The 144,179-nt window shown below is 38.6% G+C and overlaps 3 protein-coding genes across 7 annotated transcripts in view; 2 read left to right on the top strand and 1 right to left on the bottom strand.

The window, feature by feature from the left end:
* Nucleotides 1-46,241: 46,241 nt before the first annotated feature.
* LOC113056286 (elongin-B) lies at nt 46,242-52,296 on the bottom strand. Its single transcript, XM_026222928.1, has 4 exons — nt 52,218-52,296; nt 50,096-50,230; nt 48,874-48,982; nt 46,242-47,137 (listed from the first exon to the last, which is right to left on the bottom strand). Exons 1-4 carry the CDS (start codon nt 52,218-52,220, stop codon nt 47,025-47,027), a joined length of 360 nt encoding a protein of 119 aa, XP_026078713.1. The 5' UTR covers nt 52,221-52,296; the 3' UTR covers nt 46,242-47,024.
* pkmyt1 (protein kinase, membrane associated tyrosine/threonine 1) lies at nt 50,247-111,737 on the top strand. 4 transcript variants are annotated; one of them, XM_026222926.1, is made up of 8 exons: nt 50,247-51,551; nt 53,242-53,728; nt 55,849-56,086; nt 56,172-56,469; nt 56,886-56,992; nt 65,196-65,368; nt 102,628-102,836; nt 111,142-111,737. In XM_026222926.1, exons 2-8 carry the CDS (start codon nt 53,360-53,362, stop codon nt 111,410-111,412), a joined length of 1,665 nt encoding a protein of 554 aa, XP_026078711.1. In that variant the 5' UTR covers nt 50,247-51,551; nt 53,242-53,359; the 3' UTR covers nt 111,413-111,737. The 4 variants fall into 4 exon arrangements, with proteins under 4 accessions (XP_026078711.1, XP_026078709.1, XP_026078712.1 ...); XM_026222924.1 differs by lacking the exon at nt 50,247-51,551 and adding an exon at nt 52,307-52,439; XM_026222925.1 differs by lacking the exon at nt 50,247-51,551 and adding an exon at nt 52,324-52,439 and having other exon boundaries at nt 53,247-53,728.
* Nucleotides 111,738-124,784: 13,047 nt separating this feature from the next.
* The window catches only part of sult1st6 (sulfotransferase family 1, cytosolic sulfotransferase 6), a 23,721-nt gene continuing 4,326 nt past the window's right edge, over nt 124,785-144,179 (top strand). The window contains exons 1-4 of one of the 2 annotated variants that reach the window (XM_026222923.1): nt 124,983-125,115; nt 130,106-130,242; nt 139,488-139,616; nt 139,735-139,832. In XM_026222923.1, coding sequence (XP_026078708.1) covers nt 130,137-130,242; nt 139,488-139,616; nt 139,735-139,832 — 333 coding nt within the window. In that variant the 5' untranslated portion in view covers nt 124,983-125,115; nt 130,106-130,136. Of the gene's footprint in view, nt 125,116-130,105; nt 130,243-139,487; nt 139,617-139,734; nt 139,833-144,179 lie in introns of both variants that reach the window. The other variant, XM_026222922.1, reaches the window with a different exon arrangement.

The raw sequence follows: 144,179 nt of genomic DNA, 5'->3' as shown, positions 1-144,179 counted from the left end.
TGCCTCTTAGGTTTCAAGACTGATGATGTTCAAAAGGGCAGAATAATCCCTTTCAGGACTGAGGGCAGTCTACCCCTGTGATGTCCTGCACCGTTCTAAGACTGTTGCTAAGACGTAATGAAAAAAAAAAAAAAAAAAAAAAAAAAAAAAAGTTATTTGATAACAAAGAGAAAAAAAAAAAAAAAAAAAAAAAAAAAAAAAAAAAAAAAAAAAAAAAAGTTATTTGATAACAAAGTTGTTGCATTTATTTTGTTATATTATATAAGAAAATTTAAGATTTAATTAATATTGCAAAATGCAGATGTTTGGGATCTTGTTATTGCTAACTTCTAAAAGGGGAAGATGTTGAGAGATTGTCTTTTGTCCATGCTAAGTTACCGTAGTTTGGGTATGCTAACCACTAGAGGGCACTGCATGATTATTATTGATGGAGTCCAACGGATGGCTTAGGCTGCTCTGTGTGGTAGTAAAATAAAGAACGCTCTTGAATAAATAGAACGAGCCGTGTCTTACCTAATAACATGACAAATAGAAAACAAAATATCTCCACATGATGTTTCTCTCTCTGTGCCATTTAGTACTTTCAGACAATGATGTGTGTCGTTAATAATTTATTTTGCATGGCTGCATAATGTAATGCCGAAATACACAATAATATGTTTTCAATTTCAAAAAGTAAATTAAAATAAATCATGATCGTTTTCTAAAGTATGTTTTCATGGGTGTTAATCGCTTCATTTTTGTTGGAAGAAAAAACAACTGTCACACGATAAAGGCTGAAGGTGAACGCAGCGAAGACGTATTGGTATTGGATGCGAGAACACACACACGCACACACACACACACACACACACACGCACGCACACACGCACACGCACACACGCACACACACACACACACACACACACACACACACACACCTTGTACTCTCTGATGTTCGCTCTGCTCGGCGCCCCTGTGGATTGAAAAACGCGCTGAATCCATGCAGACTCAGATCAGGGGAGGAGCCGGAACTTGATGCAGCTTGCCACCGTTTCAAATGTTTTTAAAAAAGTTAAAGGGGACTGAAGCGATCACTAATTAATTAATCAAATAATTTTTTAGGGGGGCTGGGCATAAGTTTAGGGGGGCTGAAGCCCCCCTAAAAAGGGCCTAGCGACGCCCCTGGCTATTACACTAGTGGCGAGATGGATCACAAAACTTATCACGGATCCGTGGTTTGATTAAAGTCAATTTTATTTTAAAATGCACTACTTTGGCTGGCTCTGATATATGTGCCGCGCAACCTCTCTGTATTCACCACTCTGCAGACTTGCTCAATGTCCCGCCCCCCGGCGCTATCTGATTGGTTATACCTCGCGAGTAATAGCCTATCAACACTTGCGAGATGGTTGAAGCCGGTCCGCTGGGCAATGGAGTTGCTAACTTGGCAACTTTTTTTTCCAAAAAAGCAACTAGCGACAAATCTAGCGACTTTTTGGGCAATCATTATTTAGTCTCCGAGACTCTCTTGGGTTGCCGCACGAGCGCGAGGTCTCTCTTTCCCAGCGCGAGCCTCTTTCTCTGCATCTGCTGTGTTCAGCGTAGAGAGGAGCAGCACTTTCAGTAAAGAATATATATATATATATATATATATATATATATATATATATATATATATATATATATATATATATATATATATATATATATATATATATATATATTAGAGGTGGGCATAGATTAATTTTTTAAATCTAGATTAATCTCACTGTGATCTTGAAATTAATCTAGATTAATCTAGATTAAAATGGGTAATTCAAATTTTGCCGAAGGCATTCAGAATATGTGTTACCCAAATAAAATTGTCAAACAGTAAGTCTTTGGGAAGGGGTTTATCAAGCTAGGTGGTGCAGTAGAAAAGGGGCTCATCTCCTGTTTCCAAAATACATCACAAAGTGCTTGAAAAAGCTGTAAACTAATTCCATATTGCACAAGGTGCAAACAACATTAAGCCTGTTTCACACCAATGTTTAAGTTTTTTTCAAGTTTGTAGGTGTCAAGGTACAGAAACCAAATATTAAATGTAAAATAGCACTGGATAGTCTTCAATGTAAAAATGAAATATACAATCAAACCTACATTTATTCAGACACCTTCAACATTTCTCATATCATTACAGTTTTTCTATATATATCAAAAATTATATCTGGTGTCTGAATAATTTTTGGGTTGACTGTTAAAACTACAACTACAACTACAAAAACAATTTTCTTTCATTTTCTTGGATTAATATTACAGCAGCCAGTGGCTAAATTAGGCGTGGTCCCTTTAAAAGACGATGAACGCATCCAATATAATACACATCCCATTTTCTTCCTCAACTGTTTACTTTCACTTTAGAAATAACTGACAGATAAGAGTATGTAACTCGCCCGATAAGAGTCTCGCTGCGTTAACGCCGATAACGACCCACCACTAATAAATATATATATATATATATATATATATATATATATATATATATATATATATATATATATATATATATATATATATATATATTCTGTTGCTTCTAACTCTATTTTACAAGCAAGTATAGCCGACATCAGTCACAGCACAACCACTGAATTCATTGTATGTGTATTTGATTTCATTAGTGCAGATTAATGAAAGCTGGTTGAGTAGTCTTAATGGACCGCGTTTCAGTCATTATAATATTAATTCCGTTGTCTGACAACAAAAACATTAAAATATAGTAATAAAAACTGTTTTTTTTTTTTTGGTTGTTGTTTTTTCACAAAACACACCCTTGGTTATAATAATTGTAAACAATTGTAAACATTTTAGACTATACAAATTTTTTACATTTTCAATGTTTATGGGCACAATAAAAACTCTTTATATGCATGTACATTTAAGAAACTTAGTCTGATATTACTTGACCTAAAAAGAAAATACAGAGATGCTCATTTAATGAGAGCAAGTGACTTAAATGAAGGCAAGGTTGTGAAATCTGCAACTTTTTGATCTCATTAGTTGTGGAATTACTCTCATTGAGTATTCAAAATAATCCTGATTTCAACATTTTTAACAGAGATTTGAATTTTACAACTTGACAGAACCCTGTTTTTAGAAAAAACAAATAATTGCAAATGCTCTTGAAATTAATACTTTTTTAGACGCTTCTGGTCTAAAACTAAATAAATATAGCTAAATGTGAAATTACCTGTTTATTTGATAACTTTGACACCTCAGTGTATAATATACCCATTAAGGTTCATGTGAATCTACCTGTTTATTTGATAACTTTGACACCTCTGTGAATAATATACCCATTAAGGTTCATGTGAATTATGGCATCCGTATTTCTAAGAAAATATCTTTTAGGCAATAATTTTCTTCCTAGAATTAAAAATCAAAATTAATGTTTTACAATGGCCTTCAAAGAGATTTATCTTTTCTTGGTAGAGACCTTTTAATAAAAGCTGAAGGTCCGTCTCATATACCCATCCTTTTCATTATGTGTCCATGATCATACTTAAAAGCATAATAATAGTTTGTTTAACCTTTTTTGGAAAAACAAACATTAGTATTTGAAGAAACAGGTTCTATGTAGAAAGAAAGCTGATGGAGGTTTCGACATGCTTGATTTTGACACTAATAATACTTTCAAAGTGAACTGAGTAAAGAATTGTGTCTCAAACAATATCTATAAAACAAGGAGGGCTTAAAATCTTATTAACTTTTAACTTATCCCCTTCTAAACTAAATTTAAAACTTTCTAAATTCCATGGAACCTTTGTTTCATCCACAATTTCTCCTCACATAAAGTGAAGCTATGGAACAATGAGAGCATTTTGGTAATAAACAAGTAAATATTTATTAACAACTGCCATGAAAAGTGTATTGGTTATCTTTGTGATATGCTAGATTCACAAGGGAATGTTCATTCTTATTATGGTTTCATGTCTAAATAAAATTTCCGTTGTACAAAAATAATTTCTTCAAATGAACTTTTTCATTTAATGAGGTGTCATTTATCTTTTGAAAAGATTGTGAAAATTGAAATTCCTGATTGAAGAGTACTTGTGACCCAAAATGTAGTAATTATAAGAAATTATAGAAAATGAATAACCCCGAGGGAATTTTTATTTTTTTGTAATTATTTAATAAAAACGATTAATTGGGGAAAAAAAGCTCCTGCCATATTAATTTTGTAGCCAATAAAGTTTAAGAACTAACACCTAAAAATCTTGCGTCATATATACCCCACTAATGAGATTACATCTGAATTTGGTAATGTTAATTTCTTTTTAGTACTGAATAAATTAATAATCTTTTCTTTAAATGCCTCCTTGTCAAAAAATTTTGTTCTGACTTGTCAAAATTCTTTGTTTCACTTAGACACTGATTTAACCATTTGTGATATAATTTGTTATTTTTCTCATTGTAATCATAACAGAACATCTAGGAAATTTACTTATTTTATTAGTTAAATATTATATTCATATATGCAAATTTTCCTCAAAATAACCCAATTTAAATAATTTTCTGTGTGACTTTAACAACTTAAACGATTAGTTCACCCAATAATCAAAATTATGTAATTAATAACTCACCCTAATGTCGTTCCAAATCAGTGAGACTTCCGTTTATCTTCGGAACACAGTTAAAAGGTCCCCTTCTTCGTGATCCCATGTTTTAAACTTTAGTTAGTGTGTAATGTTGTTGTTAGAGTATAAATAATATCTGTAAAATTCTAAAGCTCAAAGTTCAATGCCAAGGGAGATATTTTATTTAACAGAATTCGCCTACAAAAAAAACGACCCTTGTTTGGACTACATTCCTCTAGTTCCTACAGTAATGACGTCACAAAAACAGTTTTTTGACTAACCTCCGCCCACATGAATTCACAAAAAGGGGGGCGTGGTATTGTTGCGCTCCAACGTAGAGGAGGAAGAGCTGCATTTTGTGTTTGTCGCCATGTCGTTGAAAGGCTGCTATTTTCATCTCGGAGTCCAATCATCTTTAGCCCTATTCGGACGGGACTAGTTTTACAGGGGGTCGTTAGAGAAATCTGCGTTTCACAGACGTACTTGGTGATTTTAATCCCGTCCGAATCTGCCACGTCTGTGTTTTTCTCACACAACCTCTGTGATAATTCCAGTGCAAATTACCTACCGTTTTTCAGCAAACTCAGTGATCCTCTGAGAAAACTAATCCTGTCCGAATGCGAATGTCTGTGATTGCCGGTGATATTTTATTTCACAACACGTTTCCTTGTGTGTTTTGGCCAACGTGAATTACCATAGATGCTCTTACCGTGTGGATGTTTGATATATATGCTTAGCGGCAAATAAATAATAATAATAAAATAATACAAATAATAAAATCAGTTACATTATGTTTTAATTACATTTAATAAAAAAAAAAAAAGGAAAACAAGTTAAACTAAAGGAACCACACATTAACATGGTTTTGCTATACTAGCCATTTAGTATTTATTGTGTAATAATACTAAGGCTATCATTCTGAATGAATGCAATGCACGCATACAGAGCGTGTGATCTCTGTGACGCCCAGATGCACAAATCAGACCCTCCCACCTCTGTAATAAACACGGAGATACTAGTCCCGTCCGAATTGGTACATGAAAATCACAGACGTCAGGTGGTAAGAATCGAAACTCAAACGTAGTTTAGAAAACTAGTCCCGTCCGAATAGTGCTTTTGTTTGGCCTTCCCAGGGACGCTGTACTTGGATATTAATGGTTACAATTTATGTAATTAACTCGGTTCCCAAAAATTATAATCCACATGTAAAACTATGTGCAGCACATTTTGCTGAGGACAGTTTGCTGAGGACAACTTCCTCAATCTCAATCAGTTTAATGCCGGATTCGCACAAAGATTATTCTTGAAAACTGGAGCAGTTCCCTCTTTGTCTGGAGAAGGCATTGTTTATGGACCACAACCGGTAAGTGTATTTTATTATTTAAGTTGGTGCGTTTAACAGTTTCTGTATCTTATTACACAAAGGCCAATGCTGTTTAGCTTTGTTAACTAGATGTTAGGGCTGTGCAAAAAAACAAATGCGATTTTTATGCGCATCTCGTCAGTAAAAACGCTCCTGTGATTATAAGTACATCTCCAGCCCATGCTTCTGCCCACTTGCTTCTCAAAACTAGTCCAATCGCGTTTCCAGGAGGGCAGCCTCCTCTAATCTGGTGTTGATTCACAACACAAGAACTGCTGGCCCAATCAGAACTCGTTACATATTTCTGAAGGAGGGACTTTATAGAACAAGGAAGTCATCAGCCCGTTTTTGTGACAGTGAAAACAGCGGTATACAGATACGTGTATTGTGTGAAAAATAGTGTGTTTATTTATACGCGAAACATGAACACATGTTATATTGCACACTGTAAACACAATGAAAGCTTAAAAAAAAACACGAAAAACAGGACCTTTAAGATATTTTAGAATTAATCCAAGAGCTCTCAGTCCCTTCATTGAAACTGTGTGTACGGTCGACTGTCCATGTCTAGAAAGGTAAGAAAAACATCAAAGTAGTCCACGTGACATCAATTTTTTGACGCATCGAAAATACATTTTGGTCCCAAAATAGCAAAAACTACGACTTTATTCAGCATTGTCTTCTCTTCCGTGTCTGTTGTGAGAGAGTTCAAAATAAAGCAGTTTGTGATATCCGGTTCGCGAACGAATCATTCGATGTAACCGGATGTTTTTGAACCAGTTCACCAAATCCAATACACATTAATCCACAAATGTCTTAAGCTGTTAACTTTTTTAATGTGGCTGACACTCCCTCTGAGTTCAAACAAACCAATATCCCGGAGTAATTCATTTACTAAAACAGTACACTGACTGAACTGCTGTGAAGAGAGAAATGAAGATGAACACCGAGCCGAGCCAGATAATGAACGAAACATTGACTCGTTCACGTCTACAGACGAAGATAAAAATGACATAAAATTACCATTATAACCAGTAGATGGCAGCAGAGGATCACTCATCAGTTAATTTACTATTTCAAATCCTTAGTGTTTTTTTTTTTCCTTTTTTTTTCCTTTCACGTCTTGATTTTAGATTTATTAAAATGTCTATTATAAAAAAAAAAAAAAAAAAAAAAAACTTTTACTGTACTTAAGTATTGTCAGGATTATGGACCTGTCTGTGTGTGTGTGTTTTGCTCCCAGTGACCCAGTTTTCTCTCTTATGTTAATTGTGTTAATTTGATTCCATGTGTCTCATTCCTCCCTTATTTTTCTCTGTTTAAAAGCCCCAGTCCAGTAAGTTAGTGTTTGTTGATCTTTGAATGTCATACTTGTCGGATTGTGAATATTCCCCTGTGATTCCTTGGATTAAAGACTGTTTACTGTGAAATCTCCTGCATCTCCTCGTTCTGCGCTCCTCGCCATCACAAATCGTGACAGTATATCAAAGTAAAAATTATACAGTAAAGCGAGTGCAGGAAGTCACAAAGCCTTATGTTATTTAAAAAAATAAAACTTTAAGCTCTGACACCAACAGCCAAGAATTATTTAAATACTTAACTAGTTAACTACAAATTAAATAAGTTAATTATTAATGGTATAACAATTAAATGATATTGCATTAATTGTTTTGAAATATTTTAAGATTTGTTTTATTATAAACTGTAGAAGCTGCTAAATATATTCAAACAACAGACTTGTTGCTGCTATAGTTTTATTCCTCAGAATTTAATCTGAATCACTTAATGCAAAGGTCTATTTTTGCCAAAGGTTTGTCAGATATGGATGTTCGGTCCATTGCTACAGTTGTCATAGCAATGACTCATGTCGTGATATAGCGGATTCTTTAACATAATTTTACACTCACATTTGTAATTCTTAAAACTGAATACATGGACGTTTAGTCCTTATACAAACAAAACCTTTCTTCAAATTGTGAATGAAGTAGAGAAACCGAGCAAAGGGTGCTCGCCTTATAGCAGAGTTGATTTTGAAAGTTGTCCGGAAATTACTGAGCTGGTTTATCAAATACCAGGCAGTAACTGTGCATGTATTCAATTAGGAGACAATAAGCTTTGTGTGCTTATTAAAATGACTATTAATGATATTAATATTGGTTCTGTAGACACATAGTTTATTAGTTGACCTGAGTGAAATTTATTCTACAACCGAATTAACTCATGAAAAATTCAACCGTAACAATCGTATTTACAGACATTCTATGCAGTGTAAATAACCAAACTAAACAACTAGTTATTAACATTTAATTCATATCAGAGTTGATCCTCTCTTCTGTATCCCTTATGAAAAAAAAATATATTGCAGTATATTGGAAAATATCATGTAATATATTAGGCATATATTCTTATATATATCTATTTTTTTCCAATATATTGCAATATATTGAAAGCGGCAATCATTTGTATATTTTGCAATATATTTTATAATATATGTATCATCAATATATTATTAAATGTATTCAAATATATAAATATTAGAAAATAAAAAGGGAAAATAATATATTACAATATATCACAATATATTTTAAGAAATATATTGGTAAATATATTTTCCTTTCGTAAGGGATGTGCAGTGCAAGCAATCACAGTGAATGAGATAATTTTGACTTGGTTTTGCCAGATCTTGATATTGATATTATATAAACATTATTAGGTAGACCTTTTCATTTGCTTGGTAACACAAATTGCTAATCAACCAATCACATGGCACCAACTCAATGCATTTATGCATCTAGATGTGGTGAAGACGACTTGCTGAAGTTCATACGGAGCATCAGAATGGGGAAGAAAGGGGATTTAAGTGACTTTAAATGTGTAATGTTTGTTAGTGCCAGATGGGCTGGTCTGAAAATATCCAGTGAACAGCAGTTGTGTGGAAAAAAAAAATGCCTTCTTGATATCAAAGGTCAGAGGAGAATGTGCAGACTGGTTAGAGACAGAGCTGGGTAGTAACGGATTACATGTACCGTATTTTCCGGACTATAAGTCACTTTTATTCATAGTTTGGCTGGTCCTGTGACTTATAGTCAGGTGCAACTTATTTATCAAAATTAATTTGACATGAACCAGGAGAAATGAACCAAGAGAAAACATTATCGTCTACAGCCGCGAGAGGGCGCTCTATGCTGCCAGAGATGCTGCTCAGTGCTTCTGTAGCCTACACTGAGCAGCATAGAGCGCCCTCTCGCGGCTGTAGGCGGTAATGTTTTCTCTTAGTTCTTGGTTCAAAATAAATGCGACTTATAGTCCGGTGCGACTTATATACGTTTTTTTCCTCGTCGTGTTGTATTTTTGGACTGATGCGACTTATACTCAGGTGCGATTTATAGTCCGAAAAATACGGTAATCTGGATTACATAATCAGATTCCAAAAGACTACTTAAACTACTTTTTAAAACACTAGTAATCAGACTATAGTTATTTTTTTTTTATGGATTACACATTATTAGCACAATGGTAATAAGTCGTTCACAATACACTGATTCTCCTAAGTTTCTTTTTTTTCCTAATAAACCTGCCACTTATACGTTCGTAATTCTTATACGTTCGTGAGTTTTTCCAGCAGAGAGAGAGGGAGGGGTGTCAGAATTGGGCTCAGAAGAAATCAGTAACAAGATAATGGAAAATGGAGGGGAAACTGTTTTTATACATACAGTAGGCATGTAGTCATTGTTGGGGGCATGGTCTGGCATGGTGAGGGTGGAGTCGGCATGGGGGAAATACAGCGAACAATGTGTGTATTTGAATGACAAAAATGCACATATTGAGCGCTCATTCCCAGAGACGCGCAGAAAAATTATAGTCTCCTTTGACTTTAATATTCATATACACTAGTCCATATCAATATTTGATTAGTTGTACAACTTATTGCTTGTAGCCATTTTGTCCTCCTTTCTGTTTCTGTATGTTTATTAGGAAGGATGTAGAACTTCAATTCATAATTTGTTAGTTTATTGGTGTCACAGTCTTCTGTCTTTCTATCTTTGTCTTTCTGTGAGAACATGGCTTGTGTTGTGTTTATTTGGTGCCATGTGTTCTCTCCTTTCCTTTTCTGACCCCGCCCACCTTGTCACCTCATTACGGTTTAGTTGCTCCACCTGTGTTTCTCCCTTGCTCCCTGACTCATTACCTTATTCACTCTGTACACCTGTTGCATCCACTCACTCTGTGCACCTGTGCACATAATCACGCACACAGCTGTTCCCTATTTGTTCACGAGTATATAGTTTCGTCTCACCCACCACTCTGCCTGGCTATATTGTAATGTCTATGTACCTGTGTTTCTCGTGTTCATTTTCCTGCTTGTCCCTGTGATTCGTTTTGTTTTTGTCGTGTTGGCCTTTTAGTTCTCGTTTGTTCTTGTTAAAATAAAATCTCTCTTCCCTGCACTTGGACCCACATCTTGTTCTTTCCACGGCGCCGTCTCTACCGCGCCGTGACAATTGGAGGTACAGAAAACGACACAACTGTTCGGCATTTCAATTGGAGCTAAGGCAATGTTTTCCCCCACGTGCTAAATTCACATAACGTGACGGGGCGTTCCCAGGCCTACTATCTGTATGTATACAGTCTATGAGGGGAATGCAGCCTTTAATCACTGGATGTTCAGATATCATTTAATTTTTTTTTAAAAGACACAGAGAAAATGTCACTATTCAGTTTAAACTCTGACTACCAATTTGCTGTCCATGGAAATATTTGACCTAGCAAAGTTAATGCTGGGAATTTCATTTTCTTTAATATATTTTTGTAATGTAGATTTTTCTTCATTGTTACTACCTTATGTACTTCAAGTGTTTTGAGATGAAATATTTGACTTGGAAATATGAATTACTGTATACTTCCCCAAACGGACATGTAACCTGATAAAAAAAATTCATAAACCATAACTAGGGCAGCACAATTTGGTGAGAATGATTCAGATTTTATTACTTTCAGTGTAAACTTTGAATAATAATGGATAATGCATTGACAATATCAAGGTCGAGTCAATTGAGGCTCGTGCAGTCTGTCTGACTCGTGGAGAGATCAACACTATAAGTGCAACAGGATGAACCAACATACGGTGGAAAAAAATAATAATATAAATATTCTGTGTAATGTGTGCAACATCACATGACCAGGAGTGATGTTTTCTTGACTCATTTTTACTTCATTTCAAACTAAAATAATTATAAGCAAAGCCACATGCAGAACAGTGCCGCATCCCTCAAGCAACACACAAGTCTTTAATTACTAAACTATTCATTTTTTAAATGAGTCAATGATTCAGTGAGCCATTTATAAAAACTGTTACTTGCTTCATTTGTTGAATGAGCTGTTTGAATGAATCGGTTGAATCAATGATTCACTCATTAAGACAGTGACTTCCCACCACCTACTGGTGGTTTAATATCATATTTAAAAGTATTATTGCATTTTTCCAACATTTCATATTTTTTGTGTCAAAAAAGTAAAATATTAATCTAATAACATTATTAATGCATTGGACAGATGGAATTTGTTGATACTGTTTTCATTTTAATAATAACAACCATAATGTCTTATTATTCTAATTTAATGTAGCCTATTGATCACATAAAGGTAGACATCTACATTTAATCAGTTTAGGAAAATCTTTTCCTTTATAAAGTTAAAAAGTGTAATAGCAATCAATTTAAGGCAAATATAAGAAACATGTTGATTAAAATAATACCTGATAAAGCACTGATGAGACTGTTTCAGAATATATTACATTTGTGCCAAAAAAAAAAAAAAAAAAAACGTTTTTTTTCTTCTCCGGACAAGTAACTTTTTTACTCCGACAAGTTAATTATTTATTTAATTTTAACATGACAAACTCATGTAAAAGCTTAATGCCGAGCCCTGTATAACTGTAGCAATGTTATTGTTGTGAATTTCATCCTCTTTATTAATTTTTGTAATGTTGTTACTGTTTGTCTTTTTTTTCACATTGTTATTATGCAAGGTTTGAAATGGATAGACATGTCATCACTGTGTGAGTTTAGTCTTTTTCAAAATTCATGTTTGCATTGTAGCTATTGTTTAATGCTTTTCATTGATACAGTCATAATGTGTAAAGACACAAGAAGCTATATATACACACATATATATACACATATATATATATATATATATATATATATATACACACACACACACACACACACACACACACACACACACACACATACATGTATATATATACACATTTATATACACATATATACACACATACATACATACATACATATATATATACACATTTATATACACGTATATATGTATATATATATATATATATATATATATACACAAATATATATACATATATACACATATACACATATACATATATATATATATATATATATATACATATATACACATATATACACATATATACATACACATATATATATATATATATATTTTTTTTAAAGGTACAAGATTAAGCTAACTGAATATGTGATATCAATTAAGGGTTAGCACAAATGTAATCTAAATGTAATCCAAAAGTAATCATATTATGTTACCAACAATGTGTAATCACTCGTTACAACCAAGGTATGCAAAATACCATCTCTGAATGCACAACACATAAGCAGATGGGCTACAGCAGCAGAATATCACACCAGGTGCTGCTCCTGTTAGCTAAGAACAGGAAACAATTTGGACAGTCTCACCAAAATTGGACAATAGAAGATTGGAGAAATGTTGCCTGGTCTGATGAATCTCAATTTCTGCTGCAACATTCAGATGGTAGGGTCAGAAATTGGCGTAAAGAACATGAAAGCATGGATTTATTACACAGTGATGTGGTCATAACAGGCATGGGTCAACAATTGCAAACAGGTATATAGAGGGCAAGACACAAGATTAATCCAGAAACAGGCAGATGTAAATCAACAGGGAACGTTATCCAACAGGGCAAGGCAAAGAGAGATAATCCAGGTACACAGGCAGGAATCAGGAAACAGGTAACAATGAGACAAAACTAGACTAAGACAACACGGTATGGTTCTGTATCACAGCTAACACTGGGAGAGTGAGAAACGCAGAGCAATACTTGAGACCAGACAGAAAACAAACATGGAAAGGCTTGGTAAGTAGCTAACTCTAGGAGAGTGTTAAACACTAAACAATACATGGCAGTGTGTGAGAGGAAGTCCAGTGCTTATTAAAGCATGTCTGATGATTGTACTGTGTGTGTAATATAATTGGTAGCTGTGTGTGATAGTTAACAGGTGAATGTGATTGGTGCAATGGAGCATGGGAAATGTAGTCCAGGGTGTACTGCAGTTATCTTCTGTGTCACAGGCAGGGATCTTTTCATGCCAGGTTACTAGCTATCAGAAACATAATTGTGTGTGGTATGTTTGAAGGTTTAAAGGTAAACTATTTAATATTTGCAGTAGGTTTATCACAGTGTAACTGATCTCTTCTTTTTCTTATGCATGACAACAGGAAGCTCCCCCTTTGACCGCAGAGAACTTTATGTTTTCTGTTGACCAAGTTAACGACCACATCACCATCTTCTGCGACGCTCTGAAGCTGATGTTTCCTTCATACTACTGTTTGAACATTTCACTCCCAGGAAACCAAGGAGAAATGCAAGAGATTGTGCAAAAGGTAAAAACACACACTCATACTCTCACTCGTATCACACTCACACACGTGTTCTCACACACAGTCACTCACACTTTTTCAACACACACTGACTTACACATCCTCAAACTCACACACTCTCACATACACACACTCACAAATGCATCCTCACACTCGCACACTCACATCCACATGTTCACACATGCATCCTCACACACACACTCTCTCTCTCAAACGCATCCTCACACTTACATATTCTCAGATACACACTCTCTCACAGACTTTACCTCACTCATACACACTCTCAAATCAATACTCGCGCACACACACACACACACAGTCACACACGCATTCTCACACTCTTAGAGACACTCTCACACGCATCTTCACACACACAGTTAGACACTTTCACATACTCTTACAAATGCATCCTTACACTCACACATTCTCACATACACATTCTCACACACTAATCCTCACATAGACACACATTCTAATACAAACATCCACACAATCTAACATAGACAGTTACACATGCATCCTCTCTCACACACACACACACACACACACACACTACTAACACCCTCTCACACGCGTGTCTCGTCAGTAAAGCCGGTCCTGTGATTAGTAGTAAATATCCATCACCTGTTTTAAAATCGAGCAACATTTAATACACAGAGCTGTAGTTCACTGAAAAGCTACGCAATATCCTGTTCATAATCGAATGCGATTCATCTGCAAACACACCTGACAACCGCATGTGATTAATCGTGCAGCCCTACATGCATCCTCACACTCTCATCCTCACACAACACACTCTCTTACATTGTCACAACCTTCTCAGTCTGTCTCACACACAACTACCTCTCACATACGTCTTTATAGCAAACATCCACCACATGCATGCCCTTTATAAGTTCTTATTGTTCTGCTTTGAAATATATTCACAGCATATGTTACAGTCCATGTTTTATTACTAAAGTTTTTTTTTTTTATTATTCAACAGATGCCTTTTTAAGATGAACCCCGAGAAGGGATCGAAAGTGGAGAAGACCACATTGAGAAAGAAATCAGCAGTCAGTCCAAAGGTTCTTTGACTGATTAACAAGACTGCGGACTATGAAAGGATGGAGTAAAACTTTGAGTGTCAGATATTCCTACATTGCATATAGCAGAAATTCTTGCCAGCATCACAGACTTAAAATACTTACTGATTATTTCCTTTAATGGTATTTTTTTTTTTTTTTCATGCATCATCTGTTGTCGAGATGAATTAATCTGTTCACAAGTGGTTCAGTTTTAAGGACAATTTAATTGAATTTGTTTACCAAACTGCAATATTGTTGCAGTTTTGAACAATTCTTTTGGGTGTTGTTGCAGTTATATTTTTTTATATATATTTTTTTTATACTGTTGCAGTTATGAACAAACTGAATTGGTATGTTGTTGCAGTTGTGATCTAATTTAAACTTTTGGGCCAATTTTTTAAATTGGAATATTGTTGCAGTTATGATTGTTTGTAATATTTTCTGTACTGTTGCAGTTATGGGCAAATTGTTGTTGGAATATTGTTGCAGTGCTATAATCTTTATACAGGTATATTGTTGCAGTTTGTACAAAGAATAAATGTAAATTGCAGTCCTGAACAAACTATTGGTATATTCTTGCAGATATGTCAATAAATTATTAACACATTTTCTCACTTATGGCTGATTATTTGAATTAAAGCAGTGTTCAAACTTTATGATAATTTAATGTATTTTCTTTTTCATTTTTTACTTTCCATAATATTTATGTAAAACAGCTTATTAAACATTAAAAGCTGAAGAAAATAACAGAAAATCTCATGTAAAATTACAGCAAAAAACTATTTTTGAATTACGGAAAATTACCGTTACTTAATGTGCCCGTTAATTAACGGTATTTTGCCGGCACCCCAGCTGCCGGAATTTTACGGGATTTTTTTTTTACAGCAGCTGTAGTCATCGTATTAATATTTTATTTCCAGAATTGTTTATTCCGAGTTGTATTGTGGTAAATACTGCAAAAGGTAGAGGCAGTAGCTCACCAAGTGCAACTATTACATGTCATCAGAATAATGGTGCCCCCCATAGTCCATCGAAAATACATTTTAGTCGAAAAATAACAAAAATTATGACGTTATTCAGCATTGCTGACATGATTTCTGGCGTGCCCAATAACAAAGATAACACATCAGCATTGTCGTATGTCAACAGTCACAGCAGTCGCGCTCACAACAGACCCGGAAGAGAAGACAATGCTGAATACATTCATAATTTTTGGACCAAAATGTATTTTCGATGCTTCAACAAATTCTAACTGACCCTCTGATGTCACATGGACTACTCTGATGATGTTTTTATTACCTTTCCTGACATGGACAGTATACCGTACTTATCTTTTCAATAGAGGGACAGAAAGCTCTCGCGCTAAATCTAAAATATCTTAAACTGTGTTCCGTAACTATCACTATAGCCCCACTAAAAATGGCCTAGCGTCACCCATGCTTCTTAGAACCTTTTCAAAGAACCAGGACAAATGTTTAAATTGAAAGCTCAGGCATTCATGTGGTACCAACACAAGGGACTGAAATCTGCGTTCTGATTCGTTTCTAGTACATACCAGTTACATAGGTACCAGTGCCTGAGAAAAACTGACTTATTAATAAACTGAACGCAGGTGAACAGACTAAGACAATCAAGACTGAACACAGGAAACTAGGTCAAATGAACTAACTGAGCCCGTCCACATGAACGCAGGCATTTTCAGAATGGCAGCTTTTTCTGTATGGTTTGGCCATTCATCCACATACAAATGCAGCACCAGGTCACTGAAACCAATTATTTTTTTAAACCTCCTGCCACCGTGAAGATTTTCAAAATCACTGGTTGCAGTGTTATCGTGTAGACAGTGAAACTGGAGATTTCGGTTATCTCCGCTTACTGGAAAGTTTGACAGGCTTCTGATTGGCCAACATGGCTTTAGCTGAGATTATATCACCATCTGTTGGTTTCGCATGCTCTTGACAGTGCTTCATAGTATGCGTTTGTGTTTTCATGTGGACAGAGATTTTTAAAAAACAGAAGATGGTAAAAAAAATAAAATAAAAAAATAACTGTGCATGGCCTAAGGGCGGGAGAACAGAAATAGGAAACATAAAAAAAAAAGTAAAAAAGACCATGACAATAAACTAGTAATTTGGTAAAAAAAGTTGGTAAAATGGCAAAATGGTGTCAGTCACTGAATTTCAAATGTACACACACACAAAACTATAATTTAAGGGATTCACTACCATATTTAAATGCATTTGTCATACCTGAAATTTTACAGCAGTGGTCTCCAACTCTGCTCCTGTTGAGCTACCGTCCTACAGATTTCAGCTCCAACCCCAATCAAACACACCTGAAGGGTTGGAACTGAAGTCTGCAGGACCATATCTCTACAGGAGCAGGGTTGGAGAGCACTGCTTTACAGTGTGTTGTTGGCCATTGGGCCTCATTCATTGAACTTAAAATATTTGTGTAAATAATACAAGTAATTTCCCCATAAAGTGGACCTTCCCAAGAACTCTCCTCCAGATTAAACATCATAAACCTCAGATTTCATAGTTAAACTTGTGTATGTTAATGAATTCCAGTCATTTGTAAATAGACCATACATGCATGCATTCACAATTAGCATAATTCCTGCCCATGAATTACAACTGTGTGAATTACTTTGTGAAGGAGTGAAAGCATTTAATCTTTCAATCAACTGCCAGAAAACACACAGGCAGTGCTCAACTTACTCCAGCATCAGTTGTTTCAACATCCCTTCATGTCCTCAACTCCACCAACTTATTTACGCTTCTTGCTATTAATACTTTCTTCCACATACTTGTAGACCTTGAGGGTTTTTAAGAGTTCAAGATAAAGCCACATCCTCAAGCTCCTCCACTGTGGACAGCAAGTGCTCAGTGCTGTGTTCGACACCATAGATCATGACATACTCATAGATCGATTACAAAACTATACAGGTATTCAAGGGCAGGCTCTAAGATGGTTTAGATCCTACCTGTCCGATCGCTACCATTTTGTTTATTTAAATGGGGAGTCATCTCATTTATCACCAGTAAAATATGGAGTGCCACAAGGATCCTTCCTAGGTCTCCTTGGTAATATTATAAGAAAATATGGAATTAGATTCCACTGTTATGCTGATGATACTCAGCTATATATCTCAACGAGACCAGATTCAACTTCTAAATTATCTAAGTTAAGAAAGTGTGTTAAAAATGTAAAAGATTGTATTACCAATAATTTTGTCCAATTAAATTCGGATAAGACAGAGATATTAATTATTGGACCAAAAAACACTACACAGAATCTTGTAGATTACAATTTGCAACTAGACGGATGTACTGTTACTTCCTTTACAGTCCTACAAAGTCCACTAAAGGAGGTAGAGCCTTTTCATATTTTGCTCCCAAACTCTGGAATAGCCTTCCTGATAATGTTCGGGGTTCAGACACACTCTGTTTAAATCTAGATTAAAAACGCTTCTCTTTCGCCAAGCATTCGAATAATGTATCTCTTAAATTGTGAGTGTAGTTGCATCTGATCAAATGCGCATTCTCATTCTTTAGCTTGGGTTAAACTAATTAATTTTACTTTGTTAGATCAGCAGCTATGCTAATGATGTTCTATTTGTTTCTATGTTTTGGTAACTAGGATTTACACAAGCTCCAGTCTGGATCCAGATCACCTTAGAAGAGATGATGCTGACCCCTCAGAGGACCCCAGATGATGCTAACCCAGAATCAACAAACATAACTAACAAATATTGCTACAAGTTTGACTGCATCATATAATAATTATTAATTATTAATAATATTAATAATATTCATCGTCTGGCTGACTACGTCTTGTATTAATTTTCTTAAAATCCTGTCATATGTGCACAAACTGAAAGTCACAACTCATAAGCTTTTTACATATAAAATATTATTAAATTAAATGTATGCATTTAGCAGATGCTTTTATCCAAAGCAATTTACAGTGCATTCAGACTATCAATTTTTACATATCATGTGTTCCCGGGGGATCGAACCCCCAACCTTGCTCTTAATAAAACGGCGCTCTACCAATTGAGCTACAGGAACACTATATAGTAATATCAAAATGCAGTGTCAACAGTTTGCCTATAAGAAAACAAAACATTTTGATTTTTTAACACACCATTTACCTTTTTTGTTGTACTGACTGACATTTTGAAGACTTATGAATCCGAAAATTTATGTCAGAACAGATTTATGAATGATTTAAACACACACACATCTTTCTGCTTTTGTTTCATGAATGAGTGAATACAGTATCATATCCTCATGTGATGAAGCAGGTTGTTCCCTTTCAGTCAGTAATGTTCGAAGTTAAGTCAGTGACTGACAAAATTTGGATCACGCTAGAAAGACAAATCACCTTTGAGTATTAACAAAACAAACCAATTAATTTTGGCATGCGAGATTTGCATTGCACGCCGCGCCCTGCAGCACGGTTATATAAGGAGAGTGCATGCAGTCGCACATTCAGCTTTTCGCTTTGGAGCTGAGCCTTTCAGCTTCCTGAGCAGAGTGTCGTGAAGACAGCCTTTTGACGGTTGAGTGTTGTTGTCACGTCACGTCACGTCATCGGGGGTTGCCAGTGCTGCTGCTTTTCCCGGAGTGCTTCAGTTTCCACTCTGCATTCCTGGGCGCTTCAACACTTTGGTGTTCTAAAAGAGCAACTAAGAGATAATTTCAAAAAGGGCTCCACAAGTGATGGGGTGTATTTTAAAAGAGGTCTTTCCATCCGTGCGTTTCTGGATGTGGTGGCTTCTTGGCTCCATTTGACTGTCACAATCACTGCATCGTGTGCCTGGGCCTTGAGCATGCAGAGGCAGCATTCATGAATAAATCATGTTCTCATATGACCATTGCGACCATTCTAATTCCTCTGCGCAGAGGAGGACTACTTCGGCACATGGCCAGGGTGATCTCAGGGTCACAGAGAGGGCTTCCCAGCTGAGCAAGTCTCCACAGGCCCCTCACTCCTCTGCCGTATCGTACCCTCTGGTGTACCATGATGCAGATGCTGAACTCTTGGAAAGGGCGGGGCCCAGCACTTCATCCGGCCCACCAGAAGATGACCTTATGTCCTGATCGTCTCCTGCAAGTCTACCAGGCCAAGGCGTTAAAGCAGTTGCACGAGGGTAGTTCTGACCCAGGTGTAATGCAGGAGATGCGTACGGCGAGGCCCATGGATAAGATAATGCCTGCTTTGGTGGTCTAGGAATGCCACCTTTGGCTTACCCTGGCTGATATGAGGGAGTTCAACAAGCACTGCTTCTTGGCCTTTACTAAGAGAAGCACTGCTTCTTGGCCTTTATTAAGAGAACCACTGACGTCGTGGCCTAGAGGTTAGAGAGTTTGACTCCTTACCCTAAGATTGTGGGTTTAGGTCTCAAGACAAAAGTGCCCTTGAGCAAGGCACCGAACCCCCAACTGCTCCCTGGGCGCCACAGCATAAATGGCTGCCCACTGCTCCAGGTGTGTTCATGGTCTGTGTGTGTGTTCACTTCTGTGTGTGTGCACTTTGGATGGGTTAAATGCAGAGCACAAATTCTGAGTATGGGTCACCATGCTGTATGTTATGTCACGTCACTCACTCACTTAGTTCTGCTTGTTCGATTTCTGGGTGCCTGGCTAGCATTCCCCAGACTGTCTCGCTGGCTCGGGAACACCATCAGAATCAGCTATATGATTCAGTTCTCCCAAGTTCAGGGGCATCCGGATCACCTCTGTGCTGGACAAAGATGCTCCCATTTTGCGAGCAGAAATTGCTGTTTTGCTGGTGAAGGACGCAATATAGCCGGTCCCTCCAGCCGAGATGAAGTTGGGGTTTTACAGCCCATACTTCATTGTACCCAAGAAAGGCAGTGTGTTACGACCAATCCTGGACCTGCGCGTTCTGAACCGGGCCCTTTAAAAGATCCCGTTCAGGTTCTTAATGCAGAAACTCTGAGGGGCAAGTGTATCAGTACAAGGTCCTCCCCTTCGGACTAGCCCTGTCGCCTCATGTCTTCACCAAGGTCATGGAGACAGCCCTCGTTCCACTGAAGAAAGGAGGCATACACATTCTCAGCTTCCTCGACGACATGTTCATTTCGGCCAAGTCCTGAGCTCAGTTATGCGAACACTGGGATGTAATACTCAGCTACCTCAGCTGGTTGGTGCATTGTGTCAGCTGCGAAAAGAGAAAATTCTCCCCTGTGCAGAGGATTTCTTTTCTCGGTATGGCTTTGGATTCAGTCAACCTGAAGCACGTCTCTTGATAGAGTGTGCTCAGCTGAACTGCATGGAGTCGTTCTGGGGCGGGAGGGCGGTTCCACTGAAACTTCAGCACTGGCTTCACGATCGAATCCCGAGATGGGCATGGCAATGCGGCACGCACCTTGTCTGTGTGCCTGTTCTGCTGACAAACATTGAGCCCGTGTTTGGGCCTTGCTCTTCTGTGGGCAGGGGTCCCCCTAGTGCAAGTGTCCAGGCTTGTTGTTGTCTCAACAGATGCCTCTGTCATCGGCTCGGGTGTCATGTGCAATGGGCATGCAGCATCAGGCACCTGGACAGGGCCTCACCTGCAGTGGCATATCAATTGCATATCCAAAATATCAACAACCAGGGTGGTCTACGCTCCCGTCGCATGTCGCAATTCCCCCACCATCTCCCCCTTTGGAGTCAGAAGCATCTGAAATCGTTTTGTGCTGTTCACATCCCAGGTGAGCTCAATCATGCAGGGGACCCTCGGCACAGATTTGCTGGCACACAGCTGGCCTTGGGGCCTACGCAACTATGTTCAAGAGAAGCAGGAGCAGGTCCTCTAAGTAGCACAAAACTGTCCCAATCGGACTTGGTTCTCAAAACTGATGCTCCTTGTGACAGCCCCTCCTTGGCATATTCCTCTGAGGAAGGATCTCCTTTCTCAGAGAGGGGGCACCCTCTGGCACCTGCGCCCAGATCTGTGGAATCTCCAGCAGTGGTAAACACCATCACTTCAGCTAGTGCACCCTCTACGAGGCACGCCTACGTGCTTACAGGAGCCCTTCGAGCCTCTGCAGTCAGTAGAGCTTAAGTTTCTGTCCATTATGCTTGCTGTGCCATTCCCCTCTGCGGACCGGATATGTGCGTCTAAGTGCTTCTTAGTTCAGTTTACCTTTTAGCAAAACCTGTTGAAGCCAGGCGTAGCGGATCAAGCATGTTTTCATTGGCTTGTTTTGTTAATACTCGAAGGCGATTAGTCTCTATAGCGAGATCCCAATTTTTCAGTCACTGACATATTCCCTCCTTCAGGGAACGAGTGTTACCATATGTGACCGAGACGTTAAAAAGAGGAGGATATAAAATGACAGTAAAGACATCTTGTTTTTCTTTCTTTTGTGTATATACCTCATGTGAAAATCAATGTGTTATTCAGTGCATTGTGTTATCGAGGTTTAAAATACCTGTAAAGTTTGTCTTGGTTAGAGTTCTGAGAGCCGTTCGATTTCATTGCAGCAGAAACTGTCTATGAAACAAATCAATAGAAATTGTATGATCCTGTAAAATGAATATATTTTGCTTAGAAACATCATATCAGATTGTGTGTTTGTTTTGTGTTCATCTCATGGCATACTTGTTGGGGGGTGTATGCTGGAGGAAGTGGCCGGTTCTGGGCAGGATCCTGAGCACTGGATGGGGGATCAGAATTCACTGGAGGGTCAGAGGTGAGCAGAACAGGATAGCAACCCAGAGGAAAGGCTGAATTTTCCAGATCAGCAAGAAGGGCATCTACAAAGAGTTATAGAGAAACATCATGGAAAAGTGTAAGTCAAGTCTCAGAGGGGCTTTTTTTCTTTCATTTGAATTATTGGTTTATTTGTTTTGCTTTGTTTTTGTTTGTTTGTTTGTTTTTTTAAAGAGAGAGTTTACTGTATATCACATGGTAGTAGAAAACTGACAGATGGGGGAATAGAACTGGGGACATGCCACAGTTGAGAAAAATATGATTCTGTAAGTCATAATAACAAGAAACTTTCTCATAATTATAACTTAGTACATCATTATACTGAGAAACTTTCTCGTAATATTGACTTAGTATCTCCTTATACTGAGAAACTTTCTTGTAATAATGAGAAAATTTCTCTGAATATTGACTTAGTTTCTCGTAATAATGAGAAACTTTCTCATAATAATTACTAATAACTTTGTCATAATGACTTAACATCTCATAATAATGAGAAACTTTATCGTAAAAATAATGACTTAATCCAGCAAAAAATTGAACTCCCTTTTGTACAGTTTACCAATCCGTCCACATCAATGTAAATTGACATTCTGTACCCACAATTTAAAATCCGTCCTCACGGATTGTAAAACCGTGCACAGTTTATTTATTTTTCTCATCCCGGAACCTAGGGGGGCTCTGTAGAAAAAGTCACTTGTTTTGGGCTTGTTTTCACAGGCCTGGTTGCTTATTTGTCTCGCAACATCTGGCAACACTTTTCCCAGTTCGTTTTTTATTCAGCGGAGGTCATTTAGGAGAACAGCATCTCCTAGTCTCTAGCAACATTAATACACTGTAGTGTCCAATAGATGAGCTGCCACAGATATAGCCACACCAGTACGATTGCTCACAGAAAACTTCAAAGATTCAGTGAAAGCATTCTATATCTAGAAAGAAATCTCAACTAAAGCCTGTTTCACACGTACTCTGTCTGCAGTGCGTGTGCATTGAGTGTAAAGTCTAATGTGTTTCACAGGCTTTTTGGCTAGGTTTAAAACAAAGTGCACTTTTAGATAAAAGTCAACATATGCACTTGTGTCTTTTGGAGGTAGAAAAACAAAGTTCTTTACGACCCACGGGATTGTTTTTAATAAAGATTTTTATGTAAAAAGCATGAGATGAGTTTTAATTTTAAATATTTGTGATAACCTAACACAAGAAAGCTATATGCTGTGTTCAAATGTTTTTCCACTTGCTTGAGCAAATTAATATATTACAAATCTAGAAGCCAGATGCATTTAATAAACTGTTTATATTTGAGTTTAAACGTGAGGATCACAATGCTGAAAAAGCACTTTTTGTATTTAAAAATAAAAATAATGGATAAATGTTGTGTTTGTGGTAAACAGCCGCGGATCAGTAGCGGACTGCAAACACGTCTTGTGTGAAAGCACAATGAGTCCGCAATGCTTCTGCACCACATACATAACGCACACGGACTGCATACACACTGCAAACGAACTGTAGATGGAGTATGTGTGAAACAGGTGTAAGCTTGGTGCCGACTACCTGGAGTTATGCAAAAAGCGACACAGAGAAACATCATATGCAAGTTTTTCAAAGCCATGAAAAGAATGAAAAGAAAGAGTAAAGATACAAGGTAGCAAGTACCAAATACATATATGTTTCAAATACATATTACACCATATTGCTGCTGCTGCTGTTGTTCTTACAATAAGCAAATTTAAAAGATATACCATAAATGACATGCCAAACCTTTTTATCAAATCATGACTCCACATAAAATATAAAAAGGTGTAATAATTTATCCAGTTTGATAAAATAAATGAACACGAATAAGATAAAGAGCCATGTGCAATGCCATGGCACATCTACAATAGCCGAGAGAGAACAAACGATCTGCAAATGAAAAAAACACCTGCAAATTAAGGAAACATCTTCATCAATTTGACAGAATAAGCACTGCAGATTCTCACAATACAGTACTGTAGAATGTAGAATCTTGCTTGTTGTGGTCTGTATATTTGTGTGTTTCTGTACTTGCAGCACGTTTCAATATTTGGTTGTGTTGTGAGAATTTACCATGCGTTTCTGTATTTGGTTATGCTGTGAGTGTTTGCAGTGTATTTCTGCATTAGGTTGTGTTGTGAGTATGTTATGTGTTATGTGTTGTCAAATTGATATTTTTTTTTTCAACTGAATCAGCTAATCAGGGTCTTCAGGATCACTTGAAAAGTCAGAGGCCAGGTGTGCTGAAGCAGGTTTATACTCACCTCCTGCAGAGTTCAGCTCCAACCCTAATTAATACTCACCTGCCTGTGGCTTTCTAATAACCCTTCAGACCTTGATTAGCTTTGTTCAGGTGTGTTTGATTAATGTTGAAGCAAAACTCTTCACGGCTGTGGCTTTCCACAACCGATGTCCGCCACCCCTGCTCTCAGGGGCCCAACTGCACATTTGCAGAGGGGTACACAAAACCCCCCTGTATTCTACAGTCATGGCCAAACATTTTGGCAGTGACACATTTTGGGTTTTGCAAAGTTTACGGCTTCAGTATTTGTAGATTATTTTCCACGTTTCTATGGTATACTGAAAAACAACGATAAGCACGTAAGTTTTAAAGGCTTTTGTTGGCAAAATGACAAAAATATGAGTCAGTATTCGCAGTGTTGACCCTTGTTCTTCATATACTCTGCAATTTGCTCTGACATGATGTATATTAGCTTCTGGGCCAAATCCTGACTGATGGCAATCCATTCTTGCCTTATTAGTAAGAGTTTATCACAATTTGTGGGCTTCTGCTTATCCACTCGCCTTTTGAGGATTGACCACAGGTTCTCTATGGAATTGATATCTGGGGAGTTGCCTGGCCATGGATCCAAAATGTCAATGTAATGATGTTCAAGCCACTTCTTCCTGACTCTTGCTTTGTGACATGGTGCTCCATCTTGCTGGAAAATGCATGGATCTTCACCAAATTGCTCATGGAATGTTTGAAGAAGTCGCTCGTACAGGATGTGTTTTTTTTTTATACTATTCTTTATTCGTGGCAGAGATTTTGGGCAGAATTATGAGATAACCCACTCCCTTGGTTGAAAAGCTACCCCAAACATTGATGTCTAAGGATGCTTCACTGTTGGCACAACACAGGACTCATGGTAGCGTTCACTTTTCCTTCTCGGAACAATCGATTTTCCTAATGTCCCAAACAGTCGTAAGGGAGTTTCATCAGATAATAACTTTGCACCAGTTTTTAGCAGTCCAATCCTTGTACTTTCTGCAGAATGTGGAGGTGGAGATGGTCCTGTTGCTTGCTGGACATGGGATGTCCTGAAGTCTTCTTCACTGCAGTCGAACCTCACTCTTTGGACGTAACCATTGCTAACAAGAACACAATGACTCGAAGGACTTCTTACCTCCTTTTATAGCAATCAGTCTGCTCTTACAATCTAATTAGTATGATAGTGATTTCACCTAAATAGTACTCATTCATACTTTTACATGTGCTGCTGATATGAATGGTCATTTTGTGTCAGGATCAAAAAACAGTGAATTAATTTTTTTATTATTAATTGTTTTTCTTTTGTGTGCAAAGTTCATTTTTGGCCAATTAAGCTTTTACCAATTATTTAAAATGCATCTGATCACTCTACACACCAATCTAGAAACCATGTGAATGGACAACAACAGCTTAAGCAGCAAACTTTGCAAAACACAAAATTTATGTCAATGCCAAAACTTTTGGTCATGACTGTAGTAGCCCCTCACACTAACTTATGCAGAAAACTTTCTGCAAGTCAAGTTACTACACTACAAAAACAGTTGTGTCAAAAAACAATACACATGGTTGTGTTGACAGCTGTCTGACACATGGTGTGTGAGATTTTAACACACATTAACCGTGTTTCCACTATCGAGCTAAGACCGGGCGTGCTAGTGCGTGCCAGGGCCAGTCGCGTTTCCACTGTCACTTCCGGGGCTTGATCGTGCCTCGCCGGGGCTTCCTCGGGGCCAACGGCCAGGGTTTTTTGGCCCGACGAAAACCTTGGGCCAAAGCGGGCCAGCTGGGGCTAGAGGAGGGGTTATGAACAAAGGCAGAGTTTCTCCGTGTCTGGAGAGCGTCAGCGCGGATCATTTCAGAAAGATAACAGCTTTAACAGCAGCATTAAAGACGTTTTAAAATAAGTCGAGCTCAAAACTCACTCTTAGTTAGCAGCAAGTGTTTGAAATAACTTGATCCGATGTGGATTATAATCACTAAACAAGGAAGAAATATTTATAAGCGATGTAAAAGACTATGCAGCTAAACATTAACGTTACCATAGTAAACATGGTAAATATGACCGCTTGGAGAAATCAGACGTCAGCTTCTTATTCTCTATCACAATTGTGTATTTATTAAGTAACATTTTATCTGTCTTCTCGTTTCGTGAGTTTAGCTCCACGTTGCATGTCATCAAAATATAATAATAATTTTTGTTTGGGAGCTTTTATAAAAATAGCGAGTCTGCACTGCGAATCATTTCAGAAAGATAACAGCTTTAACACCAGAATTAAACACTTTTTTTTTTAATAAGTCGAGCTCAAAACTCTCTTTCAGTCAGCAGCAAGTGTTTGAAATAACTTGATCCAATGTGGATTATAATCGCCATACAAGGCAGAAATATTTATAAGCGATGAAAAAGATATGCACGCTAAACATGTTACCATAGTAAACATGGTAAAATATGACCGCTTGAAGAAATCAGACGTCAGCTTCTTATTCTCTATCACAATCGTGTATTTATTAAGTAACTTATATTATCTGTCACAAGCCTCGTCTCGAGAGTTTATCTCACGTTTCCTATCATAAAAGAATATAGCCTAATAATGTTTTTTGTTAGGGAGCTTTTATAAAAATAGAGATATTATCATTCATTCTAAATATGACGGCTACTGTGGCTAATAAACAGAAACAGACTCGACTGAATAAGCAGGCTATTTTCATGAGCGTTAAAAATAAATAAATAAAATAGAAATAAGTGTATTTATGTGTGATTAATTTTGAGTCCTGATAAATTAAATCAATTCTATAGTTAAAACATCGATGCTTTTGAATTTGAATATAGCTTTAACAAAGCATGCAAACAAACGGCCGCTTTTATCATGTTTGTTTTGTGATCGCGCATGTTCCAGTGACTTATTTCTTAGTTTTCTGATAACTTCTCTTTATTTGTGAAATGATGGGGTTGCATGACGTTGTTCTGAGAGGCGTGTAAAGGGCGTGTTTTAGTGACATGCAGCGGAGCTTCAGGCTCTGACTGTGGAAACCCTGCGCTATTCTGGCCTCGGTGCTAATGGCCCCGCCTCTTTTCACTCTGGCTGGCCTGGTTTGAGGGGAATCACAATGCTGTTGTACTCAGATCTATCCATAAGTTACAGCAGTTATTCTTTAAAATGTGTAGTGCTGCAAAAATGAATCATGGAATTAGTTAGCTACCAAATACATTTAAGTTAATTATATTTAATTAATTACATTTACAGTTAATTATTTGGAAAGTCTGTGGCAAAATGCACTGAGCAGCATGCCGTAAGTGAAAAGTGTTATCAAGGCAGAGCGCGTAACTCAAAAAAAAAACATGAACAAACAAGATGTCTAGCACACCAGATCATTTTATAAACACCTAAAAAAGGATTATAAGTAAACAATTTAACGTGGAGCATTTGCTTCGCTGCATCAGGTGAGTTCACATTGCTTGTACATACAGGTGACATGCCGTGAATGTTTTTTCTGATCTTCACATTACTGTATGATTAACACTGAGCCTTATTTTCAAGAATTTGCTGATGTTGACAGAAATTAAGAAGTTTGACCGATTTTAAGTGTTCACGTCAAGCACTGGAGCCCTATACCAAATGAATGCTAGAGACCCCATCCAGCTATTTTTTTTTTCCTATCCCTTGGCTTTATGTGATTATTATATGCATAATAGCATTTAATATGTAAAATTCAGCAAATAGCATGTTCCAGTGTCAAATGAACAGGGAGGCTTGCACTCTCTACTTCAAATTAAAAGCAGGAGTTATTCGAGAAACACAGGAAAACAAGATCAGTTAAAGGAATTTTCCAACTCCCCTAGAGTTAAACAATTGTGTTTTACTGTATTTGAATCAATTCAGCCGATCTCCTGGTCTGGTGGTAGCACTTTTAGCTTGGCTTAGCATAGATCATTGAATTTGATTAGAATGTTAGCATCTCGTTCAAAAATTACCAAAAGAGTTTCAATATCAATCAATTTCAAATTCAATGTCTGCGAATCCAGACTGCGCATGCATCAAAAGAAACATATATTAGCTGAACCCTGTTTGTTTTACGTGTTATTTATAGCAAATCATATTACAGATGCTTTGTCAAATTTAAGTTAAAACGCCGTCCCAGCGCGTATTGAACTGTGTGTGGTGAACCGAACAGTTCTGTTTTTTCAGCGAACCCCACATGCTTCAAAGCTACCACCATCATTCCAGTCCTGAAGAAGCCATCACCATCTTGCTTCAATGACTACCATCCAGTTGCACTTACCCCTATTCTAATGAAGTGCTTTGAACGGCTAGTCATGCACCACATCAAGTCTGCCATGTGCCTTGTGCTGCTTTACTTGTCTTTCTTTTTTACATGACCTATCTGTATAGTTGTACTTTATATTTTAGTATCTGTATTATCTGTATTTATTATCTCTATTTGTTCTACTGTTAGTGTTATCTGTATGCATCAAGGGTCTGAGAGTAATGACTAATGAATAATAACACAAACAACGAACACGAAGACAGGTGGTACTGGGAATCTTGACAGAAAGGGCAATGTCCAGGAAGAGGCAGAGCTCACGGGTGATCCAAGGTGCGATGGTGCATTGGCAGCAGGAGAGTGTGACACAGGAACTGCGGGGGAAGAGCCGTGAAGGTGGGTGGTGAGATCCGGGGATGAGGAGGAGTAGACAGAGTTCCGGAGACTGGACAATCCAACGACGAAAAGCACATAAAGAAGAACAGTGGAACATAAGAAACACTGAGATCAACAAACAATGCTCTGACAAACACAAGACGCCAGACAGGGCAATATATAGGGAAGAGTAATGAGTAGCAGCTGGTGATCATGAAAAATTAGCGGAGACGCCCACACGAAACAATCAGTGCTGACACAAAACACACACAACTCCACCCACATAGTGCAAAACCCGAGACCATGGTTTACCAACTGTGACAGTACCCCCCCCCCCCCCCTCTAGGAACGCCTCGTGGCGTTCCCAGATGACCCTTGCTGTCGATAGTAATCATCAATCAGGGAGTAATGCAGTATGTCCCTAGCAGGTACCCAACTCCTCTCCTCCGGACCGTAACCCTCCCAGTCCACCAAGTACTGGAATCCTCATCCCCTCCATCTCGAGTCCAGAATACGATTGACTGAATAGGTGGGCTCCCCATCTACGAGTTGCGGTGGTGAGAGAACCGGGGTAGGCGGGTTAATGTGTGAATAAAACATGGGTTTGATTTTGGATAGGTGGAACGAGGGATGAATCCTCCTGTGCACTGGAGGGCCAATAAATTTGGGAGCTAACTTATTAGAAACAGAATGGATCGGAATGTTGTTAGTAGAAAGCCACACTTTTGACCCATGATGTAAACGGGAGACTTTGACCGGTGGCAATCAGCCTTGGTCTTAGTGCACGCCCTCAACTTGAGCAGAGTCTCGCGGGTGTGGTGGCACCGCTGGACAAACGCGTGAGCGGAGGGGACCGCGACTTCAGATTCCAGACTAGGAAAAACAGATGGCTGTAACCCGAGAGAGGCCCGTGGCTGACACTGGTAATGAGTTATGAGCGTACTCAACCATAGAGAGTTGTTGGCTCCAGGAAGAAGGATTCCTGGAGACTAAACATTGCAACGTTCTCTCTAAATCTTTGTTGGCTCGCTCAGACTGACCGTTGCTCTGAGGGTGATAGCCTGAAGACAGACTAACCATTGCTCCTAACAACTTACAAAACTCTTTCCAAAATTTGGATAAAAAATTGGGATCCCCTGTCAGAAACCACGTCTACCGGGAGGCCATGTAACTGGAAGACGTGATTGATAACAGTGACCACTGTCTCCTTGGCTGAAGGTAATTTGGGCAAGGGAATGAAATGTGCCGCCTTCGAGAATCAGTCTACTATGGTCAAAACGACCATCATGCCTTTAGAGGGCGGGAGGGCAGTAACAAAATCTAGTGCGATGTGGGACCAGGGTCTCGAAAGGACAGACACCGGTTGAAGAAGCCCATCCGGAGGTCGGTTAGACGACTTACCATTGGCGCAAACTGAGCAAGACAAAACAAAATCGTGAACGTCGCGAGCCATCAGTGGCCACCAGAATCGGTGAAGGATTAAAAAGACATGTCAAAGAATCGGGTTTGACGTTTTTGGAACCCGGGTGGTACAGTAGGGAAAAAACACTGAGCCTGCCTGGAATTGAGTCTTTTGGCAGTTCTAATGTATTCTAGGTTCTTATGATCAGTCCAAACATTGAAAGATACCCCCGACCCCTTCAACCAGTGACGCCACTCCTCTAAGGCTAATTTGACGGCCAACAATTATCTGTAACCAATGTCATAATTACCTTCTGCAGCAGATAACCGATGAGAAAAAACCTGCATGGATGCATCTTGTCATCTGAGGCAGCACGTTGGGAAAGAACTGCACCTACTCCCACCTCTGATGCGTCGACCTCCACCACGAACTGACGTGTGGGATCAGGGGCTATTAAAATGGGAGCCGAAAGGAAGCGGCTCTTGAGGTTGGAAAATACAGTTTTTGGCTGTATTAGACCACTTGAACGCAGTACTGGGGGAGGTCAGAGTGGTCAGAGGTGAGACTAGTTGGCTGAAATTACGAATAAAACGTTAAAAAAATAAAAATTGGTTGACCCCAGAAACCGCTGTAGGGCCTTAGGGAAATCTGGACTTGGGCAATCTATCACAGCCTTAACCTTGTCAGGATACATACATATTCCCTCAGACGAGACGATGTACCCTAGGAAGGTAACAGACTTTGCATGAAATACGCATTTCTCCGCCTTGACAAAAAAAACATTCTCAAGTAATCTCTGGAGCACTCGTCTGACGTGTTGCACATGTTCCTGGAGAGATTAAGAAAAAAATTAGTATGATCTACCATGTCACTCAACACGTCATTCACGAGTGCTTGGAAAACCCCTGGTCACAGGGAACCAACCTTCTTACCCACAAAAAAAATCGGATCATCCTCGATGCCAAAGAATCAGAAATATATTTATCCATGGCCTCCCTCTACACAATACAAAGAGAGTAAAGTTTGTCCTTAGGCGGAGACTTACCTGGAACTAAATCTATGGCACAATCATAGGGACGATGAGGAGGGAGAGAAGCAGCACGGGACTTACTGAACACTTCTTTCAGGTCCAGGTACTCCATGGGCACGTTTGACCATGGTCTCCTCCTGTAAGACAGAAACAGACACAGCAGGACAAGCAGAAACCAGACAAGACTCATGACAACTTTCACTTCACAAGGTGACAGTGTTGGAACCCCAATCCACTCGTGTATTGTGCTTGACCAGCCAGGGAGGACCTAAAACAATGGGTGCCACAGGGGAGTCTATAAGGAGCAGGGATAGGGTTTCGTTGTGGTTGCCAGATGTGAGAAGAGTTATGGGTTCAGTGGTGTGGGTGACGTGCGGCCATAAAGTGCGCTGACGTGGATCTGACGGGACAGGGGAAGGACAGGAAGGTTCAGGTGATGTGTAAGGACAGTGTCAATGAAATTACCTTCAGCTCCAGAATCCAGAAGGGCGTGACAGGTGTGAGTGTTGTTGCCCCACCGCAGTTTCACCGGAAGGAGAGTTGACGATGTAATTGAAGACTTCCTGACGGAGCTCCCACCCGATAGTAGCCTCAAACTTACTACCGGGCTGGCTCTTTTACCGGACACGTGCGTAGGAAATGTCCCGAGTGTCACCGCAGTAAAGACATAGTCCTCGGGAACTCCGCCTCTCTCTCTCCTCCCGGGACAGTTGAGCTCTACCTACCTGAATGGGTTTGTGATCGATGATGGAGCCGACCATGTTCTCTCGACTCGAGTTACCACTCTCCGGAATGTTGAGAAGGCGTGTGTGACTGGTCTGCGCCCCCAGGCGGTTAATTCGAGTGTCCACGCGGAGTGCTAAGTCGATGAGCCCGTTGAGACTGGTTGGTAACTCGAGGAAGTAGATCTCCTTATGAACACGGACGGCCAACCCATCCACTTGGATGCAGCTGCCAAGGTGCGAAACTTGATGGAATAGTCCACCACGGATAGAACTTTCTGCCTGAGATCGGCGAGCTGACAGGCGGCTTCCTTGCCGGCCGCAGCCGAACACTCTCTTCATCTCCTCAGAGAGGAAGTGAAAAAAGGCGCAGCATGGATGGTGGTTCTTCCACACTGCCATTACCCACAAAGCGGCCCTACCGGAAGATGATGTTCGGGTTGGAAGTGGGCTTCGGGGAGGTCCTGGGGAACGAGTCTGCTGGGTAAGCTCAGACACCTGTGTCACCAGCGCTGTTGACTATACTCTCCTGCTGCTGATCCATGCGGGTGACACTTTGATGGATGTCGGTGAGAGAAGTGGTGCTCGCTGCTCCCATGTCTGGTCAGACCATTCTGTAATGATCGTTCAAGAAGGTGAGGAAGCAAGTGCGAGTTTAAAACATTTAATGAATAATAACACAAAAAACGAACACAAAGACAGGTGGTACTGGGAATCTTGATGGTAAGAGCGATGTCAAGGAAGAAACAGAGCTCGAGTGAACAATGAGCTCAGGACGACAATGACAATGACAGAAGCAATTAACTGCACTCTCGCTTGCTCTCCCTGTTTACCATTGAAGTTAAAGTTAAAACATTACCGTCTACAGCCACGAGAGGGCGCTCTATGCTGCTCAGTGCTCCTGTAGTCTACACTGAAGACATAGAGCACCCTCTCGCGGCTGTAGACGGTAATGTTTTCTCTTGGTTCTTGGTTCTAAATAAATGCGACTTACAGTCCAGTGTGACTTAAAAATGTTTGTTTCCTTGTCAGGACATATTTTTGGACTGATGCCACTTCAACTTAGGTGCGACTTATAGTCCGAAAAATAGTTGGACAAGTTAATTACATTTGATTTGAGAAATCACCTAAATTATGTCTGGGGGGCGGGGGGGGCGTTTGAGGTATAGTGCCTAGGGGCACCACACTGTCTTAATACGCCCTGTATGTATGTACTGTAAATGTGGAAGAATTGACAATAAATTAGACTTGATATGAAAAAAAAAACACAAACACACAATACATATATTTTTTCATTGAAGCGGCAGTAGGTAACTTTTGTAAAAATATATTTTTTACATATTTGTTAAACCTGTCATTATGTCCTGACAGTAGAATATGAGACAGATAATCTGTGAAAAAATCAAGCTCCTCTGGCTCCTTCCAGTGGTCCTATTGCCATTTGCAGAAATACATCGCTCCCGTTAAGAAACAACCAGAGCTGCGGTCCGTAACTTTGTTTGTGTTCAAAATGTAGAAAGTTGTATATAATAAGCGAGTACACCATGAATCCATTTTCCAAACCGTGTTTTTAGCTTGTCCTGAATCACTAGGGTGCACCTATAATAAGTGTTTATATTCTGACTATTTTAGATTGCTTTGGGGGTACCGCGACGGAGTAACCCATTACCTTTGTGATTCTTCATAGACATAGACAGAGAGAAGTAGTTCCGGCTACGATGTTCTTCCGCAAGACGCAAGCAGTTCTGTTTATTAACCGCTACAACGTCAAAAGTTACCGACTGCAGCTTTAACTGTCATTGACCAATTAAAAATATTTGTTGTCTGATTTGGAATGTTTATATTGTATCTGTCATGTTATGATATAAGTTGATCATTTGTTATGAGAAATGTTTTCTGCTAGTCTTGACTGTGTTGTTATTTTCAATCATCCAAGGTGTAGTTGATGTTGGTAACACTTTTTAATGTATACTGTACTGTAGCTAATAGTTGTAGTGCATTGCAAGGCATTTGTTCTATTCATCTAAAATAAATGTATGAAATTGAGATTTAGAACATTTTGTTGTGACCTTGTGCATGCATTGTTCTCTACCCTACAAATAAACTTCTAAAATGTTTCAATCTGTCTGTTTTATAAAAATTTTGTAGAATTACAAATTGATGGTAATGCTTATTATTTTTGTCATGGATTTATATTAAGAAGACATTATAAAATCACTATTATAACATTTAAAAATATATATTTTTAAATGTTTAAAATCTCTTTTCATTTTATGTTGAATCTACTTGAATTACACAGATGGCCTATTTTGAATTGACAATTTTCAGTAAAAAGTGTCTAGTTTGTATCCTTGTTTACAATCTTAGTTTCCCTCACTTGTAAATAATATGCCCATTCACAAACATGAATGGGCATTCCCACCCCAATATCACTGATTATCTGATATTAATCACTTTGCCCTTTTAGGCAGTGGTAGAACCAGGATGTTTACATAGGGGTGGCCAAGAAGGGGGCAGCAACCAGTCTTGGGTGGCACAGAAATCTTCATTATTTCAATATAGAAATGGATTTGACTATAAAGTACTGGACTGTTTTAGTGCCTAAAACACAACTGATTTTATTTCCTAGGCTCCAGTTATTTTAATAAAAGGTTTCACTATAGCTTTATTGCTCAGTAACTTGGTTCTGGGTCTTAACACTTCCAAAATCTTGTTCTCCATCATTGCATAGGCCCACTCATGGATGAGACATGCAGATAACTATAGTGAACCTTCATTGAATTTTATATAATCAATGAACTTAAAAAGCTATTAGCCAATGTATAATATTCTATTAGTTGTCAAAATGAATTCATTGCAGGACATTTTTCATACCTTAATCGTGCAAAGTACAAAGAAAAATATTGTAAGAATGTAAAATAAGTTCCCTTTTAGTCTGTCACTCTCGTCATCACGTCAGATGACCGAAGAATTGGGGTCTCACTTAGAGAGACCAATCCACTTTGAGTGTAAACATAATGAGCCAATGTTGGCTCTCATTGGCATGACATTGTTGCATCCAGCTGCTGCTGATCACACCGTGAGTATAAGTAGGCAGCAGGTGCAGAGCATATTTAGCTTTTCACTTCAGTGCTGAGCTATCACATTGTTTTGCTCCTGACTACACTACTGAGAGAGGAAGACTGAACAAGTTCAGAGCGTTCTTTGAGAGGTCTTTGTGTTGGTGTTACAGCTCTTCAGCAGTGGTGATTTCCCATGTTGAGGGGGATGCACACATCAGGCTGCACTACCCCGTTTGTGTTGCAGGCGCCATCTCCCCTGTGCATTCAGCACTCTATAAGAGAACAATCACGGCAGCGTTTTTTTTTTTTAAACAATGTTGCATCTGGCAGACTCAACATTACGTCTTTGTAAAGATGATGTGGGTCTTGCTATAGACATCGTATCACCCAGCGTTTCTGGATGCAGTCGTTACCTGCCACTGGGTGATGGTCAAGATCGCTGCCTCACCTGCCTGGACATTTAGCACGCTTAGGTGGCATTTGTGGATGAGTCATGTTCTCATTGCAGGAAGATGATCATCTTGGAATTGCAGGCCAAGCTCCGTTACCTCAGAGGGGTTGAGCTCCGTTGCCTCTGCCTCAATCTAGTTCTCGTCATGGCGGCAGTCAGATGGTGACCACTTCAGGCAGTAGCACGGGCAGGCTGAGGGTAAGTGTGATGGCAAACCCTCCAGGGAACCAACCCTCAGGGGACCATAGCTCCTCTTGCACTCCGCAACCAGTTGAGCTGCCAATGGAACATCCTCGGCCCTCTACAAGGAATGTACCAGAAGTCTAATTTGGCACTCCTCCCAATGACCAAATGTCGATCACTGAATCGAAGGGTGAGCTGGAGCTTTCTGGAGACAAAGATTCAGCTACGCTGCTGCCTCCGGGACTGCAGCAATGCCCGAATCGGATCCAGAAATAACAGCAACCTGGAAGAGCAAGAGGCCTCGTGACGGGTGACGCAGAGAGAGAGGGAACTTCTCTTTGGGGGATGGTGAATGCACCTCTCCTTCCTTCGCAAGAGGGCCGGGTGGAGAATCTGGTTTCCAAAAATCTCGACAGAAAAGCGGTTTTCTCTGTCTCTGGGTCCCAAGAGGGCAAGGAGAGTTGCGGACAGACCAACACCAGACCAAACTCATCCTCCTCTCTCGCCAGCAGACAGCAACGGTTCGAGAGCGTCATCAAAGGCCCTACTCATGCACTCTCTACCAAAAAGTGGAACCAGGTAAGTGTTGCACTGCACACTCAGACCCCTCTTCAGGTCCCTGTGTTCAACCTCGCTGCCCCACTGTGGGTACATTGATGGTCCCGCTGGTCCAGCTTGTTTGGTGTCTAGGTGCCTGGCTAACCAAACCATCATGCTGGCTCCTCTGGACCATCAGACTTGCAATTCAGTTCGCCTGGCATCCCACCAAGATCAGCAGCATCTGCTTCACATCAGTGAAGGCGGCTGATGCTCCTGTCTTGGGTTCGGAGATCCCAGTCCTACTGGTGAAGGATGCAATTAAGCCTGTCCCTCCAGCCGATATGGAGATGGGTTTTACAGCCCCACTTCGTTGTACCCAAGAAAGAAGGTGGATTATGACAGATCGTGGAATCCGTATCTTGAACCAGTCCCTTCATGGGTTACCGTTCAAGATGTTGATGCAGGAACGCATATTCTTGTATATCTGCCCCCGAGATTGGTTTGCAGCGATTGACCTAAAGGACATGTATTTTCATGTGTTGATTTTTCCGCACCACAGAATATTGCTGCGGTTCGTGTTTGAAGGACGAACATATCAGTGCGAGTTCCTGTCCACCGGGATGTCCCTGTTGCCCCGTGTCTTCAGGTTGCGGAAGCAGCCCTTGTTCCCTTGAGAATCCCATTGAGTCCCTCAATGACTGGCTCATACTAGCTCAGTCTCAGAATCAGTTGGGTGCACACTAGGGGTGTGGACGGATAGTCGAACATTCGAATATTCGTTCTGCTCCAATTATTCGATAAATAAAAATGATATTCGAATTTCGCAAAAAAAAAAAAAAAAAGTTCACAATAAAACCTAATTTGGTCACTTTCTGTGATTCTCCACGGCATATTTGAAGATGTAAGCAAGCAAAAAATAATTAATGAATGAATAAGGGGCCGTTCACATATCGCGCCGAAAAACGCGTGTTAAATGCTAGGCGTTTCTCCTCCTTTCCAAAGCGCTCGGGCAGAAGCGCTCCTGAGGCATCTGCCGTTTCTAAGCAACAATGACGCGCTCTCTCTCCATGAAGATGCGGAAATTTCAGCAAAGGTTATATGGATTTGCAGCACAAAAAAAATAGCTTTCAGTAGCTCTGCAACTAAATTTATTTCAAAATAGCAATCCATATACAGCTATGATCAGCTGTTCCTTCATCTTGGCTGAGCTTTCAATGTTGTTACGGGAAAGGATGAAACTGAATGTTTAGTTCTTGTCACATGACCTGCAGTGTGCTTGCAGCATTCTGAAAAGTTAAGATGTTTTTAACTTGATGCGTTGCGGACGCGCCCGGAAAAATGGGTCGCACCACGTGACTTCGTTGCTTCCGTTATGAGCGCGCATACCACGCACCTACATTGGAAATAACGAACTTGAGTGTGCAAAAGACACGATATGTGAACAGCCCCTAAGAACTGCGGTCTTCTACAGTACTTCAGATATGTCGTGCAGAATCACAGAAAGTGACCAAATTCAAGAACATTGTTGCAGCATCTATCAAGCAACGAATAAACACTGCTAACTTGGAGAATGCAGTGAAAACTCCTCTTCTCGCATCTTCCCTAGACCCTCACAAACATCTCAGGTTGCTTGATGAAAACATGAGAGAAGTAAAAAAAAAAACCTTTTTGAACATTATCGGAACATTTCCCTTGATGCGAGTGGTGTGGATGCAGCCGCCGCCACCAACAATGAAGAGGATGCAATGACCACTCGTCGGAAAAGGCTGAGACAGTTCTTCAGCGATGATTACAGAGAGTCCAGCCAAGACGAGTGGGAACAGTTCTTGCTGGAGCCATGTATTCCACCAGATGAGGATCCCATTCAGTGGTGAAACGAAAACACGAAGCGCTTCACAAAACTTATTCGCTTAGGACACCGTTATTTGTGAGTCCCGCCAAGGTCTGTGCCGTCAGAGTGCGTTTTCTCCGCGGCCGGCCTTATTGTTAACAGACTAAGGAGCCGACTTTCCCCCAAACATGTTTACATGCCCGTATTTCTTAACAAGAACATGTAAAACATGTGAAAAAAAAGCAAAAAGGATTTGTTGACAGTTTCAAAATTTCAAAGTTAAATGTAGGCTACGTTCTACAAAATAAAAAAAAGATCAATGCAGAAAAAACCCTTGATTGGTTATATAACGTTGGACAGAATGTTGATCCGGCCATCGCGTATATTCAGCGCACATAAGGTAAACGTTTTGCAAACGTTTTTTACAGAAATATAAACAGGTCGACGAATCGATGCGCATATTTTGCGGCTAAGTATTTTTTGCGTCGACGTCCTCGATGACCTCGACGCGTTGTCCCAGCCCTAGTTACATGCATAACCGAGACCTTTTTTCATGCATTTAAATATGGTTTCATTTTCTTTTCATTTTTGTACTTTACAAATTAACAAAAATGTATGCATATTTTCTAGTACATTTAACTGCACTGTACTAACATTTGGCCTACTTGTGCATTAAATACAAATATTATTCACATACAGTTGAAGAGTGTGCGCCATGAGCACAGTAAAATGGCTGACAGGAAAGGAAAGTTTTTAATGGCCTATATATATCTCATCAGACCACAGTTCCCTTTTGCTCTACTGAAGTTCATTTTGCACATGTACCTTTTCTGTGCTCGATTAAATCACGCACCGAGGGCAAGCTGAAGTCCCCTTCTGAAGAGTCTCCTGTTTGTTGTAGTCGCAAAGAGATATGGCCATTCTGCGTCTTAATATTTTTTAATAAATACATTTTTGAACTCATTAAAAATGCTAAAAACCATTAAACTGCACTGCACTTTTAGTTTATGTAGTGTATTTTAGTGTATGCTCCCTCCCACCAGCTATGGTCGCTGGGTGATGTCTTGATGTTTCTTCACAAAAAGTCACAAAGACTGCCCCCAAAATCTTGACCACCTCTCTTCCCCTTCTGTGGAATGAGCTGCCAGGCTCCATCTGAACTGAATCGATCACAACTTTTATGATACAGCTAAAGACATGCCTCTTCAGCAAGTTTTTAACCACTTCATATGCTTATTTTTATTAACAGAAAATAAAACACTTCATATGCTATTATGCTTAATAGCTTTCTAACAAACCTGATATCGTAAAATTAGGAGTGTGCAATATATATCGTTTCCCATAATATTGCAATTGTTGTTTCAACAATGTGCAATTTGACATTATCAATTATTTAGCAAAAACCAAACAAAACACCTATGAAACACAATTGAGATTGAAGATAGAGTGTCAATAGTCCATTTGAGAGATAGATGGTGTTGGTAATGCACTTATAAGTCTGCAATCCACCATAAAGCAAACAAGAGGAAGCCTCACCCCACTAGTGATGGGAAGTTCAATTCTTTTCCGCGAACCGGTTCTCTCAGACGGTTCGATTCAATAAACCCGTTGAAAAAAACGGTTCAGCGGTTCTTTTACGCTCGACGTAATGACGTCATTGGTGATGACGTAATGGCGTCACGTCTATCAAACATTCAAATATATAAAGTCAGTAATCAACTTCAGTCAGTTAAAAACCTCATAATCATGAAACGTTTACAATTAAGTTTTGCAACAACGCACCCAAATACAGTAACAGCAGAATACAGTAAAATATAGTTATTTTATCACACTTTTCGATGTTTAACAAAATACTTACAAAATTACACGCATGCGCAGTATCATCAGTTCATCGGTTCTCAAATCGGACGCGTCCGAAAGAAACGGTTTTCGGTTCAGTGTACTATGGATCGGAAAACCGATGCAACCGGTTCTTGACTCGAGAACGAGAACTGCTCCAGCAGTGGGCGTGTTCGTTCGTTATCTGGCTCGGCTCAGTGTTCATATTCAGTTCGGTCTTCACAGCAGTTCAGTCAGTGTACTGTTTGAGTACATGAATTACTCTGGGATATTGGTTTATTCTGACTCAGAGGGAGTGTCAGTCACGTTAAAAAACTTAACAGCTTAAGTAATTTGTGGATTAATGCTTATTGGTGACACAAACTGTTTCAAACAATTCAGTTTGTTTTGGTGAACTGGTTCAACCGGTTCACTAAGAAGAACCGGTTAAACTGAACGATTCGTTCACGAATCGGACAACACTGCACCCCACAGGCTGTATTGAGGACGCATAGTACAGTTCAGGCATTTTAGTGTATCAGAGGTTAAAAAAATAAATAAATAAAAAACTATATAAATACAGTTCAGTTTCTTGCACAGACCGATCGTTTTGTGTCTTTACACATCAAAGTATCATCACAATCTGCATGGTTTAATTTGGTTTTGTTTGTTTATTTTTTACCCATGATTCCCTTGCACTTGAATTATATGACTAACTGAATGCAATGGTTTGAGTAAAATTACTCAGTTTGTGTTCTACTGAAGAAACAAAGTTACCTACATCTTTTATGCCCTAGGGCAGTGGTTCCCAACCTTTTTCACCTCGCGGCCCACACAACCACACACATATTTTTGCATGGCCCACTTCAAAAAAATTAACTGACCCCGCTATTGTTGGATTAATAACTAAGCATTTTAGAAGCTAGACTGTTAACTGTATTTATTGAATGAACTAGGGCTGTGCGATATGGACAAAAAAAAAAAAAAAAACTTTCGCGATTTATTTTATCAATTTTGCGATTTTGACACACTGATATGCTTTTACAGTCATAAATGCATTCAGGATTACTTTTGAAACATATTTACAAAAGAAAACCAATTAGACCTTCATCAAAAAAATTGTAACGTCTCTAGAACAGACATAAGTCAAAATTATCACTATAGTAAAGATGTAACAAAATGTATAGACTGTCCAGGGGCTTTTTCTTTTCTTTTTTGCCATGCATTGTCCATAGAGCTTATTAATTGTAGCGGTGCCTCAGGTGTTTGCAGTGTGTATACAGTATGTGTATGCGGTCTGCAGCAAGAGCACATAAATATTAAAATAATGCATGAGTGCGAATCTCTCTGTTCGCACGCAGATTTCCTTTGCGCTGTCACAAAGCGAGACGTACTTATTCAGATACACGTTGTTCTGCGCAGAGAGTATGCGCACTTAAAACGTGTCTCCTCTCACTTAAACTGTGTCCTGTGCGCTCACAACTCTCTCTATGCTCATGTGTTAGATAGTAATTATTTTAGCACATTTTCATTTGTAGCCTTTTACCGCGTGCAGTGTAACGCTCTGATCCGTTAACATGGGCTCGGAAAAAAGGCTAATCACAGACAGTGTGTGAACCTGGAGTTACAGGCATATGCCCAGTCTGTTATGTTCTCGCTAGGCGCAATACATTCTGATTGGATCGGATAGCATACTACGGGAGGTCAGGGCCGCGGAAAATCGTGCTATAAAGCAATTTAGAAATTGCGCACGCTCAAATCGTGATTTTATGATGATTTCTATTAATCGCACAACCCTAGAATGGACTGGAAATGAACAGAAAATAACTCTGGCTGGCACCGCTCAAATCGTGATTTTATGATGATTTCTATTAATCGCACAACCCTAGAATGGACTGGAAATGAACAGAAAATAACTCTGGCTGGCACCGCTCAGCAAAACAGGAAAACCAGATCCAGGCAGAGCTTGGCAGTGGGTAGATAGTCACCGCAGCAAGCAGTCAGGAGGAAACACAACAGCCATTTATGCATGTTTGAATTTGATGTTCTGTAGCATATGCAGCAAAAATATCTAAGATAAATTGATGGTTTATTCTTTAACCAATCAGCGAGCTTGAATAGTGGAAGCATAGTTACAGTTTAATATTTATATTTTGTTATTTAATTATATATATGAAATGATGTTATGTTATGGCTTAGGCATTTTTACATATATTAAAAATATTATTAATTTTAATAGTAATTGGCGGCCCACCTGCAAAACCACCGCGACCCACTAGGGGGCCGAGGACCACAGGTTGAAAACCACTGCCCTAGGGGTATGCAGATAAACAACAAAAAAAATTATTTTCAGGTGAACTATCCCTTTAAGGCTCTTGCATTGGCTTTCAGGATTGCAATTAAAACTACACCCTCACACTTCACTACCCAAAACCATGTTCCTTCCTGACAGTTATCAGTGAATAAGTGCCTGATATATATATATATATATATATATATATATATATATATATATATATATATATATATATATATATATATATATATATATATATATAATACAAATATACGTTTTACTGTAGAGTTTAACTTAAAAAAAAAAAAGAAAGGGAAATCAAGCAGAAGGAAAGATGATACAGATAATTAAAATGCAGCATCTACAACATCTACAACAAAAAACGTTTTCAGGAAGACTCTAGCTGTTATTTCACTCAGATTAAAACAGTAATTTGTCTCTTTAACATGTAAACACTTTAGTCTGACCAAAATCAAAATAGTTTAAAATGGAAGGTAATTTAGAGAGCTGTGCCAACCATGTATTTCATGCATACAGAAAAGTCATAGAATGCATACTAGTTGTATCGAGCTTGAATGGTGTTTCAGTGTATAGTGTTGCAATAACAAAACATGCAAAGCAAAATGCTGTAAATGTGTTACATTCAAATAAAACTATGCCAAAGTTGAGATTTATTTAGATAAAAGAAGCTAAATAATTACTTGGGCATACCAGTCAAAAACACTGAACATACACATCAACTGGTGGACAAACAGACAGAAAGCTACGTACCAAACATAACAATACGGGGACTGAGAGGGTAGTTGGATGTATCACACACTCCTGAAGAGAGACAGACAGACTAAGAGAACATAGACACACTGACACATATCATCTAGCAAAGCAAAAATTACAACCAACAGCCTGTTTGTACATTACAGAGGCGGAAAAACTGAAGTGTGTCCAGTGAGAGTGAATATGGGTGTGCAATGTCCTGCAATAATCCAAAAATAGTGTTGTAATTTTCTTCCTGAAGCCAGCAAAATTCCTTCCACATACAAACCACAAAAAGGAAACAGTGGATGGGACATAGACAGATATGTAAAGATGGACAGTGTTGGCCTGTTGATAGTGTGATGTTGTAGTTAAAAATATGTATTATTTATTTGCTGCTGCTGTTGTTGTTATTATTATTATTTAAGCCTTAAACTAATACCCATAAGAACACTTCAATTGCACCCCTTTCAAAAATATTACTTTCATCACCAGTGTAATCTGAACGCCCACTCTAACACCATTGTGAATTTGATGTAATTACTGTATTTCCTAAAAAACTTTTTCTCAAACTAAACTCACTTCACATTATTAGTACACATTCAACATACGACCCAGAGATACTGAAGTCATACTTATAGTAATTACAAATAAATACTCAAGCTGTAAAATATACTATATACTAAATATACTATTACTACCTTAAACTATTAGTATTAATTCAGTACTAAGTGCTGAGACACTAAAATTTTAAGTATATATAATACAGTGCTGTATTAATTACAAATTAAAATATTAAATACCTTGGGCACTTTTGTCACTTTATTTCTGACCCAACACTAACAACATTGTTTTTTTTATATAAATACATTTCTTCTGAATTGCTAGTTGTGCACCTGAATGTACATATGTAATATTATTTAATATTACTAAGCACTTATCTCTGTCAAGATCACTATCAGTAGATTACTACATCCCCCCAGATGAACTTAGTCCATGTAGAAGTTATTTCATCACCCAGTTCAAGAACTCATCGTAATCCAGATGGTTTTTGCACTTTGCTCATATAAGGAGATAGAATTCGTCTCTCTAGAAATTCTAACCATATTTAGAGCTGCATGTCTGTTTGGCTTGGCTTAATTCTGCCACAAAGCAACACTCTACATTCATGCGGAATGCTCTGACAAATAATCTTCAAAAGCTCGGAAAACACACACAAACACACACACAAGAGCGGAAGTTATCCATAAATCAGTCAATAACGTTATGATGAGCATTTTACATTTTCTGAGCACTTTCGTAGAAAAAAATACCATGTAAGGGCCTCAGATATCAATGATATGAAAATATATTATTGTACTTTGAATAATACCATATTAAAGACTATATAGGCTGTGTATACCCAAATTTGAACAGATGAGGATTTGTAAAAATATAAAATATTTCCAATCCTCAAGAATGAATTTTCCAAATAAAAGTATTGCGGTGGCCATTTTACAAAGTTTGTCTAAGTGAAAGGGCGGGTGTTTCTTCATGGGATCATTAAAGTCTTTATATAGGCTAACGTTAGTCCTTAAACGTTACCAGATGTGGGCTGACATAAGATGCCCGCTGGTATTAAATACACGTGTCATCTGAAAACTAGCAAAAAAAACTGATGTGTGGACATACCTAATAAATTAGGCTGTATAATTATTTCGGACGTTGTGCGCTTCTGTTTTCAAACTGCAGCCAGAAGTTTGGCTCCTTCACCGTCTTGTCTAGCTAATCTTTATCTCGAGTTAATCTTATGTTATATATAGATTTTCAATAATTTTCTAGACAAAAAACGAAACGAAACACTTTCGCAAGTTTTTCACTGTAATTACCTATCCATCATATACATTGCAGCACTGTAAAGTTATTCAAGGAAAAATTAGGAAACGTGCCATAAATTATTTGACTTTACATACCTAAATCGTCCATCAGTTAAAGAAAAATGAAGAAGAAGAAAAAAAATCTAATTAGTATGACTTCCCGATGAAATAACCTTTTATTATATCTAATATGTCTGGTGATGTCTTTTTCCTGCTTGCCCCGAAGTTTCCAGGCTGGGAGTTGTCCTCAGACTATGCCGTTTTCTTATTCCATAGGACGTAACGGTTCAGAGGGGCGGAACTAGTTACATTTCCAGCCCATATTTGGGATTAAAAATTGCGCATTTGCTGTTCATAATGTTGATACCGACTGCTGGGAAATTACAATAATAAATAATGAACTGTATAAAAATATACTTCAATGCATAAGAGGTAAAAAAACAACAACAACAAAAAACAACACCACCAGGATGCGTCCTCAATAGATGTTTTTTTCCCCTCCTTCCTTTTATATGTACGACGAGTAGGGTAATAAGTGATCATTAATTACAACATTATCGGCTTAGTATTATTTAACTCATAAATGCTGATCTTAGCACAGTTGGCCTAATTAATTGGCTTGCTTGCTAATACAAATCTTAGGACAGTAACTTAAAAAAAAAGAAAAAAAAAAAAGATGTTTTTAAACATGTATTATGATTAAAAAAAAAATGCATTATATATATATATATATATATATATATATATATATATATATATATACACACACACACACACAAATAAAAACATTGGAAAATAATATAAATAACATGGACTTTCCACTTTTGGGAAATGGGAGGGGTCAGAAAAGGAGGGATTTAGTACCGTGGTATAAAGTTAAAAGAATTATGGCATCACCACAATACTAGATTTTACAGAGCAAAGTTCCACTTCAAGTCGAAAACTACAACTACGTTTATATACCTCACTATAAAGCCATTACATGCGCTAAGAAATAGATTCCACTTTATAAAATAAAAAATTAATAATTAAATTCAACATGTTTTGGTCGTTTTTAGTGTGCAGTCCTTCAAAGACAATTGGTCTAAAACACTGCACACAGTGGTGAATGTGATGTTACAAAACCGCTGACCAAAGTATGCTTTGGTCTGAATGCAAATGCAAGTCCAAACAACCACAATCAGAATCAAGAAAAAAAAAATGCACGGGAGATCTACAGGGAAGGATAAAACATAAATTTAAAGCAATTTAAAAAGACAACACAATAACAGGTTTACTGCACAAATTCATGTTAAAATGTTAAAACTGAAACATGTAAATTTGCATTTCAAACCTGTCAACCAAACTTGCCCCATGTGACATTTGTGCTATTAAACCCCAATTATTTTTCTATTAAATAAAGAAACCAGTCATTTTGAAGAAAAACATTTCCATTTTCAAATGTGTCAGATGTAATTTAGTCACAGAAAAAAAAAAAAAAAAAAAAAAAAAAACATTTACAAAATGAGGTCAATTTAGGGGAAAAAAAATGCGTTTCAGTCCAAATAAAATATAAATAAACTTATTCATTAGTGATTCTCTGGATATTTATTACTGGCTTAGTTCAATGGTTAGTGGCAGCCAGACTTCAAATGTCCATCTGCAACATCTTTACGCCAAGTATCAGTCCTCACTTTGCTCCGCTTTAGTACACTCCTGATACTCTAGTCATTAATGTGCAGCTCATTGCACTGACTGTTCATTGGCTGTACTGCCACAGTCCTGTGGTTTCATAACATCAGGAAGTTCAGGAGGGTTGGAAAATGGTTCCACCTGCAGGGGCTCAAATGCATCATCTGTGGAAGGATGGTGGGAGAAAATTCAATTAGTGAGGTGTCTTTCTTTGCGTGTTTGTTATTTAAGAATATATGAATACAGTTTACCAAATAAATATTTAAAAAAAGCTCAATGTGAAAGGAAATATCTGTTTAACCATTAATTTGAATGGAATACTTTAAATCGACATCACAATTGTACAACATAATTGTTAAAACACATCATATAGCAGTCAAGAAAAATGTCTTATTCTAATTAAGACTGGTCATCCATTTTGACAATCACATGGCCTGGTCATATGTGACCCACTGATATAATGATAATAAAATAGCAAATTAAGTACACCCTCAAAAAACTATGAATTTTTAGTATTATTAAAAGGCCCCGGTATACTTCAAACGAAATGGAAGACCGAAATGATATGACGTCATTTTGAACAAAATCAGGCCAAAAAAATTAGTTTTGAGTTCATTTCGGCAGTTCGAAACAGCTCACCAAATCTAACTCTCTGGGCGAGTTTGTTTTGGCTCCTAAACACCTTTGAGCTGCCATTGGTGCATGGCGGTTACGCAATCAGTGGGTGTGTTCTTAAACTTCACCTTCTTTGATGTGTGATTTTTTTTTCCCCCAGTTCGTTCCTCATTCTGTGGAGGTCCTAAAGGAGAGCAACATCTTCTGAATACACTGGAGTGTTGAATAGCTATAGCTATATACAGCTATACAAATATATCCGCACCTGTACTAATCACTCACGGAGAGACTTTAAAGATTAAGAGAAAGTATTTTATTCCTAAAAAGAAATTGCATACCCAATAGCTTGGTGTCGACGACCCAGAATTATTCAAAAAGTGATGCAGAGACAAGTTTTCCAAAGACATGAAAAGAACAAAAGGAAAGAGTAAAGATATAAGGTAGCAAGTACCAAATACATGCGTTTCAAATAAATGTTACACCACACTGCTGCTGCTGCTGTTGTTCTTTCAATAAGAGAATTTAAACGGTATACAGTAAATTAAATGCCAAATGAATATACAATAATAAACCTTTGTTTTTATCAAAAGTAAATCATGAGACCACATAAAATATTAAAAAGGTGTAAAAAAATTATCCAGTTTAATAAAATAAATGAACACTAATAAAGTAACAAACTGATTCCAATACTTTTTCCACATCATGCTAAAGTTTTTAGACTGTGAGCCATTCACACTTTCCATAAAGGACTGATTATGGAATGGTGCTTTTGTATTGCAAACATGATACTTGACTCTGAACTGCTGCTAATCATTAGAATTTCAGTGGTAGAGCATTGTGTAAGCAGAGCAAAAGGTTGTGGGTTCGATTCCCAGGGAACACATTAGGTAAGAAAAAAAAAACATTTTGTATAGCCTGAATGCACTCTATATCGCTTGCACTCTATAAAGTGTCTGATAAATGTAATGTATAGGCGTGAGTGTCGCAACACATTTACATTAATATACACCCCGCCACAAGCAGCACGGGGGTGTTGGAAAGTTTGTTAACAGTATACCGTCACTCAACCTTTTCTAACAGCTTTTTGCCCCGAAACAAAGAACCAAACAAATTTGTTTGAAGTATATCGGGCCCTTTAAGACATTTAAAAAAAGATAAAACTGATAAATAGATAAAACTAGAGAGTGCACGAGTACTTAAGTATTTGGAAGTGACAGCAATGATAAATTATGTAAATGTTAATCGTGTGACTTTAAAAAATTATTTTGTAGTTTATGACACACACCACTGATACGAAAGGCCAGTCCTACAGTCGCAGGAGCCTGTGGTCTGGCTGTCTGATTTGTGAAGCCGCAGTCTCCAAGTGTCTTACTGTCTTCTAGAGGCTGCTCATCCTGAAACACAACATCGTAACTAAAACAGAAAAACCTGTAATTTCAGTCATTCTACAATACTTGAAGGTTAATATATATTAGGGGTGGAACGGTGCACAGACGTCACAGTTCGGTATGCACCTTGTTTCGGGGGTCACAGTTTGATACAATTACAACACAAAATAAATATAAATAAAAAAAGATATACTATGTTTGGTTTCTTTTCATTTATTTTGAACAGACAGTAGTACAAATTTAAAAAAATTTAAAATGCACATAGATGTGAAAATACTAAATATTATTACATACAAGGAATAAATTCTTGAAATTGATTTAGTTTACAGATCAACAAAGGGAAAAAAAACAGTGCTCATGTAACGTAGTCTATATATGCTGAGTTTTTGTGCAGTTCACATATATTTATGTGCAATAAGGGACTTTCATGTGCAGTACAATTTATTATTAGTATTACATATTAATACTAGATTAGTGTGAAACATAACTACTGGAATTATTATCAAACTGGAATTATTATACACAATTTTTTTTTCATTCTATTGCACATAATTTTATATTTGATCAAAACTAACATTTTTATTAGTATAGTCTTTATTATTATTATTATTTGTGTGTGTGTGTGTATATATATATATATATATGTCACCGTTGGAACGCGACTGAAACACAAAGCCTAAAATTGACATAATAAATAGTAGTTTAGCATTTAGATACGTTACGTCGGAAATATTATGGAATATTTAGGTTTATGCCGAATGAGTGAGGTAGGATACACGAACACAAAGCAAATAGTAGTATTTCGCAAACAGTTGAGTGCACAAGCCTTTAAAGTATACTCTGTCAGTCTGTGTGAGAGACGCTTTCAGAATTAGCACATGGTCACTGTCTAGTGGGCTTTCAAGTGCGCAACTCACGTGAAGGCATTAGCTGTTCTTCTGCTGGCGGACGGTTATTAAAAAGCGCTGAATTGCTGCGGGCGCCCCCTTCTGAAGTGTGAAGTGTCTGTATTCGTCGTAAGGTCTCATGTACCCAACTGAGATGTCCATACCGTGATGGTTCGGTACGAATACATGTATCATTCCACCCCTAATATATGTAATATAAATGAGTCCAAACCTTGTATAGTCTCTGTTCCTCAGCGGACCGCTTCAGAATGCCCTCCACAATGCATTTTAACTCATAGACAGTTGTTGATTCTTTGGCGTCTGTGAAGATTGTGGTTTTGCGATGCCTGATCATTAAGAACACATCCTAGACAATGGTGTGGGGATTAGTTAGTCAGCTTCCAACAACAGCATGCAGTGATTTGAGTGGTTGGACTATGCATTTAAGGCATGTATCTTTGAAAACGAATAATATTTTTAATCTTTAGTTTGATCCTGTGTGTCTAATTATCCAATTGTCTCCGCCATGAGTTCAAATACACCTCTTTCTGATCCCTCTCCCTTTTTCCAACAAGTGGAAATAAAGTTCCTTAAAAGCTACTTAACAGACCTATAACTGCAATTTGATGCGGTGTTCTTGATCATTGATCAGATATGCTGGAACAATGACCGGGACACATGCAGCTCATATTGTTTCCATATTCAGTTTGTTATGTGGCTCCTTTGTTGGCCCTTTGAGGGAAACTTTACTGATCAGCAGATTCAGTATGGTTAGGGGCAGGTGTAGGGGTGGGATTTAGGGAAGGGGACAAGTAAGGTCCCAAAAAGGCAGTATCGGTTGCAAGAAGTATAAGCAGCATTTAACACTACTTACACTTAATAGCATCTGACTACCATACCATAACTTACTGCAAATTGGTATTAAAGGTAAAATAACATATTTGATAGTTGTGTAAACCCTGTAATAGCATACAGATAAGAAGTGTGGTATAGTGAGGTACAATGGTGCAAAAACGATATCAAAACGCAATATTTTAGTTGCTCAGAGGTGCTTCTAGTTACCCTATGCGGCCCCAGAAGTAGAAGTATTAATAATCTCTCATCTAATCTGGATGCCTTACCTAATAATGTTCAAAAAGAGGCCCACAACCTAGGTGTAATTTATGACTCTGAACTGTCCTTCGATGCCCAAGTGACTAAAGTGGTGCATTCATACTTTGCACAACTAATGAAGTTAACAAAGGTTAAGCAATTTCTTTCTTTTGTAGATTTAGAAAAGGTCATTCATGCTTTTATCTCTTTCAGACTTGATTATTGTAATGCAATTTATTCTGGTATTGGCAGGCAAAACCTCCAAAGACTGCAGCTGATTCAAAATGCCACGGCTAGCCTTTTAACACATACTAAGAAAAGAGGCCACATTACATAAATTCTTGCTGTTCTTCACTGGTTGCCTGTGAGTTTCAGAATTTATATTATATTGCTTGTTTTTAAAGCTTTGAAGGGTCAGGCTCTATATTTGTGATTTGTTAACTTCTTATGAGCCTGATCGATGTTTGATATCATCTGGTAGGTCCCTATTAATATTTCCAATATCTTGACTTGTCACTGAAGGTGAGCGCCCTTTTGTTGTCCATGTCCCTAAGTTGTGAAACTTCCTGGCTGGGGATCTTAAGCAGGCAAGCAAGGTATCGTCTTTTAAATCATATTAAGACTCCCTTTATTGAATGGCTTTTTCTTAGCCTTGATGGTATTTTTGTACGGATAAATATTTTTATTGTAAAGCACTTAGTAACTTTGTTTTGAGAGGTGCTATACAAAAATAAATAAAATCACACAGTATTTTTATATATGCCTTGATACTGAATGATTAGTACATGGAAGTCTGCAGCGTCTGCTACTTAGCTGTTACTATACTGTGGATTTTACCCTATAAAGTCTATAATTGTACCACTGATGTAGCGCTATACTGACCAATAAGAACGCGGGACTGCAACTAGTTTTATAACTTCTTCTTTTCGAGCTAATCTCAAATGGATATTCACCCGCGCGGCCTTGTTTACAAAAGGCAATTTGAGCTATCTGGCACCCATAATCCAAACACAGTCAGCCTGTAAAGGATCAATCAAAGAGCGACAGTGAATCAAAAATAATGAACGCGAGAAATTTCTGAACAATTGTCACAAAAATAATGTAACGTTATAATATACTATAGCGAGATGTTCCCTGTCTTATGACTTACTTCACAATAACATAACGATAAATACTTAATTGATTTTACCTAAAACAAGACCGTTAACACGGGTAAAAAAAGATAAGAGGTGCGCATTACAACAACAAAAAGTTCTTCTCACCATTTCAGCGGTTCCGTAGTCAACATTCACCGCCTCAGAGCTCGCCACTATCCCACAATGCACTAAGACCGCGCATTGTGCTACGTCATCGCCCGCTCATGAAGTATTTGAACGCGTGTGGCGCGAGATATCACGGATGTTTATGATTATTGATAATAATAATTATATGCTTAAGTGATTAGTAGAAAATGACTATCTGAACAACCAGGAGGAAAACATAATGTAAGTAACGTTACATAACATTTGTTAAACATAATGTAACGTTAGTTGTATGAGTGTTTGTGGCGGAGGAAGAGCCCGTTAAAGAAGTGACGTTTTTAGAGTTAATTTATTTGCTGAATAAACAGTAACGTTAATTCCTAGTATATCATCATAACTGCTTTAGATAATAGTGTTTATTATTTGAATGCACGTAATCGGATGTTGTCAAATCAGTGTTTGTATTATGTGTCGATGTGTAGTAACACACATTTTTAGAGATTATTTGAAATATCCTCCTAAATGATTACGTTAATAATTTGGTACTAATCACAATGGATACAGTAATTTGTACCACAGAGTAACGTTAACGTTACTGATTTATTTTTCCCAATAATATATATAGTTTGTAGGATGGTTGCAATGATGGATGATAAATAATGTGTTTGAGATTTATCATATTAACGCATGTTATTCTCTGGTGTACTTTGTGTTTTATGTAAATGTACAAACTATAATAGTTACATGGTAACCATTATGGTTTGCATTAAGATAAAATAATTTTTTGCTCACAAAAATACAATGCTATTGCCTTGTTTTGGTAACGTTAATGGTCATTATTCAGAATCACAGTACCATCTGATATCATCAAATTACCATTTTACTTTCACAATATTTATAAGGGTACTTTAAAGATATAGTTAACTTAGTTATCAATGCTGGAATTATACTTTGTTTTCGAAATGTGATTTCATTATTCTTATATTTTATACCATAATGACTATAATGATTATAACATAACACACCATCTCTTGTTTTGTTATAGGTTAGTGCGTATTGATGTGGAGCATCAGCGAGCCAGCATTCACAGTTTCTTACACTGAAATGTCTTCTGAAAATTTGTTGAGCCTGCAATAGCATTTGAAGAACTGAAAGTATTTCCTATGTCGGCTCCCCATCAAACATCAGTAGTCAGCACACCTCTCCCTTTACCCACCCATTTCTCTCATGCCCAGCAGTCCTTTTCCCTAAAGAAACGGAGATGTCCCTTCTCTTCCTCATCATCTTCCTCCCTGTCTCCTCCACGGTCATTATGTCATTCTTTACCACCACGACCTCCATCTAAAGGATGCCCTCCACTCAGTCGAGTGTTCCACCACCGTCCCACTCCATGGACGCCCCTGTCACGCTCCCTTATAGAGTCACCCCCTCCTCGATCCGTGTACAATCCATCCCGACCCCAGACCTTTTTCGACCAGTGCTTTACCAATCTGGGCCTGATTGGACGAGGTTCCTTTGGTGAAGTTTTCAAGGTGAGACATGCTAGATGCCATCTGAGGATTTATATGAAATAGTATACTACCATCCTTTATATTTCCAGTTAGAACTCATGTCAGCCACCATCTTTTTCTGCCAAATTGTCTGGGCAATTTTTACACAAAATTTGTTTAAATGAAGTTTTTTAAGTTTTTTTTTAAATGCTATCTAGACATGATTAGTTTACAGGTGCATCTAAAAAAAAAAAAGAATATCATGGAATAGTTTTTTAGTTTTGGTATTTTAATTTAAAAAAGCAAACTTTCTTAAATCCTAGATTCAGTGCACACAAACTGAAATATTTCAAGAGTTTTTTGTTTTAATTTTGATGGTTATGACTTTAAAATAATTTACATTTTCTCAAAGATCAATCAAAAAAACATTTACAAAACAGAAATGTTCAAGATCTCCAAAGCAGGGACACTTAATGCTTGGTTGGGGATCCTTTTGCACAAATTACTGCTTCAATGCGGCGTGGCATGGAGGCGATCAACCTGTGGCACTGCTGAGGTGTTATTGAAGCCCAGGTTGCTTTGATAGTGGCCTTCAGCTCCTCTGTATTGTTTGTCAGATGTTACTTATCGTCCTCTTCTCAATACACCATAGATTCTCTGTGAGATACAGGTTAGGTGAGTTGGCTGGCCAATCGGGCACAGTAATTTAATGGTCAGCAAACCACTTGGATTGGTTTTGGTACTGTGGGCAGGTGCTAAAGTCCTGCTGCAAAATGAAATCAGCATCTTGTTGCTTGTTTGCCTTCTCTGTGCTGTGCTCGCCCCCGCTCGCTCGCCCCCTGCCTCCTTGATTTTGTCCCCCCTCCCCTCGCGTGTACAGAACTAGTCTAAAAAAAAGGACAACTGGCTCCATTATATGGAGATACTTCGGTTTTCAGACGTTGGGCGAACAGCAGGCAGATATCTACTGTAGGGCCCTATGATTTCCGCGATGCAGAAAATGCGGACGGAATCGCGGAATCCAGCCATAAAAACAGATTTTACAGTTTAACGCGGAATGTCACAAAATTTGTCAAATTTTGAATTAATTAATCAAAAGTAGGTCATTGCACTTACATCAAATCGCGATATGGACTAATATCTGCAAATATTAAGTCGGAAAAGTCTATTTAAATATGAATCCTGCATGTTCTGCCTTTCTGTGTTAATGAATGTTGCAGAAGTGTGTCTTCCGTTTATTACACACACTGAAGCACGTGTGATGCTCTCGGTGATTTCATCGTATGTCTTCTCACTAAATAAGGATGTAAACACATGAGGAAAATCTCCAGAACTGCTCTGAGAGTCACTTCATGAGCTTTTGACCATTTGATTTGAGTAAAACTAGCGTCATATATCACATCATAGACTGTAGTATCACACACACTGAACTGTAAAGGTAAACCCGTCAAAATAAAAGTATTTGCCAGAAATCTATTACTATTGTTCAGCAGAACTTACATATCCCACTACTACTACTATTAAAATGAAAAGAACATAATTTTTTAGGGAATAATCACACAACATTTCTTCCTTATTTTATTTTTAATAGTAAATCCCCTTTGTTTACCAAAAAAAATAAAGTTTGCTTAATTTTAAATAATTAAAAGATAAATTAAATGAATGTTTTATGCCTTCATTTGATAACCAGAAAAATGTGAATACACAGAATTTCTGAAACAAAAAAGGCTATTTAAATAATTTTTTTAACTAATTAAGTTGTTTTTATGCATTTAAATAATTACACATGCTAAAACAGAATTAGGTAACAATAAAACATATGGTGAAGAAAAAAATAAAACGTTTCATAGGGCCCTAAACTTAATATTTGCCATATTTGTTTTTGCAGTAGTTTTTGAGGGGTTATTTTTCCTGTAAAGATATCGATATATATCTTTTCCTGACAATCTTCCCAAGGCTGTGGTCATCCCAAAAAATAAATACCCTTTCCATGATATTTTACATTTTTGAGATGCACCTGTAAGTAAATGTGAACTACACATGCACATTAAACTGATGCAAATAAAATGGATGAATTTTCAGATAATGATTTTTCAAGATAATATCAAGATTTATTTATCAATGAATACACTAATGGTAATGTGATCTTTTATGTCTGTCAGGTGGTGTGTCTTTTGGATGGCTGCCAGTATGCTGTCAAACGTTCAGTGCAGCGTTTCCGTGGTGAGGTTGAACGAGCAAGAAGCATTGCTGAGGCTTGGAATCATGAGGGACTGCACCCACACCCTTACGTGCTTGGCTTCATTGCGGCTTGGGAGGAGGCTGGTCACCTCTACATCCAGACTGAACTCTGCTGTACCAGCCTACTGCTATACGCTGAGGAATCACCTTTTCACACTGGTAAACAGCACACTACACAAGAAAAAAATTCTCTTTTTTTATGACGGACGTATGTTACTGAAGCAAAGTTTGTTTGTTGTGCTAGGTGAGACAAGTGCCTGGATGTACCTGTGTGACATGCTTTCAGCACTTGACCACTTGCATGCTCATGGGTTTGCACACCTGGATATCAAACCAGCGAATATTTTCATTACCAAGTCTGGACGGCTCAAACTTGGAGATTTTGGCTTGTTGATCAAGCTTCCTACAGATGTCCGAAAACAAGTGAGAGAGGGAAAGAGAGAAATGGAGACAGAGAAGGTTGATTTACAGGAAGGAGACCCCAGATATATGGCCCCTGAACTATTGAGAGGGGAGTATGGGACTGCCGCAGACATTTTTAGGTCAGTAAATGTTACTAAGTTACCATATTTTTCGGACTATAAGTCGCACCTAAGTATAAGTCGCATCAGTCTAAAAATACGTCATGACGAGGAAAAAAACATATAAGTCGCACTGGACTATTAGTCACATTTATTTAGAACCAATAGAAAACATTACCGTCTACAGTCGCGAGAGGGCCCTCTGGTGGTTGTAGACGGTAATGTTTTCTCTTGGTTCATTTCTCTTGGTTCATGTTAAATTAATTTTCATAAATAAGTCGCACCTGACTATAAGTCGCAGGACCAGCCAAAATATGAAAAAAAGTGTGACTTATAGTCCGGAAAATACGGTAGTTATATTTAAATGCCAAAAAAAGAACTGAATCAGTTATATTGTGATTTGTATAAAGAGATGTCTTTATTTTCTCCACTTTTAGTTTGGGTGTTTCTATCCTGGAGTTGGCCTGTAACATTGAGGTTCCTAAAGGAGGAGATGACTGGCAGCAGCTCAGAATGGGTCACTTACCAGCAGAATTCACTTATGGTACTGTACATTATTTAGGGACAAAAAAAATATATCTCTGTATTTTTTTTTTTTTTACTCTGTCAGTTTGGCATGCATGCGCGCGGCGGCGCACGTTCTAAAACAAGTTTAGCGGAGAATCACAATGCTCAAAGGTTTCTGACAGCAAAATGAATTATTTCCATGTCTTTCTAACATTTAAATGGAGAATATAATTGTGAAATGTAAGTTATGCATTCAGAAAAACAGCACATCTGAAACGCATTAAACAGTACATCTCTGTCAACAGCAAATGCAGCCTTTCCGTCAGAGCCGCTTTAAACTGAAACTATATACCACCTTACAAGTTTTTTTAAGCCCTTAATATAAATCTTGTCACATATTTAGAAAAAACTGTATTATGCACTTTCTCCGAGATAAAGATATATTTTTTATAAAAGTTAAGTAGGGCTGCAGCTAACGATTATTTTGATAATCGATTAATCTGTCGATTATTTTTACAATTAATCGATTAATTTTTATGTACTTATATTTTAGTTTTGCCCATTTTTTTCCAATTAAATTATTTACAAAGGGTTTTTATCATTCAACATAGACGTTTTTAGAGATTTTAACCATTTTGCATTGTCATATCCTCATCAAAAATATACCTGGAGTTTTGTTTTATTATGTGTTAGTAATACTTTGTCAAACTCTTCTGCAATCAAAACACTGACCCATACTCTAGCAAATTTCACAAGGAGATTTCAAATAATGTTTTCACCATGGCAGTCCTTAGAGCTCCTAAAGTAGTTTAACATCCCGAACAAAGCTTAAGAAATCTTTCAGAAAATATTTTCACGAAGAATAAGAATAAAACAGAATAAATTTGCATTACATTGCATTTTATTATTTTTTTCCTGTAAACACACAACTTATACCTGGGAAACAGCTTTATAGCTTATGCTGCTGAGAAAATATTTTCACAAAGAATAAGAATAAAACAGAATAAATTTGTAAAGTAAAATCCATCAGAAGGTTGTCCAGAAAAAAAAAGAATTACACACACAAAAAACCTGCTTTGTGAAAAAGAGCAGTGAATACTTAGAAAAAAAGTGCACTTCAAATACATTTAAACATTTACCTCTCTCATTCAGTCATAATTAGGCTGCAAGACTGAATTATGAACTGGTAAACGACAAACTGATCACAGAACATGTTTGTAAATCTTTAAATGTTAATTGTTAAAAAGCATGTTATTAGCTTTTACGACAAAACATTTGCAAACAACAACATTGTACTGGAGAATCTGTACAAATAAAAGTCTTAAACAGTTAAACAGTTCAGTAGTGCAGAGTTTACAGGTTACTTTTCTTTTTTTGAAGACTCAAAGTAAAGTACTCCCACACTTTGGATGACTTCGTTCTATTAGTTTTATCTTCCGCTTTTTTCTTTTTCTTTCTCAAGCTTACTCCACTCATAGACAGTAAAAGAAATGGACACAGCGACCCCATTGGAACTCAATTGAGACAATTGAAGCCCATTTTTAGCGTTTTTTAGCACTTCCGTTTCTGACACGCAGACTCAAACGAAGCTTGACAACGTCAGCAACCTGTCTGACAGATTTAAATCTTCTAGTAGCTGTGCGTGCAAACTTCCATCGTTAATCTTGCAGAGATGGCGAGCTTGAGCGGGGAGTTCTTTGGCGTGAGTGAGCAGGAGTAAGTATTCTGATTAATTATTTTGTATAGTATTTTAAAATGTAACACCAGTACGCCATAATAAGTTAATTGCCCGCTAGCTTCTCCTCCTATCTATACGGTAATGCGACAGAGAGTCGAGTGGTTATGACGCAATCGTTAGCCTATTTGTTTACAAAAACTGTTTCTACGGGGCCATAATGTAACATAGAAGGTAATGGAGCCCTTTATGCATTGTCATGTATCTTTAGAAATAAATAATGGACAAACGGAGTCTTTAAATGCCTCAGATGTAAAGTCAATGGGAATGCTAACGCAAGTGAAGTTCTGCTACAAGATGGCGGCACGCAGCCGACTTCAACTTCCGGTCGACTTCCTTGCCGCCTGACTCCACTGCCTCTGTCTCCACCATCTCGCTGAATGCTGCAGACGCAGTTCGGGAAACATGTGACATAAAACGAGGCCAGCTATTGGCTATTCGCTACTTCTCCTGCTGTACTGGCTGAATAAAACCCTGCGGTGGCTCATTACTGCCACACTTTGGTCATCACAGATTTAAAATATGCACAAAATGAGCAGCTTACGGCAAATAAAAGTTGTTTAGCAACTAATCGATGACTAAATTAGTTGACAACTATTTTAATAATCGATTTTAATCGATTAAATCGATTTGTTGTTTCAGCTCTAAAGTTAAGACTCATCCACACCATCCTTAAATGTCTCATTTAAACAAGCCCCAGATGTCTATCTTACAACACTGTCCAAATGTTCATGCAAAGAATGAAGGCATAACTTTGATTCTCGCTGTAGTATTGTTGCCGCCACTTACGTCATGGAGACACTGTGTTTTGTTGTGAAAGAGGAACTACTTTGTTTCATCTTCCAAAAGAGGACTCAACTAGAAATCAGTGGTTAAGTTGTATTTATATCACTGTTCCAGAACAGTTAATCCCAAATATTCAGATGTATGCAGCACATTTTATGGAGGACTGTTTCCTGAAATTGGGGCAATTCCAAATTTGCATTGATAGTCTGGCTCGCTTCTGACTCACAGCCCGTCAAGTCAAGTCATCTTTATTTATATAGCACTTTGAACAATCAGATTGTGTCAAAGCACTTTTGGTATTAAATAGGAAAATAGTGTGTCAATGATGCAAAATGACAATATTAAACACTCAATGACCATCATTGAATTCAGTGATCTCATCATCCAGCTCAGTTCAGTTTAAATAGCATCTTTGCAATCAAGTCAACGATATCGCTGGATATTAAGGCGACAGTTGGCAAGCAACCAAAGCTCCATCAGTAACAGAATGGAGAAAAAACCTTGGGAGAAACCACGCTCAGTCAGGGGGCCAGTTCTCCTCTGCCCAGGCATAACCAGCACTTCAGTTCCAGGCTGCAGCAAAGTCATCTGGTTCCTGTGGTCTTGTCCCGTTAGCTGTTTTGGAGACAAGGTAATCTAGTTGTCCTGGTCATTACTGAAATTTAGGGCTTTAGAGGTCATCTCTAGGTGCGTTATGTGTTATGTGTAATGTGTAAACCAGTTTAAAGAGAGAAGTGTTTAATCTAGATTTAAACTGACAAGAGTGTGTCTGCCTCCTGTTAAATAGGTTATTCCATAGTTTTAATGCTGTCTAGGAAAAGGATCTGCTGCCCGCAGTTGATTTGAAATTCTAGGCATTATGAAATTGCCGGAGTTTTGTGAATGCAGCAGATGTGGAGAATTATAATACAATAAGAGTTCCTTCAATACTGGAGTCCTAAACCACTCAGGGCTTTATAAGTAATAAGCAGATGATAAGAGCAGGTCATTTGTAGCTCTAAGGAGAGCAGTCTCAGTACTATGATACGGTCTAAATTCTGACTGGAAATCCTCACAGATTTTTCTCTAAAAACAAATATAATTGTGAGTATACAACCTTTTCTAGTATCTTGGACCGAAAAGGGAAATTTAAGATCGGTCTATAATTAGCTAGTTCTTTGGGGTCAAGTTGTGGTTTTTTGATGAGAGGTTCAATAACAGCCAGTTTGAAGGTTTTGGGGATTAATGACAATGAGGGATTAATAATAGTCAGAAGAGGATCTATGACTTCTGGAAGCACCTCTTTTAGGATCTTAGATGAAATAGGGTCTAACATACATGTTGTTGGTTTAGATGATAGAAAATTTTCAATGTCATTTTCATTTCATCTTGCATGTAATGCCTGATAAAGCAGCTTTTGTGAGCTCACCGCTGCTCTACAGAGTTACCGGAGAAACCTCTATCTATCCTGCTCTTAAAGCACTTCCTGCTGTCAAAAAATTAATTTGCATGTACATATACTCTATATGGGGGCGGGAGAGTGCCACCACAAAAAGAGAGTAAGGCTGTGGGAAACACTGCATTTTTGTTGTTAATTTAGCCACTGTATTGAATAAATACCTGGGGTTATGTTGTTTTCTTCTAAAAGAGATTAAAAGTAATCAGATCTAGCAGTTTTTAATGCTTTTCCATAGAATAGGTTACTTTCCCGCCAAACAATACGAAATACCTCTAGTTTTGTTTTCATCTAGCTGCGCTCCATTTTCCTGGCTGCAATTGTGTTCATTATACCATGGTGTCAGACTGTTTTCCTTAACCTTCCTTAAGCGTAAAGGAGCTACTGTATTTAAAATGCTAGAAAAGAGAGAGTCCATAGTTTCTGTTACATCATCAAGTTGTTCAAGAGGTTTTGGATATCCTAAGGAATTGGGATACATCAGGAAGATAACTTAAAAAGCTGTCTTTTGTGGTAGAAGTGATGGTTCTACCATACTTGTAACAAGAAGTAGAATTTACAATTTTGGCTATATGAAGTTTGCACAAAACTAAATAATGATCTGAGATATCATCGCTTGGCTGCATAATTTCAACACCATAAACCTCAATTCCATGTGACAGTATAAAATCTAGAGTATGATTTCAACAATGAGTAGGTCCTTGTTGTAGGTCCTTGTTGTAGGTCCTTGAGTAGGTCCTTGTTGTCTAACCCAATGTTAAGAGCAGGTTATTTGTAACTCTAATTAGAGCAGTCTCGGTACTATGATATGTAGGGATGCTCCGATCAGGATTTTTGTAGCTGATACTAAGTACCGATTTCTTGTCATGGTGATCAGCCGATATCAATGCTGATTCTGATGCTTCAATAAACATGAGCATGTACAAAAATCTAAAGAAGGCGCGGGTGTTTTCATATCACTGTATTTCTGTAGGAAGATCATCTTTAGAAAATGTTTGATGTCAAATTTCATTTCATCTTGCATGTTATATGCCTGTAAAACAACGTTTGTGAGCTCAGTGCTGTGTACAGCTGTTACTGGGGAAACCTCTGTTTCTCCTGCTTTAAAGCATCTTCTGCTGAATGAGAATGAATTTGCTTTTTCAGTAAGTCTGTCTGATTTACGCAGTAACTTATTTTGCTTTAACTATATACATGGGTGCTGCAGATAATCCACTCGTCGGGTAATAAAAAATGCATTCTGATTATTTACGCATGGGTCGCAGTTGGATAACATAAATCATAAATGATGCAAATATATATATATATATATATATATATATATATATATATATATATAAATAAATTTATTTTTTTATGCAGACGATTGTGTGTGTGTGTGTGTGTGTGTGTGTGTGTGTGTGTGTGTTCCTGTCAACAGGAATTTGCAGTTATAGAAACGGTAATATTCCAGATAAAGTTTGAAAGGAGTAAAGCCTGTGTTAATGCTACTGAGTGGACTAATATGGCCAAAGAAGATATTTTGTTTTATATATAAATGTTAATTTAAAAGCAGCCCACGATCAACATGTTATGTTAGCATTATCTTTTACGCATACGATTAGGTTTTGTTCCGTCCTCCATGCTGTGACAATTCAAAGAAGACAATTTTTAGCCAAGCAGTGAATTGAGCCGCATCAGAAATGTAGCACTGCTGCCACATAAACTTAAGTCACAGACCAGCTCTAACGTCACCGAATCTGTGGTTAAAAATGAACCATCCATTCATCATATTATCATGCAAAACATACATGACAAATAGAGAATTTTTCATTGTATCTCCAACCTTTATAGCATTTCCACACCAGCTAAGACATGACTGTGGCACCAAATAATTTATGCCTCCACACATCATATATGTCGTCACGCTTTGACGTAATCAAATTGCGATCGGTTTGTGAGATCAACTAAGTTAGTGAGTACCGATCAAGTCATAAAATTTGATTATCGGCTGATACCAATCCCGATTGATCGGAGCATCCATAATAATATGGTCTAAATCCTGACTGGAAATCCTTACAGATATCTTTTTTTTTCTAAGAAGGAATATAATTGTGGGATATTCGAGGATACTAACTTTTCTAGTATCTTGAACAGGAGATTGGTCTGTAATTAACTAGTTCTTTGGGGTCAAGTTGTGTGTTTTTTGTTGTTTTTTTATGAGAGGCTGATCAGCCATTTTGAAGGTTTTGTGGACATATCCTAAGGACAATGACAAATTAATAAGAGTCAGAAGTAGGGTTGGGAATCGTTAGAAATTGTCCGGTTCTGATTCTGGTTCAGTTAAAATCATTAAACAACTATTAAAAAAAGTAGTGGTAAGGAAAAAAGCATGATACTCGACTACTCAATGCTCAATGCTGTTTATTAAGGATGGGCGTTTTCCGCAAATATCACATTCGAATATTTGAGCTCACAAAAAACAAATATTCGAATATTAGTTTATTTAAATTAAGTTTAATGAGACAGACGTTATTTTTCAGCAACATTTATTGTTTCCGTCATTTTGAACAAGCTTACACACAATAAACTTGAACATTACACATCGTGTTTTGTAGCTGAATACCTTTAACAATGCGTGCAAACAAACAAAAGTACAGATTAAAAGCAAAAAAAAGAAAAGTGAACGAAGAAAAAACATAAAGCAGCCTGCAGCAATTAGACTATTTTGTAGAACGTAGCCTACATTTAACTTTGAAACTGTCAGCAAATCCTTTTTGCTTTTTTTCTACTGTTTTACATGTTCTTGTTAAGAAATACAGGCATGTAAACATGTTTGGGGGAAAGTCGGCTCCTTAGTCTGTTAACAATAAGGCCGGCCGCGGAGAAAACGCGCTCTGATGGCACAGACGTTGGCGGGACTCACAAATAACGGTGTGCTAAGCGAATAAGTTTTGTGAAGCGCTTCGTGTTTTCGTTTCACAACTGAATAGGATCCTCATCTGGTGGAATACATGGCTCCAGCAAGAACTGTTCCCACTCGTCTCGACTGGACTCTCTGTAATCATCGCTGAAGAACTGGCTCAGCCTTTTCCGATGAGTGGTCATTGCATCCTCTTCATCGTTGGTGGCAGCGGCTGCATCCGCACCACTCGCATCAAGGGAAATTTTCTGATAATGTTCAAAAAGGTTTTTTTTTTTTTTACTTCTCTCATGTTTTCATTGAGCAACCTGAGATGTTTGTGAGGGTCTAGGGCAGATGCCAGAAGAGTAGTTTTCACTGCATTCTCCAAGTTAGCAGTGTTTATTCATTGCTTGAGAGATGCCGCAACAATGTTCTTGAATTCGGTCACTTTCTGTGATTCTGCACGGCATATCTGCACGGAAGTACTGTAGAAGACCGCAGTTCTTAGGGGCCGTTCACATATCGTGTTTTTTGCGTGCTCAAGCTCATTATTTCCAATGTAGGCATGTGGTATGCGCGCTCATAACGGAAGCGACAAAGTCGCGATGGGCACGATACAGGCTTGCATATATCTTCAAATATGCAGTGGAGAATCACAGAAAGTGACCAAACTAGGTTTTATTGTGATTTTATTTTATTTTTTTTGCGAAATTCAAATATCATTATCAGAACAAATATCAGAACAAATATTTGAATGTTCGACTATCCGTGCACACCACTACTGTTTATCACTTAATTACTAACTTAATTTAAAGGTTGGCAATTAAAAAATGTTACATATATTACAGCATACACATTTTCAGGTTCCGATTTCGGTTCCATTTAAATTAACTGTTAAGGTTTTTTTTTTTTTTTTTTTTTTTACTATTCATTTACCTTCATTGAATGTAGTGTTTCTATAAGGTAGTAAGTAATGTTTAGTAATGCTAGTCCATCAATCAGCATGTGCTTCAAAGTTGACTTTGATGTTTTTTTGCACGAGCAATAACATTTTGCTTTTCATGCAGGAATAAGCTGGTTGGCCAAATAGTCACCTGAGGTTTAAGAAATTCGTTTATTTCCCTAAATTATTGAACTATAAACTGTATTTATATCCATGTATACACACACTCCATAAAGTCCCTATTTTACAAATAATAATGCAGTCATGAGATGGTGTGACGCAAAGAGTAGTTTCCCAATATTAATATAAATATAAATTTTGAGTTACAACATACAGCTTATAAGCAGTTTATCTATTTAGTATTGCATACCCAAGTGGAAAAACTATGTACTATTGTATATTTCAATTAGTTCAGCCGTATGTTGCTAGCATTTAATGGGGTAAATGTGTGTTTCAGCACTTTCAGAAGACATGCAATATTTGCTACGGCTAATGCTAAACCCAGAGGCCTGCAAAAGAGCCACCACACAACAGCTGCTCTCTCTTCCCTCTGTGTGTAAACGCAAGTGGAGACGACAGCTTTCCCTCTACTTCACTGAGAGCTTTCTATCCTTATTCCACTGGTGTCAGGTAAGAATCACATAATTTCTTTGTATATATAAAGTAAGTGAAAGGTGAAGTGAGAAAGTACTATGTGTATTTGTGTGCTTTGGGATTATTCTTGGTTATTTGCTTCATATTAAGCTTTGTGACATGCTGTCTTTTACCACCAAAAGTAGTTTAAACTCAGAAAAGTAGTAATTTACATATAGTATATCGTGAAAGTGTACTGGATAGTTTAAAAACTGCACTGAAGCACTTACATAAAGAATTATTCCAATGTTTCTGAGCTGTGAAGTTGTCCAAACTTCTGATAAGATGTTGAGTAGGGCTGTGACAGTCGCAGTGACAACCGTGACTGTCTGTGGTAATTCACAAATTATCTTAAATGCCATACACAGCGTTTCCTTTAGATTGGCAGGTTTGAGCGCAGGGATATACAGTTTATGCATTCAACAAATAAATGTTCTTTTGGCCGATGGACCTTGTTGGGAAACCAAATACTACATTGCCGATCTGGAGCTATCTCCATTCATGTCACCCATCTGCGTTTGTACAAGTTCCTGTGAATGCCTGGCTGGTCAGGTTTGGTGAGGCTTCCTCCAAACTGGCCAAATATAAATGACACCGTGATAAATGAACGATGTTAAGAAATTTAACAACCATTCCTGTTTCAAAGAGAGCGCAGGCAGACGAGGAGTAAATCCGCCCACTTGCAGTGAACCAATGTGTACACTGGACGCGACACAACCGCATCACAATAGGTTGAGTCTGTCAGTGTCTACACAAGACATTTAAACTCTGTGTCAGTACTTCATAAATAGGGTGAGGCAATATACTGTCGCAGATTTTTCATGTAGTGTCGAGCCACATCCAGTGTAGCATCACTGATAAAGATTTTTATAGTATTGCCCCTCCGCTCGCGTGGTGTTTAACTTTCTTATTTAGACTACTTTCTTATTTAACTGTATTATTTCTTTGATATTTATCTGATGAATTAAATAGGGTGTGTTTTCTGAGTGAGATGAGTGAGACAGTGCTGCGCTGCTACAGGACAGTTTTGAAGACAATTTTAGAGACCTGTTCTTAAATGTGACTCATATAAAATATATTACATATTGTTGGTCCATTACCACTGCAGTGGTAAAAATCTGCCACAGTCACAACCTTACCCCTGTTTCACACTGCAAGCGTGAGCGGTGTGCGAGCAGCACGTCCGTGCAACTACATCGTCACTGCAGCAGCAGACTCTCACGAGTATTCACACTGGAAGCGTAAAAGTACAGCATCAAAGCAGCGGCTGCAAAGTGTGTTTGGCAGACAGTAGAACCATTTCAAACAATGGGTATAATTCTTTCAACATTTTTTTTTTTATAACAATACACCATACTTTCACCCAAAATGAATAATTAAAAAGTTTAAATGGGTAAATAAATATTTGTTATACTTAATTTTCTTTTCTGGCATAATTGTTAAAACACTAGACATTGTCGTTGTTGTTAAAACTCTTGGCATGCTTATTCTGTGCATTTTGAACAAGTTTTGTGTAAAATCATATTTATTTTTCCATCAAAAGTGTGCTTTCACTTTAATTGAGCGTGAGCAGCACAGCAAAAATAGACCGGACGCCGAAACCCCCGCTTCACTGCTGTTCACGTGACGCTCCTGCTTGACGCTCACGTGCTGCTCCTGGTCCCGGTGTGAATGCACTCATTGATTAACATGGACGCCGAAAAAAATACGCGCTGCTCGTGCGCCGCTCACGCTTGCAGTGTGAAACAGGGGTTAGTGTTAAGAGGTTGTCACACTAGACTTTGAGCATGCATAATTTTTGTTGGGTGTACAATTTTCCGTTCCTCGCTCCCTCCCCCACTCCGTCCTTATACGTCTCGCTCCGTTTTCGCTCCAGGGTATTATTATTATTATTTTTTTAATAACACCAGTGTCTGATCAGAAGATGCATGTAGTGTAAAACGAATACGCTTCTCCTAGCGGCCGCGTCTCTCTCGTTGGCCGCGGCGCTGGTAGGGGATGGACGGCCCGGCATCCTGGCCCGTCGGCCGTGTATACGGGTGCGGTTCCCATCCGGATCGCGGGTCCGGCAGCTCACGTCTTGGTGGCGCGGGAGTCCCTCAACGCACCCTTCCTGGACCCACGAGGACACCAGTGTGCATGCACAGGGAAGAGACCGGTCTCCCGAGGAGAGGCGCGTTGGGCTTTTAAACAGCGGCGGGGATGAGGCTCCATTCACATCAGGTGTGCCCCATCACACGCCGCCAGCCCTGACTCGTCCAACGCCCCTCCTCTCACACACCCACTCCAGTCGGGAGCCTGGTGAAGGGCGGCGATTTAGGACGGGGTGCCGGTGACAATCAGGGAGGAGGCAGCTGACTCGTCACACTATATTAATATTGAGAAATAGGCCTATGAACAGAAAAAATGCTGGCTGATTAAACATAGGCTATTTAAAAAAATAAATAAAAAATAATCAAATGAAAAACATTATATTAAATTATCAAATGAAAAAAATTACATTAAATAAAATAAATCACAAACTAAAATATGTAGTTAAACAAATTGCCAAACGAAAAAATATAGATCGCTTTTAGCCAACTTTTAGCCTATATTAATATTGAGAAATAGGCCTACTATGAGCAGAAAAAAATGCTGGCTGGTTAAACAGGCTTTTTTTTTTTATAAATTATCAAATGAAAAAACATTATATTAAATTATCAAACGAAAAACATTACATTAAATAAAATAAATCACAAACTAAAATATGAAGTTAAACAAATTGCCAAACGAAAAAAATAAAGATCTCTTTTAGCCAACTTTTCTATGAACAGAAAAAAATGCTGGCTGGTTGAACATTAGCGAGCGAAGCTAAATCTCCAGTGCTGCGTTAACTTTTAGAAAAACGAGCTTTTGCAGAGTGGCAGGTGCCAAGCACAAGCGATTATTGCTGGACATCAGACTAGCGACAGAAAACACCCTTTCCACGCTGGCCGAGCCGCTGGGTATGCTAAATATGTGTCTTGCAATTTGTGAAAGTTGTGGCAGTACATTAGAATTTTCTTTCCAGAAGCGAAGGACGTCGTCAACTTCGGTGTTCAATCTTGGCATTCCAAGGTATTGCTCGACTTCTCCTCTGACGTCTAGTGTTGTAGAAGACGAACAGGCCACAGTTGCGTATGACTGGAACATTGACTTGACTTTTTTTGCACTTGATGGCTCAGGGACACGGTCAGGGACAGTCACAGGGTCAGCGACAAGGGAAAGGGATGTTACTTTTTTATTTACACTGCAGAGAAGTTCTGTTTGATGAACTAACAACTCCCGGATCTCAATCTGTTTGCCTTGAACCTACAAGAACAATACAATTAGCTATGATTATTTAGAATAATAATAATGAGTTTTCATACATGTAGGCCTAGCATTATTGTAAGTTAGCATTTATTTTATTTTAATAAACCATGGTTAATTTCTGAATGCTATACCTTTGTGTAATGAATTACTTGCCTTTTCATCTCTTGCAATCCACTCGTTCTTGAAGCGTGGATCTAATAATGCAGCCAGAATAACGTGAGTGTCGTCATAAAACCTTTGATAACGAGTCTCAAAGTTCTCAGCTAGAGTTTCTGCGAATGCGGCTATTTCCAGTGGAGTGTCACTGGAAACATCAGACATCATTCTGTGTATTTCTGCAACTGCCGGTAGGATCATCCCCAGGTTTCCCAGCTCCTTTTGTAAACTGTCTGTCAGTTCAGCAAATGGTGTTAGTACTCTCACTAAGCCTTTAAGGAGGAGGACATCATTGCATGCGATTTTCCCATCATCTGTGATCGACGTCAGCCTGTTTTGCCACAGCGTGTCCTTCTCAAACATTTTCAGCACCGACTCGATCATCCGCAACTGACTGTTCCATCTGGTTGCGCATGCAGTTGTGGGACGAACGCCTAATTTGTCAATTTCCTCTGTGTTCAGTGTGCTTTTTCTGATTGTTCTGACTATTTTCCCAACCTTGTTGATTATTGAATTGATTGCATTGTGCTTCGCAATTGCGTCTTTAATTGCAAGTTGGAGTAAGTGGATCGGACATCTTAGGTGAAGATTTGATTTGGTGACGTAGTTCTCTACCATCATGTTCAATTGGATGGCCAGCTGGTCTGCATGGAGCTGCAGGAGTGCAACATCTGGAGCATCACCCTCACCATCTGTCTCCCTGTCCCCGAGATCTTGGTCCAGCTGATCCCCGAATTCGCTAAAACCAGGCAGATTGAAGGCTTTTACCATATTGCTGGCGCTATCAGTTACTACTCTGATAACACCACGCTGAATATTCCAGCGTCTCAGGACCTCCTCATATTTTTCAGAAATGTGCTTCGCTGTGTGGTGTCCCTTAATGTGTTCACAACTCAGCAGAACAGTGTGGCCTTGAAAGTTTTCATCTACAAAACTTCACACGATACCCAGAAAACTGTGACCTCGTTGGCTCGTCCAAATATCAAGGGCCACTGAGAGTCCACTGCAGTTCTGTAGCAGAACGCGCAATTTGTTCTCCAACTCTAATAAAGCATGTGGCATGAGTGTGTCACGGACCGTGCTATAGCAAGGTGGGGTGTAGCCAGGCTGTGCAATGTTCGCAAAATAGCGCATCCCTTTTTTTTCTCCTTTGGTGAGTGGCTCATAGTCCATGTAAATCATTTTAAAGAAAGCCTGGTCTAGTTCACTCTTCCTCTCCTGTGAAATATTTACTTTTGTCGCTCTTTGTTGAAAGAAGCCTTTAAATTTACTGCTCTGTGTCTCTTTACATGTTTTCTGTGATTTTTTTTTTTTTCTCTGCAAAAAAATGTAAATTGAACATAAAATTAAAATGAAATATAAATAATAAGTAGCCTAAATGCCAATACAATATTTACAAATGTATTAATTCTGCATTGGTGGTTTAGGTTGTTCAAGCTGAATAAAACCGACCTTCAGATTTTTTTTCCACGTGTGAGCGAAAAACTTTGTGTTTCCTTGACACGTGCCTTTTAAGATTCCACAATGAATCTTTTGACGTTGCAGTCACCTCACCGCACTCGCGTTCTCCTTTGTCATCACTACCTTTTATAATACATTTATATTTTTTCTCCCCTTCTTCACGGTAATATTTCAGAAACTCCATTTTTCTGTCCGTCTTTACCTGTGCTTACTGCTTATTACCAACTTATAAAATCGTCCATCATATAATGGAGATGCACGGGTGGAAATCGCGAGGGGGTCGGTAAAAATATAATTAAAATCATGTGATAAATTAATTACATGATGTATACTTTATATAAATGTTTGTGAAAGTACTAATGAAACAATACAAATGCAAACAAATGCAAAATATGATTAGAAACATTTTGAGTCCCCCTCCGTCTCCTGACAGTGGTTTGGTCCTGGGACTCCTGGCTCGTGATTGGTAATTGAGCGATAGTGGAGCGTTTCGGAGCGGGAGAAAATCACAACGCTCAAACATTTAAAAACACCGCTCCTCGCACCTGGCAAAATCACACAACTACGCTCCAAGCTCCGCTCCCACTCCGCACCGCTCACATACTCTGGTTGTCAGTGCTGTCCTGTGATTTATCACTAAAGTAGCTTAGAATCTCAAAACTTATTATAGCATGTTTGTGTGCAGCGCACATGAAGCACAAGCGCGTTCATAGAGAGCAGCGGTCGCGCTGCGGGTTCCCGGTTTGTGTCCATTCTCAGACTGTTCTGTGTACTTTAACTGTAGAAAATGTTGTTCCGAGTCGAAACTACGATACAAAAAAACTACATCAGTATATCATCATAAACGCAGCCGTTTTTGTCTTACGTGAACGTAAACAGATGAGAAAGAAAACGCACATGTACAGTATTTTTGCTAATAAATGTGCTGTCTGTCATTAATGTGAATCAAAGAACAAAAGAAAATCATTCACTGCTTTTGACTGAATATATTTAGTAACTTTACTTGATTAATCTTTTTATTTATAAAAAGAAAACTATGCAGGGTTTATAAACTTTTAAAAACAAAGAGGGTGGGACAAAATCATGTTTAATCTGAGATACGAGATTTATGACTTGGGAGCGGGGAGATACGAGGTTGCGCACTCATTGATAAGAATGATACAGACACAGACGTCACTGCTGCCAGTGGTCTTCATCAAAGTCTGTGGTCGCGTCAAGCCTTTTGACAAGAGATAAGGCTTTAAGGGGTAACTAAACCCCTGGTCAGACCCTCCACCCACTAGCAATTTTTTGAAAAATGCTGAAAAGTGGGCAGAGCACAGCATAGATAGAGGGGACAAACCAAGGGCAGGGCTGAGTGGGTGGGGTGTGAACCTGAGACCCGCAGTGACAGATTAATTGACAACTGTTGTCAGAGTCGCTAAAATGGAGAGTGACTCTAGTGATGCAAGTAGGTTTGCAACAGAGCGTTCATTTGAAGTAGAGGACTTTTCTCCCCCACCTTCACCTGAAGTGGAGGATGTAGAGGTGTCTGAGGACACAGGGCCAGGGCCTGAGCCATATCAATTCAAGCCACTGGCTCAAACTGCGCTCTTAACTCCCGGATTCTGATAGGCATCCGACGATGCTAGCGAAGCAGCCGCGCAAGAGAGAATGGGGCCAGTCTCCGAGTAAGGTACTGCGTCGCTTTTCAGCGTGAGCTGTGTGGAGAAGCCCATTTCCACCTCCATTGCGTTGGAGAAGCAATAAAATGCAGTTTGCACACTCCAGCTCTAGGCGGGAACTCAGTCTTTCAGGCCAAGTGCATGCAACCACTGGTGCCTAATTTTCAAGTCTGCTGGAAAACTATACAACTACTGTTGCAACCAGCACGTACCATCCTGACCACTGTAAATAAATCTATGCTAACTTGAAGCTATCCTAACTAATGCAATACTATGCTACTAACTAACTATGCTTCTAACAATACTAAGGTTATACTAACAACTATGCTAATTAACAACATAGGCTACACAAAATAATCTAAATAAATATATAATAGGGCTGCACGATATTGGGAAAAAATGACATTGCGATATTTTATTTTTATGCGATTTATATATTGCGATATTTTTTCTTACAAACAAATGGGGTGAGCACACTTACATTCTCATTTTAAATGATTTAAACGTCGACACCATCGTGTCAGTTGATTAATATGTGCGAGGGAGAGAGAGCAAGACAGCGCTCGTGTTGTTTGAAAACGGCTCGCTCTCTCTCTCTCTCAATTCAATTCATATTGCTTTATTGGCATGACATACAAAGGTACATATTGCCAAAACATTGTACATATCAGAATAGAAACAAACAAAACAAAAATACATATTCATAAGAGAAAAAAAAGAAAAATAATTACATGCAAAATAAATCCATATACATTTCTATAAACATTGATGGTACTTCTAATGTACTCTCTCTCTGTCTCTCTCGCGGGCTCTCTCTCTAGCAGCAGCGCGACAGCCCAGCGCCGCATCAGGCACGGTCCTTGTGTAAAGACACAGAAAACACGAGGCAGCAACGATGAGGTGACTAGGCTGTAATAGGCGGAAATTAGCCTAATCTGTGTGCAAACCTTACCTTCGTGGTTCACAGGCTTCCTTCTGCACCGAAGCATTACAGCTATGGATTTAAAAAAAAACATGCCTACTCAAATGTATCGAACCAAACTATTTTCATTCGTTTTTGTAAAAAAAAAAAAAAAAAAAACAGAGTTATGCAAAGATAGGCTTACTTGGCGCCGGTAGACCGACCTTTTTTCTCCCATAAATAAAACCTGTTAGCCCACTTGGGGTATTTTACATGCACAGTGCCAACTTCGAGTCAGTAAAAAAATTATAAAAACAATAATTTAATGCTGGTATTCAAAAACATTTAATTCAGTACAAGTAGAATTAGAAATTGGATACATTTTAAAACTTCAATGCACATGTATAATAAGCCTAGTAATAATAACCCCTAGTACTATCAATCATAACATACTTCTACAGAGACTGGAAAACTGGGTCGGGCTTTCTGGGATGGTACTCAAATGGTTCAGGTCATACTTAGAAGGGAGAGGCTATTATGTGAGTCTAGGAGAGCATAAGTCTATGTAGACTTCCATGACATGTGGAGTCCCACAGGGGTCAATTCTTGCACCGCTCTTATTTAGCCTGTATATGCTTCCACTAAGTCAAATAATGAGAAAGAACCAAATTGCCTATCACAGCTATGCTGACGATACCCAGATTTACCGAGCCTTATCTCCAAATTACTACAGCCCAATTGACTCCCTCTGCCAATGCATTGATAAAATTGATAGTTGTGCCAGAGCTTTCTTCAGTTAAACAAGGAAAAAACTGAAGTCATTGTATTTGGAAACAAACGTGAAGTTTTCAAGGTGAATGCATACCTTGACTCTAGGGGTCAAACAACTAAAAATCAAGTCAGGAATCTTGGTGTGTTTCTGGAGACCGGTCTGAGTTTCAGTAGTCATGTCAAAGCAGTAACTAAATCAGCATACTATCTTCTCAAAAACATTGCAAGAATTAGAGGTTTTGTTTCCAGCCAAGACTTGGAGAAACTTGTTCATGCCTTTATCACCAGCAGGGTGGACTATTGTAATGGGCTCCTCACCGGCCTTCCCAAAAAGACCTTTAGGCAGCTGCAGCTCATGCAGAATGCTGCTGCCAGGATTCTGACTAGAACCAGGAAATCTGAGCATATGACACCAGTCCTCAGGTCCTTACACTGGCTTCCAGTTACACAGCTGCAGCTCATGCAGAACGCTGCTGCCAGGATTCTGACTAGAACCAGGAAATCTGAGCATATCACACCAGTCCTCATGTCCTTACACTGGCTTCCAGTTATATTTAGGATTGATTTTAAAGTACTTTTACTTGTATATAAGTCACTAAATGACCTAGGACCGAAATATATTGCAGATATGCTCACTGAATATAAACCTTACAGACCACTCAGATCACTAGGATCAAGTCAGTTTGAAATACCAAGGGTTCACACAAAACAAGGGGAGTCCTCCTTTAGTTACTATGCCGCCCGCAGTTGGAATCAGCTTCCAGAAGAGATCAGATGTGCTAAAACGCTAGTCACATTTAAATCTAGACTCAAAACTCATCTGTTTAGCTGTGCATTTATTGAATGAGCACTGTGCAATGTTCACACTGTGCAAATGTGATTGCACTATATTTTCACTGTTCTTTTTTTTAATGTAAAATAATTTTCTAACTGTTTTTAAATTCATTTTAGTTAAGTAGATTTTCATCATTTTAAAAGTTTTCAAATCGCTTGTCTTTATTTTTGTTATTATTTTTCTTCATGATTATTTTACTTTATTTTATGTGAAGCACTTTGAATTAACATTGTGTACGAAATGTGCTATATAAATAAACTTGCCTTGCCTAGTAACAAGTAGACATTTAAAATAAATCAATAACTGATATCATAGTTTATAACAGATAAAATCAGAGTTAAGGCTTGCTTTATGTGTTGCTCGACGAGGATTTCTCAATCTCAAACTTAAAATCCTGAGCACACAAAAGGCCGTGGAAGCTCATGCCGCGTAGTGAAGAAGAGGTGGCGTTACGAGGATTCTCAGACAGTTGAAGTGTCCAATGGAGCACAACCCCACCTTTCCAACAAGCCATCATATGTGTTTCTATGATAATTCCAGGCAAAGCAAGCACAAAGTAAATGAAAACATTCTGCATAGATATTAAATTTGTGCATGTACGCTTATTTTAGATATGTGTTTACATGTCTCTATTTATTCCATACATCAAGATATTCAAATCCAGTCTTTTCTAGTAGTTAAATCAACTTCCTGACTACAAACATGTCAAGTTTCAAAGCTCTCAGAGCTTGTGTGATTGATCTGCATTAGTTTATATGCCTTATCTCCCATACGGACAGGCTATATTTTAGCCCTTTATTGGTTTTGGGGTGTATAACAATATCTGTTCATTTAACAATCTTAGCAGTAAAATATTTTTAGCCAAGAATCAATTTCATATATGGGAGACCTTAGAGATGAGGAAAAACATTGTTGGCTTTAGTTCTACCACCGGTAGGGGTATCTCAAAAACTAAAGCACTTTTTGACCATTTGTCACTAGCCTATTAAGGCGATTCAGAACCGACTCTTTTTTTGAGAGACAGATTTATCATGCACTTTTTGATTAACAACTTTGCAGATTGTTTTCATTTAAGGATAGCTACATTATAAACGGCAAAAGAGATATTTTTCAAAAACCAAAATGACCTGCTCTTTAAAGGGGGGGTGAAATGCTCATTTTCACTCAATATCCTGTTAATCTTGAGTACCTATAGAGTAGTACTGCATCCTTCCTAACTCCAAAAAGTCTTTAGTTTTATTATATTCATAAGAGAAAGATAGTCTGTACTGATTTTTCCTGGAAAAACACGAGTGGCTGGAGGCGTGACGTGTGGGCGGAGCTAAAGAATCACGAGCGCCAGTAGGCTTTTGTGTTGAGCGCATCTGGAAGCTGTGACACCGTGAGGACAAAACCAACCAAAACAAACCATGGCTAACAGTCAGATTCAGCGTATATTTATGATCCAGAATCAGATCCAGAGGCTGAAATTGAATAAGAGCAGCATCAGCAATCAGTCTCTATGTGGTATGTACTGAAACTGTATATATTTGCTTAGCGGTTTTGGAAAATGACTAAGTTCCACTTTGTCATCTTTTTTTTTTTTTTAAGCTGTACATGTGGAAAGTGCAGTTTGATGACAACATCGCATGTTGTTTACTTGATGTGCTTACGCGCCGATAGCTAAGTTAACAACACAGAGATATTTTAAGCAGTTTTACTCGTGCAGTTTGATGACAACATCGCATATTGTTTACTTGATGTACTTACACGCCGATAGCTAAGTTAATAACACAGAGATATTTGAAGCAGTTTTACTCACCGCATGCGGTTCCAACACACGATCGTGACCCTTTTCGTTGGGACTGCATTATCCTTAAGAAATAAACGATGTGCAAATCCGGCATCAAACTGGACCTTGTTTGTAAAACAAGCATCTTCAAAATGCAGGGGAACAAACAAAAACACTTGCACAACTCCGTTGAAGCTCTGTAAAAATAAACTCCATCCACTGGTCGCTTAATGCTGTTTCTCTTTTGGTAATCTGTGCAGGGTTGTCTTGCCCTGGCAACCAAAAACACACTCCTTTTGTGACATTTCGCGACACTCTCGCTCTGATCAGTGAAGTCTGTTGTGCTCTCAGTGCTGTGCCATATGGGAGCGCGCGCTCTTCCGGCAGACGTGACCTCAGGACCCATATAAGGAAATTTCGCTCCATCTAATGTCACACAGAGCCATACTCGAAAAAAACTTTCCGAAACTTGTGACAAACCAGAAGTAGTATTTTTGGAACAGAAAAACTCCTTCAAACGTACAACTTAATTTTTAAAACTTTGTCCATGTTTAGCATGGGAATCCAACTCTTTAACAGTGTAAAAAACTCAGTATGCATGAAATAGCATTTCACCCCCCCTTTAAATAAAGTAATCAGCAAACGCTATGGAACCAAATAAATAACAAATGTTTAAATAAATGTTTAAATGAATTTTCAAATTCTAAAATATTGCCAAACAGGCGCCTATTTACATTTCCTTTCAAAACTATCTTCTACCATCGTCTTGTCTTTCTCAGCTCACTCTTGTCAGTCAGCTCGACTCACTTTCCTCACATGATGCACTATTGCTCAATCATGATTCAGCACACTACATTGAGCATTTAGTTTTTAAGTGTCTGTTCTCTAACTCCACTAGGCTAAATTATTTTTGTTAAATTATTTTTGCCGCGGTAGGAAAAAATGACATTACCAGTTTTGAGGCTGAACCCCAGTATAACCGAAAACACAGTCTGCCACAGCAAGCCTGTTACCCAAAAAACATCTGACTTTCGCCCCTTGGTCTTCTATATTCTTTCCCCAATTTGGGGGGCGCTTAGCTGTGACAAGAGGGGTGAGGCAGGGCTGAGGTATAGTGTACAGTCAGCAGATTATTTTGCAAAAGAAACTTCTGCAGGTTGACCAACTACAATGTCTAATTTCCCCGCTTATCATGCAGCCACTTGTATGATGAGTAAATAATTTAATGCAAAATATTGATTTGACATATTTTAGTTACCTCAACATGACTTGCAGTACACACTTGAGCAGTAGTGGTTGTATCAATAACAGACCACTAGATTGCGCAATTGAAGAATCAGAATTGTATTGAAGGGAACCATGTAGAAATATAAATTAACAATGCTCTGAAAAAAAATTAACAATGTTCTGCTCTAAGCATGTAAGTTTGTGAAAGGACTTGCAGTGTAGATTATGAATATACTTAAGATTCACAAATACCAAAACAACATGTCTACATCATACAAGGGTTGTGACTGTGAGGAAATTTTCCCACTAGTTTATCAACATGTGACAACACCGATAGTACTGGTATCACTGAAGCATGGGCGTTCACTCTTTCCCTGGCTTTCCTTCGCTTTTAAATAGCTTTGATAAGTGGAGTGCACATTCTAATTAGAATTACCGTATTTTCCGGACTAAAAGTCACACTTTTTTCATAGTTTGGCTGGTCCTGCAACTTATAGTCAGGTGCGACTTATTTATCAAAACTAATTTGACATGAACCAAGAGAAAACATTACCGTCTACAGCCACCAGGGGTGCTCAGTGCTGCTCAGTGCTCCTGTAGCCTACACTGAGTAGAATAGAGCGCCCTCTCGCGGCTGTAGACGGTAATGTTTTCTCTTGGTTCTTGCGACTTATATGTTTTTTTCCTCATCATGACGTATTTTTGGACTGATGTGACTTATACTCGGGTGCGACTTATAGTCAGAAAAATACGGTACTGGCAATTCGGCATCAATTGCTTGAATGCAACAACAAAATACAACGTCAAACAGTGTAAAACATTGTGATATGAATTTAAGCTCATATCGCCAACCCCTAGCAAGGTTATATTACATTAATTTCCCAGTAGATTCCACATTATTATGAACTGAAATGAATGAACTTGAACAAGCAAGCCACAGTAAACGTAAAAGATTTCACCATGCATGTGCATGACAGAGTGCAACATAAATATGTATTTCGAATTTCAAATTCTATTTCAAGGTAAATTTGAAGTCCAACATCAAAAATATAATTGGATTGTAGCAACAATCACTTTCTGGGGAATAATTAACTCAAATGAAGTGAATATTCATGAGTCTATGAATATAATGTGCTTATTGCTTACAAATATTAAATTACCCAAAGAGGGAATATTTAATCATTTAAAGGTAACCTTTAATAGAATTAATTTAAGTTACTCTAGACAATCTGTTCGTCCAGCGAACTGGAAGCTAGACTTCCTTATCAAAATTCAATAAAAATACCCTTCTTACAAACTCCAAGAAATATTAATCTTCTGATCAGGAAAAAACAATATTTTCTGTGTCTGTACTGCTAAGATTACTGAAATTAATTAATATAAAACAAAGCTCGTAGCGTAGATCACACGATTCAGGGACTTCGATCTCAATGAGCAATAAAACAATTCAATTCCAGCAAATTATAGGATTTAATAAAAACAGACTAAAGAGTACATAACTACAATTCACACGGAGTAAATATGAGTATATAGCAAAACGAAAATACAATTTAAACAAGGTAAACGAACAAGAATAATAATGAGATAAATGAGAGAGAGAGAGATAAAGAGAGGGGGGGGGGGAGAAAGTGAAAGTGAGAACCAATCTCAGCGTGACAATTTCAAACAGTTAACTTTGCAAGAGACCCCAAGTCATTGAATAATTTCACAAACATGGAATAGCCTAGACAACCTTAAACAGCAATTTTAGTTGCGATTTAAGAAAGTACTTGCTTTGATCTGGCTCTTGTGTGTAGCTGCGCTCAAATTGTCCGGTCCGTGCGGCCTCAGCGTGGTTCTTTCCAGAGCAGATGATGCGCAAGCTCGATGGTTAACGCGAAGGTAAACTTTGCCAAAAGATGACTAGACTTAAGTTCGTTTGGCTCGTGAAGGCAATTGAACGAAGTCAAATATCAGAAGACAATAAAGAAAAACTAGAATGAAACGAAAAGTAAAGAAGAATAAACGGAGAACTTCTTGAAGTCCGGTTGCAAAGCTGGGAATCCTCTTTTCTCTCTGGCGGAATGTCCAGAATACAGGTTTCCCTGAGCTTTTACGTAAATCTAGGTTTACACCTATTTTTCAGTATGAGCCAATGAAGTGTAAACAAACTAAGGCGGGAAAAATCTTCTTTGTTTGCTGATCTCCGCCCACTGGTCTAATTTATGGCGATGTCAAAGTTAAACATTTTTCTTAAGCAAGATCGTTCCTCTGAAACAATGCATCTTTTTGTAATTTGCTATCAAGATTCGTTACAGTCGTGTTTTTACGATTATACAGACACCAAGAACTATGATTTTACCAATCCCGTATCCAAAGGTACAGAGTTATTCTTAACTAAATGCATATAAAGTTTGCATTAAACACACAGTAACATTCATATATTCCACTATGCCGCATACATACATTTGAGCACAAAAAGAGAGACATTAAAATACATTTAGAGGTAGTTTTAGTAAAAGAAGGTCCATGGGCTAGCCAAAAATGTCTGAGCCTGTTTGTGAATGTATGAGTCTCATGAATGTGTGTGCGTCTGTTTCACTGGAATGTGCGATCAAAAAGGGGGGGTGTTTGTCTTCCCTTTTGAAGTTCGATATCGCATCTCTGGATAGTCTCCAAGGTGTTATAACTCTCATCCATGCCAGGACGTTGCCGTCATGGCGGCGCCCAGGGTGGTGAGTTATGTTGTAAGAGGGTTGTAAAACGAAAGTCCTTGTTTTTTTTTTTTTACTCACGTTCTGGTCTTTGGGTGTAGAATGTGTCAAAAGGGTCAGGATTCATTAATATGGAACAGATGGTTGAATACCATCCGCTCATTGGTGTTACAGGATTATAATTTAAATGAGCCTGTACCTTATATCGTCCACCAACTGTCTACAATTTATTTTATTCATCTGTGAATTAATCAACATATTATTTTATAATAGAATTTACATCATCCAGTCAGTCAGTGCTGTAAAAAAGAAAAGAAAAGAGGAATACATATGACCAAATTTTTTAACTTTTCGATACTTATAAAGTAAGGCTGTGCGATATGGACAAAAAAACCTATCCCGATTGTTTTTTTTTTTTGATCAATTTTGTGATTTCGATTTTAATCACGATTTTGACACACACAGACATGCTTTACAGTCATAAATGCCTTCAGTATAAATTTGAAACATATTTCCAAAAGAAAACCAATGAGAGTCAAAATAATCACTAAGTAAAGATGTCAAACAAAATCTAGACATATGGCAACAAATTATAATATAATATAATAAAAATAAAATAAAACCAGTGTTCAGGGATTGTTTTATTTTTTTGCAAATTAAAATAATGCACAAGCGCGAATCTATCCGCTTGCATGCAGATTTCCTTTGCTCTGTTAACAAAACCAGATGCGCGTGCTCGGATCATAGACTCAGATACACGCTGCCTTACAACGTGTCTCCTCTCACTCAACCTGTGTACTGTGCACTCACAACTCTCTCCGTGCTCATGCGCAAGATATTAAATCTTTTGCACCTTTTCTGTTCTCATCTTTTTACTGCGTGCAGTGTGAACGTTCTGATCCGTTAACATGGGCTCGAAAAAAAAAAGGCTACGCATCACAGACAGAATGTGTGAACATGGTGTTAGGCATATGCCCAGTCTGCTCTGTTCTCGCGCTTCACTTAGGTGCGCTGCATCCTGATTGGTTCAGATAACATACTGCGGTAGGTCGGGGCTGCGGAAAATCGTGCTATAAAGCGATTTAGAAATCGCGCACACTCAGATCGCGATTTTATTTCGATTAATCGCACAGCCCTATTATAAAGTGTGGTTATTTTGTATTTAAAGGAGTCATATGATGCGATTTAAAAAAAGAAAAAAAAACTATCTTTGGAGTGTTACAAAGCTCTTGGTGCATAAAGAAGATCTGTACATTTCCAAAGACTAAAGTCTCAAATACAAAGAGATATTTTTTATCAAAGTTAAGTTAACCACGTAGGGCTGTGCGATATGGGGAAAATATCTAATTGGGTTTTTTTGACCGAGATTGCGATTTGATTTGTGAATAATGTCAATAATGTGCAGCACAGTATGGGTATTATTACCCTGCTGAAAAAAACAAACAAACGAAAAAAAATTCTTACAGTTTCCATGAAACCATTACAAAATTCCTTTTTGTTTTTGCCATTATTCCAATAGGAATTAATGTTGTTCTATCCAATACAATTCCCAATATAACCCTGAAATCTTTCAATTGTGTTTTGGGAGGGTCTCTCTCTCTCTCTCTCTCTCTCTCTCTCTCTCTCTCTCTCTCTCTCTCTCTCTCTCTCTCTGTCTATATATATATATATATATATATATATATATATATATATATATATATATATATATATATATAGGGTATTTATATATAGGCTATATATAAATAAATAAATAAATATATATATATATATATATATATATATATATATATATATATATACATTTATTTTTTTCAGCAGACAAGATTTTAATGGTATAACTAATTTTATAGAATTAACTTAGTTACTGAATTTCACTGAAAATATTTATTTTTTATATAAATGAAGAACTGTATTTCTTTAGTCAATTATTAAAGTATTACATGTTAAACTGTATTTGGGATTTTAAGAACAAGTGGAAAATGTGCTGAATGTTACATTTCATTCAAGTGTAATTAGCTAGCAGTTATACTGAAGGTACATTTGTTTATCAAGCCATCCATACTGCCAGATGCGCTCGTGGAGATTTGCCGTGCAAGGCCATGCAAGAATACAACCGAGCGTTACGAAACAGGCTGCTTGAGTGCGGCAAGTGTGAATGGCTCGTCCGTGACGTGGGATTTGTGCCGCGTGGTGAAGAGAGGAGCGAGTATGAGAGACATTCAGAGACACAGGCTGTGTGTGCAATCTTCTGAATTGGGAATAGCAAACATGCAATAAGAGATGCTCTTGATATGCATTGTGAAGCACCTCTTGTAAATTATCTTTTTTGTTCGTTGTCTGTCTTTTCAAATCTTAAGTTTAATTTGCATAACTATTGACCTGACCCTGTAGACGCCATAATCCCACTCTGTCTCTCTCCTGCTTTTTTTGTTTTTTAAATGGTGGCCCTTTACACAGCTGGCTAGAGCAGTGAGAATGGAGGTGCGCTTGCTCTATTGGTTAGTAAGTCTGTCACTCAGGCTGCAGACATGCATATGCTCTGGAACAGACTAATATCGCATCCACATCGCAGGTTTTTGCAATTTGCAAATCGCAGCATCTCAAATCGTGATTTCGATTAGATTACGATTAATCGCACAGCCCTATAACCACGCCTACTAGTGTTGTCGTACCAAAATTTCAGTATTCTGTACCGATACCAGTGAAAATCCATGGTTCTTGGTACCAATTTCGGTACCAAAGCAAAACACAAAAATATGTTAATTACACACTTTTTTACCACTAAAATTAAAACCAATGGCATTCTTTATATTTATTTTCATTTGTGTTTAATGTTTTTCTACAGTTAATATAATTATGAAAAACAGTAAACAAGTTTCACCCAAATTTTATTTATTTTAATTAATTTGTTAATTTGCTATAAAAATTAAAACATGGAAGAAATATTGTGTAATTTATATCTTTAAACAATAAAGTTGTATAATTTTTTTCAACAGTAGTAGCAGTATCACATACATTTGACTAAATAATAGTAATATTTCTAGCACAATGCCTTTATGTAAAAATGTACTTTTATTTTGCAACCCTCTATGCACACCTTGGCAACAAAATCGCCATTGGCTAGTAAAGTTTTAGTTTACTAGCCAGACTGATATACTGTTACACACACACACACACACACACACACACACACATACATGATTCCAATCAGCTTATCTTTGTAAAATGATACGGCTTCTTAAATCTTAGCTTTTTAATCAGTCAGTCAAGCATTATATTATGGTATTAAGCACTATTTAATTATATAACTTTTGTGATTAGAACTAAAACTTGATAGCCATGTATGAATGCATATTTGTCATTTTAACTGAACGTAAGACTGGTGGTGATACTTAAGATATTTTTGGTCATTCTGTAAAAAAAAAAAAATAGTAATAGATCATATTAATTACTATTACAAGATAATACTACTGTAACCTTATGTTTATTTCATTATTTTATTTTTAATTTTGTCAATTCATAGGTTATATATATAAAAAAAGGAAAAGGAAGAATAAGACATTTTGGTAAATTTGTTTAGTAAGATTTTGGTGTATTTTCAAATGTCTTATGCAAAGTTTTATACATGTTTTGTTAGAAAGATATTTGGTGCGCCGGCTCCTTTAAGGCAGGAGCGCGCTTGAAAAAAAAAAAAAACCCAAGCGAGTGTAGCGAGAGTGTTGTGTGTTCGGCTGTTCATGCTGTTATGCCGATGCTTCTGATTAAAAGAAGAAACGTGAATTATCATCGTTGTAACCCGTGTTTTATTTATGGATCTACGTTGAAGAGACTGGAGTAGGTGCAGACAAAAATAAAGGGTTACAGACTGGTGGCAGCGGTGGGATTCGAACCCACGCCCCCGAAGAGACTGGAGTAGGTGCAGACAAAAATAAAGGGTTACAGACTGGTGGCAGCGGTGTTCAAGTTCAAGAGTTTCTGGAAGTTTCTCGGCTGAAGCATTCGATCACGAAGGCGCATTTTTTTTTTTATGCACCGTGAAGGGTACTGGTGAGTGCACAGTTGCCAGTCGTTAGATTAATTAAAGTGGATGCCGTTACTACTCGCTTCATTACAAGATCAACAGCAGCTGTGCTGTGAAAATGTCTACCGATTCTCGCGTGCTCCCCGCGCGTGCTGCGTCCTCTAATGAGACGGATAGTGATGAAAGTGCACCTACAGCGGAGGGCAGAGAGCACGCAACTTCTGCAAATCGCACTACAAGATTGCTGCACTTTAAAGTCGATCTACCACCGTGTTTTCATGGAGACGGTAGGGACAAAGACAGTTTTTCTTTATGGAAAGCCCGTTTAGAGCTTGCAGTTAAGGCCTGTGCGGATGCACAAACGCAAGATTTGGCCGCCATTTTGCCTACAAGGTTGAGTGGAGATGCTTTAGCTTACTGGCTCTCCCTGTCTCCTGACATACAACAGAACTATGAACTGTGTGTTGCTGCATTAAATGATGTTTTTGGGAGGAAACAATTTTTGCTACATTTTCAAACTTTTGTGAATGCGAGACCACGTATGCCCAAAGAACCTTTGGAAGTATTTGCAGCTGAGATCACAAGACTAGTTTTGGAAGCATTTCCAAATTATGGTGAGTCCGCCATTGCCATGGAAAGATTTAGACGGTTCGTAGCTGGTCTTGATCCCGTCCTTCAAGCAAAATGTCATGAACATGGTGCTACTAGCCTAGAGGAAGCTTTAGCTATTGCTTGCAAGTGGGAACGGGCACAAGAAGTTCTCAGACTTGCACCTCTGCCCCCTCTGAGTCAAAAGACCAGCCTGTCACCAAACTCATCTACTACCTTATCCAGTGAATCGCTTTCAGCTATGGTGTCCACAAAGACCACAGCATCTGGAGACATTTCTTCTGAAATCATGACTGCAGTGAAACAATTGACGGCTGATGTTAAGGCTCTCAGGATGGAAGTGAGTCAAATGAAGAGGCAACACGCTTTCACCAGTCAGAGAGATTACTCATCTGAACGTGGAAGAGACAAGCAACGTTACTCTCCACTTTCATCTCCTAGGAGATATCCATTGTCACCAGCGTCTTCTCCACATCGTCAAAATGAGCCTTACTCATTCAGCCACCGAGACCGTGACAGACGTCGGGGCTATGGAGAGCATCACGTGAGTCCATCTTCTCCTTACCGAGATCGTCATGTGAGCCCATCTCCACATCATCAAGATCGTCACATCAGTGCTTCTCCACATTACAGAGATCGTCATGTGAGCCCATCTCCACATCATCAAGATCGTCACATCAGTGCTTCCTCATATTACCGAGATCGTCACGTCAGCCCACCTCAACCTCATCGAGATTATCGCACCAGCATGTCTCCACATTTTGCTGCTCAACATGCCAGCCTTACTCCTATTCATCGTAACCAGCCTGTCAGCTCGCCCCCACCTCACCGTGATCGTTGTGGCAGTCCAACCTCTGATCATCGAGATCATCGCTTACATCACGAATCCCATCATCAGGATCATCATATGACAGAATGGCCCTCCAACAAGTTCTCTGGCGAGAGATATGGCCCACGATCTTCTACTGACCATCTACCCTCGTCTGGTGATCATCATGTCAGTTTTGTTGGAGAGGATGTTGATCTTCAGGGAAACGGCTGGTAGCAGGTACTATGGGCCGGGTATCTGCTGAGACTATGGTTGGGCCCAAACAAACTGAACGGGTAAATCCCGTCATTCCAACGCCTTATGTTTTTGCAATCATTGAGAACATTGCCATGCAAGCATTTGTAGACACAGGCTCAGAAATATCTTTAATCAGTGAAACACTGAGAATGTCAATTCCCTCTTTAACAAAAAAACCTATTCAGAAATCCTTTCTTTTGGCAAAATCAGTAACTGGTGACTATCTTGACACTTTGGGTATGTTGCCCATTACTATTAGGCTGGGTGAGGAAGTGTTCTCACATGATGTTCAGGTGGTTAGAAATGCTACACAGCCAATTATCCTTGGGTGGGATTTTCTTAGCAAACATCATGCTGCAATTGACCTCAGAGAAAATCATTTAAAATTGTGGAACTGGACTGTTCCTCTTTTGTGTTCGCAGGAAATAGTCCCTCTAAGGAGTAGTGCAGTGACTTTAGAGACCATTCTGATCCCTGCTAGGTCACAGATGAACGTTTTGGTAAAAATTCAGTCCAACATTGGGGAAAAAGAGTACGCATGTAATTATGTTGGACTCTTAGATCCTGAAATTCAGTCAGTACCAGGTCTTTTTGTGGCACGTACAGTAACCTCTGTGAAAGCAGGCGTGACTTGTGTGCGAGCTATGAATCCGACAAACGAGGATTGTCATGTTTCCTGTGGCATAAGGCTAGGTGAGTTTCATTCCTTAGTCATGCAACCAGGGGAAGAATATACAATGCTGGAACCCAAAGTAGCTCAGATACAGACTCGAACTGAGCCCTGTCCAAAACCCAATGTAGACTTCAGTCAGTCTGCATTGGACAGTGCAGAACGGACTCAGCTAGAGACTCTGATTTACAAATATTCAGATGTTTTCAGTGCAAATGAGTATGACTATGGTCGTACTGATTTGGTCAAGCACACCATCCGTACTGGGGATGCACAGCCCATTAGGCAGAGGGCTTACAGAACATCTCCACATGTTCGAGCTGAGATAGACAGGCAAGTTCAGCAGCTCCTTTCCAATGATGTAATTGAGGAAAGTTGTAGTCCCTGGGCTTCTCCTGTTGTCTTAGTGAAGAAGAAAGATGGCAGTTATAGATTCTGCATTGATTTCAGAAAGCTTAATGCAGTCACTGTAAAAGACTCTTACCCCTTACCTCGTGCCTCAGATGCTTTAGACAGCTTGGCAGGTGCACGCTGGTTTAGCACAATGGATCTGTCCAGTGGTTACTGGCAAGTTGAGCTAGACCCCAAGGATAGGGAGAAAACCGCTTTCAATACAGGTAGTGCTTTATATCATTTCAAGGTAATGCCAATGGGTCTTACGAATGCCCCTCCAACTTTTCAACGATTGATGGAGCTGGTGCTTCGTGGACTTCAATGGAAGGTTTGTCTTGTTTACCTTGATGATGTACTGGTGTTCAGTCAAACTTTCAGTGAACATCTTAACAGTCTTGAGGAGGTTTTTAGTCGTTTCCGTTCAGCAGGTCTGAAATTGAAGGTTAACAAATGTCATTTTGCACGCAGTGAAGTTTCCTACTTGGGTCATGTTGTATCCAGCCAGGGTCTGCTGCCAGATGAAAAGAATCTGAACAAGGTCCGGTCATGGCCTACCCCCAGGACGGTCACAGAGGTGAGAGCATTTGTTGGTCTATGCTCCTATTATAGGAGATTTGTCAGGAGTTTCGCTGTAGTGGCCGCACCCCTTCATGCACTGACCCAGAAAGGTGCTGTCTTCAATTGGTCAAGTGATTGTGAGGAGGCTTTTAGGTCACTGAAGCAGGCCCTTACTAGTCCTCCCATTGTAGCTCACCCTATATTCACACAGCCTTTTCTACTATACACTGATGCTTCTCATGATTGTGTAGGTTCAGTGCTTGCTCAGATGCAGGATGGGAAGGAACGCGTAATTGCTTACGCCAGTCATGCTCTCACTCCATCAGAAAAGAGATGGTCAACTTATGACCGTGAACTGTGGGCTGTGGTGTGGTCTGTTCGACATTTTAGACATTTCTTGTCTGGGGTGCCATTCAAGATTATTACAGATCACAAACCATTGTTAAATCTAAAAAAGGCAGCAGTTGATAATGATCCGACTGGTAGAAGAGCACGCTGGATACTTGAAATGGATGTGTATGACTTTACCATTCAATACAGGGAAGGGAAGCATCATAGTAATGCTGATTCCTTGTCGCGGTGTCCTAGCTCGCCGGTGACTGAAACGAAATCAGTGCAGTGTGTAATTCCCAGCCACACCACTGCTGAAAAAGTCTCCTTTTTATCTGAAGTGCCAATGGGTTGTGGGGTTCTTCCTGACGTGGGTCCGACACTGTCAGTTGATTTGACTGAATTACAAGCTCAGCAAAAGGCTGACTTTTGTCTTAGTACTGTCATGGACTGGAAAGAGAATGGTAATCAAAGGCCCCCACTAGGCAGACTGAAACATTCCCCTGCCACACTGAGGAAACTTTGGCATGAATTTTCCAAATTATCAGTCCAAGAGGGTATACTGTGTCGTAGAGTGAAATCATCTCCTCATAGCCCTCATGTTTACCAAGTAGTCTTGCCTGAGGTACTCATTCTAACAGCTCTTAAGTGTTTTCATGGGGAGAAGTTTAGTGGTCATTTGAGTGCTGAGCGTACTTTGTTGAGAGCTAGGAAAATGTGCTATTGGCCTTACATGTCCCGTGATATTCAGAAATTCTGTGCTGAATGTGTATCCTGTCAGTCCTGTGCTTCCACCACTCCTCATGAAAGGGCCCCGTTACAGTCAATTCATGCAGAACGACCATTTCAAAGAATTGCCGCTGACATCACTGAGCTACCTGTTACTTCTCTTGGGAATAGGTATGTTTTAGTTGTGATGGATTATTTTACCCGTTTTGTCAATTTGTACCCTCTGCAGGATCAGCGTGCAACAACTGTAGCACAGTGCATTTTTGAGGATTACATTAAGCAGCACGGGGTCCCTGAGATAATCCATACAGACCAAGGTAGACAGTTTGAGTCAGATTTGATTAAACATTTGTGCAGACAATTGGGCATTGAGAAAACCCGCACCTCACCCTACCACGCCCAGTGTGATGGTATGGTCGAAAGACTGAATCGAACCTTGAAAGACCAACTCGCCAAGTACATTTGTGAAAGTGGGGGTGAATGGGATAAATATCTGCCTCAAGTGGAACTGGCATATAACTCCAGTATTCATTCTAGCACGGGGTTCTCTCCTTTCTTTCTTGCACATGGCAGAGAACCACGGCTACCTGCAGATATCATTCTGAACTATAGTCCAGCTGTCACTTCCTATACACCAGGCACCCCTGCAGGCTATGCTCATGATGTGACCATGCGTTTGTCTTATGCTTTCAAAGATGCTGCTGTGCGGTCCACTGCAGCTAAACTTAACCAGAAACGGCAGTATGACAAAAAGACATTTTTCCATCCGCATAAGCCAGGTGACATTGTATTTTTGGATGACCCAGCTCAAAAGCAGAATAAACTGGCTCCTAAATGGAAAGGGCCATACAAAATTCTGAGGCGAATGGACAAAGATAACTGCCCAGGGGTAACTTATGAAATTACTGATCCAAGAAATCCACAGTCGAGAAGGTGGGTGGTTCATCACAATCGCCTAAAACCTTACAGGGGTCCTTGGGAGTTGCCTGCAACTCCTAGTTCAGGTTGTGATCCTCCTGTGTTTGGTAGTGCTGAGGCCCCTTCTTTAGTTCCCCTCACTGCATTGTCAGGTGCTTTACCCTTTCGACCCTCAACACCGCCGTATGTGCCCAAGCAAACTATACAACCGACTACTACCAATGCAAACACTGAACGTTCAAATCCAACTGCTTTGTTGACTGAACCTGAAAGTGTGCCAAGTCCCAGTGTTCCGGCCTCTATGGCCCCGGAGAGGGCTATATTGCCTTCAGCAGACACACCTCAATTATCCCGTAGTGGCCGTGTGGTTAAAAAACCTGAAAAGTTTAAAGATTTTGTTTGTTAAGGAGTTATGCACTTATTGGTTGTCTGTGCATTGTATTTTTCACTGTATTTTCACTGTAATGGATAATCTATATAGGAGAAACGAGGACGTTTCCTTGTGAAGCTGGGAAGACTGTAACCTTATGTTTATTTCATTATTTTATTTTTAATTTTGTCAATTCATAGGTTATATATATAAAAAAAGGAAAAGGAAGAATAAGACATTTTGGTAAATTTGTTTAGTAAGATTTTGGTGTATTTTCAAATGTCTTATGCAAAGTTTTATACATGTTTTGTTAGAAAGATATTTGGTGCGCCGGCTCCTTTAAGGCAGGAGCGCGCTTGAAAAAAAAAAAAAACCCAAGCGAGTGTAGCGAGAGTGTTGTGTGTTCGGCTGTTCATGCTGTTATGCCGATGCTTCTGATTAAAAGAAGAAACGTGAATTATCATCGTTGTAACCCGTGTTTTATTTATGGATCTACGTTGAAGAGACTGGAGTAGGTGCAGACAAAAATAAAGGGTTACACTACTACTAATTCTACTACCATAGCCTACTAACAATATACAATGTGCTATGGATTGATGAGCTGCTGGGTTCATGAATATTAATCACGTTGTCTGCATTCGGTCGAACTGATTTGCTGAAATCAAAACAGGGATGGTAATAGGTGAGCGCCAGCCAATGAAATTGCTATTTGCGCATTAGCTCCACCCACTACCGGAGAAACCAGCTTATCTTCTGATTGTTAGAAAAAGTGTAATAATTCTAAGTGAACAGGAGAAGACCACAAAGAACATAATTTACATGTAGTGCGTCGATTCAGCATAAGACTCTCGCTCTCTCTCTTTGCATGTGCGAGAAACAGCACTATCAGCAAAGCGATGGCAAGTCATGCACTTTCAAAAAGAGTTTAGAGTTAAGCAAATGCAGGTACACTGCGTCCATTGAGATGAACTGAAAAGTACCGATCGCTTGATGGGGAGAGAACTCTGAAGCGCTGAGTCACTGTGCCAGAACCAAATATTCAGATGTGTGAAACGCATTTTATGGAGGACTGGTTCCTGATCCTGGAAGAGTAGACTACAATTACAACTACTATTCTTACTCACAGACTGTACATTTTTTATATATATATTTAAAGAATTTACCACTCAAAAATCCACTTTAAACAAATGATTGGCATATTGGAGTGACATACATTATCCATCTTTCCCATCTTTTCAAAAAAGTTCCCTATTGCTATCTCAAAGCAAAAATAATCCTTTCCTCCTGAAAATATTGTAGATAATGTCAATCCATTCCTTCATGGTGGGTTAACCTGGTTTTAACCACCTTTTAGTAATAGCTTTTCTATTAGCAGCACTTAGCATCCGAAATAAGTATTTGACATGAGAAGAAACATTTTCTTATGTTAAGGCGCCTAAATATATAGACTAAATTTAAATTGAATGTCCATCTGAAAAATGCTTTGCAAAACTTTATAAACCTCCCGTCAAAATGGAATCAATAATGAACAGGGCCAGAATATGTGAAAATGAATTGCTTCTAGGCATCCACAATGTCACCAGCATGCCAAAGAGTTGGTCTAGTGCTTCGTTTGAGCTGGAGTAATGAAAAACCTTATAAGGCTTTTCCAGCAAAACTCCCGCCATAGAGATGAACTGGAAGTTTTCCACTGTATCTCACATAAGTTCTCCCAATCTTCTTCCTTTAAAACCAAGTTTCCTTCCTGTTCCCATTTTTGCTTTACATTACAGTGAATTGCCATTTGTTCATTGTAACCCCTTGTAGATTCTTGAGATGAGTCTCTGGTTAGAGCAAGGAAGATAAGCCTCTATAAATACTTTTAACAGAATGTTATCCCAGCCTTCTAGTGCACACCTCTTCTGCATTTGGTCAGTATAATACCGGACCTGAAGGAATCTGTAAAAATCGTCCTTATCCGAGCCAAATTGCCTCTTCAGATTTTGAAAGCTATTCATAGTCCCCTTATGCAAAAATGTACAGCATGCTGTTAAATCTTGCAGAGTCCATCTATTAAATATTGCATCCCATCTATAAGGCAAAAAAAAATTATCGAATGCATACCATCTCAGGACCTTTACCGCCTCCTTCAGGTTATTTTGAGCTATTACCTTGCTCCATATCTTGAGTGACAAACATATCCATAGATTTACCAATTCCCTTAGATTATTCAACAAGTCCTTATCTCCAATTGCAGCCTGAATTGAAAATTCATCTGAGATAGCACTTTCAATCTCCTTCCATCTAGCACAATAATCTGGGTTGCACCAGCATATTAATGGCCTCAATTTAGTGGCGGTATAGTAGTCTTTTAAGCATAGGACAGCGACCTGGCCCTTGATTTTTCAATTGTAAACTCTGGTATCTAATTCTTGGCCTTCGTCCCTGCCAAATGAACCTTTAAATATGCTTGTCCCACTCCTGAAATTGTTGGTCAGGTATATCTAGTGGAAGGGACTGAAAGAGAGACAGCAATTTCGGCAAAATAACCATTTTGACAGAATCCACTCGTGATCCGAAATTAAGAAAAGGTATAAGATCCCATCTCCTTATGTCTTCCCAATCTTTTTGTTCAGGGGGATATAGTTAAGTGAGAAAAATTTGGCCAAGTCTATTGGAATGTTTACCCCCAAATATCTACCGTATTTTTCAGACTATAAGACTCACCTAAGTAAAATTCGCATCAGTCCAAAAATACGTCATGACGAGGAAAAAAAAACTCATATAAGTCGGACTGGACTAGAAGTCGCATTTATTTAGAACCAAAGAGAAAACATTACCGTCTACAGCAAAGAGAGGGCTCTCTATGGTGCTCATTGTAGGCTACAGGAGGACTGAGCAGCATAGAGCACCCTCTCGTGGCTGTAGACGGTATATTTCTCTTGGTTCATGTCAAATTAATTTTGATAAGTCGCACCTGACTATAAGTTGCAGGAACAGCCAAACTATGAAAAAAAGTGTGACTTATAGTCCAGAAAATATGGTAATTGAAACATTTCAAATTATACTTATTTTTCATATTTACAAAAGGGCTGTAATTAAAACAGAGAATTTGTGTTTTTGGAACATTGTTTATACCCAGAGAAAGAGCCATATTGCTCCAATAATTCCAGTAGCCGTGTCAAAGATCGCTCAGGGTCGGTAAAATACACCAATACATCATCAGCGAACAACTATATGTCACGTACGGTGATACAAGAAACACAGGAGAGATCCAAATGCAGGTACGAGGTTTATTGAGGGGCAATCCAAAAAGGAATAAACAGTCCAGGCAGGGTCAAAACCAGGATATCCAATAAACATAACAAAAAAACAAGAACACACGGCAAGAGCAGACTCAGGAAAGTATCACACATAAGACAAGGACTCCATGACACAGACTCAGACAGACCGGGTATAAATACACAAAAGGGTAATGAGGGAACAGGAGACAGGTGGGGAACAATCAATTAGCTAAAACAAGGAGGAAGGTGACCAAATAAGGGAACAGGAAGTGATAAGGTGACAGACACCGTGCGAACGGAGGACACCTAGTGGAAACCCAGGGAACACAACCCAGACACTGTGACATTATACAATTTGTTCTCCCCCATACATAGCGATTACTTTAAAGGGGGAGTGAAATGCTCGTTTTCACTCAATATCCTGTTAATCTTGAGTACCTATAGAGTAGTACTGCATCCTTTATAACTCCAAAAAGTCTTTAGTTTTATTATATTCATAAGAGAAAGATAGTCTGTACCGATTTTTCCCGGAAAAACACGACCGGCTGGAGGCGTGACGTGTGGGCGGAGCTAAAGAATCACGAGTAAGCTTTTGCATTGAGAGCGTTTGGAAGCTGTGACATTACCGTGAGGAAAAAAAAATCCAAGACAAACCATGGCTAACAGTCAGATTCAGCGTATATTTATGATCCAGAATCAGATCCAAAGGCTAAAATTTAACAAGAGCAGCATCAGCAACGACGTCTCTATGTGGTATGTACTGAAACTGTATATATTTGCTTAGTGGTTTTGGAAAATGACAAAGTTCCGCTTTATGTCGTCTTTTTTTTTATTTAAGCTGTACATGTGGAAAGTGCAGTTTGATGACAACATCGCATGTTGTTCACTTGATGTGCTTACGCACCGATAGCTAAGTTAACAACAAAGAGATATTTGAAGCAGTTTTACTCACCGCCTGTGGTTCCAACACACGATCGTGACCCTTTTTCGTTGGGACTGCATTATCCTTAAGAAATAAACGATGTGCAAATCCGGGGTCAAACTGGGCCTTGTTTGTAAAACAAGCATTTTCGAAATGCAGGGAACAAACAAATGCTCTGCGTCCAGCCCCACTAGTACTGCATCTATATTATATTCTGTTATATGGTTAATTACGTGTAAGGTCCTTCTGATACTATCTTGAGTTTGCCTTTGATCAAGGCTAATAATTAGGTAGGAAACCCTCTATTCGTTTGGTTATTATATGGGTAAATATTTTATAATCCTGGTGCTCTGTAAAAATAAACTCCATCCACTGGTCCCTTAATGCTGTTTTTTTTTTTTTTTGGTAATCTGTGCAGGGTTGTCTTGCCCTGGCAACCAAAAACACACTTCTTTTATGACATTTCGCGACGCTTTCGCTCTGATCAGTGAATGTGTGTGCTCTCAGTGCTGTGCTATATGGGAGCGCACGCTTTTCCGGCAGAAGTGCCCTTAGGACCCATATAAGGAAATTACGCTCCATCTAACGTCACACAGAGCCATACTCAAAAAAAACTTTCCGAAACTTGTGACAAACCGGAAGGCCAAAAATACTCTTTCAGACGTACAACTTAATTTTTGAAACTTTGTTTAGCATGGGAATCCAACTCTTTAACAGTGTAAAAAACTCAGTATGCATGAAATAGCATTTCAACCCCCCTTTAATATTGTTGTCCTGAATGATCCATTTTCTCAGGGGCTCAGTAAGGATTGCAAATAAGAGGGGGCTAATTGGGCAGCCCTGTCTTGTTCCTCTTTCTAATGAAAAGGGGCTAGAGACAGCCCCATTTATTTTTTATTCTTGCCCTTGGGCTATCATAGAGAGTTCATAATGTTTTAATAAAGGTACTATGAAATCCAAATTTGTCCAAGACTTTATACAAAAAAGACCAATTTACACAGTCAAAATCTTTTTCTGCATCCAGCCCCACTAGTACTGCATCTATATTATATTCTGTTATATGGTTAATTACGTGTAAGGTCCTTCTGATACTATCTTGAGTTTGCCTTTGATCAAGGCTAATAATTAGGTAGCAAACCCTCTATTCGTTTGGTTATTATATGGGTAAATATTTTATAATCCTGGTTCAACACGCTAACTGGACTAAAATTACCATATTCAGACTTATCCTTCCCCTCCTTCAGGACTAAAGTTATATTACCGTCTCCCTCCAAGAGGGGGAATACTGTTCTCTTTCAAAACCCAATTAAAGGGAGACTGCAGCACAGGGGTCAAAGAACCCTCCATTTATCTGTACCATTCAGAAGGGAGCCCGTCCGAACCTGGAGCCTTATTTGGTTTAAGATGGGACATGGCTGAGTGAATTTATTTCACTGTTATTTTTCAGTTCAATTCAATTCAAGTTTATTTGTATAGCGCTTTTTACAATACAAATCGTTACAAAGCAACTTTACAGAAAACTATGTTTCTACAATATTTAGTAATGGCTTATAAGTGGTGATTGTCAGTTTGTGCACGTATGACAGGATTTGTAAAAAAAATTCATACAAGACGTAGTCAGCCAGATGATGAACATTATTAATATTATTAATAATTAATAATTGTTATATGATGCAGTCACACTTGTAGCAATATTTGTTAGTTAATAATAATAATAATAATTCTTTACATTTATATAGCGCTTTTCTAGACACTCAAAGCGCTTACATAGTCAAGGGGTATCTCCTCAATTCTGTTGTTGATTCAGGGTTAGCATCATCTGGGGTCCTCTGAGGGTCAGCATCATCTCGTCTCAGCTGTTCTGGATCCAGACTGGAGCTTGTGTAAGTCCCGTAGCAAAACATAGAAACAAATAGAGACATCATTAGCATAGCTGCTGATCCAACAAAGTAAAATTAATTAGTTTAACCCAAGCTAAAGAATGAAAATGTGCATTTGATCAGATGCAACTACACTCACAATTTAAGATACATTATTCGAATGCTTGGCGAAAGAGATGCGTTTTTAATCTAGATTTAAACAGAGAGAGTGTATCTTGAACCCCGAACATTATCAGGAAGGCTATTCCAGAGTTTGGGAGCCAAATGTGAAAAAGCTCTACCTCCTTTAGTGGACTTTGCTATCCTAGGAACTACCAAAAGTCCAGCGTTTTGTGACCTTAGGGAGCATGATGGATTGTAGCGTGGTAGAAGGCTAGTTAGGTATACAGGAGCTAAACCATTTAGGGCCTTATAGGTAAGTAATGATAATTTGTAACTGATACGGAACTTTATTGGTCATCCAATCTTTTACATTTTTAACACACTCTGTTAGCTTAGATAATTTAGAGGTTTCATTTGGTCTCGTTGAGATATATAGCTGAGTATCATCAGCATAACAGTGGAAGCTAATTCCATATTTTCTAATAATATTACCAAGGGGCAACATGTATATTGAAAATAGAAGGGGACCTAGGACGAATCTTTGTGGCAATCCATATTTTACTGATGTTAAATGAGATGACTCCCCATTTAAGTAAACAAAATGGTAGTGATCAGACAGGTAGGATCTAAACCCTCTAAGAGCCTGCCCTTGAATACCTGTATAGTTTAGTAATCCATCTATGAGTATTTCATGATCTATGGTGTCGAACGCAGCACTAAGATCAAGTAAAACTAGAAATGAGATGCAGCCTTGATCTGACGCAAGAAGCAGGTAATTTGTGATTTTAACAAGTGCAGTTTCTTCGGCTACAGGTAACAACTCTTTCAGTAATTTAGTGGGTACAGGATCTAATAAACATGTTTTTGGTTTAGATACAGTGATAAGTTTATTTAGCTCTTCCTATCCTATATTTGTAAAGTGCTGCAGTTTATCTTTGGGTGCGATGGATGAAACTGAAGTGTTAGACTCTGTAGAATCTACATTCGCTATTGTATTTCTAATGTTATCTATTTTTTCAGTGAAGAAATTCATAAAGTCATTACTATTAAACGTTGGTGGAACATTTGAATCCCACTGTGCTAAATAAAAACCTTGGATTGTTTTGGTTATTTTCTATGAGTTTGTGTATATGCTCTGCCCTAGCAGTTTTTAGAGCCTGTCTATAGCTGGACATACTGTTTTTCCATGCAATTCTAAAAACTTCTAAGTTAGTTTTTCTCCATTTGCGTTCAAGACTACGAGTTACTTTCTTTAGAGAGTGAGTATTACTGTTATACCATGGCACAGTACGTTTTTCTCTAACCTTTTTCAATTTGATTTGATATCAGTTACGAGATTCCTACTATGTTCACGGTTTAGTTTAGGCAGATTAATTTTCTGGAAAAATCTTCCATTTTCTCTCCATCTATTTGAGGTTGGGAGTATATATTTTTTTTATATAATATTTTTCAAAACAGTCTTGTATTTCATAAATTTGTAATGCATAGAATTATTAATAGGATTTTTATTTTATTAATTGAAATCTCTGCTTGTTGTTTTTTCAGCCTATAAACTAATAATTTGCTGGCTTTTCCACTCCCTTCATAATATTTATTTTTTGTAAAAAATCAACTTTTTTGTATATCTTTTGTATAAATCTCATTTATTTCATTATTTTTCTTCCTAAGAAGCTCTCAATTATTTTATTTTTTTATCATTTTTGTCTTTGTGAATTTGTTCCTGCTTCCAGCTATGGTCTGAAAGGTCCATGTTCCCCAGATCGAAGCCAACTACCCTGTTTAGATCTTAAGATAAAGTAAGAAAACAGTCAGTCCTCAAATATGCCAGGTGTGGATTTGAAAAGAAAGCGTAGTTTCTCTTTGTAGGATTTAATTCTCTCCAGATATCAATTAGCCCGGTTTCTTTCATAGCCAGATTGATCTTTTTGCTTAACAACTTGGACTGGGCTGTGTGTGTATTTAAGGCGTCCAGTCTGGGATTTAGTCTAATGTTAAGATCTCCCCCGCAGATTAGGACCCCATGGGTCTCTGCTGTTATCAAATCAAATATCTGTTTGAAAAACTTCCAGTCAGAGTTAAAAGGAGTGTAGATGTTAAATAAAGTAACCAGTGAGCCCCTTAAATTTCCCCTCACGAGAATAAATCTTCCCACTGTGTCCTTTTTCTCAAAAGTGGTTTCGAAGCTAATCTTGTTGGATCAGTACTGCCACCCCACTCCTGTGTCCTGCCTTATACGAGGATGAGTACTGGTGCCTAAAGCCCAAACGTTGTAATTTAGCATGTTCTCTATACGAAAGATGTGTTTCCTATTAAAACGTCACCTCAACTTTCTCTCTTTTTAGTTTAGTTAACATCTTAATTAGCCCTGTCACGATAACAAATTTTGCTGGACTATAAATTGTCCAAGAAATTATCGCGTAAACGATAATATTGTCGTTCTAAGACTGGTTTAAACTAATATAATGATAATGGCATAATAACGCAGGTACACCTTTTCAAAGATCAACAAACTTTTATTTTATTTTATGGCAGATTCAGAGCAAGAAATACCAACATGTTGACTTTGTGTGGCTTATAATTAATTAATTTTGTATGTTATATTATGTGTATATGCCAGTTAAGGATGTTCATATTGACCGTTTAACTGTTAACCGAGAGTAAATATTTTGACCGATGATTGGGGCCTTTCACATCGCATTTTTTGGGTGCTCAAGTTCATTATTTCAAATGAAGTATGTGCGCTCATAATGGAAGCGGTGCAACGCGCACACGATGAGATGCGTTCGTTTTTTCCAGGCGTGTCTGCACCACATCTAATTAAAAACATCTCAGCTTTTCAGAATGACGCAAGCGAACCAGGTCATGTGAAAAGAACCAACTCACTCAGCTTCCTTCGGGGTGAAATTCCCCATTGTTTTTGAAAAAGAAGAAAATTTTTTACTTTTCTTTGTAAATAGATCTGGTAGCAGAGTTACAATAAGGGTTTTTCTGTGGTGGAAATCCATTACTGAAATGTCCTTGTTGTAACCGAGCGCCAACTTCCCGCTCTCTCTCGTTAAGCCAATAAGGATGTGACTAAAACTGCAATTCATCTACTTGAGGCTGGCTGCAAAAGTGAGTCAGTCCCATAGACTCCCCATGTTAAAATGCCCCACCTTACAGCAGAAAAAACATGTTTACAGCCTGGTGCAAAAAATTATTTTGGTCTAAATAGATAATTTTGACTAAATAGTTAAATAGCGTAATTCACACTACGGGTGACGTCACATGCAACATCCACAAGCAAATGAAAGGCCCTTCCAAAGCTGGTCACTCTAGCGAGACGTTATCGCTTTATACTCTTTCTGTGCCATCAGAGAGTGTTTTCTGCTGTGGGCTGTACACAGGCTGCGCTTCAAACTAACCCCACATAATGACATTATAATAGCCGCATTTCCACTGTCGGGCCAGTGCGAGCCAGGGCTTAAAGCGGGCCGGGCGGGGCTCATAGCCCCGGGCCAGTAGCACGAGGCCAGAGTAGCGGAGGGTTTCCACAGTGGAGCTTGAAGCACCGCTGCACGTCACTAAAACACGCCCTTTACACGCCTCTCAGAACAACGTCATGCAACCTCATTATTTCACCATCAAAGAGAAGTTTTCAGAAAACTAAGAAATAAGTCACTGGAACATGGCGATCACAAAACCAACATGATAAAAGCCGCCGTTTGTTTGCATGCTTTGTTATATATTCAAATTCAAAAGCAAAGATGTTTTAACTATAGAATACGTGATACATTGATCATATTGATTTAATTTATCAAGACTCAAAATTAATCACACATAAATATACTTTCTATTTTATTAATTTTTAACGCTTATGAAAATAGCCTGCTTATTCAGTCGAGTCTCTTTCTGTTTATTTGTAGTCACAGTAGCCTATACGTCACATTATAAGAATGAATGATAATATCTTTATTTTTTTATAAAGGCTCCCGAACAAAAACATTATTATATTTTTATGATAGGCTACGTGGAGCTAAACTCTCGAGACGAGGCTTGTGACAGATAATATAAGTTAGCCTACTAAATAATTACACGATTGTGATAGAGAATAAGAAGCTGACGTCTGATTTCTTCAAGCGGTTATATTTACCATGTTTAATGTTAATGCCCAGCGTGCATAGTCTTTTACATCGCTTATAAATATTTTTGCCTTGTATGGTGATTATAATCCACATTGGATCAAGTTATTTCAAACACTCGCTGCTGACTGAAAGTGAGTTTTGAGCTTGACGTATTTAAAAAAAAAAGTGTTTAATGCTGGTGTTAGCTGTTATCTTTCGGTTATGATCCACAGCGCAGACTCTATTTTTATAAAAGCTCACGAACAAAAATCATTATTGTATTTTGATGATACGCAACGTGGAGCTAAACTCTTGAAACCAGACGACAGATAAAATGTTAACTTGCTTAATACATACACAGTTGTTATAGAGAATAAGAAGCTGATGTCTGAATTCTCCAAGTGGTTGCATTTACCATGGTAATGTTAATGTTTAGCGTGCATAGTCTTTTACATTGCTTATAAATATTTCTGCCTTGTTTAGTGATAATAATCCACATTTGATCAAGTTATTTCAAACACTTGCTGCTGACTGAGTTTTGAGCTCAACTGATTTTAAAAAGTCTTTAATACCCGTGTTAAAGCTGTTATCTTTCTGAAATGATCCGCGCTGACGCTCTCCAGACGCTGAGAAACCCCGCCTTTGTTCATAACCCCTCCTCTAGCCCCAGCTGGCCCGCTTTGGCCCAAGGATTTCGTCGGGCCGAAAAAAACTGCCCGTTGGCCCAGAGGAAGCCCCGGCGAGGCACGATTAAGCCCCGGAAGTGACAGTGGAAACGCGACTGGCCCTGGCACGCACTAGCACGCCCGGTCCTAGCTCGATAGTGGAAACACGGCTAATGGGAGTCCTGAGCGAAAAAAGAAAATAATGACTCAACGGACTTACCCGTTATATTCCTCGCACACAGCAGTTTTCAGATCACTAACATCCTGATTCCTGGTGTCTAAAAGCCTGTAATTTTTCCTTATAGTCCAAAGCTCTGCCAGCTCTGTGCCGTTCCCTGGTTTCTTAACGGTATGCCACGTGAACCGCTGGATCCGCTCCAAAAGCGAATCCGGGTGCTTAATTACTGACACCGGGAACCCCCTCTTCGCCATATTCTCTGTAGCCTCCTCCGCCGATCCATACAACAACTCCCTCCTGGTATAAAACTCTGAATCTGACAGGGAACGGCATCTGAAATCGAATTTTCTTATCCTTCCACTTTTGCTTCGGCATACTCCATTTGCTTTTTTAAGACATCCGGCACATAATCGTGATGAAGATTTACTCTTTACCCGAGATGTTGAAATCCTCACTTTTGCCAGGACATTCTCTGCAGCTCTTCCTTCATCCTGTAGCTTGACATCTTGACAACTATAGACCTTGGCAGGGCATCTCCCGGCAGTCTCGGCATCAAGGCGCGGTGAGCTCTTTAAACTCGAAGTTCAATTGTAGCCGGAAGCTCCAAGCCCTCCCGCAGCAAGCGCTCCACGTACATCACCATCGATGGGGAATTTTCCTCTGCTCCCTCTTTAACGCCTCCCCCATTAACTGATATTTTCTCGTCTGGAGCAGCCCTCTAAATCAGTCAGCTTAGCGTCATGGTGTATCTGAAGGTGCAGCAGCTCCTGCACGGTATCTTCCGCCACAGCCGTGTTTTGTCAATCTGCCTCTTCAATCCTAGTATTGGATTTATTTATTTCTTCCCGAATTGCATTCAGCTGCTGACTATTGTTTTTTCTGAACTCTCTCAGCTATTTAAGTGAGGCCAAAGTCACCGGTCTCTTTTTGACCTCCTCTGAGTTGCGTTTGCTTGTCATCATCATTCTCCATTACGCCGCTAGGCGAGGAAGTTTGGCTAGCTCCTTCGACGTCGAATAACTCTGTCTAGTTTTGACTTTTTATTAAATTTATTAAATTATCGGGAGCATGTTCTCTATGTTGCCAACTCCTGGTTCATCAAACTCGAAGTCTATAATGGATTTTAATATTTTTGTCTCTGTGCTCCGGGACATACGGCATCACAGTATGGTGCGTGTCGAAACATTTCCATCACTCACTTGAGGTATTCAACCAATCACAAAGCACTGGATAGTTGGCCAATCACAGCACACCTCACTTTTCAAACCGATGAGCCTTGTAAAAATCGACACGTTTCAGAAAGGCGGTGCATAGAGGAGAAACAATAATGTACAGTACATGGAAAATAAACAAAAGGTTTTTTGAAAAACCGCATGAACACATTTCATTACACCAAATCCACAAAATAATGTTCTTTTTAGCAACATCAAATGACCCCTTTAATTTTTATTTGTTGCTATGTCTTTCCTCTATACACTCCAGTTGTAAAGTGAGTCAAGTTTTTAGTTGTTGTTGTTTTTCAGAGAAAATTATTTTCTTATTAGAAAATATAACAACCCTTTCTGTCATTGGAAGCATTCTGTGGAAATTATTCATGAGATTGTTTGTACATTGTGTGAACAGACCTTGAGCTCATTCAAGTATGTTTTGTTTTCCTCCAACAGTCCCTTCTTACAGCCAGTTGGAATTTCATTTCCTCTCTCAATCTGTTGTTTACCTCTGTTTATGAGACCTCATCAACCTGTACCCCTCCAAGAGAGAGGTGGGAGAGAGATGCAGACATGAGTAACATTTACTACGACTCAGAAAGCCCCATTCCTGAATTCGTGCTCCCTCCAGACGATCCTGAACACTCTCCTACATTCACCCACAGGTACAATGCACACAAATGACAAATTAAAGTACCGTATTTTTCACCTGAGTATAAGTCACAACAGTCAAAAAATACGTCATGATGAGGAAAAAAACATATATAAGTCACACTGGACTATAAGTTGCATTTATTTAGAACCAAGAGAAAACACTAATGTCTACAGCCGCGAGAGGGCGCTCTTTGCTGCTCAGTGTAGGCTACAGAAGCACTGAGCAGCATTGAGCGCCCTCTGGCGGATGTAGACGGTAATATTTTCTCTTGGTTCATGTCAAATTAATTTTGATAAATAAGTCGCATCTGACTATAAGTCGCAGGACCAGCAAAACTATTTAAAAAAGTGTGACTTATAGTCCGGAAAATACAGTACTGTTTCACACTGTACATTCCTACATTCTGGTTTAACTTTTTTTAATATGCATTTTTGTGGTGTCACTGTCATTGATTAGATGAATGCAACAAGAAGGTTCTAGCATTGCATATCCATAAGTTTTTGTTAACTAATTTATTAGACCAGGGGTTTTCAAACTGTGGGTCGCGACCCACTTGTGGGTCACAGAATGGAACAAGGTGGGTCGCACAAAGTCACTTGGTTAGAGCTAAATTTGCGTTTCATTGACACACACACACACACACACACACAGTTCAGTCTAGGGCTGAAGCGAAGCAAGTCCGGTGGAGTGATTGGCAAATGAGCGACACCTGCGGCACTCACCAGTCTCGAGAACCACGGAGGAGATCGGAAGGATACAAAAGAGGAGCGATGACAGTGAAGGACGAGAGAGGACCAGGCCTGGGCTTTATTTTGTGTTTGTTTTTTATTTGTACACAGCAGTCATCTGCGAAGGGCTGTTTTGTGTTTATTTGGTTATTAAAACTTCGTTTGATTATCCACCGGTTCCCGCCTCCTTCCCGAAGGAGTCATCGAGGCGGTCCCCAGCAACTCACTCCAGCCCACCTCACCGAGAATCCTCGGTGGCAGACTCCTTCGCCCTGCTCGATGGCACTGTGGATTCACCCCAGCAGCGAGGGATCTTCGGCAGCGCGTCCCTCCTTCCTCCCGGGCTTCGGCACCAGTGCAACACATTAAAAACTTCACAATTATTAGGAGGAGGAGGCAGGAACCAGGAACCCACTCGTCATAATGATATAGCCCACCAGAATGAATAACGAACTGCAATATCCTTAGTGTGATTTTCAAATTGTAATAAAGTCCGCGTGCGGTGCGTTGGGGTCTCAGAGCAATGTCATTAAAAGGTTCAATCGGTCCGCATTATTAAAAGAGAAAAAACTTCACATCAATACACTTTATTCTGCATGAGATTGCATACACCAGAAAATTCTAATGTTATGAAAATGGTTACAGGTAGGCCATGTTCATCAATTTCTATTGTCCGTTTGAACTCCAGCACCGTTTTTGTTCAGGAAACGGTTTGTAAAAAACATTTCACATGTACAGGGTAAGCAAAGCAGCCAGCAGGGGACAAATGCAGGGATAATTGTAACACTGCAAGATTTAAAAATTTCCACATAAAATGTACAAAAGTTTGACGTATCATCTCTGTATAGAGAAAAATTTGCCAAAGTTCAGAAGTCTTTTGAAGATATTGCTGAACATTTATTTAACCACCACAAAAATACATTTCTGCCTGAATTAAATGTCATCGTTTTTTTTCACATCTGTTTATTATAATTTTTTACCTATTTCACAATTATTCATTATTATTTTAATCTCAAAACTGTAGATAGCTCTGCTTTGCTTCTTATGCTTTTCTAAATAGTGTTGGACTGTGCTCCGTTCTCGCCGACACACACGGAAGGATCATGAATGCATTTTCTGCAACAAAACAGCAGCGCAGATTACATTTCACTGGAGTGAGCCTGTTTCATGTTTTTATGGACACTACATATTTGAACGTCTTTAAAAAAAATTTTTAACTTAAATATTAGTGGTGACATTTTTCAGGTGTACGCTATAGTTTGCTTCAGATTACTTTTTAAACAAGACAGTATGTTGCTTTACAGAGAGACTGAAACAGTAATTTTGCAAGTGTGAGCTTTTACCTCTATTGCAGTGGTTCCCAACCTTTTTCAACTCGCAGCACACACTACCAAACACATGTTTACGTGGCCCACAGCAAAAAAATTATCTGACCCTATTGTTGGGTTAATAACTTTGCACTCAGAAGCTAGATTGTTAACTGTATTTATTGAATGAACTAAGACAGTGGGACATGGATGGACAAAAAAAAAAAACTATCACAATTTCTTTGATCAATTTTGCGATTTCGATTTTAATCACAATTTCGACACACAGATATGCTTTACAGTCACAAATGCATTCAGGATGAATTTGAACATAATTCCAAAAGAAAACCTAGTAGAGCTTTATCAAAAAGTTGTAACTTCTCTAGAACAAAATAATCACTACAGTAAAGGTGTAACAAAATGTATAGACTTATGGCGAAATATATATAAATAAATCCTTTTTCCAGGGACTTTTTTGCCATGCATTGTTCATAGAGCTCATTAATTGTAGCGGTGCCTCAGGTGTTGAAATAGATTTGTTATACATTATACAGGTTCACACGTAGACTGACTCCTTTTGAAGTAAGTATATAGTATGTGTGCGGTGCAGAAGCAGCAGCGAGAGTGCAGTATTGTAACACAAAAGCATATTAAAATAATGCAAAAGTGCGAATCTCTCTGCTCCCATGCATTTCCTTTGCTTTGTCACAAAACCAGGCGTGTTTGCTCAGATACACGCTGTTCTCGCCCAGAGAGAGTGTGCGCATTTAAAACGTGTTTCATCTCACTTAAACTGCATCTTCTGCACTCACAACTCTCTCTATACTCATGTGCTAAATATGAATTATTTTCGCACATTTTTATTTCTAGCCTTTTACCGCGTGCAGTGTGAACACTGGTTTACATGTTAACATGGGCTCGGAAAAAAGGCGCATCACAGACAGTAAGTGAACCTGGAGTTAGGCATGTGCCCAGTCTGTTCTGTTTCCGCACTAGGTGCGCTGCATTCTGATCGGATCAAATAGCACACTGCTGGAGGTCAGGGCTGCGGTGTGCACGGTGCAAATCATGCTATAAAGCGATTTAGAAATAGTGCACGTTCAAATTGTGATTTTATGACTATTTCTATTAATCGCACATCCCTAGAATGAACTGGCAATGAACAGAAAATAACTCTGGCTGGCACCACTCAGCAAAATGGGAAAACCAGATCCAGGAAGAGCTCAGCAGCGGGTAGACAGTCATCGGAGCAAGCAGTCAGGAGGGAACATGTTGACAGCCATGTATGTTGACCTTGTTGACAGCCATTTATGCATGTGTGAATTTGTTGTTCTGTAGCAAATGCAGCAAAAATATAAATTGGTGGTTTATTCTTAAACCAGTCAGCGAGCTCGAATAGTGGAAGCATAGTTACAGTTTAATATTTATTTTTGTTATTTAATTATATATATGAATTTATTTTATTATTTTATGACAAACATTTTTACATATATTAACAATATTATTTATTTTAATAGTAATTTGCGGCCCACCAGCAATACCACTGCGGTCCACGGGTTGAAAACCACTGCTCTAAAAAAAAAAAAAGCAGTTTTCCTCACATACCACTCACGAGTGCTATGTCCCCCCGCAGCAGACAGACACTCAAGTTAATCCAACCTCTGTCCATCCGGGCCTCACAATGGCAAGCCATTCCCGGGGGTATCAGATTGGGTCATGGGAATAATAAAACATGGCTATTCCCTTCAGTTTGCATGACGACCACTACGCTTTCGCGGGGTGGTCACCACTTCGGTGCACATTGAGAACGCTCACGTTCTGCGTGCCGAAGTAGAAAATCTGCTGGTGAAGGGAGCTATAGAAGTCGTTGCCACAGCGAGAAGCATGACGGGCTGCGCCCCATCCTCGATTTAAGACATCTGAACCGTGCCCTCATGAGACGGTGCTTTAAAATGATCACGTTGAAACAAATCCTTTCACAAATACACTCAGGAGATTGGTTCTTTTCGCTGGATCTGAAAGACGCTTACTTTCACATCCAGATAGCCCCCCGTCACAGGCCGTTCTTGAGATTTGCCTTTCAAGGGTGTGGCTTACCAATACAGGGTCCTCCCCTTTGGGCTGTCTTTGGCGCCTCACACATTTACAAAGTGCATGGATGCGGCTCTCTCCCCTCTCAGGCAGAAGGGAATCCACATTCTCAATAACCTCAACCACTGGCTAGTTCTAGCTCAGTCAGAGGGGGAGGCATCGAGTTACAGAACTTTGCTCCTCAACCATCTGGAATGCCTGGGGCTCAGGGGGAATTTTGTCAAGAGTTTGCTATCTCCCAGCCAATGGATATCGTTTCTGGGAACAGTGTTAGACTCCGTTACGATGAAGGCGACAATGGTGAAAGAGCGCATCGCAACTCTACAGCGACTCGCGGCCTCTTTCAAAATAGGTGCTTCTCGCCTCCTAAAAACATTCCAGAAGTTTTGATTGCAGTTCAACAAGCCTGCCAGGGCTTCCTGTCAGACCTAAAGAGCCACCACGTGCTGGTTAAATAAGACAGCATGACAGTGGTGTCTTACATAAATCACCAGGGTGGGCTGTCATCAATGCGTCTCTTCAGACTAACATCACGACTGCTGGAATGGACCCAGAGCAACTTGGTGTTCCTGAAAGCAGTGCATCTACTGGGCAAACTGAACAAGGGCACGGATATGCTGTCAACAAGCGGAGTCCCCTCAGAAGAGTGGAGGCTCCACCCGCAGACAGTTCAGAAGATATGGGATGTCTTGGTCCCTTTGGTACTGAGGCGATACGAACACGGGATGATCAGGCTAGGCCAGACGTAACCTCATTGAGCTTATTCTGCTCCTAGTTGCTATTTTCATATCTTGGTATCACAGATCAAGTATGATTGCGTTGGTCGTCCCCCCTTCTTAGCATGGTGTGATTGAACTGGGTTCCCATAAGGGTCTTCGACGCAGTACGAGTGAAGTATTGAAAGGGAACATACTCGGTTGCAAAGAATGCTGGGAACTAGAAAACACAATCAATTTAAGTTTGCCTTACCACAACAACATTTGTTTTTACAGAACTTATTTCAATTTAGTCCAGTGAACTTTTATTATTGTTTTAGTGAAATTAACTAATTTAATTTAATTAATTTCACTGTTCAGTTCCAGTGTTTGGAATAACGGCGTTTAAAAGAACGGAGTTAGGTAACGACGTTATTCTTTCAGTAATGGAGTAATCTAACTAATTACTTTTCCAGTCGTAACAACGCCGTTAACATTACTGAACGTTAAATGCGGTGCGTTACTATGCATTGATTTATTAAACTATGCAATCCAAACGCACCCCTGGCTCACAGCGAGTGAGCAGGTGGGGTAATAACGAGATAAGCGATTATGATTGGCTAAGGCAGAGTCATGTGTTTCATGGTAGCCAATCAGAGCGAGTGATTTTACACACATGCATGCAAACGCGCCAGCAGCGCCAAACACACACACACAAACGCCCACACATACGCAACAGCAGAGATTCGCAGCAGCAGCAGAAATGGCAAGTCAGGAGCAATCCGATGAAAAGTTGGCATTTTCAAGGTGGAGATATAAGCACTACTTCAAATTCATTGTGGTCAAAGACAAGAACGTGCATGTAATGTGTACATGTAATGTGTGACACACCCATCTACAAAGCTAGTGGCCAAAAACACTTTTCTTACAAAGATAATACTTGAAGTGCAGGATAAAACTCTTGCTGTCTGTTGATGTGCAATGCATATCGAAAGTTATGTACGAACACCTGTCTGTTCTACTCATTTCAACTGACTTGTGAACACTGCAAAAAAAAATAATAATATATATATAATAATAATATATATATATATATATATATATATATATATATATATATATATATATATATATATATATATATTTGACATATAGCATTTTTTTTTTTTTTTTTTTTTACAGTAATGCAAATAGTTACTTTCCTTGGTAACGAGTTACTTTTATTATAGAGTATTCAATTACTAACTCTTACTAACTCTTACTTTTTGGAACAAGTAGTGAGTAACTATAGCTAATTACTTTTTTAAAGTAACGTTCCCAACAGTGTTCAGTTGTACCGTGTGGTTGCTCTCTTAATCTACATTTGCAGCTTGTTTTTCTTCAATATTAAATCCTTTCCCTAGTAAAAAAGTAATATATTTAAAATACATTTTTCATACTAAGTAGTTAAAATAAATGTACATATTAATTGATGTATTGCTTGAGACTTCCTAATATAAAAGTTAAAATTAAACTTTATTTGGAGAACTTTTGCACAATTCACATTTCTTAATATTAAGGCTAAAATGTGTTTTAATGTCACTACTGATGAGAATTGTATGTTCTTTGTCTTTATGTTGGTCTTTAAATGCAAGATATTTAAAGCAGGGCTTGACATTAACGCTTGTCTTCTTGTCCGGGACAATTCGATTTTGTGAAGGGGCAAGTGAAAGAGAATTTTATTTGCCTGACCGGACAAGTAACCTGATCAAAATTTTAATAACAAAAAATAACTAGGGCAGCACCGAAACTTTGATGAGAAAGATTCAGATTTTATTACTTTCCGTGTAAACGGTGACTAATAACGGATAACATAATATTTTGACAGTATCAAGGTCGCTTCAGTTGAGGCTCGTGCAGCCTGTCTGACTCACTGAGAAATAAAAACCTATAAGAACAGCACACACAAAGAAACAAACATACTGCGGTAGAAAAAGATAAATATTCTATATAATATATGCAACATCATATTGCTCCATTCCGCTAAAGAAAATAGTTTTAAGCATATAGCCACAGCAGAACAGTCGCTCATCTCCTAGCAACACACAACAGTCTTTCATTACTAAATTCATTTTCAAACGAGTCAGTGAGCCTTTTATAAAAATGGTTACTTGCTTCATTTGTTGAATGAATCAGTCGTTTGAATGAATCGGTTGATTCAATGATTCACTCATTAAGAAAGGGACTTGCCACCACCTAATGGTGGTTTAATATATTAAAAGTATCATTGCATTTTTCCAACATTTCATATTTGTATGTCAAAAAAGTAAAACATTAATCTAATAACATTATTTATGCATTTGGACAAATGGAGTTGGTTGATACTGATTTCATTTGAATAGTAACAACCATATAGTGTCTTATTATTCTAACTTAATGTATTGATCACATGTAAGAATGAAAGAAATGGAGACATGTACATTTAATCAGTTTAGAAAAATATTGTCCTTCATAAAGTTAAAAAGTGTAACAGCAATCAATTTAAGGCAAATATCAAAAATATGCTGACTAAAATAATACCTGATAGAGCACTGAGGAGTCTGCTTCAGAATAAATTACATTTGTTCCCCAAATAAATGTCTAAATGAATGATGGATTTACTTGTCTGAAGGACAAGCTCATGTCAAAGCTTAATGTCGAGCCCTGGTTAAAGTGTACCTGAAGTATACTTGCAAAAGTTCCACTTTACCACGATCAAATATATTTCAGTATCTTTAGTTGGACTTCATCACTACTTCCACACAATTAAAATGCATTAAATACAAAATCTGTTAGGTTTTTGAGTTTAGTATACTAAAAGTACAGTTGCAGGATTTTTATTAAGTACATAAATATGTTAATGTATTTGTAATATATACTTGGCATGATATAAATGTATTTCAAATCCATTTCAGTATATTTATTTTTCACTAGAGTTTACTTACTGATGTACAATCCATGTAAATACTAAAAGAGTATTTTCCTACAATCAGATCAGGAGAAGAGAACTGATTTTACACAATAGGATAATTTGAATCAGTTTATGGAGGTACTGCAGGCTTTAAAATGCTTTGTGGAAAGACGGCAGAATTTAATAAAGACGTTAGAGTGGTTCTTTTAACTTCTAACAGCAATCAACAAAATAAGCTACCCTAGACACTGCACAACAATCACAAAGCAAATACCCTTGGTACTAAATCAAAATAATTTTAAATCATTCTGTCAGACTGGAATTTTACAAATAGCGGAAGTGAATCAGTGCTGTTGATTCTGGTGTTCATAAAAGATTGGAAACCATGCATCCTAGCAACCACTTTCATCACAATGCATCACATTTTATAAGTACTGTACAGCATGCTAGCATCATGGTGGTGAGTTTAGCACAGACTAGGCTCACCCACATTTTCTTCAGAAAATGTAAAAATAAATTTTTGATTTGATTACTAAATTTTTGATCTTCTGTTTTCTTTGTACAGTGTCCAGGAACACGTATCTGTTGGCAGTACTTCTACGCCACTGCCAGACACACATATCAACGACACACGCACATCATCGCACCGCAAGTACACGCACTCTCCCTCCAGAATCTCTTCCAGCAGCAGCTTGAGCCCGATTCATCACAGCTCCCAGCACAGTATCACAGACTCACCCTGCAGTCGAGAGAGAAGCTGGATCACTGCTGAACTGTCTGTTAAAAGTAACTTTGAGCCCAAGAACTTGCTTAGTCTTTTTGATGAGGCCACCTAGAAAGCAAGCCTTGAGTTGTGAATGCAGCACTCTAATCAATATAGTCAATATGTAATTGCTAATTGCCATCTGATTTTTTGTAAGATGATAACTTTCCTTTATGTGGGGACATATTTAAAGTCATTTAAACCTGGTTTGATTTATAGTTTTTCTTGTTGTTTTTGTTTGCTTTTTGGCTGGTGCAAGTGTGACTTCATATTTTGCCAAGACTTGAGATGCATGTATATCTTTAAGAGAAAATTATATCCTGTGTAAATTGTAGCTGTAAGAATAAACCAACTCATTCAATGATTTGACACAATTAAAAGGCTGTATGGAAAAAGCATCAACACACCACTCCTAAGTTTCTCATTGTTATAGTAAGTTTTCTTAGCAACTCTTCAGAAAAAGCAGAGTGACCCCATAAACAGAAGAATACACATACATTTATACCTTGGTGTTTTTGTTAAAAAAAAAATAACCAAGTTACATGAGATGTGCATAAGCTGAACAGTTGTCATCTGGGTTGATATAGTGGCAGCTGACATTTTCTAGTGTTAATTACTAAAGTCTAGACAGCTTAATCATGATATGCATAAACATTGGCCTCTTAAATTCTAACACACTAGTTCCAGTTTCTCTGGGGACATATTGTTTCAATGTTAATTTTAACCTTTCTGGAAGCATATAGATGGACAGGGACATCTTAAGTTTTTTTCTGATTGAAGCATAAGAATAGAAAATTTTTCTGTAAATCTCCAATAAAATGTTTACATTAACACAATTTAAAATTGTATTTAATTAGGGAAAGGCTGTGATTTTATAGCTACTGGAGGGCAACTGAATTGGTTCTTTTAAAGATTATATTCAAGTGTGAACATGCTGTGAACAAAAGTCATTACTTGTTTGTTTTGCAGATCGAGGGCAATATTTTTTTTACGCAGTAAAATTTAAATATCAATTCAATTTAAAATAAAAAACATGTCATTTTATATTGCAGTCCTACTAAGTTTGTAAGGTTGAAAAAATGTTTTTGTTGTTAAGTTATTGGGCGATATCATATAATAGTGTATAGTGTAGTGTAATAATAGAAGCCTGTTAAAATAATGTTTTAATTTGGCATGAATGCAAAAACAATCAATTTTGTAGCTTCTATTTTCAGACTGTGATTGAATTGAGTTTCAGGAATATAATATAAAAAAAAAATAAGTATTAAACCACAAATGCAAGTGTTTTTTGAATGCATTATTAAATAAACAACTTTGTTTTAAAACAACTTTCCAATTAAAAACTAAAAAGTTTTGGAATTTACTGTGGTGTTAATTTTTCATATAATATGCAATAACTACTGTAGATATAATTTAATGGTCATTTGTATGATTCATAGACTTAAATAACTTTTTCTTGCCAAATCCTGCGAAAAAAAAAAAAAACTCTCAGCTATCCTTACCCCGCCTGACGAGGCTTTACCCGTTCGATGTTCTGAGTATGATGCCCCATCGGATGCTGCGATAGCCCTGCCAGTCGGCTTTTCCTTTTCACTCTCTCTGTCCGGAGAGGCTTACCTGTCGATTGCATGCCACTCCCTTCTGTCGTCTGGCGAGAGTTCTCCCGGTTTGGGTTTCTATAACTTGCCGGCCGCAAGCGAGTCTCATCCATCTCATCCGGATGTCGCCAGAGTCCTCCTTGTTGTCCAGCCCAAAGCTTTTTATCTGCCAAACCGAGAGGACCCAGATGTCTGTTGTCCTGAGTCTCAAATCTCCAGTCGGAGGCTTCATGGGCCCTCTCAGTCAGGCTTAGCTATCAGGGGCTACCAGCCAGTAGGGCCTGTACGCCGACACCATGACCTATTCCGGTCGAGGCAACTCGGGCCCTCCAGGTCGGGCATTACAACCACACTGCTCCTCCTCATCGGCTGGTAGGGCTCACCGTTCCAATGCCACGAGCTCCCGTTGAGCATCGCCTCGAGCCCTACCGACCAGCGCCCACAACGTAGTTCAGTACCCGCAGCCGGTAGGGCCTACCCTTCCAACGCCCTTCCAAGTCGCTCCCAACAGAGTACGTAGGCTCTTCCGGCTTGCCAACGAGATGACTTCTCAGAAAATCTAAATCAGCCCCCGCCAGTACTGAATGCTATTTTTGGGGGGCGTTCTTTAAACAGGCTGTCCTCTTGTTCATTTGCTTTTTGGGGGGTACTCTAGGTTCGGGCCATTTCCGAGCTCGGAGCCCTTCCCCAGACAGCACGCCAAATATGCCTACCATACCTCAGCTAATTATACAGTATGTAAGCGTGAACATGTGGAACTCTATACTGTATACCAGAATGCATCGTTGGGAAAAGTAGAATTTTTCTGAGGGATGTTTCCATGCTGCAGGTAGGGTTGCAGCAACTGATTATTTTGATAATCGATTAATCTAACGATTGGGTAGATTAATCAACTAATAATTTATTATTTCACTAATTAATCAGTAGAAATGTATTGATTATTCAGCTTTTGCAATTAGTTAAAATATTGAGTTATACATATTCTAATAAATAAAGGTAATTACTTCAGCTTTTGAAAGTCATATTATGTAATTAGTTATACAATTAATTTATACAAATATATTTGGCACACAAAATGAGATGGCAAAGAAACTCTTTTTTAATCATTTAATTACCTTAAATATATTGTCGTGGTTCATGTGGATAAGAAACAATATAAAGGTTAAATGATATGACATTTTGCAATATCTTATTAAATAAATTCCAAAAGTATGGTTTTAGTGGGATAGCACATTTTTGGGTTGAAAATTACTTAACAGATAGGCTTTTGTATGTACACATAAATGGTGTAGATTCTAAATTGCAGTGAATAAGTTGTGGAGTTCCGCAAGCCTCGGTGTTGGGACCTAAGTTATTTTTGTTCTATATTAATGACATTTGTAAGGTGTCTGATGTACTCAATTATGTCTTGTTTGCTGACAACACTAATGTGTATTGCTCAGGTCAAAATCTGGAAGAGTGGGTAATGGTTGAGACCTGTATTCAAACTAAAAAGCTGGTTCAACTCAAATAAATAATCTTTGAATTTATCTAAAACAAAATTCATGGTATTGAATAATAAACTGACAGAAAATTATATTAAAATAAAATTAACAATAATATGCTAGAAAGAGTTAATTACATTAAGTTTTTAGGAGTGATTATAGATCATAAAATGGCATGGACATACCATATGCAAAATATTCAAAAGAAAATATCAAAAACAATTTCAATTTTATATAAATTGCAATATATTATGAACAAAAGTGCATTATAGAAATTTTTCTACAGTTCTCTCACCACTCCATATTTAACATATGGAATAGAAATCTGGGGAAATACTTATAAATCTAGAACTACTCCAGATTTTCTATTACAAAAAAGGTCATCAGAATAATTACACATTCTCCATATAATACCCCAACGAATCCTTTGTTCAAGGCAAGACAACATACCCTCCCACAGTCCTTGCAATCTATGTTCTGCTTGAGAGATAGTAATTGCGACCTTACAGGGACATACTGTATATGTTTAATATACCATATTGTAGAACAAATTTAAGAAGAAACTGCCCATCAAATAAAGGTGTTCAGCTTTGGAATAGCTTCCCTGATGATTTAAAAAAGGCTAGTTCATTAACACAGTTTAAAATACTTTATAGACGATTAGTAATGAAAAGATACTGAAAAGTGATGATAATATTAGTAGTAGTGTATAGTAATAGTAGTAATAACAACAACAATAATAATAATAATAGTACATGTTCTTCTAAATACACATTGAGAATATCCTATATTGTCATATTAAATTAATGTCAATTAGTGCTGCTTGAGTGGAGTTAAGGCTATGCATAATAAGCTTTGGCTTCAGCCTACACCCTCTGGTCAATAAGAGTATAAATATCTTTTTTTTTTATGATCTTGTAATTATTTTCTTTTGTATGGTTATGTATGTGTATTGTACATTGATATGTACAATTGTATGTATGTACCTGTAAATCTCGTGCTTTTTCTGTGCAAAATGGTCTTTTTTTTTTTTAACTAAAAAATTAACAAATAAATACATTTTATATTTTGGATAATCTAATATTCACAACATATTCTCTCTTAAAATACCTTATAGGGTTATGATAATCAAAACAGTCCTGGGGCCTGTACCATGATGGTAGCTGAACAAATTCAGAGTTACAGGATTAGTTTTGAGTTGACAAACCGAAACTTCTCCAATCCGGCTTTGTTGGCACCATGATGCTGATCATCGATTTTCTTTTTCAACTCAGGCTTTGATCCAGAGTTTGTGGAGCACGTGAACATGAATGTGTAACATCACTGGCGAACAGCCAATCACGAGCCTTGAGAGACCCAGCGAGATTCAAAACTTAAGTTAAAAGGTTTTGCTAAAGGTTAAGAGATCGAAGAATATGACAAATTTAAACGTCATGTAAAAAATGGAGGACAAAAAATAAATAATAATCTGGCTCTATCAGTGCAGTGACAAGTGAAACTTGTTAACTTAGTTTATACTTTTGAAGATATACAGTGATAGAGACTCGAACATGTAAGGTCAGATTTTTTATTTTTTAAATAGTGCAGTCTATTGATACTACAGCATATTTATATTACATTATCTGTATACATTAATATTTATTTAAAATAAACAATTTATAATAACTGTTCAACTAAAATTGCTTGTATGTAAAAGATAAATAAAAATAATATGAATCACAATAATTATAATTATATAAATATTTTTTAGCATTAGTGACTTTTAATTTGGAGCAAGATAAACTGGAGTAACTTTGTGTCAGACATCTGTCACATCTCTCACATCTGATTGGTCCAACTTCAGTTTGAGATCTCTAACCCACAACATAACCTGCCCCTGAGCAGGTTAGCCGTGGAGTGTAAGTTACTATGGCAATGAATGCCGCTAAAAGCCAAGCCACTTACGTGGTAACTAATACCCAGGATTGGAGCAAACTAAACTTACCTGGCTAGCCGGCTAATCTAGCTTCATGGTACAGACCCCTGAGCTGGGTTAATAAAAGGTGTTTTTTTCCCCCACTAATAAAATGACTTCATCATTAACTAGATCCACACTGTAGAGCTGCTTTATAACAGAAAATCAAGTTGTAATTCTAACTGAAAGTGACACTGACTCTGGTTTTTCATGTTTAATAATACTGCAAAGCTGCTGGGCTATCTTTAGTATAAGGTACTAAATAAATTAATGTGATATGACTGCACTCTACTGGAGTACTGAACTACAGAGCTCGTGCACAAATGTACACATCTTTTTAATCAGATGCATTTTAAACTGCTGCCTTCTCACCGCTGTCAGTTTTTGATGAGTTTATTTTGTTATTGGAAGAAAAAGGCACAGCAAATATTAAAGGGTACATAACATACCTAGTTTCACCTAATCTCATGTTAATCTTGAGTACCTATAGAGTAGGACTGCATCCTTCATATATCCAAAAAGCCTTTAGTTTTATCATATTTGTAAAAGAAAAATACATCTTTCCAAATCTTTCCGGAAAAAGCAGAGCTCCTGGAGGCGTGCTGTGGGCAGAGCTATAATACTGATGTTTCGTGTTATTTCCATGAACATATATTCACTTATGTGCAGAATTCCAAAAAAACACACGTAATTGTAATTGTACTTACATGAATGGGGTCTTTTATCACAGGGACCAGAACACACAAATGCACTTGATATACTCCGTGGCTGCCCCAGAAAAACAAACTGCATCCACTGGTAATGTAACGCTGGGTTCTTGGGGAAGCTGAATACAGTAAACTTTCCCTCACATCCAAAAATTAACTTGTACCAACCCAGAAGTAAGATTTTTGGCACAGAAATTCTCAGTCATTCTTCTAAATTATTTTTTTACAACTTTGGCCATGTTTAGCATCAGAATCCATCTCTTTAACACTGTGAACAACTCTGATTATATGAAACAACATTGTACCCCCCCTTTAACAATCATCCAAACGACTTCAAGTTCATCTGTAAAGCACATAATGCTATCGTTTGAGTTTATAAACTTCTATTTCATGCATGATTCGTATGGATCTGTTAACTGAATGCAAAGTGTGAGTTCTGCTGCTGTACGCAGTTTTTTTTGTTGTTGTTGTTGTTGTTGTTTTTTTGTTTCATTGGAGGATTAGTTGCCCTATTGGTTAAAATCCCTAAACTGTTTACTTAAATATTAAATTATTAAATGATATCAAAACAGTGGCGGATGCGTTATGATGTGGTGGGCTGCTGTGGGCCAGAATGTCCAGGGCCACTTTTTGGTCCTAGTCCACTCCTGCTGGAATCTATTAATTAAAACTTGCTTCACCCTTATCAAAACAGTTCCTTTAAAACAAACAGAACACCATTTTCATTTTGTTTCTAGTTGCAGAAACTGCCTTTGAAAGGGTAGAATATACTTTCAATATATCCAGTTAAATTAAGTGATAACGATTTTTTTTTTATTTCCCCAAATACATCACTATTAAATATTTAATACCAAATAAAATAATTCACAAAAATATACATTCTTAATATCTACAGAAAATTACAGAGTCACTCCAATTCAACAATGAGCTAACAACACAAGTACAGATCAAAAAATATAAACTCTTGAAAGTTAAGTTATGTTCTGTCTTGCAATACCAGAATTCAAATGATTCAATACAGGATTATCCATAGAACACACAATATAACATACAATGAACTTCAGTGCATGGATTACATAAAAAAAAAATGTTATTATCAAATCGTCAATGAATGTATAAATGTCCTCTTGTTCAATACTTCTTTGATGGAGGTCATAAGCAGGCTGTCAGACATTACTGGGTTATTATGCCCTGTTAAGGGTAAAGGCGTAAAATGAAAGCGAGTATGACACTGTAGAGCACTGAATGATCAATACTTTAATGAGCATAATAATGATACAAAACAGTTGGGGAATTTAGCTTTATGAGAATAATTTAAAAAAATAATTAATCTTATATACCTAGTTCGCAAAAGAAAAGAAAAGAAAAGAAAAGAAAATTAATTCCATCTTCCTATCCCTATGTACATTTATTTAAAGTTATGAGAGCTTACAGATACAAACAGGTGCAATCCAGAATCAAAGTCAATGAATGTGCAGTATTTGGAATTAATAAGAAGCAAACTAACACACAAACAATCTCAGACAGAGGTACTCTTACAGTCTTACATTTACACTTATGCATTTAACAGACAGTTTTATCCAAAGCAACTTAAAGTGCATTCAAGCTATTCATTTTTTTTTACCATTCCCTGGGAACTGAACCCATGACCTTTTGCACTGCTAACGCAGTGCTCTACCACTGAGCCACAGGAACATGGTATGAGACTAACTAACAAATTCAAGCAGGGCAAACACAGTAGCCGTTTCTCATTATGCGTTCTTGTCTGTACTTGTGGACTTGTGAAACATCATCTGCCATCACCCAAGCAATGTTCCAATTCAAAGTTCACATCTAGCCAAGTACAGTTCAAATCCTCGGATGTGTTCTTGTTCTGCCCATTTTATCAAGGATGCATATAGAGGTGACTTGTGTGAACTTGAGGCAGCTAGGTATCCCAGAATGATTTTGCACCAACCAACGAACATTAATGGCAGAGGAGAAAACCCGCTTAATTGTAAAAATATAACTGTTATAGTGTCATGAAATGCAGTTTTTAGAGTGTTTCAGGCAAGAATGTAGTTGTTTAAAACTCAAATCTGCAGTTTATTCATAAAGATAGCGCCTGTTTGAAAATGTGCTTTGCCAATTTCGGAGACAAAGCTCCACACGATCACCAGGCACTCAGTGCTCATGTATCCGCCGAGAGCATTCTCACTTCGCCTAGTCCTTCTGACATTTGCCGCTGACTCTGATATCTCCATAGTGGTTAAACATGAGGTGAGATTTGTTTTGGGTAAATCTAACAGATAATCGTTGGTCTCATGAATCTATTATTTCTTCCAGGTCATATCATTTTGGCTAAGCACAAAGTTATGTTTAATAAATTATTTATTTATTAATCATAATACAATGCTGACATTGTTGCATACATTTTACCAAATAGTTTGCTTCTGACTATATTTCCTATTACGTAAGTCTCTTACTTATTCTTTTATAATGTCTGTCTTGTTCAATAAAACTGACATTTAACAAAAAAGACAGTTGTGCTTGTCATATTTCATTTTATTATAGGCTATACAGTGAATAGAATCAGAGTATATGCTACATGCTGTAATGCATTAATACTGTATGAAAGTATTTTCTGTGGCCACGCAAATATCCTGTTCTACTGGATTTTGACCTAGCCTGTTTTTGCCGTTGTCAGCCCTGTCTGCACCTCGCTCGACCCTATCTGCTTGACTATTATCCTGCCTTCCGATTTGGATTTGTAGCTCCTTTCTTTCCTGGTACTTACGCTGCCTGTACGCTGTGCAGTTTGGAGCTAAGGACTGAGCTGTTTTGCAAACTGAGTAGCGTTTGATTTTCTTTCTTGATTTTCTTGATTTCTTTTGGGACTTTTAGGCCTATGCTTGTTTTCGGTTAATAAAATTCTATTTTAATCCTCATCTGCTCTTGCGTGTGTGGTGTAAGGGCTTTTCTGCCCTTACACCACACACTGACCAAAGATGAACCTAGCGGAAGGCTCAACTTGTCAGTCTGCTTTGGAGCATCAGAGAGCGATGTTGGGCCATCACAAGATGGAACTGTCCTCCACCCGCCGCTCTGTAGACACGGCTCAATTTGCAGATTTGGTGGAGCGACTCTATTGTCTCACTCGGGAAGTATTTCTTCAGCCCACCCCGGGCCTCTCCTGTCCGCTTTCACCTCTGAGCCTAGAGTGAATAACCCACCCACTTATGCTGGTGAGCCTACAAGCTGTAAATCATTCCTTATTCAGTACGAAGTGGTGTTTTACCTACAAGCTAGAACCTATGCGTCAGAAATTTTCAAGGTGGCCTATGTCATCTCCCAGCTCACAGGTAGAGCGTGTGAATGGTTAAGAGTTTTAATCGGTCTGTTTTTGGAAAGGAGGTGTCCAGACCATTAGTATGTCTTCAACAGGACCAATGTTCGGTGGCTGACTACTCTGTAGAGTTCCTCACCCTGGCTGCTACTTGTGGATGGAACACAGAGGCATTTTATCGCCTATGTTTTAGAGGGTCTCAATCACTCTGTCAAAGATGAACTGTACACCCATGAGGTTCCTGATCATTTGGAAGATTTAATCAGTCTGTCCCACTGTACAGATGCCAGGAGAAAGCTGCGCCATCGAGTTTGAGCACGCATAGAGCCAGTTGCATCCACTCCCCCAGCCCCGAGTGCTGAGGATTGTGAGCCATTGCCGGTGGATCACTTGTGCCTCACTGCCATGGAGAAATGGCTCCGCCTGTTCGGAGGGCCTTTGCCTGTATTGTGTGGCTCAAGGACATCAAGCTCACTCCTGTCCTGTAAAGGCAATTTGTTCACCACAGAGAGTTAATTTGAGTGGTAGTGCCATTTCCCCCAGTCACAAGGCAATGCACTCATCTATCCGTGTCTCTATTAACTAAACATTCTTCTATTAAGTCTTCAGCACTCATTGACTCGGTAGCAGAGGGTAACTTCATTGATGAGGATTGGGCATGCCCTCGGGATATACCCATCCAACCCCTGCAGTCACCTATAGTCGCTCATGGGCTAGGCGGCCAGCCTTTCTTGAGGTTTTCTCTTATCGCTAATTCAGTGAGTGTTCGCCGGGTACCACCAGGATTACCTCAAGTTCCTAGTTTCTATCTGTCTCCATCTGGCCCTTTAGTATTTGGTCACCCCTGGCTCACTCGTCACGGGCCGAACATTAACTGGACAGACAATTAAGTTAATTCGTGGAGTCAATATTGTCAAACGCATTGACTTCTGTCTGCTCCCTCTCCGGTCTCTGTTTATGTTTCCCTACAGGAGGAGAAGGGAGATCTATCCCGAATTCCTTCTTGTTACCATGATCTGTGGACAGTCTTTAGGAGTTCTCGGGCTGTATCTTTTTCCCCTCATCAACCGTATGATTGTGCCATCGATCTCCTCCCTGGTGCTTCTCTGCCTTGGGGATGGCTGTACTCCCTCTCCTGATTTAAGTGATTCTCTCGCAGTCTGTATTATTCATCCCTCTTCTTCTCCGGCAAGAGCAGTGTTTTTTTTTTTTGTAAAAAAAGAAGGATGGCTCTCTGCGTTCCTGCATAGACTATCGAGGGTTGAATGACATCACCGGTACTCCCTGCAGCTGATGTCTTCGGCCTTTCGATCTCTTGCAGGGAGCCAAGTTTTTCATGAAATTGGACCTTCGCAATGCTTACCATCTGGTTCAGAGCAGGGACGGGGATGATTGGAAGACTGCGTTTAACACGCCTCATGGGCACTTGAGGCATCCCTTCAGGCTGTCCAACGTCCCAGCATTCTTTCAAGCACTTGTCAACGACATGCTGAGGGACATGATCGACAGATTCGTTTTTGTTTATTTGATAATTATTAAATTATTACTCAATTTAATTATATTTTTTCTCAGTAACTGTAACTGATTACAATTACATAATTAAGCTATATGTAACTAGTTGCTCCCTAACACTTTTTATTCATTATAACAATAGAAGATGGTGAAAGAGTTCATTAACCTCTTTAACGTTAAACATTCGGACAATATCACTTAACACTAGTTTGGCAAACAAGGGTTTTCTCATAAAACAGGCATGACCCCCGACTTGAAAGTCCTTTAATGAGTACAGCCATTGCAGAAATGTATTATAAAGATGCAGTTAGAAAAAACTCTGGATGCACAATTGACCGAATTATCACGTTTAGTATATTATTACAATACCTGCTTACCTAGTTTATGGTGAAATATAGGCGTGAGCTAACTGTCTGTAAAAATACCGGTCAAGCTCAACATGCAAAGAGAGAGAGCTCAACAAACATAACCCTTGGGATGATGAAACACCCTGTCTAACACAAGACACATTCTCCAGAATGGTACTGATGATGGGCTCCTCAATTCATGATGAAGACAAACTGGATATTCAGACAACAGCAGCAGGACACAATTGTCTTTTTTTATTGTAATGCACTTCTAGGTGGTTGTCCTGCTTCTTCAATAAACAAGCTACAGGTAGTCCAAAATGCAGCAGCTAGAGTCCTTACCAGGTCAAGGAAATATGATCATATTACCCCAATTTTACCGTCTCTGCACTGGCTTCCTATTAAGTTCCATATCAGTTACAAATTATCATTATTTATCTATAAGGCCCTAAATGGTTTAGCTCCTGCGTACCTAACTAACCTTATACCATGCTACAATCCATCACGCTCCCTAAGGTCACAAAACGCTGGACTTTTGGTAATTCCTAGGATAGCATAGTCCACTAAAGGAGGTAGAGCTTTTTCACATTTGGCTCCCAGACTCTGGAATAGCCTTCCTGATAATGTTCGGGGTTCAGACACACTCTCTCTGTTTAAATCTAGATTAAAAAAGCATCTCTTTCGCCAAGCATTTGAATAATGTATCTTAAATTGTGAGTGTAGTTGCATCTGATCAAATGTGCATTTTTATTCTTTAGCTTGGGTTAAACTGATTAATTTTACTTTGTTGGATCAGCAGCTATGCTAATTATGTCTCTGTTTATTTCTATGTTTTGCCAAGGGATTTACATCCCGTGGTAACTAGGATTTACACAAGCTCCAGTCTGGATCCAGAACACCTGAGAAGAGATGATGCTAACCCTGAATCAACAAACATAACTAACAAATATTGCTACAAGTGTGACTCTATCATATAATAATTAATAATTATTAATAATATTAATAATGTTTATCGTCTGGCTGACTACATCTTGTATAAATTTTTCTACAAATCCTGTCATACGTGCACAAACTGACATTCACCACTTATAAGCTATTACTAAATATTGTAGAAACATAATTTTCTCTAAAGTTGCTTTGTAACGATTTGTATTGTAAAAAGCGCTATACAAATAAACTTGAATTAAATTTAATATGACAGAATTTAAATTTTTTGGTGAACTATCTTTTAACATGGTAATTCTCAGATATCAGTAGGCTAGCGTATGTATTTATATTCAGAAGCCGAGGCTTCATGCCCATTCATGTGCCCCCTCTGATTTTTGAGCCAAGTGGATTTTTAATGCAGCTTCCAAAAGACGAAAAAGGGATTAATATTTTCTATATTTAATACAACCACACTAGCAAGATTAGCGTCATATCATCAGCTGCTAAATTCAAATTTGTGTTCGCTGGCTTGCGCTGAGCCAGATACAGATATGTTTTTACAGCACTGCTCATTAACCAATCATACACAATGCTGTTGAGCTTATGAATGCAATGACCAATCAGGTATTCAGATGAGTCATCACTAAAATTCTGTTTTTTTCTTCACTCACTCACTCACCTGATGAATTCTCTCATCAGAAACAGCAAAGCACAAATGTTTATATGAATCTGTAAGATATTAATTTCATAGTGTAAACAGCTTAAGTGATTTTATTGGGAGTTTTTGAGAGTGCTTGACCTAGACTATATTGTTTGATGATGTAAATGTTCTTTGCTCTCGATTATCTATCTTTTAGAGGAGATTAACTTTTTTGACATTCCTTAGCTAGTATCTGCTTAGCTCTTAACTCAACCCTGCAGTACAGATTTGACCCATGCCAGATGAGGGAGTGTCTATAAGTGGATACCTTTGATTTGCATGGGGTATTTTCAAATTTGTTAATATCGATCAGGACATTGAAACACCAAAATTCCTTATTAGCCATGTGCATAATTTAAAAGGGAAATTATGTGAGATACTGAAAAAAAAAAATTAACAAATAAAAATACATATATATTACAACACCAATGATCGCCACCTAGGAGTTTTCCCTGCCTATGGCCAAATATGTGATGGGATAGGCTCTAACACTGCCCCATAGGCATGCATGAGATAAGCAGTTATAGAAAATGTTTGAATGGATGGATACCAAATAATAAATATTTAATGCTCACTAAATGACAGACAAATGTTTTCAAAGCGGAAATGCATCCTGAATATTTTTAGTAACTCACCACATTTTATTGAATATTAGATCCGTATACACAGAAATTTAGTTTTCAAAATTGTCACATAAATCAAGTATGATGAAATAATGATCATGCTGAACTAATCTGGGAAGTTTTTGCCAAGTTTTAACTTATTCTCATAGTTTTAAAAGGAAATCTGCTCTGCCCGCTTTTTCCATTTAAAGTGAAATGTCAGACACTCCCTTGCACTTAAGTTAAGAAAACATCAGTGGAAGTTTGGAATTTAACCCCAGCTGTCCATGAGTTATATAAGCGCTCTGCACCTCAGGAATTCATTACAGTAACGCCCAAAGCAGAGAAGCTAGAAATATAGGGACACAGTTAGAAAAAGGCTGAGAGAGGACACTGAAAAGAATAAGAAGATATTCCAGAGGACATTTGTGTGGTGATGGAAAAGGAACAGCTGAGCTATGAGGACGCCATTAGGAGGGCAGGTGATGCTATTCGTCGCTTTCCTCTAATAGATGTTCAGGGTATCCCTCTCATGAGCACCATTGCTGAAAATTGGAAATCAGTTTCAGAATTCTGTCCTGACCCATCAGACCTACTCATCTCTACTTACCCGAAAGCAGGTAAAGATTTAAAAAAGAAAAGTTAAAAATAGCTGATTATCCTAAAATTGTGTTTTTAAATGTGCAGTTAATGTATGACCAGACTACACTGTACAATGAAATGTTTACTTTGCACTCCCACTTGTGCTTAGGCAATAGATTTAAAGGAACAGTCCACCCAAAATTAAAATTCTGTCATTATTGTCTCACACCCATTGTGAAGGACTATCATCTCTTAGTGCAATTCAAATTTAAGTATCTGTTTTAGACTGTTTGATTCTATGGCCTGGCATACTGTATAACATGAAAAACTAATGTGAAGTATGTTGTGTTGGGCATTTAGATGTGAACATGATCAGATCAGTTTAATACTAAGGGTAAAACTGCATCTGAATGTTGACATGTCTCTAGTTCTGGTGATCAGTTAATGTTTAAACTAATTTTGGGTAATGTTATCAACAGGGAGGTCTGCTGGAGCTCACAATCAGGAGTAATTTCCTGTTTTGTCTTTAGATGCTTTGGTTAAGCAGTCATCTCTGAGGCTTTGTTTAAGGGCAACAGATTTGAGGACTTACCATTTAATGCTTAAAATACAATGTATGCCTGCCTTAGACTTAATGACTGTTAAGTGAAATGTACTTTTCTTTCGTAGGAAAACTAATCTCTATTGGGCAGACAATTTGGCCACCTAAGCAAAAACATTTCTTATACTAGACCTACGAATACAGTGTACACACAAAAAGTAGTTATATCATGCAATTGCAACTTGTAACTTTAAGGTGCTATTTCTATTTTATTTGATCTTTAATAATGTCATACTGACTCATAGAGTCATCCAGAACTGTTAAACAAAATTAAAAAAATGAATCAATTAAACTGAAATAGTTTATGACATACAAGGTGTGTTTGTGTCTTGTGTACTGTCAGTTATTGGTTACAGAGAGCATAAATCCATTAAAATTAAATGTTAAATTATTAATAATGATTTTTTTTCTTTCTTTTTTTTTTATCAATCTAATGATAGGAATTCCTAAATAAGCCCCCCTGTGAGGTCAATTTTTTATAAGACTTAAAATGGGGGGGGGGTTAATATGTTAATTGAATATAATTATATTAACAGTTAATATAGTCAACATGATAATATGCAAGTGCAAAGGAGTAGTGGGAACTTTGGGCACATAGCCAGGCTGGGGTCTCAGAACAGCATGGAGTGTATGCTGGACCAAACTCCATGTTGTGTAATGCATTTCAAGCATTGTACATTTTGTCCTTATGACACCTCGTACTAGCAGATATGCAGTATGGGCTGAGTGTCACCTGTATACCAGTGAACAGTTAGTAAAGTTGCGTTTTACGAGTCTTGTGTTATTGTTGTCATTTAATGCAGTACATGTTCATCTAATGAAGATATAACAAATCTGGCAATGAGGATAAATGCTCTCTTATGTTTAGCGACACTCCTAGATGTAGTAGTAAAAATAGGGCACCACTGTGTGTGGCTTCCCATGTGCTCCCTTCTGTCTCTCTTAGTTTGTCTATCTTACTGAGTTTTGGTTTTTATTTCAAACTGTTTCACCGCTTATAGTATATTATGTCAAATGCTTTGAAATTTGCAAATCTCTACAGATGCATTGTTTAACCATGTTCACAGAGGCCCATATCTTTCTCCTCCTCCCTGGTAGTGATGGGAAGTTCAGATCATTTTATAGACTCTGATCTTTGAGTCTCGTTCAGCAAAATGATTGAATCTTTTTTTCTAGTCATTTCGTTAATTTTATCAAATAAAATTAAAATCTTACGTGTTATTTCCCTAACATGTCTACTAGTACTTACACAAACGTCGATCACACTACAAACAACACAAAACTATAGTGCTATAATAAACAGAAAATATTAATTAATTGTTTACCTGGGTCTTCAGTCTATGATTAGCTCACCTCACCTCTTACATTTATCAGATGCTTTTATCCAAAGCGACGTATAGTGCATTCAGGCTATACAATTTTTTTATACAACTGAGTCTGCCAGGGATCTGAGTCTGTTTTCAGAATTGTTACCTGGCAACTGTAAATTTTTTAGTTCCCCGCAAACTGTAAGAAGGGTAAGAGGATTGGCAACTATTTGTAATTTTTCTTGTTGGGCTTTAAAGACAGATGCGGATGACAGCTTCATTACAGATACAACGTCAACTCCTGGCTCTGTTCTCTCTTAATCCATTGGAGATTCTATTGATTTATCGACCACCAAAACCTCATAAAGATTTTCTTATTTTATTTTTTGTTGTTGTTGTTGTTTTTGTATTATTCCTAATTTTGATAGGTTTTTAATCCTTGGAAATTTTAATGTTCATGTGTGCTGTCCCTTTAATCTGTTGGTCAATGACTTCATTAGCCTATAGACTTATCTGATTTAGTTCAACTGGTAAAAAGTCCCACTCATTCACATGGTCTTACACTTTCAGTACTGGACTTGAATTAGGTGATTACAGATTCTCAGATCATAAACCTATTTTATTTACTATGCCTTTGCCATCTGTTGTTTTTAAATCATGTAAGCCTGCCTGTATGACTCGTACTGTATAATATATTCCACCACTAGTGATACTTTCTCATCAATGTTCAAGAAGTTTTCTCAGTGTCTAGTCTCTTTTCCATCTGATCAAAGTGCAAAAGAGCTTATACATTGTTTTAATGATGTTTGCACTAATATTTAGACTCTGTAGCTCCTCTGCAATTTTAAAAATCCAAACCTAAGTCTGTACCCTGGTTAAATGATGCTACACATGCTCTTAGACAGACTTGTAGAAGAGCTGAAAGAAGATGTAAAAAAGATAAGCTCCAGATCTCGTATGAAATCTTAAGGTCTTTTTTTATCTCAATATCAGAAGTCTATGTATTTATATCATAAGACCAAGAATGCTCTTCAGTACTATAAATGCTGTTGTGAATCCACCTGTTTGTAATTACCTTTTTGAAACAGTAGATATGTATGAGAGTTTTTGTCATTTGTTTGTAGAGAAGACAAAGAAAATTAGGCAGGATATCAGGCCTGATACTTATGATCCTACTGTACATTCAGGTCAGTGCTATATTTTGCCAGTTCAGTTCTCTTTCCTTTTCTACAAGAGCTTGTTAATCAGCTAAAACCATCTGGGTCTCCTTGTGATGTCATATCGCCTCGTCTTTTTAAATAGGTTTTTGTCTGTGGTTGCCCCATTTTTCTATTTTTTATTAATAAGTGCCTAGAATCAGGAATTGTACCTGACTGTTTGAAGCATGCAACTGTTAAACCTCTTTTAAAAAGTTCAAATTTGGATCCAACAGTTTTATCAAATTTTAGGCTCATTTCTAATATTTCTTTTTTTTATCCAAGATTTTGGAGAAAGTGGTTTTTCACCAGCTGCAGAGATTTTTGAATGACAATAAGATTTTTTATGTTTTCCAATCAGGTTTTAGAAAGTTTCACTCTAAAGAGACAGCACTTGTAAAAGTTTTAAATGATGTTTCAATGACCACTGACTCAGGTGACTCTGTTGTACTGGTACTATTAGATTTAAGTGCGCATTTGACCATGAAGTCTTCCTTGTTCAGCTAGAACAAGTTGTGGGCATCAGAGGAACTGCATTAAGTTGGATTCAATCTTAAAAATAGAAGCTTTTCAATCAATATTGGATGATATTTTTCTGGGGAGGTCCCCCTGGCTGTATGTTGGCCCCTTTATTGTTCTCTTTATACATGTTTCCTTTAGCCTCTATTTTTTTAAAGCATGGTTTGTACTATCACTGCTATGCAGACAATACTCAACTTTATTTGCACCAGAAGCATAAAAATGGTGCAGACTCCCTCTGTGCCTGTCTTTCCGATGTCACAGCCTGATGTCTTTGAATTTTTTTTTAATTAAATGAGAGTAAGACAGAGATCATTGTGTTTGGCTCTTCTGAAGTCCCAAACATTTCTCATGTAAATTCTAGTGTACTACTCTACTTCAGTTAAATCAGGTGTAAAAAAAACGTGCATCCTTTTCAATAGTGCAATTAAATTTGATAATAAATTTAAAAGCAAGTAAAATAGATTTAGTTGTCAAATCAAGTTTTTACCAATTAAGAACGTTGGCTAAAGTGAAGACCTTCCTTTCTTTTAGGCACTTTGAAACTGCAATTCATGTTTTTATTTCTTCAAGAATTGATTATTATAATTCCCTGTATCTGGGAATAAACAGTTCTACAATATCTAGATAACAAATGGTCCAAAATGCAGCAGCATGTCTTTTAACCAGTGTTCGTAAATACAACCATATTACTCCTGTGTTAATATCTATACATTGGCTTCCAGTACGCTTTAGTGTTGATTTTAAAGTGCTTTTGTTTGATTTAAATGTTTAAATGGCCTCGTTCCCCTTTACCTCTCCGACCTTTTGTGTGAATATCACCTGGAAAGAACTCTTAGGTCTGCCAACCAGAGTTTTTTTTGTTGTTGTTGTTTTATAATATATATATATATATATATATATATATATATATATATATATATATATATATATATATATATATATATAAAACATGCAAAATATTCACAACATAATGGAGGAAAACAAAAATTATATGAAAGATAATGGTTCTTCCCACATTCTATTAAATATCATACGTTTATCCATAAGATGGAATCTTAATTGTTCTAGGCATATAAGGTTATTTTATTTTATTATAATATGGTATTTTATCATAAATAGCCAATCCCTATATAAGGGAGGGTTATCTCCAACCCATTTATTCATAATGGCTTTCTTTGCCAGCATTAACAAAGGATGAATAATGTCTTTATGTTCCTGTAAAGGAAGAGGCAAAATGCCTAGTAAACTCATAATAGGTAAAGCTTTAACTGTAACAAACATCTGAATGGGCCTCGCATTGGTCAGCATCTAGAAAGGACCTCTACAGCCCTGAATGTCAGCAGAGACCAAGACAACTAGATAACCCCTGAGACATATTCAAAATAAAGACCTTGTCTCCTAGATGGCCACCGGGACAAGACCACAGGAACCAGATGATTCTTCTGCACAATCTGACTTTGCTGCAGCCTGGAATTGAACTGATGGTTTTGTCTGGCCAATGGAGAACTGGCCCCCCGATGGAGCCTGGTTTCTCCCAAGGTATTTTTCTCCATTATATCACAGATTGGAGTTTTGGTTCCTTGCTGTTGTCACCTCTAACTTGCTTAGTTGGGTACACTTATTTTCCGTCACTATCATCAACTTGATTGCACATATATTATTTAAATTGAAATTAGATAGATGATGACATCACTGAATCTCATCCCCATCCATCCCAAAGATATCCAAAACTACAGGACTAAATGACTACTAGCCTGTAGCTCTAACATCTGAGGTCATGAAGTAATTTGAATAATTGGTGCTGGCCCACATGACTTATGTGAGGATTCTGTTTTTTGGATTTCAGCTCAGCTTTTAACACCATCATTCCAAACCTCCTCCTGCCCAAACTAACTCAGCTCTCTGTGCCCACCTCCATCTGTTAGTGGATCACCAGTTTCTTGACAGACAGGCAACAGCTAGTGAAGCTGGGAAAATTCTCATCCAGCACCAATTGAATCAGCACTGGAGTTCCTCAGGGTTGTGTTCTCTCCCCACTGCTCTTGTCTCTACACCAATGACTGCACATCTAAAGAGCCCTCTGTCAAGCTCCTGAAGTTTGCAGACAACACACTCATCGGCCTCATTCAGGACGGTGATGAGTCTGCCTACATACAGGTGGTTAAAGACCTTGCAGTCTGGTGCAGTGTCAACAACCTAGAGCTGAACATGCTCGAAGCAGTGGAGATGATAGTGGACTTCAGAGAAAACACCCCTACACTCTCCCCACTCACCATCATTGACAGCACTATGGCTGCAATGGAGTCATTCAGGATTCTGGGCACCACTATCTCTCAAAACCTAAAGTGGGACACTCACATTGACTCAATTGTGAAAAAGGCCAAGCAGAGGTTGTACTTCCTTCACCAGCTGAGGAAGTTCAACCTGCCACAGGAGCTGCTGAAAAAGTTATACTCCGTCATTATTGAATCTGTTCTCTGCACTTCAATAACTGTCTGGTTCAGCTTAGCTACCAAATCTGACCTCAGAAGACTACAGAGGGTTATCCGGACTGCTTAGCGAATCAATGGTACAACCCTCCCCAATCTCCAAGAACTGTACTCATTCAGTACATGAGCAAAAGGGCTAGCAACATCACTCTGGACCCCTCACATACAGCCCACTCCCTCTTTGAACTGCTGCCATCTGATCAAGGCTACAGAGCTGTGAGAACCAGAACGTAGTATCTGTAGTATTATAATATCTGTCACATTTGCATGTCTAACATGATCAAGCAAAAACTGTGGCAAAATTATCATTTAAATACTATTTTTCTTAAATGTCCCGCAATGAATGTAGCAAAATTCAATGTGCACATTGAAAATGCATTCCGAGCCGGGCTTGCAGAAGGTCAAGAGACTCAAATCTCAAGAAGAGGATTCAAGTGAGAGAACATGGACAAGACAGTTGGCCCATGTACGTTTTGATCATTTCGGTTTATGGCTTCAATATTTCATTTGCACTTGTGGGCGGAGCTGAAACGGTGCTTTCATCTGATTGGTCGAATCGCTCCACCTTCAGGTCGGTCTTTTCATTCTTTCAGGCAGAATAAGACTCAGTGCGATTGAAGCACTGTAATGTCTGAAACTACACTCACTGTTAATTAGCATAATATTTGAATCAGATGTAGCTGGGCACATAATTCGTGCTGCTGTGACTTGCAAGAGACCCCGTTAAATTATTTCTAGGTTATATTGTATAAATATTGTCCCAAAACAGTGCAAATAGTTCTGTCTCCTTGGATAACAGTGAAGTGAAAATAAATATAGTTATATTTATCAAATAAAATTAAATAGGATTTTTGGGGAAGGTAAGTCTGGCCAGTTAAATTAAATTATTTCTAGGTTATAGTATTGTATAAATATTGTCCCACTGATAAAAACAGTGCAAATAGTTCTGTCTCCTTGGATAACAGTGAAGTGGAAATAAATATAGTTAAATTTATGAAATCAAATTAAATAGGATTTTTTGGGAAGGTAAGTCTGGCCAGTTATACAGAAACACGAGTCAGACGAGTCTGAAGATCTGAGCTGAATTTGGTGAAACATTAAAGTTCTAGTCTGTGTCAGTTACTCTCATGATAAATAATAATGATAATAATGTTACCCGTATTATTCGGTATAAGTTGCATCAGTCAAAAAATATGTCATGACGAGGAAAAAAACATATATAAGTGGCACTGGACTATAAGTTGCATTTATTCAGAACCCAGAGAAAACATTACCGTCTACAGCAGCGAGAGGGCACTCTGGGGTAGGCTACAGGAGCACTGAGCAGCTTAGAGCTAATTTTACTATTTTTATTTAGAAATGTAACTATATTCATTTTTACAATTATTTATTAATGTCATACACACATATCTAGTGCCTTATGACTTAAAAGATGAGAGTGGTAAATGTTACAGACACGGAACTGTTCAGTCTATTATTGATTTTTATTTCCACTTCACTTTTATCCAAAGAGAGAGAACTATTTGCACTGTATTTATCAGTGGGAAAAAAATTCATAAAATACTACAACCTAGAAATAATTTGCAGGTCTCATCAGCACGAATTATGTGCCCAGCTACATCTGATTAAAATATTATTCTAATTAACAGTGAGTGTAGTTTTAGACATTACAGTGCTTCACTCGCACTGACTCTTATTCTGCCTGAAAGAATGAAAAGACAGAGCTGAAGGTGGAGCAATTCGACCAATCAGATGAAAGCAGTGTTTCAGCTCCGCCCACAAGTGCGAATGAAATTTTGAAGCCATAAACCGAAATGATCAAAACGTACATGGACCAACGGTCTTGTCCATGTTCTCTCACTCGAATCCTCTTCTTGAGATTTGAGTCTCTTGACCTTCTGCAAGCCCCGCCTTGTTCACACAGTGATTGACATGGCTGCAGGCAGGGCCGTATTAAGACAGTGTTCCCCATCCCCCTATGCCCCCCCCCCCAGGCATAATTAAGGTGATTTTGTGATTTCACAAATCAAATTATTATTTATTAACTTGTCCAACTACCGTATTTTTTCGGACTATAAGTCGCACCTAAGTTTGTCGCATCAGTCCAAAAATACGTCCTGACAAGAAAAAAAAATATATATATAAGTCGCACTGGACTATAAGTCACATATATTTAGAATCAAGAACCAAGAGAAAACATTACTGTCTACAGTCGCGAGAGGGCGCTCTATGTTTTCAGTGGTAGACTACAGGAGCACTGAGCAGCATAGAGCGCCCTCTCGCGGCTGTAGATGGTAATGTTTTAACTTTAACTTCAATGGTATACAGGGAGAGCAAGCAAGAGTGCAGTCAATCGCTTCTGTGTCATTGTCATCCTGAGCTCATTCTTCACTCATTTAAAAAAAAAAACTTTAGATCCCTGGAACATTTTGAATTGTAGCTAAATGTCTAGCGTCCTTGTCTTTCTTTAACTTTCTTTTTGCAAAACCACTCAATTGACGTCTGTCCATTTTGATTCATTTTCTGTAGCCGTTAAAAAAAATGACACATTTGCGCGGCGTACTTGTTGTGGACCAACTCAGCTCTGTCAGATTGGGGATGGAAGGGGGGTACTGATAGTGGTCATGTAATCTTTATTTATTTATATTTTATTATTATTATTGTTGTTGTTAAGTTAGTGTTCATAAACGAGTTACATATGGTCTTTTAAGAATGTCAAGTTAATAATAAAACAATTTACGAAAAATATTTTTAAAGCTTGTGTCATGTGGTGCCCCCCTAGTTGTTGTGAATGGTTGGTGCCCCTGGGCACTGGCCCAAGTGCCCTTATGGATAATCTGGCTCTGGCGGGAGGGGGCGGAGACGTGATCGGCTCGGAATGCATTTTCAATGTGCACACTGAATTTTGCTACATTCATTGCGGGACATTGAATGAAAATGCAATCGTAAGTGTCTTGACTGTGAGTGTTAATGCATTTAAGAAAAACTGCATTTAAATGATAATTTTGCCACAGTTTTTTGCTTGAACATTTTAGACATATCTAATCATTTCTGTAATAAATTTTCATTTTAATTTGGCAACTTATAAAGCGTTAAAATTAGTATTCATTTTACATATTAAAACTGGTGTATGAAATGGCAAATGAAAATTATGTAATTTAATTTTCATTTTAATTTTGCACCAAACGTTGTACAAATGTAATGGAAAATGTAATTGTAAATACAGAAATGCATTGTCATTTTACATATTGCATTGTCATTTTGCATATTACATCCCAAATTGAATATTGCAACCCATATGCTTCCAAAATATTTTCTCTAATCTACACCGTATTACACCATATTTAAGATTTGAAACATTTAACTTTTAACATTGTTATATTATCCTAAAGAAATAGTGGTTTAGTTTTCATCGGAGCATTAAAAGTGGTAGCCTATTTTAAGGAGCTAGGTTACATACATGGATCTATATGCAAACTGTCAATATTCTCACATATTAGGCCTATATTTGTCACAAGTACATTTTTAATTTATTTTTTTAAATCCTTTAATAAAACAGCATGCAATTTTGACACACACATACTTTGTTATTCATTACCTGTCCTTTATTTTGACAGAGAACAACTTAGGTAAAAGTTATAAGTTTGTACACTGATAAAAAAAAAAAAAATGTTGCATGTTTGTAAAGATATTAACCTTCGTAACCATCGGGAAGAAGGAGGCGGGAACCGGTGCACAATCAAATGAAACTTTAATAATCTCAAAATAAACACAAAACAGCGCACCAGCCCCTCACGGACGACTGGTGCGCATAAATAAAAAGCAAACACATAAAATATGGCCCAGGCCTGGTCCTCTCTCGTCCTTCACTATAGTCGCTCCAGTTTTATATCCTTTCATCTCCTATGTGGGACTCGATATCGGTGGTAGGGCGCAGGTGTAGCTCATCTCCAATCACTACACCTGGCCTCACTCCTCGTTCCCACGCCTCTCGGCCCCGCCCCACTCGCCACAATGTTTTATGAATTATTTCCTTTATTTTAGTAAGATTTGAGGCACTGTATAATTTTGCTACCATTAATTCAGCCTAACTATAACAAGAAACAAAGAAATTAAACCTGACCACGATTTAGCTAAATCACTCAAACTGAAAAGAATGGATGGATTATAAAATGTCCTCAACGTCTAAACTCAAGTTCTCTCATTATAATCAACTCTCATTATAATCAACAAAGTGCACATGATGTAAAAAAGAGATTCATTAATTGACAATTTCAGTGATTTTAAAGGGAGCTGCCTTTACTTGCTTTTATACAGTTTAAGTAAAACTCACAAAAAGAAAAAAAAGAAAAATTGCAGCCGCATTTAAATGCAGGACTAGTCCTTAAAATATCAGAGTGCAAGATTTGCATTGTGCATGATGCTGAGTGCGATGTGCCACATTTATTCTTATTTGTGTACAGATTTTATCTTCATTACAAATCTTGTTGGGTTTATTTTGTATAATTGCGTGTAAAAATTATTAACATTGTAATGCATATGCAAAATGTGAAACTGCAATCTTATTCGCAGTCTATAGCATATATAATAATAATATTTAACTTAATCAGCTTTGTGTCGTTAATATTTAATGCTAAAATCGCAAAAGACAAACCAAACAAGGCTTTTGTCCTAAAACAGAAATTGCTGCTCAGCAAGTTTTGAAATGCTCATCAGACACTCTCCATTTGAAAGAGCAAGAGATTCACACCTTTATTTCAACCCCCACAAGCTGTATGCATTCTAAGATTCTATTATTGTTTGTCACTGGTGAGGCCAGGAATTGTACTGTAGTAAAATTAATTCAATTACAGAAAAAGTTATACAAAAAAAGTCACATATGTCGACTTTCAGCTGTTTACTACACATTATGATACTGATGTTTCAATGTGATGTATTGTGATTCTGTCAAAAGGGGTGGAGCAGACTGCTGTATACATCAGCTCTGTGTGCCGTTTCATCAAATTTTGTCTCCTTCAGCAAGGAAGATCATCTCTCCAGAAGAAGCCCAGCCCCTGCATGATGCAGATGGGAAAACAGAGACTTTGCTCATTGAAATTCCTCTGCTGCCGAAGGAAGTAAAAACTCTGCTGGGCCTTTTTGACAATGGAGTCAATGTGACATTTTTTTTTTTTTTTTTTGATTGTCCCACTTCAGGCCCTGAGAGATAATGAAGCCTGAATGACTGCACTGTTGCTAAAGTGCTGATCATTATGGTGAGTGAGGGGAGTGCAGGGGGTTTCCAACTGAAGTCCAATATCATCTCCACTGTTTTGAGCGTGTTTAGCTATAGGTTGTTATAACTGCACCAGTTGCTTGACTTTGCTTCTATAAGCAGACTTGCCACCATCCTGGATGATGCCGATGACTGTAGTATCATCTGCAAATGTCAGGATCTTGACAGAGGTAGAAGTGCAGTCATTGGTGTACAGGGAGAAGAGCAGTGGGGAGAGCACAAATCCCAGAGGAGCACCAGTGCTGATGGTGTGGCTGTTGGATGTGAATTTACCAATTCTCACAAGCTGGTGATCCATTGACAAATAAGGTTGAGTTAGGAACAGAGAGCTGGGTTAGTTTGGTTTGGAGGAGTGTTGGAATGATGGTATTGGATTCTGAACTGAAGTCCATAAACAGGATCCATGCATATGTCCCTGGTTTGTCTAAATGTTGCAGGATGTAGTGCAGTCCCATGTTGACTGCATCATCCACTGACCTGTTTGCTCTGAAAGCAAACTGTGGGGGGTCCAGTAAGGGTCCAGTGATGTCCTTCAGATAATCCAACACCAGTCTTTCAAATGATTTCATGACCACATATGTTAAATAAACAGGTCTGTAGTCATTAAGTACTATGATTTGGTGTTTCTTTGAAATGGGTATGATCGTCGAGTGTTTGAAGCAGGCAGGGACTGTGCACAGCTCCAGTGATCTGTAAAGAGATGTGGGCCAGCTGGTCAGCACAGATTTTTATACAGGCTGGTGTAATACCATCTGGCCCTGGTGCTTTCCTTCTTTTCTGCTTCCTGAAGACCTGACGCACATAATCTTGACTGATCTGAAGGGCAAGAGTTCAGGGAAATCGGGTTGCTGGAGGTGTTGATGGTTGTGTAGAGAGTTGGTCAGAGCGGGTGTGAGGTGTGAAACCAGGAGTTTCAAATCTACAGTAAAACTCATTCAGGTCTGATTGATTCGCCTCAGTGCTGGAGGATGGTGTCTTGTATTTTGTAATGTCTTTCAGACCTTTCCACACTGAAGCAGGGTTGTTGGCTAAAAACTCTTCTTCCACTCTAATCTCCTTATTATTTGTTCCTGGCCTGACTGTACAAGACTCTGTCCCCACTCCTGTAGGCATCTACAGGGGAGCTCTGTATGGGGGCAGATCAGCATTTGGTCAAACCTGGAGCAACACTTACACATCAACTGTCTCGAGGTGATGGGGATTTTTTTTGCTGCCTGCCTGGCCGAAGCATTGTATGCAGCCAGGCCTCAAGCTCTTGCGCTAACAGCACAGGCCATGTTGCAAATTGATTAAAAAAATGTATTTGCAAAAAAAAGGGAGATCAAAATTTATTTGCTAAAGGCAGGTCATTTGTTGCTGAAAGTTGTTAAACGAGTTTGTGACACAGAAGGATGTTGATGTGATTTTTTTTTTCACTAGCATTTTTTCCTGTGTTTTAAATGACACTTAACTCAGATAAACGGATGAAAAATATTGATTTGCGAGAAAATATGTTCAATAATGTGCATAAATGATTAACAATTATAGGCACAAACTAACAACTATGTTAATCATAAAGGAAACAATTATTGATCAAGTGAAACTAGCAACCTAATTCACATTTGACGTGTGTATTACTAGGCACCTTTCTCCAAGTGTCTAGCCAATGTGCCACTTGGCTAGCTTTCCAATACTTTCCTCTTTGTGTGGTTAAGAGGAAAATGCTTTTTAACGTCTAATAACTTTTAAAAGTTGCCAAATAAGTGTATATGTGTTGCTATGTGCTTCGGGAAAGCAAGTTGCTAGGGTAGTCTAAGAAATTGCTAAATCTAAATAACAAATTCTCATTACAAGTTATTCATTACGTTCAGCCATTTCACTGAAATAATCTGTTCAGCTTTCCCCCATAGGGAATTAAAAAAATAATTCATGATCAGCCCTTTCGATGCCCAACTTTGTGTATGTAATCATCATCCCACATTGACCACACCAGATCAATTTGGGAGCAGCACCACCTATTGGTCAAATGCAACATGCAATAACATCACATTACAAGTGTGGGTTTTCAGCCATTTTGCTTAAAGTTAGCAACAAATGTCTTTAATTACTTCAGCTGGCCAGATGCTCTCTGCCATGCTTGCTTAGTCCCTCATTTTTCTTCTGATGATGAGTTTAATTTATATAGTGCTTTTCCTTAGCTCAAAGCATTTCATAATCAATATTAACTCTTTCCTGCCAGTATTTTTGAAAAAAGGTGGCAGCCAAGGGCAGCAGTTTTCGATGATTTTTACAAAAATTTGATGGCCTCCAGTATATTTTGCTGTAAGAATATTTTAACATGCAATACACCAAAATAAAGACCAGAGCCTCTACTTTAAAAAAATAAATAAATAAATAAATAAATATGTATAGTTTTGAGAAAAAAGGTGAGAAAATCTAATTTCTACCAAAAACTACATCTGGATGATATTCAGTACGATTATCAAAGCATAAATCCAGTACAACTCTTCCATCAACACCTCCAAACCTTGCACAGACACATACCACTTTCTGGATCAACATTTTACTCCATAACATTATGCAGTTTTCATTTATATGCTGTCTATTGCTGAACATATGCTGTATATTTTCAATATGCATCTGTTTCTCTGTCCTATTCACATGTTTTTGTACGGGAGGTTTTGTGCTCATTCAGAAGATATGTAAAATTCCCACTGAGTGTATAACAGTGAAAACATGAAAAGCCGTAAAAACTGGACTGCAGGGTATTGGTAATGGACTTTCTCTTGATATCCTTTATTATTATTTAGAGTCCTTTACCTTTACACCATTCTGCAGTTCAGTACATATGTTCATTATGTCCAGTGCAGTGGTTCTTAACCATTTCTCAATGAGATATTTTAATATACTATTAATAATTTATTGATTAAAATTTGTAATTAATTTCTTGGAGGTTTACTGAGGCCCCTTAGTGTGATCTGGTCCCCTGGTTGAGAACTATTGGGTCTATTATTATTATTATTTTTTGTCTCTGTGTTGAGGCACAACCTGGACTCAAGAGATAGTAGATCTTCTTCTGCACAATGGAGATGCTGAGGTCTGCAAGAGAGCGCCAACTGCTGTCCGTATTCCATTTCTGGAGATTTGCGCTCCTCCACCCATACCATCAGGTACACATTAACACATCAGTGCATGTTTCATCTACAGTCATACATGTTTTTTGTTATATGAAGGATATGTCAATGCACCTGTGTATACAAAACTAATTTATCTTTGTGCCTCATTTAGGGCTTGACTTACTTAAACAGATGAAACCACCGAGAGTCATCAAAACTCACCTGCCCATTCAGCTAGTCCCTAAAGGATTCTGGGAAAATAAATGCAAGGTTATAATTCAGTTTGAAAAAAAAGTATTTTTTTAATTAACTTAAAACACAAGGTAAATTTTTTATTTATTTTCATGTCTCCTCCCCAACACAGAAGACAAAACAAAATTACTTCTCTCTAGAGTGTATTGGTCATAAAAGGCACTCAGTCTTGTAATGTTAAAACTTCAAAGTATCTTGGAGAGGTGTGTCACAACATCTAACTACTGGGGTGCCTCAGGGCTCAGTTCTTGGAGCACTTCTTTTCTCTGTCTACATGGCATCATTAGGTTCTGTCATTCAGAAACATGGCTTTTCATACCACTGCTATGCTGATGACACTCATACCTCTCATTACATCATGATGATCCGACGGTAGCTATTCGCATCTAAGCTTGTCTAACAGACATTTCTTGCTGGATGATGGACCATCACCTTCAACTCAACCTTGTGTGACGGCTGGTGAAAAGACAGTCTGGAAACAATAGCGAGTAAACAGGATTTAATGAGATGATGAGATATCATACAAAGACACACAAAGACGATGAGGCGATAACACTCAAGGGAGACGGTGGACGGTGAGAAATCCAGACGGTAGTAGAGAGTAGGTGAGGAGTCCGGGTCTTGACGGCGTGAGGCAGCAGGAGAGAGTGGCACAGGAACTGCGGGGAACAGAGCCGAAGGTAAGTGTCCATGGCTGAGTGATCGTGCGGAGAGTGGATGAGGTTCTGGGGAAAACACACACATCCAAACGCAAACTAACACAGAAGCCAGACGGGAATAACACAACGACATGAAACAACGATCTCACAAACATAAGACGTGAGACAAGCCATTATATAGGAGATGAGTAATGAGTTGCAGCTGTTGCTGATACAATTAACGGAGATGCCCACAACTAATCAGTGCAGACACAGGACACACAGAATTCACCACAAAGTGTAAACAACCCGAGATCACGGTTTACCAACCCTTCCCAGAAGGGCCTACCTGCTGATTGAATTCATCAATAAGGGAGTGATCCAATATGTCCCTAGCAGGTACCCAACTCCTCTCCTCCGGACCGTAACCTTCCCAGTCCACCAGATACTGGAATCCTCGTCCCCTCCGTCTCAAGTCCAGAATACGATTAACCGAATAAGTCGGTTCCCCATCTATGAGACGCGGCGGCGGGGGAACCGGAGTAGGCGGATTAATACGTGCATAAAACACGGGTTTAATTTTGGACACATGAAAGGCGGGGTGTATCCTCTTGTACGCAGGAGGTAGTTTGAGGCGGACTGTCACCGGACTAATGATCTTGGTGACAGTGAACGGGCTGATAAATTTGGGAGCTAGTTTATTAGAAACAGATCGCAATGGAATGTTACTGGTAGAAAGCCACACTTTTTGACCCACGACGTAGACGGGAGGCTTTGACCGGTGGCGATCGGCCTTGGCCTTAGTGCGCTCCCTCACCCGGAGCAGAGTCTCACGGGCTCTGGTCCAGGTGCGGTGGCACCTCTGGACAAACGCGTGAGCGAAGGGGACCGCGACTTCAGATTCCAGACTGGGAAACGCTGGTGGCTGGTACCCTACACTACACTGAAACGGATAGAGGCCCGTAGCTGACACTGGCAACGAATTGTGGGCGTACTCCACCATAGAGAGTTGTTGACTCCAGGAAGAAGGATTCTTGGAGACCAAACATCTCAACGTCCTTTCCAAATCTTGGTTGGCTCGCTCAGATTGTCCGTTGCTTTGGGGATGATAACCCGACGACAAGCTAACTGATGCTCGTAATAACTTGCAAAACTCTTTCCAAAATTTGGATATGAACTGGGATCCCCTGTCTGAAACCACATCTACCGGGAGGCCATGGAGCCGAAAGATGTGATCTAAAACAGTAACCGCTGTCTCCTTGGCTGTAGGTAATTTGGGCAAGGGAATGAAATGTGCCGCCTTCGAGAACCGGTCCACTACAGTCAAAAGGACTGTCATGCCATTAGAGGGCGGGAGGGTGGTAACAAAATCTAGAGCGATATGTGTCCAGGGTCTCGAAGGGACAGACAGCGGTTGAAGGAGCCCATCAGGAGGTCGGTTAGATGACTTACCACTGGCACAAACTGAGCAAGCCAAAACAAAATTGCGGACGTCATGAGCCATATGTGGCCACCAGAATCGTTGTCTAACCAACCCATTAGTTCTACTTATCCCTGGATGACAAGCCATGTTGGAACAATGACCCCACTGGACAACTTCGGACCTTAACTCCTCCGGCACAAATAAGCGGTTCGGTGGACAACCGGACGGAGGCGTTACCCCTTCTAAGGCCGTCTTGACCTTCGACTCGACCTCCCATACGAGTGCTGAGACTACTACTCTCTCAGGCAAAATACACTCGGGAGTAGCGGGACGGGCGGAGGGATCAAAAAGACGTGACAAAGAATCGGGTTTAACATTCTTGGAACCCGGGCGGTACGATAGGGTAAATTCAAAACGGCCGAAAAAAAGTGCCCACCGAGCCTGCCTGGAATTGAGTCTTTTAGCAGTTCTGATGTACTCTAAATTCTTATGATCGGTCCAAACAATAAAGGGAACCCCTGAACCCTCAAACAGTGGCGCCACTCCTCCAACGCTAATTTGACCGCCAACAACTCTCTATTGCCAATGTCATAATTACGTTCGGCAGGAGATAATCGATGAGAGAAAAACCCGCAAGGGTGGACCTTATCGTCTGAAGCAGCACGTTGGGACAACACTGCTCCTACCCCCACCTCTGATGCGTCAACCTCCACCACGAACTGCCGTGTGGGATCAGGGGCGACAAGGATGGGAGCCGAAACAAAGCGGTTCTTGAGGTTAGAGAACGCAGCCTCAGCTGCGTCAGACCACCTGAACGGAGTACTGGGGGAGGTCAAGGCTGTCAGAGGTGAGGCTAGTTGGCTGTAATTCCGAATAAAATGCCGATAGAAATTGGCGAACCCCAGAAACCGCTGTAGGGCCTTACGGGAATCTGGAGATGGCCAATCTATCACAGCCTTTACCTTGTCAGGGTCCATTCGTATTCCCTCAGACGACACGATAAACCCTAGGAAGGGGACCGACTGTGCATGGAATACGCACTTCTCCGCCTTGACAAAAAGCCCATTCTCTAATAACCTCTGGAGCACTCGTCTGACGTGTTGAACATGTTCCTGGAGAGATGAAGAAAAAATCTGTATGTCATCCAGGTAAACATATATAAACTGATCTACCATATCTCTCAACACGTCATTCACGAGTGCTTGAAAAACCCTGGGCGAGTTGGAGAGCCCGTACGGCATCACCAAATATTCAAAGTGCCCTCTAGGGGTATTAAAGGCAGTTTTCCATTCATCCCCCTTCCTGATGCGGACCAAATGATAAGCGTTACATAAATCCAATTTTGTGAATACAGATGCTCCCTCCAACCTCTCGAAAGCTGAAGACATGAGTGGTAACGGATAAGTATTCTTAATAGTAATGTTGTTCAGCTCTCGGTAATCAATGCAAGGTTGCAGAGAACCATCCTTCTTACCCACAAAAAAGAACCCCGCCCCCGCTGGAGATGAGGAAGGACGGATGAACCCAGAGTCTAGGGAATCATAAATATATTTCTCCATGGCCTCCCTCTCAGGAATAGAAAGAGAGTATAACTTGCCTTTAGGCGGAGATTTACCTGACACTAAGTCTATGGCACAGTTGTAGGGACGATGCGGAGGAAGAGAAGCAACCCGGGACTTACTGAACACTTCCTTCAGGTCCAGATACTCAACGGGCACGTTTGGCAAAGCCATGGTCTCCTTCTGTAAGACAGAAACAGGAACAACAGGACAAGCAGAAACCAGACACAACTCATGACGTCTTTCACTCCACAATGTGACATTGTTAGAACCCCATTCCACTCGTGGATTATGTTTGGACAACCAGGGGTGACCTAATACAATGGGAGCAACAGGGGAGTCCATTAGAAAAAAGGATATGGTTTCTTGATGGTTGCCAGATGTGATGAGTGTGATGTGTTCAGTATGGTGGGTGACGTGAGGCAGTTCCTGGCCGTTGAGTGCGGTGACATGGATGGGGAGAGACACAGGAAGGACAGGAATGTTCAAGTGATGTGCCAGTGAAGAATCCATGAAGTTACCTTCGGCTCCGGAGTCCAGAAGGGCGTGACACTCGTGATGTTGATTACTCCACCGCAGTTTCACCGGAAGGAGGGTCGATGATGTAGGTGAGGACTTCTCAGTGGAGATCCCGCCCGATAGTAGCCTCAGGTTTACTACCGGGCTGGGTCCTTTAACCGGGCATGAGTAGATGTTATGGTCAGAGTCTCCACAGTATAAACATAGTCCTTGGGACCTCCGCCGT

The sequence above is a fragment of the Carassius auratus genome, chromosome 37 (genome assembly GCF_003368295.1).
Source record: "Carassius auratus strain Wakin chromosome 37, ASM336829v1, whole genome shotgun sequence".
Classification (NCBI taxonomy): Eukaryota; Metazoa; Chordata; class Actinopteri; order Cypriniformes; family Cyprinidae; genus Carassius; species Carassius auratus.
The sequence above is the reverse complement of the archived record's forward strand: the minus strand, read 5'-3'. Positions and strand labels throughout refer to the sequence as shown.

What these genes read in the sequence shown, in the direction of transcription:
- LOC113056286 (XM_026222928.1), bottom strand. An exon ending in AGGAACAGAGACTATACAAG is followed by an intron (nt 48,983 to 50,095) that starts GTTTGGACTCAT and finishes GTTGTGTTTCAG; the next exon opens with GATGAGCAGCCTCTAGAAGA. An exon ending in ACTGGCCTTTCGTATCAGTG is followed by an intron (nt 47,138 to 48,873) that starts GTGTGTGTCATA and finishes ATCCTTCCACAG; the next exon opens with ATGATGCATTTGAGCCCCTG.
- pkmyt1 (XM_026222926.1), top strand. Translation starts at nt 53,360, where the DNA reads ATGTCGGCTCCCCATCAAACATCAGTAGTCAGCACACCTCTCCCTTTA. An exon ending in ACTGCCGCAGACATTTTTAG is followed by an intron (nt 56,470 to 56,885) that starts GTCAGTAAATGT and finishes CTCCACTTTTAG; the next exon opens with TTTGGGTGTTTCTATCCTGG. An exon ending in ACCAGCAGAATTCACTTATG is followed by an intron (nt 56,993 to 65,195) that starts GTACTGTACATT and finishes TGTGTGTTTCAG; the next exon opens with CACTTTCAGAAGACATGCAA.